General features: G+C 48.9%; 3 protein-coding genes across 3 annotated transcripts; 1 reads left to right on the top strand and 2 right to left on the bottom strand.

Annotated features, from left to right (window-relative positions):
• Positions 1-8,864: 8,864 nt before the first annotated feature.
• On the bottom strand, positions 8,865-14,727 carry ATP5MJ (ATP synthase membrane subunit j). The gene is made up of 4 exons (XM_047079987.1): positions 14,635-14,727; positions 11,211-11,334; positions 10,053-10,076; positions 8,865-9,165 (listed from the first exon to the last, which is right to left on the bottom strand). Exons 2-4 carry the CDS (start codon positions 11,332-11,334, stop codon positions 9,131-9,133), a joined length of 183 nt encoding a protein of 60 aa, XP_046935943.1. The 5' UTR covers positions 14,635-14,727; the 3' UTR covers positions 8,865-9,130.
• Positions 14,728-21,130: 6,403 nt separating this feature from the next.
• Positions 21,131-139,519, top strand: TDRD9 (tudor domain containing 9). Its single transcript, XM_047080087.1, has 36 exons — positions 21,131-21,330; positions 39,892-39,998; positions 45,176-45,273; positions 46,491-46,712; positions 47,656-47,778; positions 51,694-51,774; positions 54,862-55,026; positions 60,547-60,650; positions 68,384-68,448; positions 70,831-70,885; positions 71,037-71,121; positions 72,502-72,559; positions 75,763-75,867; positions 81,187-81,284; positions 81,894-82,025; positions 83,110-83,275; positions 83,359-83,422; positions 83,748-83,811; positions 84,101-84,145; positions 85,919-85,972; positions 102,793-102,909; positions 104,172-104,279; positions 106,105-106,205; positions 109,444-109,617; positions 111,263-111,374; positions 112,753-112,965; positions 113,220-113,309; positions 114,213-114,473; positions 115,413-115,568; positions 116,704-116,774; positions 118,234-118,343; positions 119,082-119,178; positions 124,965-125,103; positions 128,530-128,648; positions 137,372-137,444; positions 138,776-139,519. Exons 1-36 carry the CDS (start codon positions 21,131-21,133, stop codon positions 138,875-138,877), a joined length of 4,134 nt encoding a protein of 1,377 aa, XP_046936043.1. The 3' UTR covers positions 138,878-139,519.
• RD3L (RD3 like) lies at positions 31,786-32,726 on the bottom strand. Its single transcript, XM_047080088.1, has 2 exons — positions 32,428-32,726; positions 31,786-32,083 (listed from the first exon to the last, which is right to left on the bottom strand). The coding sequence occupies exons 1-2, from the start codon at positions 32,724-32,726 to the stop codon at positions 31,786-31,788; spliced, it is 597 nt and encodes a 198-aa protein (XP_046936044.1).
• Positions 139,520-140,344: the final 825 nt, after the last annotated feature.

The raw sequence follows: 140,344 nt of genomic DNA, 5'->3' as shown, positions 1-140,344 counted from the left end.
CTTTTTAAAAAAAAAATTTTTTTTTTTAACGTTTATTTATTTTTGAGACAGAGAGAGACACAGCATGAACGGGGGAGGGGCAGAGAGAGAGGGAGACACAGAATCGGAAACAGGCTCCAGGCTCTGAGCCATCAGCCCAGAGCCCGACGTGGGGCTCGAACTCACGGACCGCGAGATTGTGACCTGGCTGAAGTCGGACGCTTAACCGACTGCGCCACCCAGGCGCCCCATATTGTTTATTCTTTAAAAAAATTTTTTTAACGTTTATTTATTATTGAGAGACAGAGAGACACAGAGCATGAGCAGGGGAGGGGTAGACAGAGGGAGAGACACAGAATCGGAAGCAGGCTCCAGGCTCTGAGCCATCAGCCCAGAGCCCGATGCGGGGCTCGAACTCGCAGACCGCGAGATCATGACCTGAGCCGAAGTCGGACGCTTAACCGACTGAGCCACCCAGGCGCCCCCCCCCGGGTCAAACTTTTCTAACAGGATTTCTAATGAGCTTCCGTGTCCCCATGTCAACCATCAACTCACGCCCAGCTTGTTTCATTTATGCTGTATCCAGACCCTCTCTCCCCACATTTTGAATCAACCCAAGGAGTGCCCATTTTTTTCTTTTCATTTAAAAAATTGTTTTCTAAGTTTATTTATTTTGAGAGAGACAAAGAGAACTCGAGCGAGCACGAGTGGGTAAGGGGAGAGAGACAGAGAGACATAGAGAGAATCCCAAGCAGGCTCTACACCGTCAGCTTGGAGCCCGACGTAGGGCTCGATCCCACGAACCACGAGATCATGACCCGAGCCGAAACCAAGAGTCAAATGCTTAACCGGCTGAGCCACCCAGGTGCGGCCCCCCCCCCCCGCCCCCACCTCTTTTCTAAAGTGACAAGTGCCAGACTCACTCCCAGGAATTTAATTGAGTCATCTAGGCTGGGGCCCAGAAAAGGTGTATGTTAGCAAACGTCCCCGGAGATGTGGAGGTGCGGCGGAGGGAGCACTCAGAGCAGGGAGACCTATGGCATTGCCTCCAGCAGGATCTGGAGGACACGGTGACACCCCAGAAAGGGTGGGACAGACAGGGTGCTGCCATAGCCGACTCTGAAAGGCGCTCCCTTTATTTCACGGGGAGGGAAACCACATGTGGGGACAGATCCCACTCCACCCTGCCCTGGGGAGGTTGGAGAGGGCGGCCCAGTTCCCTCAGGGCCGCCTGGAGGGGGTGCTCACAGCCCCATCGATCGGTGCTCCAACGAGCTAAGACCTGTGCAGCATAAACCCACCCGGAAAAGTGGTTTACTGGTCCACCGCCAGGCTGCACGTTCCCAGGGGACGGCACCAGCCAGTTCCGACCAAAGGAGAGCCTGGCGCTGGCAGAGCCGGCTGACAAAGGATGCTTTGTTCACCTGTTAAAATAAACACTTCCCCTGGATATTTACTCCCGGGACTCGGATGTAATATGGGGTGTAAGTTACTCTTTAACAGGCCACTTGATCTGGGCCACCAAGCTCTCCTGAACTAATTTCCTGGAAGAAAGACGTTCCCACCACCAGCCCAGGCGTTTATTAACCACCCCCTCGGTGGTCAAGGAGAAGCTGGGTGTGGCTGTCTCCCGGACCCCGAGTTCACCCTGAGAACGAGCATCCTGGGGGCGGCCCTCGGCCTTCCCGGAGGAAGCAGCAGGGGCGGAACAGCAGCTCCTCGACTGTCTGGGCAGCGAGCTGAGCGGCCTGTCCGCTCTTGACCTTGAGAGAACACAGAGATGGACTTGGGGTCCTGGGAGGAAAGGGGCACCCAGGCAGTGCACAGCCTCGGCAGCTGCCCCCAAACCTGGACTTTCAGGCCAAGGTTGCTGGGCTCACATACCGTGATGTGCCGACCTTTAGAACGTGAATACAATTTCACAAACTTGGAGGCTTTCCAAATCAAAGTGTTATTTTTATTATTTTTTAAAAGTTTATTTATTGATTTTGAGAGAGAGAGAGAGAGAGAGACAGAGAGTGTGGGCAGGGATGGGGTAGGGCAGAGAGAAACAATCCCAAGCAGTCTCCCTGCTGCCGGCGCAGGGCCCTGTGTGGGGCTCGATCTCCTGTACCGTGAGATCATGACCTGAGCCCAAATCAAGAGCTGAATGCTTGACTGAGCCACCCAGGTGCCCCCGCCTCCAAATCAAATTTTTTTAATGCAGACAAGGTTTCAGTGATGGGGTGAAAGGCCCGAGCCATTGTGAGGGAAAATTGGCCCTATAGTCCCCGCTGGCCATGACCTACACTCTGGTGCAAAAAGATGGGCTGGGCTGATCGGCTGTCCCCCTCAGGTATTTGGACCACAAAGGGAGGAAGGTGCCTTAGGGCATCATAGGGGCCCAGACCAGGAGGAGGGAGAGGAGTGGGGCACAGACAGGCTGGAGGCCCTGAGGGATGCAGAGAGCCCTTGATCTGGGTTCCGGGAGGCCCAGGGCCCCCACTGTCTCCTTTGGGCTCCCTGGGGATCCTCTATCCTGCCTGGGCCAACATGAATGGGCAAACCGAGTGAGAACATCCTAGGATGGACATCTGTGCCTACTGGAGTCCACTCTCCTTCCGGCCTGCCTCAGTTTACAGGAAGTGAGGAGGGGCAGAGTGGAATCAGGGGCTGTCACCTGCACAACATGAGTAGGTCTGTGCTAGGAGTCTAGTATTGGTCAAGTGTCCACCTTCTGGTAAACAGGTCAGCTCACACTGGTTCACATGCTGGGCTTGCAGGACCTGGCTGTTGGGTGGGCAGGTGGGGAGGGGTGGAGAGAGGCCCGGCTCCAGAAGAAAGTGGCCCATCTATGGAAGGGGCCTGGTGACCTCGGGGTCAGCTGAGGTGGGAGGGGCACAGGGGTGTTCTGGTCAGTGGCTGATATTAGCACCCCCTTTGTTGACATTGTACAACTGACCACAAACTGGGAATTAGGAGATAGATAGAGTCGGTCTCCTGGAGGGAGGGGATGGCCCCAGGTGGGAAGGCGGGACCTCGGATGCCCATCTCAGTGTTCAGTTCAGGGAGAGAAGGCAGGGGACAAGCTGGACACACGAGGGGCAGATGGCCCTGGCCCAGGCCTCCTCCCTCCAGGTATCCCAGAAATGGAGCCTAAGGCCACCAGATCAACTGAGACCCCCGGGCACTGGCGGGGTGGGGCTCCTTGACCGCTCCCGGCCATAATCAGGGGCTGGGTAGGCAGGGTGGGCCAGGGAAGGGAAGGGAGGCAAGCTTTCTGATATGCAGCCCTGCTCTGTGGCCTGACTTCCTTGTGACATCCAGACGCTGGTCCGGAGGGCGCTTCTCTCTGAAGGATCATGCCTTGTATTAGGAACTTGGGTCTGTCCACGTCTGATTCACAGTCCTCAGAAGGCTCTGCTCCAGGCTTCCTTTAGAGGTAGGACCCTCCAGGTCAGTGGGTCTTGAACTTGAATGTGATTAGGGTCTCCTAGGTCATGGGCCCCACCGGAGTGTCTGACGCAGCAAGTCTAGGGTGGTACTGAGAATCTGCACTTCGGACCAGTTCCCAGATGCTGCTGCAGCCCCCCCCCCACCCCCCGGGGCCCCACTTTGAGAACCGCTGCTCTGGCTGAAGGCATCTCAGGACTTGATTCGCAAATTCACCGCACCCGCAACTCCTTTTAGAAGGAAACAGCAGCCTTACTGGGCACAAGTGAACCAACTCTCCCTCCAGAGACTGGCCTCGTGGTGCTCGGCAGAACCCTGGCTTTCTTCCTGAAGGTGGGGTGGGCAGTGCCCGCGGCCTGGGGACAGCCATCCTCTGAGAGGGGGCCTCGGCAGGGATGGCAGGGATGGGGAAATCAGGGACCAGGGGACCCTGCCCGGGTCAGTGACATGGCAGACGGTCTGTGACCGGCGGCGCCTCGGCACACGGGGTGGACTTCGGAGCCGCTCAGGCTCCCTAGGGGGGTGCACCCGAGGCCACAGGTGCTGGTTTCCCTGGAAAAGCCACCTGGTTTCCAGGCCAAAGAGGAGATGCAAACACAAGGCTCCTCTCTGCCCCTTTTCAAAAGGGAGGAAGCCTGCACCTCAATAGCGGTGTCTACACTGAGTCCCACCATTGTCCACCGCGGTGAGAACCTGAGCCTGCGGGGACAGGCAGCGTCTCTGTGCACCTGGCTGTCCCCACAGTGGTCCCTTTGTGGTTCGGGGAAGGCAGCGGGCCTCCCGCCAGGTCCAGTCGGCCGAGGGAGGTGACGCCAGGACAGGGGGAGGGCGCGTGGCGGTGCGGCAGCCCTGCCCCCGTCCTGCACGCCGGACCTCAGCGCAGCCCCTGCATGGCCCCGCACGCTCACCGGAAAGGTGTCTGGAGTCTTAGGACGGGTTGACTCCAGGTGGGGATTCATGCGGGGCTTACTGGGCACGGCTCCAGGGGAGACTGGGGGGTGGAGGCGGAAGTGCCCGGGGGGCACCGCCTCTGAGCCTCTCGTGGGGACGACAGCCCGGCCTGAGCACGTGTCTTGGGCAGTGGTCCGTGGCCGTGCTCGGGACACCAACTCTCAGCAGTCCTGGCTCCTCCTGGGCCAGTCCTCGGACACAGGCTCGGGGGCCGTGAGTGGGTTCCAGGGCTCTGCGGGGCAGTGACAGCGTCCACCCCTTCTGGGTCCTCCCCAGACCCCTCTAGCCGGGAATGGAATGGTCCTTGAAATTCTTGTGTCACCTACCAAGGAGCATGTGAATGATCGAAAGAGCTTAGTAGCGATGAGGGCAGGGTGCTTGCAAAACGCGTGGTGGAGCCACCCTGGGGCCCCAAAGTGAGCTGGGAAACAGCCTTCTGCAGGGTAAGGGTGCTCAGGGCTTGCGCAGCAGAGAGGTTTCGGAACGACACCTGGTGATGACCAGCACCCCCGAAGTGTGTTCCAGGGTTAATGGGCCTCAAGGTCACACGCATTTGGGTCACGCTGGGTTTAAACTGGTTTTTCCCTCTTGCGTGACTTGGAGTGTTCACGCGGTCTGGTGCGTGCTCACGGTCTGTCCACCAGAGGGCGCAGGCCCCACGGCCCCTCCGAAGCAGGGTGGGTGCACCATCCCCGTCCCCCCAAGCACACCTTGGGAGACCTTGATGGAGAGCCCCTTCCCCCACAGCCTCCTCATTCTTTCTGAGTAACCGTTCATATATCCATATATCGGTTAACCAGAGATATCCCCTATTCTGTTTTACCAAGAACTAGAAAAATCTTTTTTACTGGCATTGACGTCCGATTACATTTACAAAAACATCGGAGTGCCAACCGCTAACGCCTGGTCCTGTGTTGGGTACCAGGCGGAAAGAGCCAACGTAGCGTCCTTCACGGACATCTGCAACGTATCATCCATCGTCCGACACTTGCTTCATGGCTCGGTGTTTTGTTTTGTTTCGCTTTTCAGATCACGACTTTAAGGTTCGTTACAGCCCCACTGGCTATAGAATTATAGAGCTGAGATGCTCTGGAGGCCCTTGAGTTCAATTACTTCACTTGAGAGGCAGGGAAGCCAAGAGCCAGAGAAGTTAAGGAGTTTGCTTGAGGCCACACACCCAAGTGATGAACGGTGGCACCAACGGGGACCTGAATCCAATCTGCCGGGATGATCTCCGGTACGGGGGACGCAAGCCGTACACGGCGCGGAGTCTGCTTCGGGTCCTGTCCCCCCCCCCCCCCCCCCCCGGCCTTTCCACCACCCATTCTTGCTCTCTCTCCCAAAATAAATATAAACCTAAAACAAAGGTAAAAAGAAAAATGTTCATTGGGAGAAGGTCACACGGGTTCGAAGGCAGAGAGAATAACGTAATGGCCTCCCCCCAGGCATCGCGAGCGAGCGTGAACACACGCCGGCCGTCTCATCTGGGCTGCGCCCTCGCTCCCGTCTGTTCAGGTCGCTGGTGTTTGCTGACGTATGAAGGTAAACCCGAGCGGTCACGTCGCCCCCGCTCCGTATCTTCACCCACATGTGCTCGTCTGCACCAAGGACATCTCCTTCGATGACCACAACACCAGCACTGGAACAAAGTAAGCTGATGAAATGGGTTCTTTGGTGCCGCTGAGCATCCGGCCCACGTTCCAATCTCCCGAGTAGTACCGGGAATGCCTTCTTGCGAGGGTCACGTGAATAAGGATCTAGGCCAGAGCTGGCTGGTGACGCCGGGCCTGACCTCCAGCGGCACCTGTAACGCAGACGCCCACCACTGCGCGGGCTGCCCAGCGCCGGGCTCTCTTCTCTAGGCGCTACAGGCCAGGGGGAGAGGGGCGGTGTGCGCATGCTCTCTCCACCCTGACTCGGAAGCAGATGGTCCGACTGGGACCCTGGCTCCGCCAATCAGGTCGCTTGTTCGCTAGCCAGCTAGCTACCCTCTAGTGCAGCCTGATCGACAGGACCCCCACTCCGTCCGCCAAACGGGAAATAGTACGAGCTCGCGGAGGTGAGTGAGTGCAGGGCAGACGGACGGGGGGCTGGCACCTGGGGACTCGGGACCCCGCCGGCTTTAGAGACGCGACCCCACGGAGGGCGGCAGGAACCACGTCCTCCACGGTGTCCCGCCGGGGCTCACGTACCCCTGGGATGGCAACAAGAGACACGTGTCTCCTCCCAGAGGCCGAGTGAAAGCGTGGCGCTTGAAGTTCCACCTTCAGATGCCCAGACCTGTGTTCTCTTCCCTCTGCCTGAGGTTACTCGCCGGTCACCGTGAGCGGCACGGCACTGAGCCGGGACGGGAGAACGTGTAGGTTTAGGATAAGAAGCCTCGTTTCTTGTGGAAACCGGCTGCTCCCTCCCACGGGTGAGGTCGCGGGGCCCCGCTGCGTCGGCAGCCGCCTTCCTCGTGCTCCCCGGGCGCCCGGCGCAGGGCCGGCGCGTCCCCCACCGGGAGCTGCGGGACAGCCTGCTGGCGGCACGCTCTAGCTCCACCTGCTGGCCGCCTTGGGACACCCGCCTGTTCCCAAAGCGTGGAGGGACTGTCCAAACTCTCGATGGGTTCTGGGCCAGCAACAAAGCCTACTTCTCCCCACCACGAAACACAGTGCCTCCGCTGAGGGTTTTAGGGACAGGAAACCACTTGGCCTGGCACGAAGGTCGCTTTGCTCCACTTTGAGAGGCACCGCTGCTCCTCGGCAGCGTCTGGGGGTAAGCGGGGGAGGGGGTATTCACCTTTGACGTCCTCCCACCTGCCTCACTGTGTCACTAAGCATGAACTGCCCGCTGCAGCAGGCAGCCCACCCACGGTCCCAAACCCCACTCTGCAGCAGTGGTGCGGGCAGCGGGCTCCCGGTGGATCACGTGCACCTTTGGCAAAACACTCATTTACCCAGATGAGAACTAAAGGACCCACAGGTGGTAACGGGGTGTGTGTGTGGGGGGGGTGGAGTGCGCCCCTGGGGCCGGCGCTGCAGCCCCGGTCAGCTCCGGGGCCGGTTCCCCGGGTCCCGTGCCTCTCCCTCCCTGGGCAAGTGCAGATTCGGAGTCCCAGCCCCAGCCCCGGCGAGGTGACCTCTGGCTCTCACTGCCTCAAAACGCGGCTGGGGCTCCACCTCGTTTGCTTCTTCTGACCGCATGAGCTAAGCTGCACAGCACGGGGCTGGCGTCTGGGGGCCCCACCGGGGGCGCGGGGGAGCGCTGAGGGTAAGGGCCCCGTGGGTGCGGGTTCTTTGCATTAGAGCTTTTCAAAACGTGGTCCCCGGGCAGCAGCACCTCTGGGCAGATGATGAGAAGTTCAAGTTCTCAGGCTCCTGCCCAGACCAACGGGATCAGGAACACCGGGGTCTCCTCCCAGTTCTGGTCCTGACCCTGGCCCCAGCGCGGATACCACTGTGAGGTGGGCAGCGATGCTGAGGGCAGGCGTCATCCCCATCTATACAATAGGAGAAATCTAGCTGGGAATCCCTGCAGCAAGTGGCGGTCACTTGTCAGGCGCCGACCGTGGCCAGACCTGACCCTATGTGCTGGAGACACACGCGAAACCCGGGACGGTCTCTGCCCTTATGAGGAAAGACCGCTGGCGACCGGACCTGGGCCACTGTCTCTATTCCACAGCGAGATCCCTGCGGGCCTGCAGAGCACCACATTTCAAATTAGACCCCTCTACCCTTACTGCTTTAGAATCCTTTATAAAAGTGTCATTCTGGGGGGCACCTGGCTGTCTGACTCTTGATTTTGGCTCAGGTCATGATCCCAGTGCCATGGGATTGAGTCTCTCGTCCGGCTCTGCGCTGAACACGGAGCCTGCTTATGATTCTCTCTCCCCCTCTGCCCATCTCCCCAGCTTGTGCTCTCAAAAAAAAAAAAGAGAGAAAAAGGCACAATTCTCGCAGTTTGGTGACTGCCTTCAATGGAGACAAATAGCATGCAATATTTATTTGATATTAGCCAAACTGGGAGAAATTATCAGTCAGTCAGGCAGAGCCCGACACGGGGCTTGATCCCAGGACCCTGAGCTGGAATCATGTCAGTTTTTAAGTACTATGTACTTTGCCTTACCAGGGACTTCCTGATAAAGTCTCTCGGAGTTCATACTTTTCACCCACTACAAGATCTCCTACCTTAATTGTACAGTGTTTTACAGTTGTCTTTTTTTTTTTTTTTTTGAGAGGGTGAGCAAGTGCACCTGCAAGCGAACGAGGGGAGAGAGAGTGGGGCAGGGGAGGGGAGGGGAGAGAGAAGCGGGGCTGGAGCTCACGAACTGTGAGATGACGACCTGAGCTGAGGTTGGATGCCTAAGGACCAAGCCCCCCAGGCGCTGGCACTTTACAGTGTCACTAATGCCCCCCACCCCCCGCCGCCGTCTTCACGGATCCGTTGGAACTGATGTACAGTCCCCAAAGGGGAAAACACAGGCTCGGCGAGGTCACGAGAGTTAAGTGGCAGAATCATCTGTTTCACAACTGTTTACTGGACATCACAGGGGTGAGGGCCTCGGCCTAACCCCGACTCCTGTGGCGATCGAGGTCGGGACGGCTCACCGGGGAGGCGGACAAGGGGACACGGGCACAGGCGCACCTCACAGTTCCATTTATTCACGCCACAAAGGAAACAACACATCTACACGCGTACGGCGGTGCTCCACGCCCCCATCAAACAGAGCTGCCGGGATTTACAGCCAGATGGTCGGTCTCACGTGTGCTCCGAGGAAAGCTGGCTAATGGTGACCGTGGGCAGGGGCAGGACTCGAAGCTTTTAAAAGAGAAGCACAGTGTGACTGTAAGTGAGGAAGAAAGGGACACACAGAAGATGGTCTATTCCGTACCTTACTGACAAGTCTGTAAATGACAGTTTTCAACACTATGGACAAGTCTGGAGGGTCACTTCTACACGGAGCGTCTGACACGTTTACGGGTTCGTGTAATCAGTTTGTGCACACGGCACAAACCTGTGGCACAGGACAGAGGGGCAGGAAGTGTCTTCTCCCCAGAGGTGTCACGAGCCAGCCCTGGGTTTGTGAGGACTCACATGACTGGTTTCACTGTCATTTGGGAAATAGAGTGAAGTGTCCGACAAGTACTTGGGCATAAACTTATGTGATGCTTTCTTTCAAAACACACCTCACAGGGCAGTGAGCTCGCACAGCTAACCTGTGCTTCCCTGCTGGCGGCACTGGCTACCTCTGGCTTTCCATTACCCCCAGAAGTCTTACTTGGTCCAAGGGGCTGAGCGGTGTTTTTTTTTTTTTTTTATTTTTTATTTTTTCAACGTTTATTTTTATTTTTGGGACAGAGAGAGACAGAGCATGAACGGGGTAGGGGCAGAGAGAGAGGGAGACACAGAATCGGAAACAGGCTCCAGGCTCTGAGCCATCAGCCCAGAGCCTGACGCGGGGCTCGAACTCACGGAGCGCGAGATCGTGACCTGGCTGAAGTCGGACGCTTAACCGACTGCGCCACCCAGGCGCCCCGAGCGGTGGTTTTTAACACTCCGACTGTAAGAGGAACTTCACGTTTCACCGTGATCCCCCTGCACCTTATGTACTGGTAAGCACACACCGCAGAACAGATACGCCTTGATCTGAAAAGGCACGATGGGGTTTTTAATTCCCCATCCATTTTAAGAAGCAAAAATCTTACCTTTCGAAGCTTTACTTCTTTTATCTGAAATAAAAAGAAAGAAAAATTGGTCGTATCAGTGTTTTAGAAACATGTTTTCAGTCAACCTAGTGTTGAAATCGATATTTGGCTGAAGAGCTCATAGCTTCAGTAAAGCCATTCCAGAAAGCTTTCAGAAAATAGGGAGTTTCTATGGTGTCTCACAGCCAAGAAGCAGTACAATTTCCACCCAAGATGCTCCATGGACAGTTAAACAGCCCTTCAGCATCTGGAGGGCTTTGTACCCCCCACACCCCGCCCCCCAAACCTCAGTCCTGTAGTTTAAACCAGTTGCTTGTTAATACATGACTGGGGCTCATCTCTGTTCCACTGGGGACCAAATGGTCACCTCGTCTCAGTTTCTATTACGAAAACAGTTCAAACATTCACAACAGCGGAAAAGGTACAGTAAAGCACGATACGCCACGACACTCCACCCCTATTTCAGTCCGCATCTCTTAAAACTAAGGACATCTCCTATGTGTTTGAAGTACCACCGTGACACCTAAGAAAACTCACAATTCCCTGTTATCAAGGTTTGTTCAGATTTTCTCAGTTGTCCCCAAATGTCTCTTACAGCTGACATGTACGCTTCATGTTTTTTTAAGTTTGTTTATTTTGAAGAGAGAGAGCGTGCTGCAGAGAGAGAGAGAATGACAATGTCCTGAGTAGGCTCTGCTGTGCTGACAGCAGAGAGGCCAATTCAGGGCTTGAGCTCATGAACTGTGAGATCACGAACTGAGCCAAAGTTGGACGCTTAACCGACGGAGCCCTCCAGGCCCCCCTACTCTTCACGTTTTAAGTTTTTTAAAACATTTTTATTTATTTTTGAGACAGAGCATGAACAGGGGAGGGTCAGAGAGAGAGGGAGACAGAGAATCTGAAACAGGCTCCAGGCTCTGAGCCATCAGCACAGAGCCTGACGCGGGGCTTGAACTCACGAACCGCAAGATCATGACCCGAGCCGAAGTCGGACGCTCAACCGACTGAGCCCCCCAGGTGCCCCTACTCCTCATGTTTTAACAAAGGGCTCTGATGCTCACTTCTGGGTAAGAACCATAGTTCCTTCACATGAATCGTGATTCCTTTTAAAAAGAATTTTCATCCTGACTGCTAAAGAGTGAACATACAGAAACTTACCAGCAGCCCTGATTTTATAAATGATGGAGCCCATCAGCCCCATTCCTACCCAAATCTCCTGGTAAACTTGGGTATAGTAGGGCCTCATGGGGACCCAAACATTTTTAATAAGGCTTTGAAGCATCTGAAAAGAAGCACAGAGATAAATGTTACCATGACCGTCATTTTAAAGCTAACTGGTTAAGGGGGTCCCACATATTCCTGAACTTGACCCCGTTTCCTACAACTCCCGCACAGGGGCCATTCCTACCCTGCATGGGGCCCCCGCTCGGCAGCTCTTGGAGCTCTACTCCCCCCTTCGGGGCTGTCAGCCGAGGCCACCCTGGTGCTCTGCCACCCCTCGCTCCTGAGTCCCCAGACCGTGCCACCCTGCACAGCCCATGTCCCCTCTCCGACAGCTACTCTCCATGAACGCTGTGCCCAAAATCACACACCACTTTCTTTTAACCCTTAAATAGAAAAACTTGTGTGTCTGCATCATCACGTTAAGAACTGCTGGCATTCAGAGCTGAAAAAGAACACAGGTCCTCATGAGACCCACACCCAGCGTGGGCACATGCCGATCAGCTCCCAGAACCTCCTGTTTTTAAAAATTTCAGCCCTAGTGAGGTATAAGTGACTTCTAAAACTGTGACATACACATTTTAATTTTTGTTTTAAGCAGTCTCCACCCTCAACATGGGGCCTGAACTCACGACCCCAGATCAAGTCCCATGCTCTACGGACAGAGTCAGCCAGGTGCCCTCCAACTGTAAGACATTCAGCATACACCGTGGTGGTGACCTGATAAACACCGTGAAAAGATTTCCCCCTAGATTCTAGTCAACGACCACATCCGTCACTTCACTTGTGTGTGTGTGTGAACTTTATGGGGCTATTGACCACAGTTACGATGTTTTACCTGTGTTTCAGCTTCGAAATCTGCCGCCAACTGCAAAGCAGACAGCGAAGGATGACGTGGTTACTTCCTAAGAGCTGCAGTTATGACCGGACTTATTTAATGCATGAAAATATTTACCTCATCACTGGAAGCAAATTTAAAGTTTAAGTTTGCTTCTATGTGCAGGTCTCCAAGTAAGGCTTTTGATGACACGATTTACTACAGACTCTAAAACTTGATGCCCGTGTTTTCATTTAAGCTCTGTAACCTCTCAAGTGGTGTATTAAACTACAGTCCTTCAAATCTTGCCAGGACTAAGTCCAAGCACTTTGCATCTTCCGCGAAAGCGCTCCTCCAGCCTCAATCAGTGAGGCTGCTGGTCCCCGCCCCGGCCAGAGCCCCGTCCATCGCTCCTTCACATCACTACTGGGGCCACGCAGATTTCACTTCTCGGATTCAGTGTGCTCTGGCGTGATCGCGATTTCCTGAGCACGCACTAGGCAGCAGGCCTTGTCTGGGGGCTGAGAAGCTGGCTCCTCAGGAGTGCGAATACCTGGGAGAAAAGTGTCCTTGGCAGAGGCAGCGTGTCCGGCAAGACCCCAGGCCGGGATGGGCTTGCGGAAGGGGGAGGAAGGGAAGCCACCACAGCTGCCCACATCCCAATCCGGGCTCTGCCGCCTTCCTGCTCACTGCCCCGATTTCTTCCTCTGCGAAGCGGGGGTGAAAACACTGCCCACCCACCAAGGGCTCTCGTGAAGACAGGTTCCTCTGCATCAAGTGTTTACAGAGTCTGGTGTCCTGTACCGAGAGCTGTTACATAAAACGGCATGGCTAGACCACGGGAGGGAAGAGGAGCTGGGTCGGTCGTTTGGGGCCACGCAAGCTGTGGTGAGGAGTCCAGCTTTTACTCTAAGCGCGTCATGCAAACCGACCAGCGCTCACAAAGTACGTACACACTTACCTCTTGCACCACTCCCTAACCCCTACCAGATGACCCCTACCAGGTGGCTACTTAGAGGGAGTTGCCGGAGATCACCCAGCTGGCTCTATGAATCACCCAAGCCCCCAGTCCTCATCACTAGGAGAATCTGCTCCAAGGACCGTCTTATTGAGGCTGAGGCATGGTCGTAAAGGTCAGCCAGCCCTGCCCCCTGACCCAGGTGTGACCCTGAAGGATGTGGTTGTGTCCTCCTCCTGGAACCCCTGCAGATATGTCTGTCCTCAGGCTGAGATACTGTCAGAGCACGAGGATCCAAGAAAGCAACAACCCTGCTCTTGGAAGGTACCTGAGAAGACCCAGACGGGATCCAGAGGGGGCCTCTAAAACCCCCAGGTGGAAAGAGTTCAGGCCGACCAACAGCATTCCCCTCCTCCCTGAGCCCAGCAGTAACTGGGAAGGAAGGTAATCCCAGCCCCCACTGCGGCTGGGTCCCAATCCCAGCTCCGTCTGCTCTGCTCCCAATCTTGGGGGCAAGTCCCCAAAGTTGTCCTTTCAGAAGGTTCTCCTGTGAAACAGGGATATGTCCACGAGCCCCATAGGGCTCTGGATGGCCTCCAAGGGGAACTATAAATGACCCGGCCTGATGTGGAAGGAGGACTCCGCACACGGTCACAACGGCGGCAGAAGGAAGTGCCACAAACATCCGGCTGATAGTAGTGCTAAGCTACTGGGATTCTAAGAAGGAGAACTGAAGGACCTGCCCTCACTTAGGCCAGATGAAGATCTAGATGGAAAACAGCAAAGTAAACTGAGAGCAAAGGAGGGGAGAAGGGGCTGAAGACACTTGAGTTGCCCTGATTTTCTGCACACCGTCCTGGTCCCCCGGCACTCCTCACCTAAAATCATCTCGGACTGAGCAGTATCCTACAAATACTTACCTACCCCGGCGCGACCTTCCTTTTGGCCAAGGTTGCCGTATTAGGCTGGACAAGTGTCATGTTCCCGATATTTAATAAAGTGAGGCCCCCACTTTTCCCACCTGAGTCCGCTGTCCGTGTACATCACCGGCTCTGTGTGCGGATTTTAGGGCACTCACTCTGTATCAGCAAACTTTTACCCGACCTTACACGGCAGACAGGACACGTCTACCCGCTGAGGCCCGGAAGGGGATTCACAGGCCCGAGTTCCATACAACTGCAACCATCGCCTGCGACCCCGTTGTGGGCCCCGTGGTACCCCCCCCGCCGCCGCGCCCCGGCTTAGTAACCTGTAGAACAGCGCGTCGCAAAGGGAACCGAGGTACAAGGACTGAAGGGACCAAGCTCTGGGCGGGAGCTCCATCAGCAGCAGCTGCCGACCCTGTCACCGCCCGAGTGCCCTTCGTCAAAGCAGTCCGGCGGGGCGCGAGAGGCGCCCAGGCCGAAGGAGACGGCGGGACTTCGCACAACCAGCCAGGCCGCGCGGACCGCCTCCCTTCCTGGGCCGGGGGCTGCAGCCCAAGGTCAGCGGGGGCCCGGAGGGACTCCCACCTGCCGCCCGCAGTCCTGCGCCCCGCGGGCCCCCATACCCCGCGCCGAGCAGCCGGCCGCGCCCCCCGCACTCACCTCGGCCCCCGACCCCCAACTCAGACCGCCTGGACCCGCACGGCTAACGACGCGGAAAGGTCACCGAGTGCGCAAGCGCCGCGCGGGGTCCGTCGGGAGGGCGGAAGGAGCGGCGGCGCCCCGAGCCCAGAGCGCCTCCCGGGCCGTGCCTGCTCGCCACAGCGCCCCCAGCGGCCGCCCCGGTGCGGCCGGCTGGCGGAGTGCCAGGGGAAGAGGCTGGCCAAGGGGGCCTGGGTGTGTTGTCACGACCAGGTGACTAACGGGTGGGACGTGTCCCGTTGCGGGACTTCCGGTGTAGGGTCCTGGACAAAGCTGAAAGGTGCGTCCACCTGAAAAAGGGGCCGTCTTTATTTGATGTATTAAGTCTGAGAAGTCGTCTCCCCTCTGGTTTTCTTTCTTTTCCCAATGTTTGTTTATTGAGAGAGCGAGCGAGCGAGCGCGCGCGAGTGAGCAGGGGAGGGTCAGAGAGAGGAAGAGGCAGAATCCGAAGCTGACCCAGGCTCTGAGCTGTCAGCCCAGAGCCCAATGTGGGGCTTGAACTCAAGAACCAGAGATCATGACCAGAGCCGAAGTCAGATGCTCAACCTACTGAGTCACCCAGGCACCCTATTTTTTTCTTTTTTTAGAGACAAAGAGAGAGCGAGAGCTGGGTAGTGGCAGAGGAAGAGGAAGACGGAGAATCTTAAGCAGACTCCATACGTAGGGTTTCATCTCACGACTGTGGGTTGATGACCTGAGTAGAAATCGAGAGTAGAGGCTCAACCAATTGAACCAACAAGGTGCCCGCCGCTGTTTTCTTGCTATTTCTCTGTGTATTAACTGTTTTGCTCTGCATATTTTTATGCAGCTATCTTGTGCATGGCAATTTTAGTCAACAGACACTGGACTTCAAAGACACAGGCTTTGAAAAAAACTCTGCTTGTTGTTGGTTTTTTTTGGTTGGAATAAATTTATTTTCATCTGTCTGTAAACAAGGTGTTTAATAGTTAGGGCATTTTTAAAAGAATGCATATTAAATCAGATGAGTTAGACTGTATCCCAGATGTAACAAAGTGCAGGGAAAGAAATGGACAAATCCGCAACAAGATTTGTTTTTAAATCTGTACATTATCCACAAGGCCCAAACAATAGAAGCAAATACTAGAATGTCCCTAAAGTAGTGCCATTCTAAAGAAACCTTTAACAGGTCAGTTAAAACCCGTCTCACAATAGCGACAGTTCATTTTAACGATAGTATGACACAGAACACCTATGAAAAAAATTCATCACAAGACAGCCAAGTCCACAATAATGCAACTTCATATAAAAACTCAAGCTGCAAATAAAAATTGGTCCTATGAAGAACAAACTGGACACACTCCAGATGGTTATGCTGGGATACCTAACGTCCATAATGGCAGCCTTTTACAATTTTACTAAAGAATAGAGCTGGTGTGCAAAGAGAAAGGAACAAAAGTCTGAGCTATTGCAATGACGGAATGTCCCTGGGGATTCGATCTGTGCGGCTACGGTAAGGTCGTGGGAGGAAGTGCTTTTTGCTCGTGTTTTGCAGTCGCACTCTTCATATAGCTTGTAGACAAAAGGTCTGTCTCTACTCAAGTGCAACAACAATACTAAAAGCAAACTACTGCAGCTTTCAATAGCTCATCAACAAAAGGGATATTACTTGGTTAAATAAACCAGGCAATGCATAAAAAATGGAAACAAACAAATTTTCTCAGCAGAAAGCTGGAAATTCTAAAAAAGAAACAAAAACCCACCTGGACAGTCTGAAAAAAAGCCAGATAGAAATTGGGTAGGTTTAGCAGATTAGACAGTTGAAGAATACTGAACTGAAAGCTGCATTAGAAGATACCATTCAGAAGCACAGGGAGACCAAAGAGAAGATGAGAGGGTACAGCAGAAAAGCCCCTCGTATATCATCTCAGAGGAAAGGAGAGTGAGATGGGGCAGAAATGCTAGAAGAGGAAATTTTCCAAAAGTGATGGGGAAAAAAAATCACACCAAAGAATCAGAAAGCCTCACAGAAACCCAGCAGGCTGATAAGTGAAAATAGACCAACACTCTGAAATAAACAGAAAATAAATAAAATAAAACCACATAAAAATAAATACCATGGAAAAGTAAAGATGAGAAGATCTTAATTGCCTATCCAGAATTCTACGCATATAGAACTTAGGCTTCAGTAAAGAAGGTGAAATAAAGACATTTTGGATAACCTAAGGCTGAAGGAATGATCGATCACCAGATCTACAGTCCTTACAAAAAAGAATAAAAACCAAACAACCAACGTTCATTACTCAGGCAGAAGGGAAGTGAGCTCAGCTGGAGGGACGAGGACCATGGAAGGAAGAGCAGTGAGCGAGGTCCTGCTTTGAAGGGAAAAAACGCTTAGGATCAAGTGAAACCTGCATTCACAACTTGGAAATCTTGCTATTTTAGGGTAGTGGTTCTCAAAGGGTGGTTTGGGGGTTTCCAAGGACCTCTGGGTGTCGAAACTATTTCTGTAACAATGGTAAGATGTTATTTGTCTTTTTCACTAGAATTATCTCACAAGTATTCACTGGAGTTTTCCAGAGGCTGACTTGTGATGTCACAACAGAATGAATACAGAAGAGATATGAGAATCCAGCTATGTCCCATTAAGGCAGACATTAAGAGATCTACAAAAATGTAAAAGTGTCATTCTTCTCACAGAGTGACTTTTTATAAAAATATTCTCTTTAACATCAAATAGGTTATGGTCACTTAAAAATGGATAAACAAAATGTCTCAGTTGTAATCCCTAATAAAGTAGATGTAACCCACAAAAATGAAAGTCCTCTAGGGTCTTCTTTCATTTTTAAGAGTAGAAAGGGGTCCTCAGAGAAGGACCAGGTTTGAGAACCACTGTCCTAGAAAAAGAATGATTTAGACTATAAAAAGGTAGGAAACAAGCATTTAGGGAAAACTCATGAGTATCATCATAATCTATTTCAAGACAACAAAGCTTTTGAACTTCAAACTCCACTTGAGATCAACAGAATTTTCAGGTCTTTTGTTGCCAATCCAAAACACCCTATGAAAAATACATCTTCAAAGGAAACAAAATGTTTAAAGATAGAGCCACCTCAGCAGATTTATGCAAAGTGCAGAATTGCTGCATTTTGTAGCTGAGAAGGTCAGAGAAGACGTGTAGGTACTTTGGGCACAGCTTCTCCCACTTTGTCAAGAGTGCTGCTGAATGACATAAATCATTTGTTATCGTCTCGCCTGCGTGTTTTCCCTTTGGCTCCGCAGCTCAGGCTGCTCTGGGAATGCACGTATGACCTCCGCCAACGCCCAGGGGACTTCCTATGCGCCCTGGTCTAAATGTCTATAAGCCGATTGAGAACTGTCAAGCTGTCTCTTTCAACTCTGGACAGGAAGGCAAGATGAGCTGGGCTAACTGAGTATGAAGCACCAAGAACTACTGATCAAATGAAGGGGTCAAAGCGATTCGGTCTGTGATGACACAGTGTTAAACCAGTAGTCAGGAAAATGGCAATTAAATGAGAACAAATTTCAAAGCTGAAGAAGCATCAAGAGAGCAGTTAGAAGCATCCTTAAACTGTAGTTAAAAACTCAAAACTCAAGGGGCGCCTGAGTGGCTCAGTCAGTTAAGTGTCAGACTCTCGGTTTCGGCTCAGGTCGTGATCTCGCGGTCTCATGAGTTTGAGTCCCACATCAGGCTGTGCGCTGATGGTATGGAGCCTGCTTGGGATCCTCTCTCTCTGCCCCTCCCCTCCTCACACTGTCTCTGTCTCTTTTAAAATAAGTAAATAAACTTAAAAAAAAATCCCTCAAAACTCAAGAGGACTGAAAGAGATAGTAACCCAAAAGGTCCAAAGAACATAGAAAAGGACTTCCAATCACCTTACACCCGTTAGAATTGGCTAAAATAAAAAAGACAAGAAACAGCAAGTATTGGTGACAGGAACACTTGGAGAAAAAGGAATGCTTGGTCACTGCTGGTGAGAAGGTAAATTGGTGCGGCCACTGTGGGAAGCAGTATGGAGGTTCCTCAAAATATTAAAGATAGACATACCGTATGATCCAATAATTCCAATATTGGGTAATGATGCTCCCAAACCCAAAACCACGAATTCAAAAAGATATCTGCACCCCTACGTTTACTGCGGCATTTTTACAACAGCCAAGATATGGAAGCAAACCAAGTGTCCACTGATAGCCAAAAGGAAAAGGAAGATACAACGGAATATCAGCCCTAAAAAGGATGAGACTGTGCCATTTCCAACAACATGGCTGGACCTAAAGTGTATTATGCTCAGTGAAAGAAGTCAGACTGAGAAAAACAAATACATGATTTCACTTATATGTAGAATCTAAAAAAAAAAAAAAAAATGAAGAAACCAACAAAAAGCAGCATCTGACTTATAAATGCAGAGAACAAACTGATGGCTGCTAGAGGGAAGGGGGGATTGGGCAAAATGGGTAAAGGGGAGCGGGAGATACAAGCTTCCAGCTATCGAATGAGTAAGTCATGGGAATGGGAGGCGCCGCATAGGGAACCGAGTCAATGATACTGTAATAGCGCCTCATGGTGACAGATGGTAGCTGCAGCAGCGGTGAGCACAGCATAATGCATAGAGTGTTGAACTGCTGTGTTCTACACCTACGCCTCCGCCATTGCCCGTTGACTATAGTCAGATAAAAACAGAACAAGCCCACTCTTCCAAAAAAAAAAAAAAAAGAGCAACTTCCACTTGAAACATCCAAGCAACATCCACTGTGTCACAGACAAGGGATGACAGAGTGTGAGAACCGTAACGTACTAGGAAACACAAATGTGAGTTTCAGTCGTTCCAAGTGGTTTCGATGCATTTGGGGAGATTTAGAACACGTTTTAGCCTTCACATAAACTATGAAGTTACAGTGTTTTTTAGTCAATGCTGAATAACGTCTGAAAAGTCTCAATGACTTTGTGATTACATTCTTATTTATTGAAAAACAGGTTCTTTCCCATGGCCAAAAAGTGCGTGGGTGAGGGGCACCTTTTGCAGGCTGCTGTGTTTGGAAACGTTAGAACAGGAAGCCCAGAGCTCACAAATATAAACTAGTGGTGTCATCAGGATTTGGACTTAGGACCCCTGGCTCAGTACCTTGCTGGGCTCATTGTTCCTGAAACGTGGAGAGCTCAACCCCCAACCAGTCTGACCGCTGTCTGCACTGCTCTCAAGCTGACCTCTATTCGCCACTCTTTGAGCATTTTCTAGTCCTTAACTCGACTTCACAACGTTGGTCAGCACTACGCTCCTGACGCCTTCCATCTACTCTTTCACACGCGTCTTTCCAGAGAGCCCACACTATGCTAGGCTCGGCACCGCTGGAATGATGGCCGGCAGGCAATCATGCCACTTTTCTTGTTCTCCGTGCCATCTCCCTGCCTTTGTAGATCTTTGCTGGATTCCCCCACCTCTGCCTCATCTTTCAGGCTGTTTCCTAGGGTTCTGTCCTCCACCTTCATTCTTCTAGCGCTCGGCCTGGGCCATTTCAGCTGCTCTCAGGGTCTTAACCACCGTTCATTTGCTGATGACCACCAAATCTGTACCTCTGGCCATCTCTTTCCATCTAGCCGTGTGCAAGACACCGTACCCCAGATGCAGGTTTAGGAAAGAAGGAGAGGAATTTAGTCACGTTGTGGCCCAAGAGAACTTCTTCCAGGCCTGCAGTTCAGGCCTTAGCGGCATGTGCCTTCAGGCCTCCGCCCATGGAGTACGTTCCCTGTGAGTCTTCCCCCTGCAGTCGTCCTTCACCTGCCTCGTTCCTGGTTACCCTGCAGATGTTCACTTTGGGGTCACTTTCTCCCAGAAATCTTTCCTGACCTTACTTCTGTTCCCCAGGTAAGGTGCAAGGTGTCCCAGTTCAGCAGCCAGCTGTTTACCTGGACAATATACACTCAACCCCCTCCTCCCGTTTGCCTTCCATCTCCCACCTTGAGGTCTCCCAGCGTGGTACCCCGGCAGCTCTGCGCCGAGCCTGGCACACAGCAGGTGCTCCATCGATGTCTGGCCCTTCTCGGCCTGGAGCGCCAAGCCGCGGACGTAACCGCAGAGGGAACTGTGGAGAGCAAGTCAAGACCAAATTCTTGCACCTCCTGGATCCGCTGATGCCCGGGCCCAGGCCCCTAAAACGCAGAGCAGCTTCGAGGGACTCACCTCGCCGACTCGGGGGCCGCCGCAGTGGCTCAGGCGTTCCCCAACGTGCGGAACAGCGACGCTGCCGACAGCGCAGGCGCTGGGCTGCCAGTGCTCCCAACAGGCCTAGCGCGGCGCCGAGGGGCGGGGCCGGCGGCACGAGGTTCCGCCGTGCGAGCGCTGGCACATCCTGATTGGAGGGCCCGGGCGGGGCGGGGCCGCGTTCCCGCCGTGTTCCGACGCGCCTTCGCGTTCTTGGCGTCGTCTGTTCCCGCTGCTCCGCTGGGCGGTTGAGGTGGCGTCGTCGCCGTGCCGGGAGCATGCTGCGCAAGCTCACCGTCGACCAGATCAACGACTGGTTCACCATCGGCAAGACCGTGACGGATGTGGAACTGCTGGGCTCACCGCCCGCCTTCCCGGCCGAGGCGGCCAGGGACGAGGCGCAGCGCAGGGACGCGCCCCCCCGCTTCGGCCCAGCAGCTGGGGCCCAGACTGGGGCCCAGCCGGCAGCGTCCGGGAGGTAGGAGGCCGAGGGTGGGTGCGAAACCCAGGCCCGGCCAGGGGTGGGAGCGAGGCCGGCAGTGGGGGAGCGTCTGGGGGTTGGTGTGAGGCCCGAGCCCTTGCTCCTCCCCAGACTCTCCATGACTACGTCCCTGGCCCCCGGCTGGGCCACCCCGTGACCTAGGCCTGGTTAACTCTCCTGGAAGTTGAGCCACTCCAGAATTAGGTTCACTTTTTAACTTTTTTTTTTTTTTTTTAACTAATAAGCTATTTTTGAGAGCAGTTTACATTTACAGAAAAGTTGAGCATAATCCCAAGTACCTTCTTCACCCCCTCCAACGTTTCCCTGTTGTTAATGTCTTTTTTTGTGTGTCATTGTACAAGTGACGAGCCGATGTGGATACGTTATCGTTAACCAGAGTCCGTAGTGACGATGAGGGTTCAATCTTAGTGTTGTGGTCTGTGGTTGTGGACAGGTGTATGAACCTGTATCCACCACCATACAGAATAGTTCCACTGCCTTTTGTGCTCTGCCTCGTTACCCCTCCCTCTCCCCCCAACCCTGGCAACCACTGATCCTTTCACTATCCGTAGTGTTGCGTTTTCCAGAGTGTCTTATAGTTAGAATCAGGCCTGTTTAGCCTTTTCAGATCTGCTACTTTGATTTTGTAATATGTGTTTAAGTTTTCTCCATGCTTTTTCATGGATTGGCAGCTTTTTTCTTTCTTTCTTTTTTTTTTTTTTTTAACATGTGTTGAATGATATTCCATTGTCTGGATGTACCACAGTCTGTGCATTTACCTACTGAAGGATGCTGGTGGCTTTCAAGTTTTGCAGTGATGAGTAAAGCTGTGGTAAACATTTCTGGCAGGTTTTTGTGGGTCAAACGTTTTCAGTCCATTTGGGTGAATACCAAGGAGCTGGAAAGCTGGATCTTCATTCGGTTTTATGAACGCTCCTTCTCCCACTATTTTTTTTTTTTTTTAACGTAAGCAACTGTTCTTGGTTCATCTGTTCACATGATTTTGGTGGAAATAAAAAGGCAAGAGGAGGGCATCTGTTTTTAGAAGACCCAGCCTGGTGTACCGAAACACCTGTTCCCTCTATAAAGCGGGCCAGTATGGAAGTACTCCCATCTTGGAGTGTCTGTGTCAGTGCTCGGACCCCCCCACCCCCATATTCAACACCTTTTTCAGTTGAGAGGGTGGTTTTTGTTTTTTAGTTTTTTATTTTTATTTGTGATGTTTATTTATTTTTGAGAGAGAGACAGAGCACGAGCTGAGGAGGGGCAGAGAGAGAGGGAGACACAGAATCTGAAGCAGGCTCCAGGCTCTGAGCTGTCAGCACAGAGCCCGACGCGGGGCTCCAACTCATGAACGGTGAGATCATGACCTGAGCCGAAGTCGGACGCTTAGCCGACTGAGCCACCCAGGCGCCCCAGTTTTTTAATTTTTGAGAAAGTTTCTCTTGTTGGTTGGCCCCGTCAGGTTTTCATGGGATTGCTTCAAGCCTCTGTAGACAAGCTTCAAGCCTTTGCAGAGTCAAGGACTACTTGGGATCTTTAGTAAACCTGTTCTTGGAGGCGGGGAGGGGACAAAGAGACCCTTGTGCAGCTTTAGAGTGGCTTTTTTGTTGCTGCTTTTGTACTTTTCCCCCTTGAATTGCTCTAGTGAGTAATCCTCTAGGCTACCCTCTCTCCTTAAGCCTCCTCTGCTTGTAACGGGCAGAGCTGTGTTGCTTCTAAATAACTTATTGTGGTAGTGGAAGTAAATTATGATTGCCCTTTTCAGAAACTAAAAGTATAGATTTAAATGTTGTAACTACTGAGGACCAGTTGTTACAATTTCCAGTCTTTGGTGGATTAAGACTTTGAAAAATCAATAAAAATGAAATTTCAGAGTAATGGAATGGAAAAAAGAAAATACAAGCCCCACTTAAAATATTAATTATAATTATCAAGTAAAATTACTTTGTAAAATTGCCATAAACGTTTCAACTTCTGTATGTAGCTAGAAATAGGCAAATAACATTGAGATTTGTTTGTGTAGTGCTTTGAGTCTCAGCAGTACTTCTCTGAAAGGCCCTTCCTGGGCCCTTACCACATGCATATCTAAGGCGGAGGTTCTGCTGTGTAGTGGGCACTCAAATACAACTACGTTATTTAGTCCTTGAAATAACCCCCTGAGATTGATGGCAGTAACTTAATTTTGTAGTTGAGGAAACAGACTTGGGTGGTAAAGTGCCTTGCCCAATAACTTCCTGAAATAAATAGTCACGGTAGGTAGAAAGAGCCTCTACCCCCCTCCAAAGATAACCACGGGACCCTGTGACTGTGTTCTGTTACAGGAAAGAGGGATTTTGCGGATGTAACTAAGGTTATAGATTCTAAAATAGGGAGATTACCTGGATTGTCTAATGACACAAGCCCTTAAAAGCAGGGATTTGAAACATGAGAGGGACTCGACCAGTTGGTGTTAGACAGGACCGACCACAAAGGAAGCAGGAGAAGAATGTGGACAGCTAGGAGCAAAGATGGGATCCCGGCTGACGGCCAGCAGGGAAACAGGGACCTCTGTGCTGCAACTTCAAGGAACTGAATTTGGCCAACGACCCTGAATGAGCCTTTGGTAGTGAACGCAGTCCTGCCAACACCTTGATTTTGGCCTTAGGGGACTCTAAGCAGAGGACCTACTTGTGTCCACCTGCACTACTGATTAGCAGAAACTATGAAATAATTAATTTGTGTTGTTTTGAACTGCTGGATTATTGATAATTTGGTATGGCAGCAACAGGAAACTGATACAGTGGTAGACCTGGGGTTGATGTAGGGTGAGCTGACCATAAAGGCACCCTCTGCCCCGTGGCAGGCGCACAGCTGATGCTCAGATACTTGTTGACTGAGGTCTTTCCAGAAAGGAGAGTTTGAATGAGGTTTTGATGTTGGTGAGAAAACATCTGACATAGAGGAAGACAGGTTTTGAAGTATAGGATAGCCCACAGTGAAACTGTATTTGGGAGGGACGATCAGGGTACGATCAGTTTGCGTTAAGTCTCTGGAGTCCAGTCCACGAGAGCCTTGTTAAACCAGCTTCATGAGTCATGTGAGTAATGACTACCGGCATTAAAAATAAAGAAGAGAAGTAGAAAACACGAGGCTCTTTGGCACCTCCAAATGTACGTTGTCCCAGAGAAAGCTTTCCCATAGACGCTCCCCATTTCAAATCACCTATCTGGCGATTCCTTTTACCTAATTCAGTTTTCCCTTCTCGGTATCTCTCAGGTAAGTTGAGTGCCCACTGTGTTGAGCACCGCGTCAGGTGACAGGAAGCACAGCAGTCTGTCCTTCCGACAGACCAGGGAGGTCCCATTTTATAGCTGAGGCTCAGCTAAGTTGAGAAACTGATCCCCGTCCGCCTATTTATTATGTGGTAGGATGGCTGTCTGACTCCAGCATATGTTACTTTTCACTTCTCGCTTGTTGCTTTTCGGTATGTAGGCTTTGCACACGTTAGTGTGTGTACGTGTTATCCTCCGAGAGTTGCGGTTTTCTGTTGACCACAAAAGCCGTGCTTTTTAAAGACCTTTTTGTCCGTTTACAGATTTAGTTTGTTAGGCCACTTTCCCATGAATTACAGTGTTCTCTATGTAATTCAATGCCCCGGAGGGGAGTGGCTGAGAGAGAGAGAGAGAATAGGGGAGCTCTGGGGGCACGGAGCTGGGTCCACGATTATCTCTGAAACCACGAAGGACTCTGCTGCTTCATCTGAGGCTACTGGGGGGCATTGGAAGGCACTCTGGGGTTTTGACCAGAGCTGTGGGGTGATGTGACTTCTGGCTTTAACATGATCACTGCTGTGTGGAATGGACTGCAGTGGGCCCAGGGCAGTAACAGGGGATCAGGGAAGAGTCCATTAATATCATCTGTGACATCACTTTAGATGTCAGCTTGGCTGGACGGTTGTGCTGATATTTGGCCCAACATGATTTAAAAAAAGCTTTTTTTAAAAAATGTGTATTTATCTTTGAGAGAGAGACAGTGTGTGAGAGGGGGAGGGGCAGACAGAGAGGGAGACACAGAATCCGAAGCAGGCTCCAGGCTCTGAGCTGTCAGCACAGAGCCCAATGCGGGGCTCAGACCCATGAACCTCGAGATCGTGACCTCAGCCAAAGTTGGACGCTTAACCAGCTGAGTCACCCAGTGCCCCTGGCCCAACATGATTCTGGACGTTTCTGTGGAGGTGCTTTTTGGATGAAATGAACATTTAAATTGATAGATTTTGAGTAAGGCAGATTACCTTCCAAATTGTGGGTGGGCCTCATCAAATCAGTTGAAGACCTGGCTGGAACGAAGATTTACCTCCTAAAACAAGAAGGAATTCTGCCAAGTCCCTTCAGACTCGGGCTGCAACTCCTTCTCAGGTTTCCAGTCTGCTGGCCTAGCCTGCACATTTTGGACTTGTGTCTCTACAATCTCATGAGCTAATTCCTAAAAGTAAATCTCTCTTTCTCTATACATATCTGTTGGTTTAGTTTCTCTGGAGAATGCCCGCTAATACATCATCTAAGAAGAGAGGATGGTGGGTTAGACCAGGACTGTGGCATTGGAGGCGGTAAGCAGTATGCAGTTTGGATGTATTCCTAAGACACAAGCGAGGACTTTGTAGCTGGATCAGATACAGAACATGAGTGGGGAAGCAATAACAGGGACACCAAGGTTCTTGGCCGAGCAGCTGGAATGTGTTGCCATCGACGGAGAAAGGCAGGACCACGGGAGGAGCTGGTGTATGGGGAGACTTTTGATTTGGACGTGTGAACTTGACATGACTGTTAGATAACAGTAAACACAGGCAGTCTGGAACTGAGGAAGGAAGCCTGGCTGGAACTAGATGTTTGGGTGTTCAGTTTAAGGCTTGGGGACCAATGAGCTCACCCAGACTGTGGGTGGTGGATCCTAGTGGGTGAGTGCAGGTCCAAGGACCTGAGAAGAAGAAGTGGGTGAGAAGAGGTCCAAGGACCCAAGCCTGGACCCCTTGAATGTTGAGAAGTTGACGAGATGGAATAAAGAAGAGTGAGAAGGAACGCCTGGAAGGCTCGGGAAAACCAGGCGGGCGGCCACCTCCCCTTTGTGAATAACCACTTGCCTGGTGCCCTGCGTCCACATCTCTTAGTACTTGTATGGAATTGCTTTCTGTTGTTTTCTCCACATGAGAACTTTTTGAGGGAACGTTTTATCACTGAATCTCTGCCTCCTGGTGTAGTGCCTGGCACATAGTAGGAGCCCAGGTATCTGCATGAATGGACTGCCTTGGTTAGGTCCCAATTCTTGAGGTCTTATGATATGCTAGAAATGAGTATGGCTTCCTTATCTGCTCCTGCTTTGACTGAATTGTGAAATCTGTCATACGCCTCTGACCACAGCTGATTTCCCTAAGGTGTGTGTGTGTGTGTGTGTGTGTGTGTGTGTGTGTGTGTGTGTCTGTATAATCCGATGAAAATTAGAATATCCTGGCAGATGTTTCCAGAATAAGAGTGCACTTCCCCGTTTGTGCTTTCACCAACCTGGCCTAGATGAACCATCCTCTCTTTCCTGCATTATTGCAAAAGCCTTCTATTTTTATTCTCCTCGTTTCCCATCCTTGCCCCCCCCCCGAATATTCTAGCACCTAGAAGAATGCCTGGCACGAAGTGGATGATCGGTTAATGTTTGGTAAATGAGCAAATTCTTGAGTCAACACTCACATCTAAGGTTTTTTGAGTACGTGTGCAACTATCTGTGGCTAGATTGTCATTAGAATAAAATGTAGACTCTGTTATGACTAACCGAGCTTTCCTCCAGCTGACATCTGCCTAATCTGCTGCTGCCCTCTGGCCACATTGGCATTTATTTTTTCTGTGTCTTGAAGACCCCAAACTCACTTCCACCTTGGGGCTTCTGTCTCTACTCTTCTTCCCGGAGTGCCTGCCCTTTTCCGTCTCCCTCTGCTTTGTTTCTTCCTGGGACCGCCTTCATCATTCCGGGCTCTGTCCCGATGTCTGCTCCTTGTACGGGCCTCCTGTGTCCTCCACAGCTGCACAAATCCTCCCACACCTCCTGTCTCCATCTCTGTAGTCTCTCTCAACATTGTTTTCTCCTCTAAAGCACTTGCCATGTGCCCCAAGTCTTCTTTGTGATGTGTTTTTGGTCCCTCCACCATCGAGAATGATTCTGAGATTTCTGGCTCTGGGATTCTCTAAGAATTGGATGGCTTGGTGGCATTGTTGTTTACTGAGCTGAAGTGTCTAAAGAGCTGTGCTTTTTTGTGTGTACATGTGTTGCTTTGATTCCTTTGTTCCTTTTCTTGATTTGTATTTATCCTTTTAGAAAACAAATCTCTGTGACCTTGGTTACCTGTGGGCATCCAAGAGGAGGGTCAGGTAAACAACTGACTGTATGCATTTGGAGCTCAGAGGTTAAGTTGGGGCTGGACACAGTGCAGGGACCCGACAGATGCCAGTCCCTGCCTTGTTGTTCACTGACGTTGGACAGCCATTGAACTTGTCTGAGGCTGTTTGTTCATGTGTCGAGTGGGAGTGATACTACTTTCAAGGAAAGGATTAAATGAGAATATGTATACAGTGCTTTGCACACAGCACCTGGCGTGTGAAAGAATGACTTAAACGCTACTAAATGGATTGGGCTGGTTAAATAATGCTCAGTTCTGAGGGACGCCTGGGTGGCTCAGTCGGTTAAGAATCTGACTTTGGCTCAGGTCATGATCTCATGGCCCATGAATTTGAGCCCTACATTGGGCTCTGTGCTGTTAGCACAGAGCCCAGTTCAGATCCTCTGTCCCTCCCTCTGTCTGCCCCTCCCATGTGAGTGTGCTCTTTCTCTCAAAAACAAACATTAAAAAAAAATCTGCTAACTTTTGAGAGCTTATGATGTGTCAGATACACAGAGTACTTTTATGTGGATTAATGTATATTGCACCTCACTATTTTTTTTACATTTATTTATTTTTGAGAGAGAGAGAGAGAAGGAGAGAGTGCACACACAAGTGGGGGAGGGGCAGAGAGAGGGACACAGAGAATCTGAAGCAGGCTCCAGGCACCAAGCTGTCAGCACAGAGCCCGATGTGGGGCTTGAACTCACAAACCATATCATGACCTGAGCTGAAGTTGGACACCCAACCGACTGAGCCACACCGCCCCCCCCCCCCCCCCCCGCACCTTAGTATTTTCTAGCCAAAGCTTTTAGCCACTGAGCCAATACTTTTTCTTTATAAAACATGCCTAAAGCCTTCCTGGTAGTTCTTTCCCCCATTTGCACCCCCTAATGTTTTTGACCCTCATTTTCTTGCCGGTTTTAGAAACAGGCCAACGTATGGAATGAGATCTGTTAATATTTAGGAAGTTATTTGTGTTAAAATTTCTATTTGATTTGTAGATTTTCGAGCAACAACTGTAGTTTTTTTTTTTTTTAAGTTTATTTTGAGAGAGAGAGGGAGAGAGAGAATCCCAAGCAGGCTCCGCCCTGTCAGCACAGATCCTGAGGTGGAGCTCCACCTGAGCTGTAACCAAGAGTCAGATGTTTAACTGACTGAGCTACCCAGGAGCCTCTAAACAACTGTAGTTTTAAATTACATACACCAGTGCTCTCACAGGAATCATGGTTGTTACGCTATTGCCAAAACAAAGAGAGAGATTCTGTCTACCAAAATGCAGTGTATTTTTTCCATTCCTGTTTATTTACTTCTATTTAAAAGTTTTTTTTAAGTTTATTTAATTTTGAGAGAGACAGAGACAGTACAAGTGGAGTAGCAGAGAGAGAGGGAGAAAGAGAAAGAGAATCCCAAGTAGGCTCTGCACCATGAGCGCAGAGCCCGATGTGGGGCTTGAACCCCTGAACCGTGAGATCATGATCTGAGCTGAAACCAAGCGTCAGAGGCTTAACTGAGTGAGCCACCCAGGTGCCCCTTAAGATTTTTTTTTTAATATTAATTTTTGAGAGAGAGAGAGAGAGACGGAATGTGAGTGGGGAAGGGGCCGAGGGAGAAGGAGACACAGAATCTGAAGCAGGCTCCAGGCTCTGAGCTGGCAGCACAGAGCCCACCTTGGGGCCCGAACCCATGAACGATGAGATCATGACCTGTGCTGAAGTTGGACGCTTAACCAACTGAGTGACCCAGGCGCCCCTCCATTTCTCTTTAAAGTCTGGCTGTGGAATTGACTGCATCGTGGGCAACTTAGAGCAGCATGGGTTCATTTTCCTCTTGGACTAGTGGGTCACCGAAGTGTCTGTAGCTTTTTCAGTTGTAGGAAGCTTCTGACAGCGGGGACTGAAGACCGTCCTCTTCTTCCTGTCTGGACAGGGAGAGTGGCCATCTCCAAAGGGATGTGCTTGGTCATTTCTTTTGTGTGGTGGCTGATTACGGTGCCCTGCGGGGGGGGGGAAGAATGGAGTGTTCTGGGTCTCTTTGTGGTGTATATTTCCTCATCTACATGGTGAGGTTGCCACTTCTGGGGCTGCATCATAGACCACTCCAAGCTGTTTAAAACAGTCATTTTGTTCCCACCATTAAGGTGATAATATGAAAACTTTTGTGTGCTGTTTTCTGTATTCACTGGATAATAAGCAGTTATGCACTTCTGGGGACAGTCAGCTCTCCCACAAATAGTTTCCATTCAAATTTCTCAGTGCTGGAAGAGCCCTTGCTAGTTAGCTTGTGAACACAGAACCACAAGGGAACAGGAACGAGAGGGGTCTATTTCAGATCCACTTAGAGCTGTGTTTCCCTTTACCTTGTCTTATTAAACCCTGGTCGGGTTGACACCATTCACTGCATGGTTAGGATTAAAGACCAAGTTGAAGCCTGCTCAGGATGGTGTGGATGTTGTCTGAGAGTACAGGAGAAGACAGGTCAGAAGGGTTTGTTTGGGGTGTGTATTCAGTTCTGGTCCTGAATATGTTTTCCTGTTAGATGGAAGAAAACCATAAAATCCCAAGTGTAAAGTTGTAAACATTGGGTTCCTTGGACTTACTTTTAAGAGTGATAAAAATTCTAGGGGAGCCTAGGTGGCTTAGTCGGTTAAGCGTCCAGCTTCAGCTCAGGTCATGATCTCATGGTTCATGGGTTCGAGCCCCGCGTCGCGCTCTGTGCTGACAGCTCAGAGCCTGGAGCTTGCTTCAGATTCTGTCTCTCCCTCTCTCTCTGCTCCTCCCCCACTCATGCTCTGTCTCTGTCTCTCAAAAATAAATAAACATTAAAAAAAAAGTGATAAAGATTCTAGCACTTAATAAAAAAACCCCAATGATGAGTTTTCTCCTTGAATGAAATTATGAAATGTTGAATTTTGCATATTAAATATTAGGTATTTTATTTTATTTATTTTGAGAGGGAGGGAGGGAGGCAGAGAGAGTGAGCAAGCGTGAGTGGGGAGGGGCAGAAAGAGAGGAAGAGAGAATCCCAAGCAGGTTCTGCACTGTCCGTGTAGAGCGAGATGTGAGGCTTGAACTCACAAACCAAGAGATCATGACCTGAGCCGAAATCAAGAGTCAGCTGCTTAACTGACTGAGCCACCAGGCACCCTGAATATTTGCCATCTTAAATGAACCCAGTCTGTTTCTCTTTATTGATATGATATAGTGCTCTATTTCCTTATTTATTTATTTATCTATCTATCTATTTATTTATCTATCATATTTATTTATTTATAAAATGTTTTATTTATTTTTGAGAGAGAGAGCGAGCGAGCATGTGCACACAAGCAGGGCAGGAGCAGAGAGAGGGAGACAGAGGATTCAAAGTGGGCTCTGCACTGACAGCAGCGAGCCCGACATGGGGCTCGAACTCACAGACTGCAAGATCATGGCCTGAGCCGAGGTCGGACGCTCAACCGACTGAGCTACCCAGATGTCCCTGTTTCTTTTTCACGCCTTTCCTTAACGTTAGTTGCGATTAAAAAATATTGTAATTAGTAACAAATCTGAGTGTTGGAGTAAAGCATCACTTAGTCTTTACACGTTATCTTCTCTGTGACTGCCCATCCTCCCTTCCCCGCTGATTATGACTGGAGGCCGCTCCGTGTTTTATTGTAAAAGTAAGATTCACATCAGTCATTTATTTTATTCTATACAGCTTCCTTTCAGAATAAAAGTCAAGGTTAATGTCTAATTTCCACACAGAATTTGTCCAGTTTCATACTAAATAAAATGACTATGTTCCTGTGAGAGATGTTTGAGGTATAAGAAAATACTTCAAACATTTTTTTCAAAATATTTGGAACCATTTTAGTTAAAAGTAGACTGTTTAATAAAACACTGCATTTGTAGAGTGGTTAAAAAAGGAACACTACTTAAAACCTAGGATGCAGAGTTAAACACTACGTAACATCTGACTTTGCAACAAAACATGAAATCACATCACTTTTTCTTTTAATATTAAGAGTTCTGCTTCTAAAGGTGGTCATAGAAACTCCTCTGGTTATAAGTAACTTAACTTGATGGGTAATAATATGGTAGGTTCCATATTCTGTGTGAGAATGCTGGGAACCTGTTCTTTGTGGTTTTGTCCACGTAACTGGAAATAGTGGGTATTTCGTCTTTGTCTGAACTCTTGGAGCTTGAGCCTGGCATCACAGAAGGAACAGGACAGTCTGTGTTCCTTGACTCTTCCAGGCCTTCCTGCTGGTTGCCTTTGTCAGCACTGTTTAGGAAGTCTTTCAGAACTTGCTTGAAGATGTAGACTATTTCCCATGGCAGTACATCATTTTCTGCTAAAACTTCTCGAAATCTAGAGGGAAAGCAGTAATGAATATTCAATTCAGAAACTCCCTTCTGTGCATATTCATTTATCTCTGAAATATAGCTGAAATAATGTAATTGCATAGTAGTTACCTTTTGAATAATCTGCTCATCCCTTTAAAATTACGCTTCTAGTAAAGACATTCTCTGTGACTTAAAAATATTTCCAGTAAGATATTTTTGTCCAGCCTATCCTTGGGGATTTTGGTTTTGGGTTTTTGATGCACGTGATTAAAGTATGTACCCGATAGAATACGATTTCCAGTCTAGATATATGAAGAACTTAGACTTGACAGCAGCAGATAATCACAAAAGAGAACATAGTATTTTTACCTGCTGAGAATAGTTCCGGTCTGACAAGGTTGAACTTGTGAGCAAAGGACTTCAAGTTGTCTTTGTTCAGTAGCCGGGATGGTCATGTGGGGGTTCTGGTGGTTTCTCAGCCAGTTGTAATCCACTCCTGTTTTTTTTACTTTTTGTTCATTTTCAATCTCTTGTATTAGTCTCTCTCGCTCCTTCAGATGCCACTTTAATTCCCGAAGCAGGGTCTTTGTCACTACATCTGAGCCAGGACAGTGTGCGGGTTTGTAGGCATCGTATTTTGGCCATTTCATCCAGCCAAAAAGTGGCATGCTCAGCCTATGGGAATATTCTCACTTGTTTATTTGTATAAAATGTTGCGGTTCTGATCAGCACATCTGTTTCTTTTCAGTAAATTTGCCAGAAACTGCGTGAATTTTTCACTGGTTAGATATGCAGGTCAAAACGAGATTAGAATGTGGATTAAAGTCTTTTAATTTCTAACTAGGTCAGTACCAAAAACCAAGCTTTGAAAACACATTATGTAGCTAAGCAGAAGTGAAATATACAAAGTCAGAGATATTCTCCAGACTGAACATTTTCTGAAAATAACACTGGCACTTGCTATTAAAAGTTCTTAGGAGGCTTTAAAACATTAACGTATAGGAAAGCTCTACCTACACACACACTTTTGACTTAGGTTTTGCGCAGAAAAGGTTTAAAGCGTACCTGGTAAGTTGATGGATCCGATGTGGTGATGTTGCCAAAGAGTTTGCTTGAATTAGTGACGAAGCTATGTTTTTCTTGGGCGTATATTGTTCTTCCGGATGCGTCCCCTGTTGGAAGGAATGAACCTCCTTATTTACCCACTGAAACTGTATTTGAAATAAATCAATTTCTGTGTTAGGAATGAGGTTGTGATGTCTTCATTTAGAGAGAACGCTCATTAATTCACCTTGTAAGTGAGCTAGAAGAAGTGACAAAAATAACTTACTGTTTAATCTTCACAAATTATATAACGGTCTGCCTTTTGAACGTAGCTCCGTCTGTTTGAAAAAGATGCCGGCAGCCACAGGCTCTGGTCCTAAATGCACTCCGACTCGGCTCCGGTGATGCAGCGAGGAGCGGCACCGGGAGGCACCAGGGCCGCGCTCCCAGCTACGGGGGGGACGGTGCGTGCTGTGATGTTCTGCTGTGGGTCACAGCTCAGGGCTGTATTTTTATGCCTGTAGAGAGCTAAAAATAACCACGCTGCTTTAATTCTTCTGCTTAACTTTCAGGCCATCTAGAAGCCAGGTCACTGTCCCCTCTAATGAGAGCAGAAAAAACAGATCAGTCTTGACGATTTGCAAAATATCCGTCCTGAGGAAATTCGTTATGATGGAGCAAAAGAGGCGAAGAATGCTGGTATCAGTCCTAGGTGGACTGTTTAGTCAGGATTATTTTCTGTATTCATCTCGTTTCTCTCTCTAACTGGTAGTGAGATTTGTATGCTGGAGCCAGTTGTGAGGCCGGAGGACGTAAATGCTGAAGTAGGTGACTTGACAATATAGTTTATACTCTCTTGAAAACCCGTTATAATAGATTAAGGGTAGGGGAAAAGAGAGATCTAAGAGCATGAGAAATTGAAAACGAAACCTTGTAATTCATTCTACAGAAGACGATGGCAGTGTTTTCTTTTGGAGCCGAGGGTGAAACACACTTACCTTTGGGGCGAGGGCCGATGCGATGCGATGCGATGCTATGCGATGCGATGTGGGATGGTCTTTCCTTCAGGGGCCGCGGGTCTCTGGCTGAAGGGCAGACAGGTCTTTTACTCTCTGCTTCTGTGTTCGGTGACTACATAGCGGCTTTTCCTTTCATACCACTTGTTTCTTCTGTTGCCTTTTCCTTCAAATGAACTGTGAAGAATGGACATGGTTCCCATCAGACCCACTTGTCACGCGTGATGAAGAGTGACGTGTGCGGTCAGCCTACAGCCCTGTTCCTTACACGTGAGAAGTGGCCCGCTGTCGGCATCCATCATCTTCACCGGGCAGGTTTTCACATCGCATCGTGTGCGGCGCTCTGAGAACGGAAGCAGTCGAGTTCGGCGGGACAGAAACGTCCTCGCAGATTTTCTGCCGAAGTTACGATGAATCCTGACACTTCTCCCTTCGAATAACCTCCTTGCTGTTGCTTTAATTTAAACAGTTTTTGCCTCTGCGATGGTGACGGCAACGTCGGAAGTGTAGCGGCTGTGGAACACGAGCCACGTTTCTTTTCGGGGCCTTCTGTGGCTTCCTTCCCCTTCCTGCCGGCGCTGCCCCGGAGCGTGTCTTCCCGACACGTGTCGTCGTGTTCCCTCTGCCCTCAGAGTTGCTCACACAGACTCTGTCTTCTGAGATGTTCATTCTCTCTCTTTTCCGTTTATCCACTTTGTAGTTCTTTATTCACTTTGTAGTTTGTTGTGGAGGTCGGGGAAGGCCTTTTCGGGGCCGGGGGGGGGGCGTCCTTGGGAGATTTGAAGATCGGTGAGCCTGCTGTGCAAAGAGCTTCTCAAAGACACCCCCCGCCGCAGACTTCTCTGGCGCCCGTGCTGCCCCTGTGGCGCCTGCTCAGGTGTAGCCCTCACAGTTTCTCTTACGGCTCAGCTTCCATTCCACGCGCCTCCCTTCCGTCTTCCGCGTGTGAGCCAGCGTTTCTGGTGCTCAGGCTGTGCTGCTTATATTATTGTCACCGGTATGTTTTCTGTCCTGTCTCCTGAGATTGTTTGATTGAAGTAGAACTCAGGTATCAGTACAGTCGTGCCCCTGCTACCTTGTAGATGGACACCAGAAATATCCGTGAATCAGGATTTGTGGAGAAAGTACCTTCATGTTAATCCTTTCTGTTTATTAAGCTATAACCAGATTAACTTGGATTAAAACAATTTTTTTTTAACGTTTAGTTATGAGAGAGAGACACAGAGCACGAGCAGGGGAGGGGCAGAGAGAGAGGGAGACACAGAATGCGAAGCAGGCTCCGGGCTCTGAGCTGTCAGCACAGAGCCCGACATGGGGCTCGAACTCACTGCCTGCGAGATCATGACCTGAGCTAAAGTCGGACGCTTAACCGACTGAGCCATCCAGGCGCCCCTAACTTGGATTTTATTAAACATTTTAGTACGTTGAACAAATGAGTTGTTTCTGAGGAACTGCAGCCTCCAGGCATTTTGTGTGGAAGACAGAAAGCTTAAACTGTGATACTGGCCAGTTTCTTTTGGTCACTGTCACAATTTTCCAGGCTGCGTCTTGTTAGCTGAAGATTGTACCATCTCTCATACTCACTGTGAGATCGCACTGTAGCATTTACAGGGTGAGCAGATAAACTTCTAAGGTGTGTAGAGAAGTGCATAAGAAAGTAAGTCTGGAAAAACAAAATTTTGGAAACCTGAGGGCAAGCTGAGGAGCCAGGGACAAGTGTTCGTGTTTACAGTTGGGGCCTCGTTAGTGCTCGGCAGCATTTGATAGCGGCGCAGGGAGGATTCCTCACCGGGAGGAGCCTGGTGGCCCGGCCCTCTGCTTTTAATTCCTTTGCTACTCGGTTTAAAATCCTGGATCGCTGCTGCTTCTGTCTTTCGGCTGTTAGAGATGCAGTTGATAAAATCATTTTAATTAAAACACACTAATGCGTGTATTTTTTTTAATGTTTGTTTATTTTTGAGAGACAGAGCACGAGCAGGGGAGGGGCAAAGAGAGAGGGAGACCCAGAATCCGAAGCAGGCTCTAGGCTCCGAGCTGTCAGCACAGAGCCCGACGCAGGGCTGAAACTCATGAACCACGAGATCATGCCCTGAGTCAAAGTCGGCTGCTTAATTGACTGAGGCTGCGGGGCGCCCGACATTTTTTTTTAAATTTTTTTAATGTTTATTTATTTTTTGAGAGAGACAGAGTGTGAGTAGGGGAGAACAGAGAGAGAGGGAGACACAGAATCTGAAGCAGGCTCCAGGCTCCAGGCTCCGAGCTGTCAGCACAACCCAACACAAGGCTCGAATTCATGAACCGTGAGATCATGACCTGGGCCGAAGTCGGCTGCTCAACCGCTGAGCCACCCAGGCGCCCCTTGTTCATAAGCTTTAGGTTTTACAGTTTACGTTAGTTTTTTGGTATTTTCCTTTTTGACTGTTCTTTTTTTGTGCTCTTGTTTATGAAGGCTTCTCTATTCCAGATTATCAAGTGTAGGAGAACATTAGCTTTACAGGTGTGAAAAAGCAGGTGTCTGGGTGGTTGAATGGGTTTGGAAGTGATTTAAAGCTGGTGTGAGGTGTAGGGTCGGACACCCAAGTTGGATAGCCAGTGTCCAACTATGTGGCCATCGCTCCAGCCTGGAGATTTTCCCGGGCCTTCACGTGCTGGGTAGTTGTGTGTGTCCTGGGCATCTTGAATGCTGTATTACGGGACCCGGGGGCTTGTTTAAATCTTCCGGGGATTGCAGCTGAGCAGCCGTGTTCGGGTGGCAAATTCCCGCCAGCCTTGTGTGAGGTTTCGGGATGTCTCCGGTTTTCAGAGCCCTCGCGGCGCCACCCGGTCTGTCCTACAGGGTGCCACCTGTTGGCCATCCTGGAGCTCAGCCCTCAGTCATCAGTCCGTGGTGGGCTCTTTGGGGTCAGCGCATGCTGGTACGGCCCGGTGGCTTCTGGACGGCCTTGGGGGTCTCGCTTCCCGAGGTGCTCTCCTGTCCCTGAGGCAGCTCCCGGCCCCAAGCCTGCGGCTTTATTGCCCTGCTTCACCATGCGCTTCCTGCCGGTTCAGCTGCCGGCATTCACATTCAGGGCCAAGCGATGGGAGGACCCTGGAGGAAAGAAGGCAGTGAGGGTCCACCCTACCCTCTGGGAGAGGATGTCTCCCCTCCTTAGAGTTTGAGGCTCTTGCTGACCCCTGGAAACACAAAATCTGGGGTCTGCCTTCACTTTGAACATGTGGGGTCCCCTCTCCTCCCTGAGACACGAGAACTGCTTCTGGGGCGCCCTGTCTGTGCCCGTGCCGTGTCTGCACTTGGGGACGGCAGAGTTAAATGATGGCAGATGCACCTCTGGTTTGCTTGCCGCTGCTCTGAATTCTGGTCGTTTCTAGTCCCAGAATTCTGGTCCCATCTGCCCAGTACTGTGCTTTCAGGGACTCTGGTAACAGCTCATGTGCTCTGTCCTGGCTTTCTGGCTTCATTTTGAGGCACAGAGTGTGGTGTGCTCGTTTGGTCTTCCCAGGAGCTGGAACTGGGGAAACGTTCTCGACTCCTGTGTTTTCATACCCAGGTCTAGCATGCCGGCATATGTATTCTTTAAAGATATTATTTATAAGTAATCTCTAAACCCTGCATCGGGCTCGAACTCACAACCCCAAGATCAAGAGCCACACACTCCACCATCTGGGCCAGCCAGGCGTCCCCATGCCAGCACGTTCGAGTGGCTCCCCCCTCACGGTTGCCACTCTGGTCCGAGCCCCGTCGTCTCTGGCCTTGGTTACTGTGCTCCTGTGTTCGGTGGTCTCCCCGCTTCTGACTACCCACCCCTGTCACCGCACCCCGCTTCACCCGGTCTGAGCCGTCCTGTTAAAATAGGAGTTTGATGTTGCTGTTTGTCTGTCCTGGCTCAAAACCCATCTCCCTCAGAGCAGAAGCCCAAATCTCTGTAATTCGTCCCTGCCGGCAGCCTCCCCCCTGCCCTTCCCGCTAACCCACTCCTGTTCCCCGTACCTCTGGGCCCCCCACCCTTCTCCTGGGCTGCCTCCGCCTCCCGCCTCTTGTGGCACACTTGCCTCAAGGCTGGCCTTTCCCGTGTCCTTGTTCAGGAGATCTTTCCCCTCCAGGGCTGCACGGCCCTTCTCTTTCTTTCCGCTGATCTTTGCTTTGTTGTCGCCTTATCATCCTATTAATATTGCAGCCGCCCTCCCCCATCTTCTCTCCTGGCTGCACAGGTATTTTTCTCTGTGGGCTCATCTCTGAATGACGTGTTCTATGTTCTACTTTATTTTTCTTCTCCCAACTAGACTGTAAACTCCATGAGGACTGTCTGCCAGCCGCTTTATCCCAAGTGCTTAAAACAGCGCCTGGCATGGAGGCAGCCTTGAATATTAATTTGCTCAGTGGATTAATGAGTAAATATCAGGTAAACAGTAACCAAAAGAATGTTGATGTAACTATTAATAGCAGGCAAGAGTAGGCTTTGAGGCAAATAGCGTTTTATTAAAGTAAACCTCAAGTTTCAAGAATTGGTATTGTGCAGTCTTCTTTCTGACGGCAGGGCGATTAAATTAGATGCGGATAATGCAAACATAATTGGTAGCATATTTTGCATATCACACAGCAGTTGCCTTTTTTTTTTAAATTAACATCTTGGACATGTTTGCCTATTAGCATGAAGATGGCCCTGGCCATCCTTAAAAAGATGCACACTGAGTAGGAGCGTGCCGTGGCTTGGCCCTCCCTCTGACATTTGTTTTCAGGTTTTAACCATTACAAACATCGTCTGGAGGTACCTTCTCTCCCTGGAGTTCTCCATACCCTTAGCTTTAAACTTGTACCTCCATATCACTGGTGAGTGTGTGTATCTGTTATGTCTCCTTCACTAGACGACACTTTCATGAGGGCAAGGACCTTGTTTTGTTTACTGCTGCACCTCTAGTGTCTAAGTTCCTCCGATGTGCTGGGCGTTCAGTAGATATTTGCTGACTAAATGAATGCTCCCATGTCCGTGCACGTGCTTCCTTGTCTGCATGTTGAAATACTGCTCTACGGAAGACACTGAGGGGAAAATTTTGGTTCAGATACTGGCTGGTTGCCTTTCAGAATAACAAAAGTCTTAACTCATTTACCACTCCCTGCAGTGATCTAAGGATATTCAGTCTTCCGCTAATATGAAGGGGGAAATACTGGTCTCTCACTCTTTTATTTTTTTAATTAAAAAAATTTTTTGGAGAGAGAGTATGAGCAGGGGAAGGGCTGAGAGAATTCCAAGCAGGCCCCACTGTCAACATGGAGCCCGACGTGGGGCTTGAACTCATGAACCATGAGATCATGACCTGAGCCGACATCAAGAGTCAGATGCTCAGCCGACTGAGCCACCCAGGTGTCCAGTTTCTCCCTGCTTTAATTTGCACTTGGGTGGCCAGAAGATGGGGAGTTGAGCGTATTTGCATTTGAAAAAAAATTTTTTTTAATGTTTATTTTTGGGGGAGAGAGAGAGAGAGAGAGAGAAGGGCAGAGAGAGAGGGAGACACAGAATCCATAGCAGGCTCCAAGCTGTCAGCACAGAACCTGATGCGGGGCTCAAACTCATGAACTGTGAGATCATGACCTGAGCTGAAGTCAGACACTTAACCGACTGAGACACCCAGGTGCCCTTTATTTGCATTTGTTGAATGACCATTAGTGTGTTTTCTTCTCTGACTTAAGTAGAAGTAACTATTCAAGAATTCTTCTAGCACGTGGGATTTCTTGGCTTTTTGGAAATAGCATATTAACGTTTAATATTCTTTTTAGGCCACTTAGCCGAAAGAGCTCAGAAATGGAGTATATTGACAAATACAGACAGCTTGAAGCACAAGAATTTGATATGTGTGGCAGTGATCAGTCAACCAGTAGGCCAGGTAAATGGATATTTTTAAATATTTAAAATCTGCTGCATGAGTTATTTACAGGTTAAAGTGTTACATTCTTTAAAGTTTTTAAGAAATGTGATATCTTGGTCAACAAAGAATCCATATTGCTTGTTAATTCAAGATGTGTTTTTGAGTGGGTGAGTATATGTTGGGTTGTAAAATAGTCACTTTTCTCTCTCTTTTTTTTAAAAAGTTTATTTTGAGAGCACGCACGCATGCGAGCTGGGGAGGGGCAGAGAGAGAAGCCCAAGCAGGCTCTGTGTTGTCAGGGCAGAGCCCGTTGTGGGGCTTGAACTCATGAACGGTGACCTGAGCCAAAATCAAGAGTTGGACACTCAACTAACTGAGCCACACAAGTGCTCCGTTTTTTTCTTTTATTTTTTAAATTCTATTTATTTTTTTATTTTATTAAAAATTTTTTTTAACGTTTATTTATTTTTGAGACAGAGAGCATGAACGGGGGAGGGTCAGAGAGAGAGGGAGACACAGAATCCAAAACAGGCTCCAGGCTCTGAGCTGTCAGCACAGAGCCCGACATGGGGCTCGAACCCACGAACCGTGAGATCATGACCTGAGCTGAAGTCAGACGCTTAACTGACTGAGCCACCTAGGTGCCCCTGTTTTTTTTCTCTTTTAAACGTAGTTCTTAAATAGTCTGTTCTTTTGTTTTAATTTTTTTAATGTTTATTTTTGAGAGAGAGAGAGAGAGGGAGAGAGAGAATGAGTGGGGAGGGGCAGAGAGAGAGGGAGGCACAGAATCCGAAGCAGGCTCCAGCCTGAGCTGTAGCACAGAGCCCGACGCGGGGCTCAAACCCATGAACCTTGAGATCATGACTTCAGCTGAAACCAAGAGTCGGACGCTTAACCACCCAGGCGCCCCACCGCACTGTCTCATTCCATTTTGTTTTCTCATTGTTTGGGTCCCTACATAGATTCAGGTTTATTTCTCATGGTTTATGTTTCACCTTAAAGCAAAAGCGCATGGAGTTCTTTGCCTTTGTGTCTGTGTTCTTGCCTTGCTGTTGGCTTCGGCCTGGTGTCGCCTCATTAGGTGTTGTTTGTATATTTCAGTTACTGTCTTTAGCTCCCTCAGGAGGAATAGTTGTCCGGACGGGCTGGTAGGTTAACATCAGAAGTGATAGTTGAAAGTGTGTGCGCCCCTTGGTCCAGTGCGTACCTCTGCTAAAAATACAGAGCTGGACGTGGCCGAGCGTCGATTGCTTCATTGCTAATCTGTGGGGAGCCTCGGAGGTCTCATGAATGTCAGCGGACAGGGATTGGGGATTTTGCCTGTGCAGCAGAGATCCAGTAGAAGGTCCAGTAGAAGCACGAAGGAGCCGTGTGCGTGTTACTGTGCAGAGACCTCCATCAGCTCGTATTTCCCTTTGCGGAGGCGCGTTCGTTCTCAGATGACTGTGTGATGCGATCCTTCTTGTTACGCCCGTATGGCCTGACCTGGGGCACGCCGCCTGCCACTCCTGGAGCATGCCACACGGGATTGCCGCTGCTGGAAAGTAGCGAGGTTACGATTGAATGCCTGCAGTTGGAGGCATCTGCTCTAGTAACTTTTGATTTGGATTAAGATTTGGAACTGTTTGCTTTCTCTGTCCCTGGCATCTTAATGCCTTTGGAACTTTTCACCAGGCAGTTACATAAATTATAGCTTTGGCTGTATTCCAAGGATTCATTCAACAACCAGTGTTTATCAAGGTGTGTGCCAGGGACTGTGTGAGGCCTGGGAATATGGTAAGTAGTAAGACCCGGTCCCTCCCCTCGCAGAGATTATCATTTAATCATGTAGTTACGCAGATTCATGCTTGTGGAGGTGAGTGCTCTGAAAGACAGCTGTATGGGGGCCTGAGACCAGGGTTTCTGACTTGAGCTGGGGTATCGGGAAAGTTAACAGTTGAGCTTAGAGCTGACGGATGATAGACGTTACCGGGCAGCACGGGGATCAGGGAGGAGGGGACGTGCGCCGGGGGTCTGTGGCGGACGAAACCCTGGTGCCCCAGACTTGAAATGGGCGTTGTTGTCAGAGAATCGAGAGTGGGGGTGGGCAGGCCTGGGCACAGACAGTTGTAGGCTGTAGAATAGGCCCCCGAAGAGGTCCGATCCTAAGCCCCAGAACCTGTGACTGTGTTAGCTCACAGGAGAAAGAATCCTTGCAACTGTGATTAGGTCACAGTCAAATGGCGAGGGGGAGACTGTCCCGGCGGGCCCTGTGTGATTACAGGGTTCTTACAAGAGGGGGCAGGAGGGTCGCAATCAGTAGGAGGAGATGTGACTGTGGAAGCCATAGGTTGGAGTGATGTGGCTTAGTGAAGAGAAACTAGCGGTTTCTAGTTTTTTTCCAGTTCACGTAAAAACATTTTAATGTTAATAACTCAGGGTAAAAAGATAACAGGAAATAAAAATAGCGAATTGTGAGGTTGAGGTATTTCTCACGGCACTTTTGGATCATACTTTGTCATATGTAGTTTGCTGATATGCCCTGAATTATCCATTTTGTTTTCTTAGAACTTAATCATGATGCTTTGCCTGGTCACCTCCCTTTGTTGCTGATGTACAGATGAGAGAGCCTTGTGGCCACGAACATCTCCCTGTTTGGTTTCCTGTCCCCTGTGGCGGTGGACGTGGAGGCAGGACTTGATTTGTGCTGGGTGTGCTTCAGCCAGTGACCTAGAAACGTCCAGCCGTGTTTGTGTTCCGTGGAGGAAGGCGTAGGGTTTGGACGGTAAAGACTTTCAGAATTCTCTTCTTGTACAGCTTCTGTCTTTAAGTAACAACCTTCAAAATGCACGTAACCAAGGAACGTAAGTCACATCAGTGGTGTCCAAGTAATGGCTCGGTCAGCAGCACGGCGAACCACGTCTTAAAGTCGCTTGGCAAACGACACGGCTGCTGCCTTTCTGTGTTTCTGAGTCCCCCCGCGCTTCTCACTCCCCACTTCTTCCTCTGTTCCCACTGCTTGTTCTTCCGTCTTGTCTTACAGTGGAGCCCCTGCTGCCGAGTGGACTCTCATCCCTCTCCTGTAGTACGTGAAAAAAGGCCTGTTGCTGATTGATAAACCTACTGGCATCACGCGTGGGAAAGTGTTTGTTTTTGCCTATTTATGTAAACATTATGTTCTTAATTTGTGGGCTGGCCTGGATACCCAGCCACCATTCAGAATTCCAGATAACTTAATGAACTGTTGGAGCCATTTTTAAATTAGGACCTTTCCAGACATTAAATTTTGCTCCAACTCAGTGTTTGGCAGGTAGTGTGGTTAATTACTTCTAAGGACTCCTTAGTCAAGAGAGCTTCTGGAAGGGGTGAGACCAAGAGTAGGTGTACCACCTGGGAAGGCAGGGTGGCATTGGTGATGGAGTTCTTCAAAAGCTGAGAGGAGATAGGGCACCTGGGTGGCTCAGTCGGCTGAGCGTCTGACTTTGTCTCAGGTCGTGATCTCAGGGTTCGTGGGTTTGAGCCCTGCATCAGGCTTTCCGCTGTCAGTGTGGAGCCCTCTTTGGATCCTCTGTCCCCCACCCCCTTCTCTCTCCTCTCCCCCGCTGGTGTGCATGCTTGCTCGCTCTCTCTCTGTCTCTCTCAAAAGTAAACATAGAAAAAAAATGTAAAAGCTGAGAGGAGTGATGGGAGGAAAGCAAGACAGGACAGCAGAAGGACAGTGCGTGTTTTTGAGAGTCCGGTGGCCATCTGTGCACTGACGGGAAGATTGGAGCTGTTGAGGGCAGGGCTTGGGGAGTCCTCCTTCGGCCATGGCCCCTGGCGCCCTAGGAAGAGCGTTGCTGTCTACAAAGAAGCGACCTTTGCCCGAAAGATTGTAACAGGTCTGACTGCTCTGTTTTGTGAATTCAGAACAAGTGCTACACACTTTGATTCAAATGTAGGAGAATAGCTATATATTTTTTTAATTTATTATTAGATTAGTTATGACACTGCGAACACGTGAATCAGGTGAGAAAGGACGGTGGCAGAACACAGGATGAGGAGATGTTGGGGCAGAGAAAGGAAGGGCTGGGAGGAAAAGGGGAGACGGGCATCGGGGGAGAGATGCCGAAGAAGGGGAACAGCTCTAAATTTGAAGCGGCGGGAGCCTTAAAAGTTTGTTTTGGAAGTAGAAGTTTATTTCCCGATGAAAGCTTGCGTCCTGTGAATTTTGATGCCTGTCAGTTCGTCAGGTCATGACCCGAGGCCGGACAGGGTGTTTACAGGGGGTGCTAGTGGTCAGTGCCGCAGTCGGCCTCTGCGTGGGCAGTCAGGCCGCCCTTTCAGGGCACCTGGAGCTCCTGAGCGGCACTCGTCTGCTACCAGTGTATTTCAGCAGTAAGGAGCTACCCCTTAATGAATCGGTGCATTCTACTGAAATTTCAAATCACGTCTGTTCTTTAACCATTTTAGTACTGTTAAGCTTAAAAATAAAACTGCCAGTTATTTTACCAGCAAAGAGATGGATTTCTCTGGGAAGAACAGATCATTTTAATCCGGGACAAGCAAGCTGCCAAAAAACCAAAAGCAAGTCCTGAGAACAAAGGACAGGAGACTCTTTTGGGAGGGCAGGGGGAGGGGAAGAGCGGGGCTGTTGTAAACAAAAAGTCCATTGCAGTAAACTGGGAATTGGAAGTGTAGAGGTTTCTCGGTGGCTGAGCTGGGACAGACTCTCATTGGCTGGGCTGTTGCCGGGGGGAAGAGGAAATCTTCCTTCTTCCTGCTGGGAGAGTAAGACCGTATCCTTGAGCAAGGTGCGTCTCTTCCTGTGGGTCTGTGGTGGGCAGGGAGTGGTGGGCGTGAGGGCTCCCCCGCGCACGCGCGCCTCCTGATGCCATTCCACACGAGGTTCCCTTTGACTACTTTTCACGTTACTTTTTCACCGTGTGCTTTGTAGGTCTTTTGTCTTAGGAGGTGGTGCTAGGCCTACCGCGATGATGGCTGTGATGGAGGTGTAAGAGTGTGCCCAGCTCGTATAAATGATTCATCGCGGGTACGGAGGGAATCTTCTAGTTACGCTGCTTGCGGTGTTAGCCTGCAGAATGTACTTCTGCATTTGTGGACACGTGCGTGCTGGGTTTATAGATTAGACATAACTTCGGGTTGTTTACTGTTTTTTTTTTCCCAGACACGTAATAGTATTTTTTGTTTTGTTCTGTTTTGTTTTTTGAATACAGGTCCAAGGCCATCTTTGGCTAAATTAAGCAATGTGGCATGCGTCCCAGAGACAACTTACAAATATCCTGATTTGCCTATAAATCGATGTAAGGACGAGGTAAAATTATTTTTGTCATGATGTAATTTTGCTGTTTAAATAAATATCTGAGGCCCAACATTTTGGTCTACAGCTGGAAAGTGACGAGGTGCCAGGCAAGCATCCGTGGCGTGTGCCGGACTGTGGGGCGGCCGGAGGGTCCTGAGCCTCGGCCGTGCGATGACCATGCTGATGGTCTTTCTTTGGGCTGTGCTTTAATGTGTTCAGCCTTCCCCCTGAGATAGCTGTCGGTAAACACCTGTCCCCAGGAGAGCTGCTGCTTGAAAAAAACTCACTGCCAAGTGTTTCTATACAGTGATAATGCCCCCTGGCCACCGTTCTCTCCAGCATTCCGCTGGCCTGTTAACTGATTTGATCAATCACCGATACATCTTGTTATCGACAATGCTGGGCCGCATATAGCAGCAAGATGATCACGCTTTTAATTAGCCACCTGTTATTAAGCCATGTTAGAAATAAGCGTACTGAAACCTTTATTTAATGTACTAGTAGAGGATGAGTTACAGGTAAAACGAAACCACAAATGTTCCAGATATAAGTTTTGTTTTGTTTTAGTGAGTCATGCAACTTCTGTAGAGTAGACCTACTCTAATTTTGGGGGCCGCTACTCAAATTAGATGGTGTTCCCTGACCGTAGCAATTGCTAGAGAGAGAAGAGTTCAGATAAATTTAGGGTGGAGTCAGGGAGTGGCGGGCAGGAATTGGACTGGAGTTTTAAAAACGCTGTGTACGGTCTGGGAGTGGAACGGTAGAAGTTAATTATTTGAAAATGCATCTGCGGAATTTCAAATGAAATGTTAAAACCACTTGAGGTGATGGCAGCAATGCTTTTGTGTTTCTCAGAAGAATTATGTAAGGTTCGTTACAAGATTTAAAAATGCTAGACATTTAAACTTAGCGAGAGCTCTAGAAATTGGTGTTTTCATCTCTGCATAAAGACACTGAGCCCTGGGGCCCCGTGGCTGCCTTGGCCTGGCTCTCCAGAGCCGTGAGCTGTTCCTGTTCACGGCAGTCACAGTGGTTTTCAGGGTGACAACCATTTGCAGCTTCGTGCTCTTTTGTGACGGTTAGATGGTTACGTAATAATCTAACTTTTAAAGATGAAAGGAAAATAAGTCCTGAACATCCTCCCCAGGTAAAGTTTTCGGTTCGTAGATAATACTGTATGTCATCGTTACCTTTGTGGCAATCTCAAAAGAATTTTTCTTAAATTGTAGGTTATTTCTCTGATAGAAAGTAATTCTGTGGTGATCATACACGGTGCCACGGGTAGTGGCAAAAGCACTCAGCTGCCACAGTATATCCTGGACCATTACGTTCAGCGCTCTGCCTACTGCAACATTGTGGTCACCCAGCCCCGGAAGATAGGGGCCACCAGCATCGCCAGGTGGATCAGCAAAGAGCGCGCCTGGACGCTCGGTGGTCTGGTGGGCTATCAGGTGAGGCCGGGAGCAAGCCACCTCTTTCCTCGTGAGTGTGTTATTCTGTAGAAGTCGACGGTTTCTGCTGGAAATTGAAATGAAACCAGTTGCTTACAGGGCAGACCTGTGGTGTAATGTAAAAAACAGTGAAACTTGGGGCACCGGGGTGGCTCAGTCAGTTGAGCAGCTGACTCTTGATTTTGACTCTGGTCGTGATCCTGGGGTTGTGGGATTGAGCCCGGGTCGGGCTCTGCTCTCTATCTTTCTCCCTCTGCTCCGCTTTCTCTCTCTCTCCCCCTCTGCCCCTCTCCCCTGCTCCCATGCATTCTCTCTAAAAAAAAAAAAAAATAATAATAATAATGTTTAAAAAGCAGAGAAACTGAATTTTTTGATTAGAACTTCCATTTCTTTCTTGGTTGAATACGAAAGGAGCCAGAATTCTGAGACTCACGGTTTTTGTGATTTTATCTTTGTACGTAGATGTCTTCATACACCACGGTCTTAACATAAAAATGGTACAGGCAGTATGACTAGATAAGCCACATTCCCCCCACCCCCTGAAAAAGAGAAGGAAAAAAATCATCTTGAGAATGATGGTTTTTTTTTTTAAGTTTTTTTTTTCTTTAATGTTTATTTTGAGAGAGAGAGAGAGAGAGAGAGAGAGAGAGGGAGACAAACTCCCAAACAGGCTCTGCACTGTCAGGACAGAGCCCAGTGTGGGGCTCGAACTCACGAACCGTGGATCGTGATCGGAGCCAAAATCAAGAGTCAGACGCTGAACTGGCTGAGCTACCCAGGTGCCTGAGAATGACAGTTTTAACTTAGAGCCTCTAGTTTTTATTCCCTTTCTTACTTACCTCCAATATGGAGGTCCAGTGTGGACATAGCCTTCTTGGTAGTTAAATGTGAACCATTGAAACCTGAAAGTTTTCTCCTTTTTCTTTTCCTTCTCTGCTTTTAGGTAGGGTTAGAGAAGATAGCAACAGAAGACACCAAGTTAATTTATATGACAACGGGAGTCCTGCTTCAGAAAATAGTCAGTACTAAGAGTTTGGTGGAGTTCACCCACATCTTCATCGATGAGGTGCGCACTTCTTGAACACAGTTCTGCCCTTACGCTCGTGTTCTTATTTTGTAAGAGAACAATGTGCAAATTATTGTAAACGTTCCCTCCTTGTAAAGTGTCGTGCCGTTGGTCTGTATCTGCTTTATTCTATTGCTAGATGTTGATTTTGTTTTTTTGTTGGCGTTTAGCTCTAAAACACAGGTGTGGAGGTTGAGGCCTGTGACCAGGTTCCTTGATTAGAGCGGGGTTGGCAAACTCCAGCCCTCAGGCCAAATTTGGCACCTGCCTTCGTACATAAAGTTTTATGGGAACACAGTTTGGCTTGTTTGTTTGCTGGTGCTAAAGAGAGGCGTGGCTGCAGCAGCCGGGCGTCCTCACTACCTGCCTTTTGCAGTAAAAGTCTGCCGAGCCCTGGTTTAGAGTGTTAGTCACATCAGACACTCAGAAGAACTTTCATTGTATGCAGGTATTTTCCATCTAGTAAAATGAGGACAGTTGTGCTTTTTTTTAAGAAAATAAAGTACACGTGAGATACTGATATAGTCTCCTTTGTTAAGAAGCTCTAGTAGGGGCGCCTGGGTGGCGCAGTCGGTTAAGCGTCCGACTTCAGCCAGGTCACGATCTCGCAGTCTGTGAGTTCGAGCCCCGTGTCGGGCTCTGGGCTGATGGCTCAGAGCCTGGACCCTGTTTCGGATTCTGTGTCTCCCTCCCTCTCTGCCCCTCCCCCGCTCATGCTCTGTCTCTCTCTGCCCCAAAAATAAATAAACGTTGAAAAAAAAATTAAAAAAAAAAAAAAAAGAAGCTCTAGTAAAGAGTCTTTGTGCCAGTCTTAGCTTTCTGGATTTTTCTCAGGATGGAATATTTGATTGATTTTGTTTATATTTTAAACAAGTTTTTTTGTGGTGGGAGGATGTTGTGTTGAGTTTTCTTTCCCAGGAGTTTTGGAAATGCCTGACCCCGCAGTCTTGACTTTTAAAGCCCGTCAGTAATTACGCCTTTCTGGAGGCATGAAAAACATCGGCAAAGAGCTAGATTTGTGGAAGGTTGGAGATGGGGCTAGAGACAGAGGCTGACGTGAAACTGCCCGGGCGGCTGTGGAGGGTCAGCGTTCCACTCTGTTGAAATGCGTGTGATGGTCAACAGCACTCAGACCTACTGGAGGAGGGGCCGAGCAGGTGCATTTGCTAGCATGTGCGCAGCTAAACGTGGTTTTATTTTTATTTATTTATTTTTTTAATTTTTTTTTTTAAATTTTTTTTTTTCAACGTTTATTTATTTTTGGGACAGAGAGAGACAGAGCATGAACGGGGGAGGGGCAGAGAGAGAGGGAGACACAGAATGGGAAACAGGCTCCAGGCTCTGAGCCATCAGCCCAGAGCCCGACGCGGGGCTCGAACTCACGGACCGCGAGATCGTGACCTGGCTGAAGTCGGACGCTTAACCGACTGCGCCACCCAGGCGCCCCTAAACGTGGTTTTACATTACCAGGAGATGTTTGGGAGAGTGGAAGGTAGGAAGACGATCTCTTGTCCTTTGCAAAATAGCGTGACGTACAGTCTGGCTCAGGGTTTTTCTTTATGATGGTTATTTATTTATTTATTTTTTAATTTTTTTTTCAACGTTTATTTATTTTTGGGACAGAGAGAGATAGAGCATGAACGGGGGAGGGGCAGAGAGAGAGGGAGACACAGAATCGGAAACAGGCTCCAGGCTCTGAGCCATCAGCCCAGAGCCCGACGCGGGGCTCGAACTCACGGACCGCGAGATCGTGACCTGGCTGAAGTCGGACGCTTAACCGACTGCGCCACCCAGGCGCCCCCATGATGGTTATTTTTGAGTGTCTTTAGATTAGATAGAGATGAAATGCAATTTCAGGGGAGTGTATCCAAAGGTGCCATTACCCAGTACGTAATACTTCCCGGAGCCTTAATACTACAGGCTGGCGACAGCAAACGGCCTTGTGGCATTCGCCCTGGGCAGTTCACTCGAGAGCTCTGCTGCCGGTGCCCCCATTTATTTTCTGTGTGTCCGCTGTCTTTCTGACCGTTGACTGGGCTTGTACGCACATCCCTGAGTGGTGAGGACACACCTGTCCTCCCGCGTTACTGACTTCGTTCCTTCCCGGAGCAAGGGCCTGTCCCGCAGGGGAGCCATGGCTAGCAGAGGCTGTCTTGTCACCCTGCCACCACAGCTTCTGGTTCTGCACCTGTGTCCCCTGCACCTAGTAGGCATGCTGATAATTACCTGCCTCAGCGAAGAATGGGTTGGATATGCTTGAAATTTTAGGTTTATAAGCAATATTGTTCCTAAATAGAGGGATGATTTGAATTTCAAAGGCAATCTAAGAGCAAAGGTTGAAGACGGCCAGGCTGTTGAAAACGGGATGATAATGTTTTTAACTTGTCAGCTCTTGAAAAAGAATAAAGTGGCTTCAGGTAACCATTCCTTCAATAAGCATTTTCCCAGTACCGGCCTCATCGGGCGGAGATTATCAACACATGACTGGTGGTGTCTCCCTTCAGCCACTCCCCCGGGGAGACAGATCCCTGCTGAGGTGTGTGTTGGCCGGTGGCAGGGAGAGGACTGTGGGGTCCTCGGGGCAGGAGAGGGAGGCCGGACGGCCCCGAGAACCTGGGGAGAAGCCGGGTCTAGAAAGTCAGGATGTGGTGGCCGCGGGGAACTGAACACTGAGGAGAAGTCACCTGGGGGCTCTTGGCTGATGAGAGCCTTTATTTTTCTTTCTCGAGTAGGAGACAGGATGTTTGTGCTGAGGTGTTCCGGAGTCTGGTGATAGGATGAAATAAGGATTACATTTATAATGGTGTCCCTGGGATGTCCAGCCATTCATGTGAACGTTAAATACTTTTCAGGTGCTGTTTTTCTTTTCTTTTCCCTGTCCCGCTCCCCCACGGCTCCCCTTCGGTGGGGAGTGAGGAAGGAGCGGGACCAGGGGCAGATGTGGCTGTGGAATAATGACTGGGCCTGGACACCAAGGGGAAGAGCGCTCCCGCCTTTGGACTCGGCGGCCAGTCTCTCCACTTTGGCGGCAAAATGTCCCAGAATCGAATCTTACTGTCCCCTTGTGCATTGAGTTACCCCGGCTGAGTGACAGTTCTTGTAGAAAAGCAGCCCCACGTGACCCAAACGTTTGCCTTTGGCTGGCCTGGGGCCGGCAGAGCAGGGGAGGTTGAGGGAGCTGTGGGTCCGTGGGGGCCCTGCCTGCCTCGCCGGGGGCGGGGGGGAAGGTAGAGGAGGGTGGGGACGGGGCTGCTTTCCCTGGGCTGCAGCTCCCACGCCAGCTCCCCAGGGTGACCCCGAGCGCCCGCAGCTCCCCTGGTGCCCTCGGCTCCTAGTCTCCATCTGCTTGCCCGTTTGTGGCTGACCTGACCGTGCCACAGCCAACCCGGCCCACCCTCGGTCGCCACGGTTCTGCGTCTCACGGAGCGGGCACGCTGGCCTCAGCCTCCGCCCTGTGCTCACTTGCCAGCCTGGGTGCAGCTGGAGACTGAGGGGAGTGTGTGGTTGGCAGGGGAAAGCAGAGGAGGTGGGTCCGGTGGCTGTCTGTGCCGGGGACGGGTGGGGATGGTTCCGCTGGACTCCGTGACCCCGGGGGGCACCACTGGCATTGCACGCGCGGGCCCAGAGATGCTAAGTTCTCTGCCCAGATGCCCCAGAGAGAAGGCCCCAGAGAGAAGCACCGAGGGGGAAGAGACCCACCCGGGCCTCTTCTGTGCCCTCTCGTTCGTGGGCCAGGCGGCCCGGCTTCCTCTTAGCCGGGAGCGCCGTCCGGTCCGTCCAGAGGAAGCGCGTTTAGCAGAGCCAGCTGCCCTGCCCCCCGCCTGCCGGCGACGGTCAGAGCCGCTTCCGCCTCCGCGGCGCGGTCATGTGCGTTGCTGGCTGCCACGTGGGGCGCCCCACTTTTCTATTTTGCAGGTACACGAACGGACTGAAGAAATGGATTTCCTGCTGTTGGTAGTCCGCAAACTTCTGAGAACAAATTCGCGTTTTGTGAAGGTAAATTTGATTTCCTGAGTAACAGGAATATTCAGGGTTAAGGTTTTTGATTTGGATTTGTGTCTCTTCGTTTTTTCAGAAACCATCGAAAGCAGTGACTCTTGACATTTGTTGTCATGTGTCCTCCTCCACATGTGGCCAGGAAGCTGGCTCCAGGGCATTCCCTCAGGATGGGAGTGTGGAATCTTTTTTTTTTTTTTTGGGGGATTATTATGTTGCATTAAATTCGGAAATTTTCTCCAGGCAGAAAGTGATGTGATGGTTGTTGACTCTAATGAAATACTGAGTGTTGGATCACTGCTTTTGGTTGAATAATTACCACAGTTTGGAGGTATGTGACTACATCTGCAGTCTTTGTTCTAAAAATGACACCAGAAGAGGAATTGAGGTTTTTTTTAATTAAAAATTTTTTTTTTTTTTTAATTTTTTTTTTTTCAACGTTTATTTATTTTTGGGACAGAGAGAGACAGAGCATGAACGGGGGAGGGGCAGAGAGAGAGAGGGAGACACAGAATCGGAAACAAGCTCCAGGCTCTGAGCCATCAGCCCAGAGCCCGACGCGGGGCTCGAACTCCCGGACCGCGAGATCGTGACCTGGCTGAAGTCGGATGCTTAACCGACTGCGCCACCCAGGCGCCCCAATTAAAATTTTTTTATAAAGTATATTTATTTTGGAGAGAGAGAGCATGAGTCAGGGAGGAGCATAGAGAGAGAGGGAGAGAATCCCAAGCAGGCTCCAGGCTGTCAGTGCCCAGCCCGGCGCGGAGCTCAATCCCGCGGACCGTGAGAGCGTGACCTGAGTCAAAGTCAGACGCTTAACTGAGCCACCCAGGCGCCCTGAGGACAGTTCTGTGCGCTGCTGTTTTAAAGACTTAGGTTTTGAGTTGACTGAAAGTCCGTGGGGATGGTGATCGCTGTTTGCGTCACGTGAACTAAAAGGAGGAGGGCGTGAACTCGACTGAACTAGCGGAGGGTTGTGATAATTACGTGTTCCCCATGTAGGCCACCCCGTGTGTGGGGAGCAGCTTCCGAAGGGTGGCCGCGGCTGGAGTGTGGCCTCGTGGAAAGGGCTGTGACGGGCTTTGCTGCTGTTGGAAAGCAGTTGTCTGCCAGTCTTCCGTCTGTTCATCTGCTTAGGGAAGCATCTCCCGGGACTCCGCTCCCAGGATGAGACCCGTCTGCCTCAGAAGGCTCACCTGGTGGGCGCCAGACAGATGGAATCTGAAAATTGTAATTGTGTCACTGCTTGACACGATTGTAGCACGAATGCAGGAATTTGGCTGTTCTGTTCCTTTTTTGGAATCTTAAAGGTGACATTAAAGATTGTTCAACAATTTGGGACCTTTTGGTTGTCATTTTAAGACTTCATTTTGGGGCGCCTGGGTGGCTCAGTCGGTTGAGTGTCTGACTTTGACTCAGGTCACATGATACCATTGAAATGATGGAAACTGAAGAAAAATTGGAAACTTCATAGTCTAACATATCAGCATAAATTTCTGTAACATGCAAATTACTTAGTCATTAGGAATTATTATTTTTTTTTTAAGACTTTGTTTTTAGGGGCACCTGGGTGGATCAGTCGGTTAAGCATCCAACTCTTAGTCTCAGCTCAGGTCTTGATCTCAGGTCTTGATGGTGAATTTAAGCCCCCACACTGGACCCTGCGCTGGGTGCGAAGCCTACTTAAAAAAAGTCTACCACATTGCTGAAAATGGTGGGCAGGAATTTGGTTCCCATTATAAAAATGGTAGGAAACCATTGGTTGGTTTCAGTATTTTCTTCATTTGTTAAACCTATGAAGCAGAATATTTTCTGGGCCAAGAAATGAGAAATCAAGTTATAGATGGCATTATACTGAGTTTTTTGAAATGCTCAAAAATTCTCTTTTTAGTACTTTTTAAAAAGAGAGTTGCTGTCAGAGACTTAGATTCGGGAGCGTGGGAAGATGGGCCTGAAGGTCTCCCCTTCCTCTGCCGCACAGACCCTTAGAGGTTCCTGGCTCTGGGCCGTCCCCACACCTGCTGGCCCCGCTGTCACTGTTGGCTGATCACACTCAGGTCGGTCCCACGCTGGTGTCTTGAGCAGGCTGCCGAGTCGTCTGTCTGGAGGAGAGGCTGGTGGCAGTGAGGAGTCTCGATGGCCTTGAGCAGTCTGGTCTGGCCTCATGTCCGCATGCCGCCTCAACCGAACAGAGGCCCCGCACGCCATCAGCCTCACTGTCCCTCGGAAGACAGTTTAGAGAGCATCTGCCGGGACCGAGTATGCCCCGTGGGGGCCACTCTTACACCCACATGGCTTCTCAGAGGCTTCCTTCCAACCTGAAGCAACTCATCTTAAATGAGTTCTGGTTAACATGCTTTCTACCATTTGGAGCTAACATCTTAGGGGAAAATACACGTATTTTGTTTACACAGTAACGCATTGGGTCGTCGGCAGCCGGCCGAGAGTTGGGTTGACCCCCGGTGAGCGTCTCAGAGACTGGCGGATGGCGCGTGTCCTTCGTGGCACTGCTGCCTTGTCCGCTGCACATCTGGGGTGCTGTGGGTGCTGCTCCTGGCTTTCACACAGAGTTTCCCACGGAGGACATCCCGTATTTGCTTCCTGGCACAACTGGCCACTTGTGGTGGGTCCCCGAGCCTCTGTGTCCTGCTTCGGCCTAGGCTGGTTTCTCTCCGCTGTGGCCCTGGGACCGACTGCTCCAGATTCGTGGCTCAGCGCCGGGGTTTTCTGGCTCCGCGTCTGCCTCTTTGCTGTTCTGCTCCCTGGCGTTTCTGTAACACCTCATCTAGTAACTTGCTCGTTTTTACTTTTGTTTTCTGATGCAAAGGTTCCTTTTAGATAAGTGGTCATAGGTTAGCTTTACTGTAGTCTCTCACTTGATAAAATAATTTAGGAGAAGTAGTAAAAGTTGGTTGTCTCTGAGCATTCGTTCAGCTGTAATAATTTGTACTCCGTTAAAGATTAAGTCAATGTATCGTACTGAAGTTTTGAAAATTACTAAAGCAGAAGACAAGCTTGGTAATTTAACAACATCACATTTAGTTGTTGTTGTTGCTCTTGTTTGTTCTAATGGTTTCTCTTCTGCAGATAATCCTCATGTCGGCCACCATCAGTTGCAAAGAGTTTGCAGATTACTTTGCCGTTCCTGTCCAGAACAAGATGAACCCTGCGTATGTTTTTGAAGTGGAAGGAAAGCCCCATTCAGTCGAAGAGTATTATCTTGATGATTTGGGGCACATGCATCACAGCAGGGTATGTTGGAAGGCATTGTTTCTTTCATAGCGAATGTGCCTTTGTGTCAGAGTAAGCCCGCACTGGTCAGCTGCAATTGTAAGACTGTACGAAATCCAAGCTGGGAGATGGTGCGGGCTGGGGCTGGAGAAGGACGGGTCGGGAGAGCCCCGAGTTTGTTGCTGTGAACTGTGGGCATCGAAACACATTGTACGCTCCTGTGAAAGTTGTTGGATTGGTTTTACACTTTGTTGGTGAAAAGTAAAATGTCAGATTTTGGTCAGCTATAAAATTGTAGATTCAGTTGAGAGTGGGAGGTAGTTTTATTTCAAATTTTACTTTGATTAAACTGCTTCTTATAATACAAATTGTCGTGCTCTCAATTGAAGGAGGAGTGTACTGACGGTGAAGGACCGGGATAATACATCCTTAGGAAAAGTTGCAGTTGATTTGACATTATTTTCACGTGGGTAATACATTTACAGGATTCAGAAATCAAAAAGAGGTTTATGGGCAGGTATAAACTCTCTCCTTCCCCCTCCTGTCCTCTGCTCAGCTCCCCTGCCAACGAGAGGAAACCACTGTCACTAATTTCTTAGGAATCGTGCTGTAACTCTGAATGTCTATATGAGCAGATACAAATGTGCGGTTTCTCCCTTTACAGAAACAGCAGTGCCCTCGGTGCACCTTGCCTTCTCGTTCTGCTTTTCATGTCCTTTCCCAACTCACAGCTTATTCATTCTCTTTTCAGAGCTACATTCTGTTCTCTCATGTCCATATCTCACTAATCTCCAGTATTTCTGGCCTTCTTCTTTTTTAAGTTTCTTTATGTATTTTGAATGGGGGAGGGGCAGAGAGGGAATCCCAAACGGGCCCTGCACTGTCGGCACCGAGCCCAACGTGGGGCTCCACCCCATGAACCGTTACAGAGTGTGACCTGAGCTGAAACCAAGAGTTGGAGGCCTAAACCGGCTGATCCCCCCCAGGTGCCCCTGGTGTGTTCTGGTTGAAAGCAGTGCTGCGGGAGGAGACTGTGCGCTCCCGACAGTGTGTTCAGAGGCTGGGCTCTCTCTGCCTTGTTACTGTTGACATTTGGGGCCGGTTCTTTGTGGTGGGGGCCGCCCTGTGCACTCACTGTAGGATGTTTAACAGCGTTTCTGGCCTTGATCCGCTAGCTGCAAGTGGGGCCCCCACTGTGACCACCAACAGTGTTTCCAGACAGTCCGTGGGTGGTCGGCTGCCCCATTGAAGACCCCTGTGTAGGTTATGCCTTGTAGAAGACAGTGTCTGCTGGTGGAATTGCCAGGTCAGAGGGTGTGTGCACTTGTGATTTTGATGGACGGTGCCAGCCTGCTCTGTGTAGGAGTTGGACTCTTACCACAAACATTTGTGATGTGGAAGTAGACTATAGCCTCGACGATGGTGAGTCAGCCGACTGGGTTCCACCTAAGGTAAGAAGACACATTTTGTCAAATCTGTTACAGTGGAGGGAGGCCAGCGATGGCCATTAAAATGTGGCACGTCTTTTTTTCCAACTTTGTAGATGACAATATTTCAAAAAAACAGGAAAGTTATAAGAATTTTATAGTAAACACCTGTCACCTGGATTCTAAAGTTCACGTTTATAAAAAAACTGTCAGAACCAAGAAACTAACTGATATATTATTAGAACTAAAGTTGTTTTTATTTGGATTTCACTGGTTTTTCCCTAATTTCCTTTCTCTGTCTCAGGGTCCCACATTGCTTTGAGTCGTCATGTCTCTGTAGGCTTCTCTGGGCTGTGACAGTTTCTCAGATGTCTCTTATTTTTGATGACCTTGACGGTTTGTAGGAGTACTGGTCAGGTATTTGTAGGATTCCCCACTGTTAGAATTCTTCTGATGTTTTTCTCATGAGTAGACTTGGGGCTATGGATCTTGGGGAGGCAGACCACTGGGGTGAAGTGCTGTATTGTCACGGGGGGACCGCCAGCGTGGCCTATCACTGGTGATGTTGGCCAAGGAAGTTTTTAAAAAAAATTTTTTATTTGTTTTTGAAAGAGAGACAGTGTGAGCAAGGGAGGGGCAGAGAGAGAGAAACACAGAATCTGAAGCAGGCTCCAGGCCCCACGCTGTCAGCACAGAGCCCCACACGGGGCTTGAACCCACCAAACTGTGAGATCACAACCTGAGCCAAAGTCAGATGCTCGACCGACTGAGCCACCCAGGCGCCCCTCCTGGCCAAGGAAGTTTTAGCCAAACTTCTGCCCTACAGTGTTACTGTCCCTTCCTTTTTCTTTTGTGTATTTGTATGTGTTTACCTGTTTCTTTGCTCGTTGCCTGTTTCCCTCCCCCCCCCCCACCCCCACCCCAGGGAGATGTAAGCAGCATAAGAGAGACACGTCTGTCCTTTGCTGTTTGGACACAAGTCACTGATTGCAGCCCGTATTCAAGGTGGAGGGGAGAGGGCACTTCGTCACATTTAAAAGTTTTGTACTTTCTGGCCCATTTTGGAATGTGAAAGTACCGATGGTTTTACAAGTCTTTCCAGCTGGCCGTTGTGTGTTGGAATCACGTCGATGATTGCTCGTGGGTGCACTGTGGAGTTGGGTCAGGCCTGGGCACCTGCCCTCTGCTCCCGTGCGTGCGGGGCAGCCTGGACTCCTCTCCAGCCAGGGGCTCGTGTTCTCCAGGCTGGGGAGAACCCGGTTTTGGCATTTGCATACCCAGTATCCTGTTCTTGGTACTTAATAGGTACTCAGGAAATATTTCGGTGAATGAATACATTAACATTAAGCCTTATAAAAGCAGTATTTTGTATAGATTCTGCTGTATAGTTTTTGGAGTCAGAGGAGTTTTAAAAATTCCAGTTTTGTTATTGTTACTACTCCCTGGGCGCACCATCTAATGTTACAGGGGAGAAGCAGCGTTCCTTCTGCGGACACCAGCCTTTCTCCCTTTCTGCCTTCTTAGGGACCTTTTCTGATTGACTGTTGCCCCCTCCTTGCTTTTTTTTTTTTTCTTTTGTAATGTTTACTTTTGAGAGAGAGAGAAAGACAGAGCGTGGGTCGGGGAGGGGCAGAGAGAGAGGGAGGCCCAGAATCCGAAGCGGGCTCCAGGCTCCGAGCTGTCAGCAGAGTCTGACGTGGGGCTCGAACCCACAGACCACGAGATCGTGACCTGAGCCGAAGTTGGTTGCTCAACCAACTGAGCTCCCCCCGGCGCCCCAACACCCTCCTCGTGTTACCTTTCCTAGTGCCTTCTCCACTGCCCCTTACCTGTCCCCATTTCATCAGAACTGAGTCTCTCCCATCTTAAAACGCACCCTCACGAGGTCCCGTGTTTCTCTCCGTGGTCTGGCTCCCACTGCCCCTGTTCTGAGATGGCATTTGTCAGGATCACTAGCGACTTCCTTAAGTTGAGAGTTCTCTGCCCTAAACTTACCATGACCTCCCTGTAATATTTGACACCTTTGGCCAGTGTGGTTTTCTCGAAAGTCACCCTTCCCTTGAGGCCAGTGTTGCCCTTGTGGTCTTTCTGTTGCCAACCCTGGCTGTTCTTTTCGACGTCTTCTGAGGAGTTCTTTTCACTACTTATTTTCAGCTTTTTTGTTTTCACCCTCCCCTTAGAAGTGAGACAGGAGGGAGCGCCCGCGATGTGTAGCTTTAGGCCGGAAGCAGAGCTGAAGGAGAGCGTGGCCCCGCCCACCACTCCCCACGCCTTCCCGCCCTGGACAGGGCTTTTGTAATCCTGTTCACAGTTGGGCAGTAACCCACTTCAAGGGGAACACGGGGACAGTGAGACAGGTTGAGGTCCCCGTTCTGCTCCCCGACGGTGCCTGGCCGTGTCGGCACCGTTCGTTTCCTACCGTCTGCAGCGCTCGTTCTGGCACGTCTCTCGCCCTCCTCCTGGGACCAGCTGGCCGCCTCGGCACCGCCGGCTCGTGGTGACGGCAGACGCGCAGGGCTCCAGCCTCTCCGCGTGGGGCAGAAACACGAGCTTCAGCCTCCTTCTGCTGACGGCGTCACGGTCGTTAGTTCGGCGGAGGAGTGAGTCTCTCCGTTTCCGCCTGCGTGAATTCGTTCCCTCCACGTTTCTGCCCCTTCCCCTGCTCTATCTTTTGTCGGAGCGCATCGACTGAGCGAGTGGGCCCGTTCGCTCTGAGCGCACCGTGCCGTCTGGGGGAGCAGAGACCTCGTCTGTCGTCTGTTGTTTGCCCCTGACTCTCACACGTGGTGGGGGCGAGGGCAGCCGTGGATCAGCGGGCCCGTGACCCACCTCACTGTTCCCGTCGTCACCCGTGTGACGCCTGCTGGGAGAAAGCGGGGCTGTATCTGGTGTCTTGTATTGTATTTAAATGATAGTCTTTGGGTTTGGATTCTAGAACACAGTGAAGTTACTTCTGAATTGGTGACGTACCTTTTCCGTGGCTTACTGGTTTGTAGAAAAATCGTTCTGATGGGTGTGAATGCCACTGTTGGGGTTTGTGAAAACTATGCTTTCTTTCTATTTCTGTTTTGTATGTTTCTGTTACGGTTATCGTTTGGATAAAGTAGAAAGTCGTTCCAGGTAAAGATAGAATGCTCCTTCACAGTTATTGATGAAATAAAAGCCGGTTTGTTATTCTTACATTAGTAGGATCGTACTAATAATGAAAAATGGTTTCTTACCAGCTGACTTAATTTACTCTAAAAACGGGGGGAAAAGTTTGCGTCTGTGGCTAACTACTTATCACTTGTAGACTTCTGATGTGTTTTTCACAAAGTTGAATGCAGTGCTTTGAGCATAGTACTTGATAAGTAAGGTTATTAAATACACCACAAAAGCTTTCTTACTCTTGGTGCAAAAAAAACCCCCGATATGGCTATGAAAGAGATTTTCTGGAAATTATGCCATAACTGTTGTGCCGGATGTTGTAGAGAGACTCTTCCACGGTGGTGGCCTTGGTTCCATGAAGCCGTCAGCTCAGACCAGTGATGCCAACCTCACCGGGGGGGTGGCTGCTGCGGTTGACCTCCCGCATTCTGCGGAGGTGTCTGGAGGGCAGTTTTAAACGAGCTGGGCTCATTAGTTTTGTTTTAGTATGCGATTAAAAGTAGTCTGGCGACCTGTGCCCTGGCACATAGGTGACTTCGGTATATTCTTCCTGTAAGTTGGCGGATGTAACGGGGTGTTAGCCTTCCCCGGTCCTCGTGACGGTGGTGGCGGTGATGTCTCAGGACTTGTTGAGACGGGCGCCTGATGGGAGGGGCGCCGGCGCTGGGTTCTGTACGCATCTGGAGCTGCTCGCTCTGTCTTCAGACTAGGTTTCCCGACAGACATCCCACCTCTGTGTGTCTGCACTCTGAGCCCATCTGCGCCCCAGTGACAGGGACGGGGGGTGAACTCGTCCGTACCGTGTCCGTTGGGGCCTGGCGCTCGGCAAGCGTTTGTGTATTGGCTGCTGACAGTACTCTTTTTATTAGGGTGTTAAAGTGACGCACTAAAGACAGTCACCTGTCTGAACCCAGAACCCCTTGTAATCCTGTTCTGATCTTCCGGCCTTTCCTTTTCCTGTGTTTAGCTTTCTCCTCACATCCTGGAGGAGCCGGTGATTACTAAGGACATATACGAAGTCGCTGTCTCCCTGATCCAGATGTTCGACCACCTGGATGTGAAGGAGAGTGGGTAAGAGACGCTCCGCTTGGCAGCGTGCTTCACGTGCGAGTTCAAACGGTTCGCTGTTTGTTTAGAAACCGTTTAGTGTTTTTATAATGTTAACATGTAACTGTAGATACCTTCTCCGGTAGTCACTGTATATATTTTAAAATAAAGTCGGTACATTGGCCATTTTTTTTTTTTTTTTACGGGAAATTTCCACTTTAAAGTAGTAAGACCAAGTACAGTTTTAAGACTTGACAGTTTTAGAAGCCAGCAGTCACAGCCTAAAGAGAGAATGGTTTCCAGACATGCTGAGTCCTGTCAGTCCTAGTCTGAGGCAGGTGGAGAGGACCATGCTAGAAGAAGGTGTCGGGTGCATTTCCTTGCCTTGGTTTCTGTTTGTTAAGAAGATACGGGGGGCGCCCGGGGCTCAGTCGGTTGAGCGTCCGACTTCGGCTCAGGTCATGATCTCACAGCTTGTGAGTTCGAGCTCCGCGTCGGGCTCTGTGCTGACAGCTCGGAGCCTGGAACCTGCTTCGGATTCTGTGTCCTCCCTCTCTCTCTGCCCCTCCCCAGCTCATGCTCTCTCTCTCTCTCTCTCAAAAATAAATAAACATTAAAAAAAAAGAGGAAGATCCGCTCCCCACCCTAAGGCTCCTTGGTCACCCGTTTGCTCACGTGTTTAGCTGGACCTTTGAAGCGGAACCTGTTTTCCCTTAAGAGCAACTTCAGGTTATCAGGGGTGGTTGGAGTCTGTGATATAAAAAATACTGTATTATGTTCTGAACCCTCCCTGTGTTCATTTCCTGTGGCTCGTAAATGCAGTTTCTGTGTGAGAATGACAGACCCGGACGATGTAGAGTCCGCCTCCTCGCGGCAACCGGAACGTGACTGCGGGCCACCTGTCCTTCCAGGCCCGATGCGCACGTCCATGCCTCCCTCCTTTTACTGTCACTTGCGAAGTGCAGACATCCGTGACGCGTAAAGTCACTCGTCTTGCGGTCCCCCTGAACACTACCTGAGAATGAGCGGGCCGTCATCCCGTCCCGTCCCCCACAACCTGCATGCAGTTGTGTTACTTTAGCGGTTTCTGAGCTCCTTCAAGTTTTGGTCTTTCTTTCTTTCTTTCTTTCTTACCTATTTTAAGAGATTTCTTTCTGGCTTTGATTTTTTTTTTTTTTTTTTAATTAGAGACAGAGTGCACAGGCAGGGGAGGGGGCAGAGGGAGCGAGAGAGAGAATCTTAAGCAGGCTCCCTGCTCTGCACAGAGCCTGACACAGGGCTCGATCCGTGACCCGTCATGACCTGAGTCAAAATCAAGTCGGACACTTAACCGACTGAGCCAGCCAGGTGCCCTTATGGATTTTGTTTTCTTTTAAATAGACTTTATTTTTAGAGCAGTTTTAGGTTCACGGCAACGTTGAGGAGTAAGTACAGTTCCCACGTGCCCGACGTAGTCACAGTGCCCCCTACCGTCAGCGTCTTGCACTGGAGCAGTACCTTGTTGTTGACACATCATCGTCACCCCCCAAGTCTGCAGTGTAGGCTTCACTGATGGTGTGCATTTGATGGGTTTCGGCAGGCGTGTGATGGTGTGTATCCGGCATGGTAGTATCCCGCCCCCAGATCCTGTCTGTCCTGCCTCTTCCTCCCTCCCCTATAACCATGGCAACCGCGGATCTTTTTACTGTCTCCCTGGTGTTGCCTTTTCCAGAATGTCTTGTGGTTGGGATCATACATACGCAGCTCTCTCAGATTGGCTCCTTCACTTAGCGGCAAGCATTTAAGTTTCCTCATGTCTTTTCCTGGCTCGTAGCTCATTTCTTCGTAGCGCTGAACAGCATTCCCCTGTCTGGACGGCCCGCGGTGTGTTTACGCGTTCACCTGCTGAAGGACGTCTTGGTGGCTTCCGAGTTCGGGCAGTTATGAAGGAAGCTGCTGTAAACATGTATTTGCAGGTGTTGGCGTGGACGTAAGTTTTCAGCTCCTGGGGGTGAGCACGAAGGAGCAGGATCGCTGGATCGGTTTTGTAAGAGACCACCCAAGTGCCTTCCAGGGTGGCTGCGCCATTTCACGTTCCTGGCAGTGATGGATAGGGGGCCCCGTGCCTCCGCGTCCCCACCAGCATCTGGTTGTGTGAGAGTTCTGGGTTTGGCTGCTCTGTGTTTTGGCACGGAGCTCTTGTCAGATGTGAACTGTGCCTTCGGCATTGTATCGTGCCCCGTTCGGTCTTGCTTAATGCTGTGGGGCCTGAATTCCGCTTTGTCATGTTTCAAGATCGCAGCCCTGCTTTCTTTCTGTCTTGGCCTCTAAAATCTTGGCCCTTCCTTTACTGTCACTCTTTTCTGAACGGCTTATGTTTAGGTATGTCTTTTGCAGGTAGCAGAGTTGGGGGTGGTTTATGAGTCGTTTGAAAAACTTTGGCTTTACTGAGTTCAGCCATCCGTGCTTATTGATACGACCGTGTGTTTAGTCTCACATGTGTCATACGTACTCTGTGGCCTTTTCTTTCGTTTTAAAATCTTTTCTTGGTGGTTAGGAAGGTTTATAATGTCGTCATTGTAGTTACTGTATCTTTAGAGAAGGCCCACAGACTTCTTTTCCATTGTGAGGGCTTCTGACCCTTGTTCCCTGGGGAAAATGCTCATTGACTTCCACCTGTTTGTTAGCTTGGTGGCAAATGGAGCATCCTGTTCGCCTCTCTCTGTTCCCCTTCCTCTTCCCCTCATTAAAAAAAAAATTTTAATGTTTATTTTCGAGAGAGAGAAACAGAGTGTGAGTGGGGGGGTGGTGCAGAGAGAGGGGAAGACAGAATCCGAAGGAGGCTCCAGGCTCTGAGCTGTCAGCACAGAGCCCAATGTGGGGCTCGAACTCACAAGCTGTGAGATCATGAACTGAGCCGAAGTCGGTCGCCCAACCTGCTGAGCCACCCAGACGCCCCTCCCCCTCATTTTTAAAATGGCTTTATCAAGATACTATTTACATAACATGTGATGCACCCCTTTAAGCTGTACAGTTGAGTAGTTTCTGGAATATTCACACATATGCGGCACCATCACCACAGCCCATTTTAGAATATCTTCATCACCTTAGAAAGAAACCCTGACCCTTTCACTCTCTTCCTCATTCTTCCCCTTCACCCCTGGTCCTAAGCAACCACTAATCAACTTTTTGTCCCTATAGGTTTCCCTGTTCTTGACTTTCATGTAAGTGGAATCCTGTAGGATGTGATCTTTGATGACTGACCTCTTTCACTTATTGTGGGTTTTCACGGCTCGTCCATGTTGTAGTGTGTATTGGGACTTTCTTCCTTTTTATGACTGAGGTCAGTCCTCTGTTGTAGGATACACCACATTTCATTTATCCACTCGTGTATTGATGGTGACTTAGGTTCTCTTTCTCCTTTTGGCTTTTGTGCAGAATGCTGTTGTGAAAGTTCACGTACAGGTACTTGTGTGGATGTGTATTTTCATTTTTCTTGGGTATATACCTAGGAGGGGCATTGTCGGCTCATATGGTGACTCTGTGTTTAACCAGTCGAGGACCTGCCGGACTGGTTTCCAGAGCACCTGGATCATTTTACATTCCCACCAGCAGCTCGTGAGGGTCCCCGTTTCTCCACGTCCTTTCCAGTACTGGTTGATGTCTGACCTCTGATTCCAGCCATCCTGGTGTGTGTGATGTAGTATCACGTTGTGGTTTTGACTTCCATGTTGCTGATGACTGATGATGTTGAACATCTTTTTTAGGAGCTTATTGGCCATTTGTATATCCTCTTTAAAGGCACGCGTGTGTATATTTAGAGGCATACGTCCTTTGTCCGATTTTAATTGGATTATTTGTTTTTGTTTTTGTTTTTTTACTGATCATAAGGATTCCTTTTATATTCTAGATACAAGCCCTTTACCAGATACATGGTTTGCAAATATTTTCTTGCATCCTGACGGCTGTCTTTTTACTTTCTTGCTGGTGGTTTGGAAGCACAAAAGTTTTTAGTTTTGGTAAAGTCTAATTTGTCTAGTTTTCCTTTTGTTGCTCATGCTTTTGGTGTCATAGCTAAGGATCCATTGCCAGGTTCAGGCTCATCAAGATTTACCCCTTGTTTTCTCCTAAGGGTGTTACAGTTTTGGCGTTTCATTTAGGTCTTAGGTCTTTGAATTCAGTTTTGTGTACATGTGAGGTGAGAGTCTAGCTTCATTCTTGGGCTTGTGTGCTAACCACTCGTCCCAGCACTGTTGGTTCAAAGACTCTCCTGTGCCCATTGTGTGTTGGCACCTTCTTGAAAATGAGTTGGCCATAGACGTATGGACGGGTTTATTTCCGGACTCTAAATTCTCTTCCGTTGGTCTCTGTGTCTCTCCTTGGGCTAGTACCACACCACCTTGGTTACCACTGTTTTGAAGTAATTCTGAAATTAGAAGTAGGAGTCTTTCTAACTTCATTCTTACTCAGGATTGTTTTGGCTATTCCAAGTCCCTCGTACTCCTAGGTGAACTTTAGAATCAGCCTGTCCATTTCTACAGGGAAGCCAGGACACTGAAAAGGATTGGGTTGAGTCTGGAGATCTGGGGAGTGTTACCATCTTAACTATGACCGTATTCAGTCTTCCAGTACGAGATCTTTTCCTATTTCTTTAGATTCTTAAAAATCATTTTCAACAATGCTTAGTAATTTTCAAAGTATAAGTTTTGCACTTATCTTGTCAAACACATTTCTGTGTTTTACTCCTTTTGATGTTATCGTGAATGAAATTATTTTCTTAATTTCATTTTTTGATCATTGCAGATGTATCAAAATAACAATTGATTTTTGTGTATTGATCTTTCATCCTGCAACTTTGCTGAGGTCATTTATTAGTTCTGGTAGGATTTTTTAAAACTTTTTTTAATGTTTATTTTTGAGAGACAGAGAGAGAGAACAAGTAGGGGAGGGGCAGAGAGAGAGGGAGACACAGAATCCGAAGCAGGCTCCAGGCTCTGAGCTGTCAGCACAGAGCTTGATGCGGGACTTGAACTAACAAGCTGAGAGATCATGACCTGAGCCGAAGTTGGACACTTAACCGACTGAGCCTCCCAGGTGCCCCATTTCTGGTAGGGTTTCTTAGGATTTTCTGTACCCAAGGTCATGTCGTGTATGAACAGAGATAGTTGTATTTCTTCTTTTCCAATCTGGATGCCCTAGCGCCTTCACCACAGTGCCGACCGGAAGTGGAGGAGCAGGTATCCTTGTCTGGTCTGTGATCTCAGGGGAAGCCTCCCTGTCTTTGACCGTGAAGTATCATGTGTGCTGTGGGCTCCTTGTGGGTGGATGACCTTCATCAGGTTGAGGGAGTAAACTCATGTTGCTGGTTTGTTGAGTGTTTAGATTTTATTTTATTATCTTCTTAAAACTTTTTGTGAAAGAGTGTTAGATTTTGTTTAAATGGTTTATCTGGGTCTGTTGAGGTAATGATGTGAAATTTGTTTTTCTTCTGCTAATATAATGTATTAAATTAATTGATTTTTAGGTATATTTTAAAGATATTTTTATTTTTTTAATATGAAATTTATTGTGATTGGTTTGCGTACAACACCCAGTGCTCCTCCCAACAGGTGCCCTCCTCCATGCCTATCACCCACCCCCCCCTCCCTCCCACCCCCCCACCCTCCCATCAACCCTCAGTTTATTCTCAGTTTTTAAGAGTCTCTTATGGTTCGGCTCCCTCCGTCTCTAACTTTTTTTTTTTCCTTCCCCTCCCCCATGGTCTTCTGTTAAGTTTCTCAGGACCCACTGATTTTTAGGTATTAAAGTGACTTTGCATCCTGGGATAAATCCCACTTGGTCATGGTGCACAGTCCTTTCCGTATGTTGCTGGATTTGGCTTGCTTGTATTTTGTTGAGGACTCTTGGCATCCATAGGTACAAGAGGTCTTGTCTGTAGTTTTCTTGTGATTTTTTGTCTGGTACTGACGTCATTAAATAAGTTGGGAAATGTTTTGTTTTTCGCACGTTTGTGAAGAGTTGGTATCGATTCTTTGAATGTTTGGTAGAATTCTGCTGTGAAGCCATTGGGTCTGGGCTTTTCTTTACGAGTAATTTTAAACTTCTCAGTTCAGTTTATTGCTTTATTATAAGCATATTCAGATTAAAAGAAAATTTTTTTAATCTCTGTTTTTGAGAGAGCTCTGGGAGACAGAGTGAGAGTTGGGGAGGGGCAGAGAGAGAGGGAGACCCAGAATCCAAAGCAGGCTCCAGGCTCTGAGCCATCAGCACAGAGCCTGACGCAGGGCTCGAACCCATGAACCGTGAGATCATGACCTGAGCCGAAATCCAGCGCTTAACTGACTGAGCCACCCAGGTGCCCTTATATTTTTTTCCCCCTTGGGTGAGTTTTAATAGTTTGTGTCTGTTTAGGAATGTGTCCATCTCCTGTCAAGTATCTACTTTGTTGGTGTACAGTTTTCCATCGTATTCCTCCGTAATCCTCTGTATTTCTGTAAAGTAATGCCCTTTCTTTCATTTTTTAAAAAAATGTTTACTTATTTTGAGAGAGAGAGCACATGTGTGAACTGGGGAGGGGTAGAAAGAGAGGGAGACAGAATCCTAAGCAGGCTCCACATGGTCAGCACAGAGCCCGATGCAGGGCTTGAACCCATGACCGTGGGATCACAACCGAGCGAAAGTCCAGAGTTGGACGCTCAACCACCTGAGTCACCCAGGCGCCCCTTTCATTTCTCATTCTAGTATTTTGAATCTTCTCTCTTTTTTTCTTGGTCAAAAGCTAAAGATTTGTCCATTTCTGGCTTTTTTTATAAATTTTTTTTTAAATGTTTATTTTTGAGAGAGAAAGAGAGATAGCATGTGAGCAGGGGAGGGGCAGAGAGAGAGGAAGGCACAGAATCGGAAGCAGGCCCCAGGCTCTGAGCTGTCAGCACAGAGCCTGATGTGGGGCTCGAACTCACGAACTGCAAGATCATGACCTGAGCCGAAGTCAGATGCTTAACTGACTGAGTCACCCGGGGGGCCCCAAGATTTGTCCATTTCATTGATCTTTTCCAAGACCTGGGTTTGAGTTTGTTGATTTTTGTTGTTGTTGTTTTACTTTATCTTACTAGTTTTCACTCTAGTCTTTATTAATTCTTGGAAGAGCTGATCAACAGCAGTCTGGGCTGTGCTGGGACCAGTACCTGCAGAGGAGGAGGGGTGTGGAGATTAGCTAATGACTGCAACACAGCGTCTCTGGGCCCCCATCTGTTCCTGACGGTGTCTTACTGCTAAACTGAAGACACCTGATTTGCTTTCCTGTCTCTGGTCTCTCCCTCCTGCTAGAATGTGAGCTGCAACAAGAGCAGGGACCTTGTTTGTCTGTTTTGTTACTGCCCCGTCTGCCTGCACGAGGAGAGCTCGCGGTGTGCAGAGAACCAAAGTTCTGATTTCACACCGAGGAAATATTTTGACAGGAGTGGGAAGGCAAGCTGATGGTTTGAGTTTAAGTTTTACTTGTAGTTATTTAAAAAGTTTTGTATTTTGAGATTCTCGATTACAATAACTAAATTTCAAGGGAAAGTTTGGCAGGTGAGTTTTATGGGAATCAAGACTCTTGGGCACCCCCAGTGACTGTGGGACCATGTCCCAGGACCTCTGTGTTTTCTTACATACAAGAAAACATGCTGGATGATCTGTATGAGACTTTCACGATCAGAAGCCTGGGCTGTCGCGGTTCTAGACCAGCAGTGGCTACTTTTGCCAGATTAACGTTTGTGCACTCACATTTGTAACAGGAGCAAGAGCTCGTCGGGTGCCCAGTTTGTGGCGGAGCGGAGCAGCGTGTTGGTGTTTTTGCCAGGTGAGTGTCATGCTTGTGGCCTGGAATTATAATGCCCTTGATGGAGGCTGTGTTTGTGTCTAGCCCATTTTGTGAAAAATGGTACTTGGCTCTGTGTGTTTAGTCTTTTTAGACCCCAAGAACATGAGCACATGTGGTTTTCAGTTTGATCTCTTATCGTAACCTTTGCAATTGCTAAAATGATGATGAAGAGTTTAATTTTTTTAAAGTTTTTTTTTAATTATGCCTCTGCTTTTGTAGGCTTTCTTCCTTTTTTAAAAAAAATTTTTTTTACACTTTATTTTTGAGAGAGAGAGAGACAGAGAGAGACAGAGCATAACCAGGGGAGGGACAGAGAGACAGGGAGACACAGAATCCGAAACAGGCTCCAGGCTCTGAGCTGTCAGCACAGAACCCATGAACTGTGAGACCATGACCTGAGCTGAAGTCAGACACTTAACTGACTGAGCCGCCCAGGCGCCCTGATCCTTTTTTTTTTTTAAAGTTAATTTATTTACTTTGAGAGGGAGAGAGCATGAGCAGGGGAGGGACAGAGGGAGAGGGAGAGAGAGAATCTCAAGCAGGCTCTGCCCCATCAGCATAGACTTGTTGATTTTGACACTTAACCGACTAGCCACCCAGGTGTCCCAAGAGTTTAATTTTTATTTTATTTAATTAACTTATTTTTAAGAGTTTAATTTTTTAAAGCCAGTTTTATCTGCTTCCAAATTTTCAATAAAGTAATCGGCTTTGTTAAATTTGCCATTTCACATATATCGTCGTAAATGTGAGGTGATTGCCATCATCGTACACGCAAAGCTTAATGACGATGTTGCTGCTGTGACACCATGAGAGTCATCAGAAAAGTCCTTGTGTCCCTATCTCAGTATTTGGGAAATCCGCCTTGTGAATTACCTGAGAAAGATTAATTTGTGGTAAATTGTACTTTTTCAAAATGATGTTTTTGATTTTTTAAATACAGTGGTATAGTTTGGTGACACATCGTGACGATAATTCACGTATTTTTTGTTGTTAAAAGGCAATGATAGCACGTGAGTCTTTGTACAAGTAGTTTTGGAGAACAAAAACCCTGAATCAAAGTAGCTTACTTAATTTTGGGATGCACCATTTGAGTTTGCAGCTTCAGTTATGTTTTGCTTGTGTTGCTATGGATTAATTTTGTACCCAGGAAACAACCATCGCTGACAGTGGGGTGGGGTTGCAGTTACCCCAATAAACATTTATCAAAGACTGCTGAGCGTGTGGTGGCGTATGAAGGAGAAGTATGGCCAAAGCAGAGCCACGGTGTACTAGCTCAGGAATACCTAAAAAGGAGATAAATGCCTTCTAACTGTTAAACATTGTCTGCGGCAAATATTTATGAACGGTATTTTACAGTTTACTTTGTCTTGTGTCTGTTACGTGTTTATGTGAACGCAGGTTGGATAGATGTTTATTTTGGGAATTGATCTTTTGGGAGCCGTTCTGTATTCATTCTCTAGGACTGCTGTAACAGTGCTACGAAGTGTAAGGCTCAAAACAATGGGAATTTATTCTCTCACTGCTCTGGAGGCCAGGAATTAGAAATCAAGGTGTCAGCAGGGCCTTGCTCCCTCTGGGGCTCCCGGTAGAACCCTCCTTTGCCTCTGCCGGCTTCCAGCAGCCACCGGCCATCCATCCTTGGCGTTCCTTGGCTTGTGGCTGCGTCCCTCCTATCTCTGCCTCCCTTGTTAACATGGCGCTCTCTCTGTGTGTCCCTCTCCCTTCCTCTTATGGGGACACCAGCCCTATTGGAGTAAGGTCCCGTCCACTCCAGTCTGACCTCACCTTAGCTCGTTACGTCCGCAGTAATGCTGTTTGCAGACAGAACGATGTTCTCAGGTACTGCGGTTAGGACTTAGCACCTCTTCGGAGGACACAGTTCAGCACATTACAGGGTTGATAGTTCAGGTTGGGACAAGAGCACATGAAAGTTTGATGTATCCATAGACATTTTTTAAACCTAACGAAAAAAATTTAGCCTATCTGTGTGACCAGGACTTTTTGAGTACTATTTTTTGGTTGTAAAATGTTGCCTGTTGACCATAGAAAGTTTGGAAAAATCAGTGGGAAATAAAAAAGAAATGTAATTATTCGGATGGCCACACTTGCAGGCGGTCACTGTTGTGGGAAGGGAAACACCAGAAGAATGTTTTTTTTTTTTTTTTCATATTTTTGAGTTATCGGTGGTCAATGTCATTGTACATTTGTATTTGTAATTGAGATGTAATTGGGCAAACAGGATAACAAAGTCAAAATGAATTGGTAGGGCCTTTTTTTGAAAAGGATGTCATCTCATTTAAAGGTTGTTTTTTAAGCAGCAAATACATCTTTTTTCCTCTCTCCACTGTTTTTCGTCTCCAGGTCTGGGTGAAATAAACTACATGCATGAACTTCTCACAAACATGGTTCACAAAAGGTATGTTTCAAATGATGTGGCTCTGTCTTTACTGTTCCGTTATTGTTTCTGCCCTAAAGGAGTCTGATCAGCTCAGTGAACAGTTGCTCGCTTTTGTGTGTCCTCACTTCTGTTCTTTATGGACGTGTTATTTCGTTAATCTGTTCCCTAGGTTACAGGTTTATCCACTCCATTCAAGTGTGACTTTAGAAGAACAGAATAACGTGTTTCTAAGTCCAGTTCCTGGGTACAGAAAGGTAGGAAACCGGGAGGGGACTTGCAAGCACTTCAGGCACATTTTCCGCCGAGACTGTGCCGTCGCGGAGCGCGGACACCTCCGCTAGCTGGCCTGACGCGCGCCGCAGCTGGCGGTGACTCACCCGGACGCGTACTTGCCCGAGGAGCTGCGTGTGTTGCTTCTTTCTCGTCTTTTGTTTTATCGGTCGGTTGCTAGTATTCTTTACCTCCTCCACTTCGGGGTGTTGTTGCTGGTGGATTCTGATGCTTCTCACCTCTTGGCGTTTCTCAGACTGTGGGACGGTTGTGGTGTCTGCAGCACTGCCCCGCGGCCTTGGGTGGAACCCGCATTCTTAGTCCCGGTGAAGGGGGACGGCCTTAACCTCAGGTTGTGCGTGAGCCGTGGCAGCGTCTTAGCACAACCCTTCCAGGGCTGCTGACGGTGGTCCGGAACCTCAGACGCACAACCCAGCCCCCTCGCTTCCTGGCAAATGTGTGGAACCTCCAGGGGTGGCCGGCCCCTGCACGGTGCAGGCTCAGCCCTTCCTTTGGGTGTTAGCTTGGTCGTGCCTTTTGCCCCGTGCTAATCCCAGGACCCCGGAAGCACTGTGTCCGAGGTCTGGGACGGCTGTCTTTGTCTGGCTTCTTGCCTGTTGCTTTTAAGCACCTGCCGTGTTGCCAGGCTTTGTGGGCATCCAGTGATTATGCCAGGAAGAGGGGTAGCCGTTAAGGTCATGCATGTGGACCTGAACAGATAGATGGCCTGGGTCCCTGTCACCTGTAGTGTGTCTTAGCAAACGGCTTTTGTGAGACTGAACTTCTGTTGGAACGTAGAGCTGTTAGGGAGGTGAATTATAGCCATGTACATCTGGACTTGAGTTACGGTCGTGTCACAGTGCCTGGCGCAGAGCACGTGTCCAGTGCCTGGGTGCTGTGACTTAGGCACTGCGGGTCCGTAGGTACTGGTGATTGAACCCGTGCTTTGCGCCGGAAGCGGTTGGAAGCACTTTACATCTGTTAACTCCTGTGATCTTCACGGCGAGCCTGTGGGTGGGCATCATTATTCTTGTCTGCGTGGCATCTCTGAGGACAGGGAGGTAAGTAGGTGGCTCAGGGCCCCACCCCGGTGTGGGGCAGAGCCTCGAGGTATACAGGTTTGGCTGCTGAGGCCCCCCTGCCCCCACGTTGATTCCCCCCAGCCTCCTCCCAGACCCTTGATCAGTTGTGTTTTATAGAAAATAGGAAAACTGTTAATTTAAAAATTTGAGTCCATTGTCTACGTTAACAATCTTTTAAATAATTTTTGAGCTTGAGTTTTTTTTTTCTTTTTTAATTTTGCCCAGTGTTTCCAGTATATAGCAGGAACGTCAGATGCTTTTTTTTTTTTTTATGTTCGATAGATTATTCTGTCCACCAACATTGCAGAAAGCTCCATCACAGTTCCAGACGTCAAGTACGGTAAGATGCTTCTCTGTTTTCTCCCCGACATAAAGCACGGTACTTAGAGGCCCGCTTGCCCCTTGAGGGGTTGCTCTTCCTCCTCTTCCCCAACTCTTGGCTGTTGCAAGAGAGAATTTAGAAAAGCAGGTTCATACAGCTTCTCTGCACTCGTAGTTCACCACTTCCTCCTCTCCCGGGGGCACTTCGAGGGCCTTGGTGGACAGTGGGGCCTGGGGCTGCCCCAGGTGGAGTTCTGTGGCTGGAGGGGGGTGAGGCAGGAGCGTCGGGGAAAGGGGGAAGCGTAGCAGGGCGCTGTGTCGGCTCGGCAGGGAGCCCTTCCTGACTTAGCGTTCTGCATGCATGTCCTTGATTGCTTTGTTCACGGATTTCCTAAATTCGTTAATTCGTAGTTTGAAGCTCCCCACGTGCCAGGCACTGCTCTGGGTGCCAGGAACGCGGTGGTGAATGGGCAGAAGGCCCATCTCAGGGCGATTGCATTCTGCTGGCAGAGACAGACGGCAGTCAGAGACACATGTCATTTCGGGTGGAGCAGAGTGCTCCCTGTAGGGAAGGTACATCAGAGGGCTACGGTCCTTGGGAAGATGAGCTTTTAGGGTGATGAGGGAACGCCTGGCCGAGGACGCAGTATTTGGACAAGACCTGAACTGAGTGAGGAGTGAGCTGTGGGAGGAGGCGGTTCAGGGTTGAGGAGCAGCAGGGACGGCGCGGCTGGACAGATACACACGTACCCACGGAACGTGGCAGTGTCTGGTCTCCACGCCGGGGACCGTTCTAGGTGCTGGGGAGATAGTCACCAGGAGAAAGTCCGCGTTCTCATGGCACCTTCAGGGGTGGGTGATAGGCGATGAATAAGACCAGAGCTCGTGGCAGGTGAAGTGACGGTGCGTGCAGGAGGCGGACGTGGAGGAGGGAGTCGTGGGAAGGACAGCAGACGCTGTTGGCCGAACGGCCGGGGAGGGGTGGGCGCATGGGGAAGAGCGTAGGAGGAGCTGAGGCTCAGAGTCTGCGGAGCGAGTGCAGGAAACGGGGAGGCCGGGAGCTGGCTCAGGTGAGCGGGGAGGACGTGGTTGGAGGGCGAGGTCGAGGAGGTAACGGGGGTACCGGGTCACGCAGAGCCTTCCGGGGCGTGTGAAGGCTTAGGGTTTTGCTGGCAAGACAGGATTTGGAGAGCAGGGACGACATCGTCTGGAGGCTCATTCAGGGACAGACCGCAGTGAGGCAGGGGGCTTGGCGGGCTGAGTGAGGAAGGAGGGTGTGACTAGTGCGGGCAAGAATCGGCGGCGGGTTACAGGGGGATGGTGGCCGTAGGGCCCTATCTGGTAGGTGTGCTGGGGGATCTGGTGTGGGACTGTGGCAGCCGGAGCGGCGCGGTGAGGCACCTGCTGCCCGTCCGCGGACACTTGGCTGTGCAGGCCCGGAGACCAGCGGGCGGTGGTGGCGCGTGGGGAAGGCGTTTCTGGTGTTTGAAGGGGGGCAGTGATGAATTGCAGAGGCACAGCCAGCAAAGACGTAGAAACCGAGTCAGGGCTTTGAGGAAGACGGGGTGGATAACATGTCATGCTGATGATTGGTCAAGTTTGGAGAAGACTGGAAATTTGGCCATCGGGTCAGCAACGTGGATATCATAGGTGACCTTGACCAGAGCAGTTTTGCTGGAGGTTAGGGAGGGAGGGGAGGAGAGGCACATTGGGGATCGTGCAGTTAGCACATGCTGCTGTCAAGGGGAGCAGAGAAAGGGGAGGTTGCCGAAGAGTGGCCGGGCCCAAGAGCACACCTTTCCCGGATGGACGGGAGACCCAGCGTCTGGGTGACAGGAACGGTGCAGAGGTGCCGTGGGAGAGAGGGGCCTGCTGGCTGTGGCCTCGTCCCTGTGCAGGGATACGATGGGGTACCGCGTGGGCGCTGGGCCTCCTTGTGCGCGTGGGCGCCTTACCCTTGTTCCCGGGGAAGGGCCAAGTGTGAGGACGGGTGGCAGAGGGAGCTCATGGGGCCCTCTGCCACCCCTGCTTCCCCTGGTGAGCTAGAGGCACGATGCCAGCTCAGACTGAGAATGGGGGGCCATAGAGCATCGAGGAGAAGACCCTAAAGGTGGGGGGTTGACGGGCCAGGTGCCCCGAGGGCCACTCGAGCCTAGTGGACAGTGATGAAAGGGGGGCAGTCAACCTGCTGGCCCGATGGGTCTGTCCTTCCCTGGTCCCAGAGGCCGCACAGTGGAGGTGGGAAGTACGTTCCCCAGGGCTACGGGGGGGGTGGGGGTGGGGGGTGGGGTGGGGACCCCATCAGATCAGAATGGGAGGGCACAGAGGGAGGTGAGGAGGTGGGTGGAGGGATAGCTAACAGGTCACAAGATGGACAGATTGTGGTGCCGTCGGCAGGGATTAAGGATTGCTGGGTAGGCCTGGAGGCAGGTTTGGAGAGAGGCACTTGCTGTCACTGTGATGCTGGTGTCAGGTAGGGCTGCTAGAAGGTGGGGGACAGGATGATCGGAGGAGAGGGTTCATGGAACCAGGAGCCTGAATGCCACCCACATGGTTTCCTGGGCCTGGAAGTCACCAGAATTCGGGTGGGAGCAGTAGAGGAGGGTGTGGGGACCGGGGAGCCACAACGGAGGGGCGGTGGTGGTGAACTGAACGAGGCAGAGGTTTTCCAGGAGGGCAGTGGCAGTGAGGGCATGGGAGGGCTGGAGAGGGGCAAAGAGAAGACGGCACCCTGCCGGCCAGCGTGCCCGCTTACCACAGTCAGGACAGGGACGATCAGTCCAGAGGAGAGCTGGAGGGGCTTCCGGCAGCCAGCTTTCACAGACGAGGACACTGCAGCACGGAGACACGAGGCAGCGTGCCTCCTCCCCCCCAGGATGTGAGTCCCCGCAGCCCGGCATCGTGGCCGCTTCTGTGCTGCCCATGTTGTGCCCTCTGACCCTCTTTTGCGTGCAGTCCAGATGGGCTTTTCTTGAGGCTTGTCGGGTCTACAGGGCTTATGCTCTTTGTGCCCAAAGGCTCTTGTCCATAGAAGAAAGAATGTGGCCACAGCCTCTATCTGTCCTGGGTGGTAAGGAGTAGCCAGTGCTCTTCCAGAGTCTTCTGTAATGTGCACTGATCTGAAGGCTGCATGTTTCTTGCTGTTTTATCCCTGTGCGTTGTGATTATTACACAGTTACTTCTTGTTGGCATGGTGTTTACATTCCTTTTTTTAAATGACAGTTATAGATTTTTGTTTGACTAGAACTCTGGTTTGTGATGAAGATACGAATTACCAGAGTCTGCGACTGAGTTGGGCCTCTAAAACCAGTTGTAATCAGAGAAAAGGTAAGGCACTTGTGTTCCAGCACAATAACGAATTGGTGGCAAATTCAGATGTTTTAAAACATTGTGGTTTTTGTTTTTTTACTCTTATGCAGATACTTTGTTTACTGAAGCCAGTTTTAAGTTTTAAGCAACAATGTCTCATATCGTCAGACTGTGCATTTAAATTTGTGATTCTCCTCTCATCCATAGAATTAGGTGACAGTCTTTGTATATAACGGACAGGCATGTGATTATTTCAACACTATAGTCTTTTGCAGTGAATTTTATTTTTTTTAACTTATCTTTATTTTTTTTTTATGTTTATTTTTGAGAGACAGAGAGACAGAGTGTGAGCAGGGGAGGGGCAGAGAGAGAAGGAGACACAGAATCCGAAGCAGGCTCCAGGCTCTGAGCTGTCAGCACAGAGCCTGACTCGGGGCTCTAACCCATGAACCATGAGATCGTGATGTGAGCCAAAACCAAGAGTCAGACGCTTAACCGAGCCACCCAGGCACCCCTGCGGTGAATTTTAGAAAGCGTTTGGGGAATAGTTATGGAAGCCAGATACATTTTTGATAATTTTTAAAAAATATTTTCTTTATTTTTGAGAGAGAGCACAAATGGGGGAGGGGCAGAGAGAGGGGGACAGAGGATCTGAAGTGAGCTCCCCACCGACAGCGGAGAGTCTGATGCGGGGTTCGAGCTCACGAACCGCGAGATCATGACCTGAGCTGAAGTCAGATGCTCAACCGACGGAGCCACTCAGGTGCCCCCAAAGTTTTGATAATTTTTAATGAACTTTTGATAATTCTTCCTCTGTCTTCTCTCCAAGTTCTGATCCTTCTAGGGTTGCTTTTCCTAAGCAGGTTCCACAGAAGGTTCATTCAGCATTTGCTGCGGCACAAGTACTGCTGGGGAGTTGAGGGTGTGGAGGCGTTTGTCAGGGTCTGGAGGGCTTTGATTACAGTGGAGGTGTGGTTGTGATGCACGGAGGGAGGTTGCTGCTGTCACCTGTGGGGACTGGCCGCCGGGGACAGAGTTCTTGGTATGGACTGAGCGTGGCTTATGTTTTATTAGAGAACTTTTAGGGAGGATGGGCGAAGGGCCATTCCAAAAATAGTTGTTGGGCAGTAAAGCTACCTCATCAAAAATAGAGTCGAGGCAACATTTATTGAGTGCTTACTATGCGCCGGGCACGATTCTGAGTACTTAACGTGAACTCATTTAATCCTCCTGCCACCCCGTGACCTAGTCCGCTGTTGACATCCTCACTTTTTACTGTGCAGCGGAGAGGCAGAGAAGGGGTGACGGCCTCAGGCTGTCCTGGACAGTGGGGGGCGCTGCTCCGGCTGCAGTCCACATCCTTAGCCCGGGGCTTTGCTGCCTCCCCCGAGACGGCGCCCAGAGAGGGCGTGAGAGCGAGTGGGTAGGTCACTCAGGGCCGGAGCCAGCTTCTCATCGCTTTGGGAAAACCGTATGTTGAGTAACGTGTTGTTATAAAATTGAGCGAAAGAAAGGATAATAAACTGTAATCGTCTTACTGTGTCTTAGCCTCCCAACCCAGAATTACCCCCCAAACAAGTCCCATGCTTAGAAAAAAAATGACTAGAAATAAACACACAAAAACCTTTGGGTCTTGAGATTATAGGAGTCTTAGCCTTTGTTTTTCTGTACGTTCAAGATCTCTGTAATAAACATTCTTTCTTTGAGAAGTTGGAAAATCGTCCCTGGAGTCTCTCAAACACAGGCCAGCATCTCCCAGCTTGTTGGCAACGACACCTCACAGAACCGTAGTGCAGCGTCCGGATCAGGCGGTCGGTGTCGGTACAACACGTAGACCACAGACCGTCACTGCTCAGTTTTACACGCGCCCTGGCGCGTGTCCTCTCTGCCGTCTGACGTCACGTGCAGACCCGTGTAAGCACCGCCATCAGAATGCAGAACAGGACAGCTGCCCGGAAGGAGCTGCCTGGCACTGGCCTCTCCGCCAGCCGCTGTTCTTCCCCGTTTTGTCCTTCGTTTCCAGGATGTTATCTGGGTGGAAGCGCGCAGCTGGGGACTTTCGGGATGGGCTCGTTTCACTCACCACCACATCCTTAAGGTCTATCCAAATTGCTGCATGTATCCACAGCTCTTATTTATTCATTAAATGCTTGTTTGTTTTTGAGAGAGAGAGAGCACGAGCAGGGGAGGGGCAGAGAGAGGGAGACAAAGAATGAAGCAGGCTCTAGGCTCTGAGCTGTCAGCACAGAGCCTGGCCCAGGGCTCGAACTCAAGAGCCGCTAGATCGTGACCAGAGCCAAAGTTGGTCGCTCAACCAACTAAGCCCTCCAGGCGCCCTTATTGATTTATTTTGAGAGGATGAGGGAGAGAGCACGTGCACGCACATGTACAGGGGAGGGGCAGAGAGAGGGAGAGAGGATCCCAAGCAGACGCCTCAGTGTCAGCCCAGAGCCTGACTGGGGGCTCGGACCCCCAAACTCTGAGATCATGACGGGAGCCAAAACCAAATTGGACGGTCACCCGACTGAGCCGCCCAGGCACCCCAGTAGTTCTTGTTGCTGGATTCCATTGTACCGTTCGCCTCTTGAAGGATGTTGGAGCATCTCTGGTTCCTGGCAGTTGCCAGTAAAGCCACCAAGAATATTGACGTACGGGTTTTGTGCGGATGTAAGTTTTCGTTTCTCTGGGATACGAGCCCAGGAGTGCAATTACTGGGTGATACGGCAAGCGTATGGTTAGTTTTAGAAGAAGCTGTGTCAGTCGATTCCACGGTGGCTGCATGGTGGCTCCACTCCTGCCAGCAGTGTGTGCGATTCATTTTCTCCCCACCGGTGCCAGCATTTGGTGTTAACGGCTGTTTTCGTTGTAGCCATTCTGAAGGCGTGTGATAATCTCTCCTTGTGATTTTAACGTACGTGTCCCCGACGGCTGATGAGGTGAGCGCCTCTTCCTGTGCTTCTCTGCCATCTGTGTGCCCGCAGTGAGGTGTCCGTTTTTGTCTTGGGCCCGGTTTAGAGTTGGACCGTGTGCGTGGTGACTGGCGAGTCGAGTTCTCCCTGCCACCTCGATGCTAGTCCTTTGGGAGATGCTGGATGTGTGGTTTGCACACCCTCCCCCACTCCGTCCTGTATGTTGTCTCTTCATCCTCTTCCGAGGGTCTTTTGGAGAGAAAACTTTTAACTTGGCTGAGGTCTTCCTTTTGGGTGGTGTTGGGGGCCACGTGTCAATGCTTCACCTCTGCCTGCGTCCCCGGGGGGGGGGGGTTTCTCCTGCGTTTTCTTCTCACGGTTTCGGAGATGTGTGTTCTGCGTTTATGGCTGTGACCCATTTGAATGAACTTCTGTGAGAGGTGTGAGGTTAGGGGCGAGGTCCATCTCTTTGCCCGTGGGTGTCCCATTCCAGCACCGTTGAATTTCCCGCAGAGTGGCTTCTGCGCCTTTGTGCGGTGTCACGGGCGCTGTGCACCTCTCCCTGCCCTGCACCCTGCTGGGCCCCTCCCGCTGCCTTCTTTACTTTCGGCAGTGTCACGCTTCTCCCTCCCACGCAGGGTTTAGAATGAACTTGTCCCGGTCTACAAAAAACTCATTTGTGATTTTGATCGGAATTGCATTAAACCCATAGGACGGTTTGTGGAGAATCGACGTCTTTGTTATGCTGGGTCTTCAATCCCTGAACACGGTTTGTGTCTCCACTTACTTCTTTAATCAGCTTGTGTTGTTTTCAGCATGCAGATCCTAACTATTTTATTTTGCTCAGGGTGATTGGAAATGGCGTTGCATTTTTAATTTCGGTTTTTACGTGTTCATTGCTGCCCTGTGTATAGATGTGTGAGTGACTTTTGTGTGTTGATCTCGTACCCTGTGGCTTTGCTGAGTTCACTAGTTGGTTCTAGGAGTTGGTTTCACTTTTGTCTTTTGTCATTGCCTTGGAGTTTTGTACTTAGAGAGTCCTGTCATTGGCACGTTAAGGTGCAGGGTGGGGGTGACGATGGCAGTGCTGGAAGTCCGGACTCTCCACTCAACTCCCCGCGGGTGAAGGGACCTACCAGGGGAGACAGGTGGAGGTGGGGGGCAGGAGTCCAGATGCCCCTCCGTCTTTCCTGACTCCACAGGTGGGGAAGGAGACAACCTCCCTGGGCTGCCCCGTTTTTAAAAATGTTTGTTTATTGATTTTGAGAGAGAGGGAGCGAGAGCATGTGTGCATGCACACGTGAGCAGGGGAGGGGCAGAGAGACGGGGAGGGACAGAATCCCCAGCAGGCTCTGTCAATGCAGAGCCTGACGCGGGGCTCAATCTCACAAACCATGAGATCATGACCCGAGCCGAAATCAAGAGTTGGACGCTTTACCGACTGAGCCACCCAGGCGCCCCAGGGCTGCTGCATTTTTAAAAGCTGGGTATTTATTAAGGACACCCTTTCTCCTCCCCGCCCCTCTTTCTCCTTGGGAGATTTTATTATGTTTAGGGATAAAGGAGTTTGTCCTCCACAAGCAATACAGTCACGAGAGAAGAGTCCTCGTATGGTGGTCCGTGAGGGCCAGGCCTGGTTCCGAGCCCTCATTTCACGTGAAGCAGCTGTCATGACGGCAGCCTTGGCGGAGGCATCGGGACTGATGGCCATCGGGACTGAGAAGCCCAAGGCAGACGGCGACAGTGACAGCCTACACAGGTCTCACTGCACAGCCACGTCACTGGGGGAGCCTCACCGGCTCCTGCCAGCTGTGCTTTTTGTGTTTTTATTAGTGTGAGCTTTGCATCTGCAGGAAATGTCTTGTATTTAAAATGTTTTGATTTTCGTTGCATATTGGGGCCGACGCGGTTTTCTTTTTTTTTTTTTTTTAATTTTTTTTTCTTTTTCTTTTTTCTTTTTCCTTTTTTTTTCTTTTTTTCAACGTTTTTATTTATTTTTGGGACAGAGAGAGACAGAGCATGAACGGGGGAGGGGCAGAGAGAGAGGGAGACACAGAATCGGAAACAGGCTCCAGGCTCTGAGCCATCAGCCCAGAGCCTGACGCGGGGCTCGAACTCATGGACCGCGAGATCGTGACCTGGCTGAAGTCGGACGCTCAACCGACTGCGCCACCCAGGCGCCCCCGCGGTTTTCTTTAGAAATAACGCATCGCATCGTATGCCGTCGATCACAGAGGAAACTTCAGTGCTTCATCTGCCTACATGAGAGGTCTTTGAACACCAGTTTATTCTGAAGTCTTTACCGACCTGGTCTGGTAGAAAATAACAAGGGCTTTTCTTAACATTTAACGGTTATTCTTACAAACGTATTTATGCTAACGCGAAGGTGGTTAATGCCAAGTGGTGTTTGGATGTCTCTCCTTCGCAGGCCGTGCGGGAAGAGTGTCTAAAGGGCACTGCTATAGACTGATCCACAGGGATTTCTGGGACAGCTCCATCCCAGACCACGTGGTCCCCGAGATGTTGGTAATGCTCTTTGCTCATTTCCAAAGTTTGCTTTTGATAGATAGAGTCTTATCGAATGGTCTAGGTGTTAACAGTTTTGATTCCAGGGAAGTCACCGTCTGACCAGACTAGCCTTTAATCACAGTGCTGGCTTGCCATGTGTTGAGCGCCCCGCGCTCGGCCAGGACTGCGCATGCTTGTTAAATTTGTAGTGAGAGGAGTGGCTCCTTGTGCCTGCGGGCTCCAGCCCCTTTATGGCCCTTAAGCGTGGGGTCAGCGCCGGCTTCCTCTTTGTCCTCTCTTCTCTTCTTCCTTGTCTTTCTCTTTCTCTTCCTTCTTTCTTCCCCCTCCCCCCTCCTCCCCCTCACCAATCTGTTTCTTTCCCCCTCCTTCCCCATCTGTCGCCCCCGCCCCTCCTCTCCTGCCCTATCTCTCTCCCTTGCCTGCACATCTTTTTTTTCTGTCTCTTCTCTTTCTCCTCTCTCACCCTTTGTCTCTCTCCATCTTCTGTTTTTCTTTCTTTTTCTCTTCTCCTCTCTCCTGCATCTGTCTCTGAAGTGCTAGTCATGTGTAGGTAGGTTAGGTTAATGTATTTAATTCTTCTGTTTCTAAATGTTTTGCTCTTTTCAGCGTTGTCCATTAGGAAGCACAATATTGAAAGTGAAATTGCTGGATATGGGTGAACCGAGAGCTTTGCTGGCAACGGCCCTTTCTCCACCTGGTCTGGGTGACATTGAACGAACCATCCTTCTGCTAAAGGAGGTAGGCCTGCGTGATGTTCGTCAGTGCTGGGAAAGCTAAGATTTTGTTGGGTAAATTTTGGAAGTTTTGTGACATGGATATCTTTAAAGTATTTTGATGGTCCTAAACAATCAGCATTGGCTTTAAAAAGCACCTGTAATGCCTCGTCGTCGATACCAGGCTCCATACCTGTTGTTCGCCCCAGTTTTGTGGGTGATCTCGCCGAGGCTCTTGCCTTTGCCGGGTTCCCCTCCCCGGGCCCCTCCCAGCCCCCATGCCGTCTGCTGGCCTTTGCTGCCACAAGGGGAGAAGACGCAGCGTGTGGTGATGCTGAGGGGTTTCTGCAGATGTGAAAGTAACGAATGCCAATGCCAAGTGGGGTGTGAGTATTTCTTCCTCACAGGCCGTGCGGGACGAGCGTCTAAAGGGCGCTGTCGTGGGCTGACGCGCAGGGTTTCGGGGCGGCCCCGCCTGACCGTGCCTGCCTGCTGGTGTCCACCAGCTCCGTGGCCGAATCTGCACGAAGTCCTATCTGCACGAAGTTCTAGGCGGCTCCTTCCCTTGCCGGAAACTGCTCTGCCCCCTTGGATTCTTGGGCTCCTGACCCCCAACCCGCCGTGCTCTTGCTGCCCGTGGCCCGGGCCTTGGCCCGTGCGCCGCTTCTTGGGGCTGCGGATGGTCTTCTGGCCCTTGAAGTTGGGGACGCTCTGGTGTTTCACCTCTGCTTTGAAACACTTAGATACCTTTGTTTTCTCCCACAGACAGTTGAATACGTCATGTCGTGTGTGACGTGGTAGTCAGGTCCGCGGTTTAATGTTGTGAGCGCTATACTTGTTGAATCATAAGTGGACTTTGGCGGGAGTATCTCGAGCATTACCTCCCAGTGCCGCTCTTTTTAAAAAATAAGAAAATGGGTTCTAAATTCCAGAAAGCAAATTAAAAAGACTTTTTTTTGGGAGCATCAATTTTTCATAAGTCAACTTAGATGTCTTTCAGAGTCTTACCAAGATGTGGTCTTCATTTCCTGTTTAAACTGCCTGCCTCTTGGGAAAAAAGAACCTGAAGAAGTCTGTGCTTGCTAACAGCACTAATTTATTTCGTAAAGGTTGGAGCACTTGCAGTGAGTGGGCAGAGAGAGGATGAGAACCCCCACGATGGTGAACTGACCTTCTTAGGAAGAGTTTTGGCCCAGCTTCCTGTTAATCAGCAGCTCGGTAAACTCATAGTCCTTGGACACGTATTTGGATGTCTCGATGAGTGTCTTATTATAGGTAAGTGTGGGCGCAGGGAGGTCTTGGGAGGGCTGTGGACTGCCGCTCTACCAGCCTCACCTCGTCTTTGTTTTTCTCTTTAGCCGCAGCGCTTTCCTTGAAGAACTTTTTTGCAATGCCTTTTAGGCAGCATCTTGATGGATACAGGTATTTAGCGTTCGTGTGTATGTGTGTGCACATATATATATATATATATATATATATATATAGTTTTCTTAAGTATTGATTTTGAGAGAGAGAGAGAGAGAGAGAGAGAGAGGGAGAGAGAGAGGAGAGAGAGAAAATCCCGAGCAGACTCCGCGATGTCCGTGCAGAGCCTGACGGGCTCGATCCCACATACGGTGAGATTATGACCTGAGCTGAAATCAAGAGTTGGATGCTGAGCAGACTGATCCACCCAGATGCCCCTGGCATTCCTATTTTTAAAAGCCACTTTTTAAGGGCATCGGATGACACTGTTTGTTCTCTGTAGGAACAAAGTGAATTTCTCCGGCAACAGCAAGAGCGACTGCATTGCACTGGTTGAGGCATTTAGAGTAAGTGTTTTCCGATCGGGCGAGGGGGCCTGCCGCCGCAGGGCCTTAGTGTGCGTTCGGACCACAGCCCTTTCTCTGCCGGAAGCACTGTGAGGCTTGTTGGCATCCAACGTTGAACGAACCGTGTTGGAAGAAGTAGATGCGGGGGTGGGGGGTGGGGGAGGCACGTGTTACGAAGTTGTTGGGAAAAAATTTGTAAGTTTTCTCTGGTTAAAATGTGTTGGAATTAGACTCTAAAAATTTTTAATTAGCTAATAAGGTGTTTTGAAACTGGGTCATTTGTTTTTAGACTTGGCAGGCTTGCAGACAGAGAGGAGAACTTCGGCACCCAAAGGTTGGTCAGTTGTTTCTTCTGTTCATAGTTGGGTGTAAGGATCCAGGGAGACTCCCCTGGGCTTCTCTCGCTTGGCCTGATCACCGCAGGTGACACAGGAGAGCACCAGGCCTGAGCTGAGGTCGCTGCGGCCTGTCCTCAGGGGGCGGCAGGCTGGAACAGGGAGTAGGCGGTCCTTTGGCGAAGGGCTTCGGAGCCTGTCTTCGGGGTAGTGGTCACTTGTGGAGGTGGCTCCCGGGGCGCACGGCGGAGCTGGCCTTCCACTTCCCGAGTCCTGGGGATCCTTCTGTTGGGTCTGGAGCCGCGTCAGCTTCGAGTGCTTCGTGCCCGCAGGGATGTGCCTGGAGGCGCCGTTCCCAGCGAAGAACCGTGCAGATGGCAAGATTTCATTCTTCCTCGTTGCTGAGTAGTATTCCATTGTATATGTAAACCACATCTCTGTCCATTCATCAGTGGATGGACATTTGGGCCCTTTCCATACTTTGGCTGTTGTTGATAGGGCTGCTATAAACATGGGGGTGCATGTGCCCCTATGAATCCTGCCATTTGCAACAACATGGATGGAGCTAGAGGGTATTATGCTAAGTGATGTAAGTCAGTTAGAGAAAAGCATACCAGATGACTTCACTCATATGTGGAACTTGAGAAACTTAACAGAAGACCATGGGGAAGGGAAGGGAAAAAACAGTTTGAAAACAGGGAGACAAACCATAAAGAGACTCTTAAATACAGAAAACACACTGAGGGTTGATGGGGGGGGTGGGATGGTGGGGAAAATGGGAGATGGGCATTGAGGAGGGCACTTGTTGGGATGAGTACTGGGTGTTCTATGTAAGCGATGAACCACGGGAATCTACTCCCTAAGCCAAGAGCACACTGTATACACTGTATGTTAGCCAACTTGACAATAAATGATACGTAAAAACAAAACAAAGCAAAAACACAACTAAGAACCCTGAAACCTTCCTTTTGCTGTTGTTTCCTGAGTTTTAGTTTAGATAATAGGCTTTAAAGAACTCAATTCTTTTTTTTTTTTTTTTTTTGGTCAGGTTTTGTTCTCCTTCTAAACTGATTAGGTTCAAAAGACTGGATAGATTTGTGTGTTTAAATTTGCCTTGCCTACAGGTGTCCCTACAACAGCTGCACAAGTTACCGTTAAGGCTGCCTTTTAAAGAGTCAGCTATGCCCAAGGGATACAGGAGTACTGATGCATAGGGGCACTTGTACCCCAATGTTTATAGCAGCACTCTCAACAATAGCCAAATTATGGAAAGAGCCTAAATGTCCATCAACTGATGAATGGATAAAGAAATTGTGGTTTATATACACAATGGAGTACTACGTGGCAATGAGAAAAAATGAAATATGGCCTTTTGTAGCAACAGAAACCCATGGAGGAGGGGAAGGAAAAAGAAAAAAAAAAAAAGAGGTTAGAGTGGGAGAGAGCCAAAGCACAAGAGACTGTTAAAAACTGAGAACAAACTGAGGGTTGATGGGGGGTGGGAGGGAGGGGAGGGTGGGTGATGGGTATTGAGGAGGGCACCTTTTGGGATGAGCACTGGGTGTTGTATGGAAACCAATTTGACAATAAATTTCATATATTGAAAAAAAAAACAAAAAACAAAAACAAAAAAAAAGAGTCAGCTATGCTATTTGTCTTGTTGGTGTACGTATTCTTTTTGATTTATGTTTTTGTATGACATCTATGTGTTACTGTAGCCAAACGAACTCTAATTTGTCAATTGATATTGAGTGTTATGCCTTTATTTAAAGGATGAACTTGACTGGGGACGGTTAAATTACATTCAAATCAAGAGAATTAGAGAGGTAAGTTGTAAATTCTTTGAGTGTAAAGATTTATCACATGTGTATTAAGTACCCACAGTACACAGGGTGGTAAGCGAGAGCTCCAGCTTTAGCGGAATTTGTATACGTGCTATTTATTTATGATACGATTTTTACATAACTCATAAATATTTATGTCTGTGTATAACTGTAATACCTACATAATTTGTATGGATGGTGTATGTTACGTGTATTTAATTATATATATTCAATATAGTATTCTTATAATTTCTAAAATAACAGCCTCATTTTCTCATTCTGAATATCGTGTACTTGTGCTCTCTCTGATTCTTGATTAGATTTGTGTGTTCAGGGGGGGTCCCCAAGACCACCCTCGAGCTAAGCGATTCACCAGAAAGACACAGATCTCAGAAAAGCCGTTACACTCATGGTTCTGGTTTCTTTTTCTTTCTTTTTTTTTTTTTCAATATATGAAATTTATTGTCAAATTGGTTTCCATACAACACCCAGTGCTCTTCCCAAAAGGTGCCCTCCTCAATACCCATCACCCACCCTCCCCTCCCTCCCACCCCCCATCAACCCTCAGTTTGTTCTCAGTTTTTAACAGTCTCTTGTGCTTTGGCTCTCTCCCACTCTAACCTCTTTTTTTTTTTTTCCCCTTCCCCTCCCCCATGGGTTCCTGTTAAGTTTCTCAGGATCCACATAAGAGTGAAAACATATGGTATCTGTCTTTCTCTGTATGGCTTATTTCACTCAGCATCACACTCTCCAGTTCCATCCACGTTGCTACAAAAGGCCATATTTCATTTTTTCTCATTGCCACGTAGTATTCCATTGTGTATATAAACCACAGTTTCTTTATCCATTCATCAGTTGATGGACATTTAGGCTCTTTCCATAATTTGGCTATTATTGAGAGTGCTGCTATAAACATTGGGGTACAAGTGCCCCTATGCATCAGTACTCTTGTATCCCTTGGATAAATTCCTAGCAGTGCTATTGCTGGGTCATAGGGTAGGTCTATTTTTAATTTTCTGAGGAACCTCCACACTGCTTTCCAGAGCGGCTGCACCAATTTGCATTCCCACCAACAGTGCAAGAGGGTTCCCGTTTCTCCACATCCTCTCCAGCATCTATAGTCTCCTGATTTGTTCATTTTGGCCACTCTGACTGGCGTGAGGTGATATCTGAGTGTGGTTTTGATTTGTATTTCCCTGATAAGGAGCGACGTTGAACATCTTTTCATGTGCCTGTTGGCCATCCGGATGTCTTCTTTAGAGAAGTGTCTATTCATGTTTTCTGCCCATTTCTTCACCGGGTTATTTGTTTTTCGGGTGTGGAGTTTGGTGAGCTCTTTATAGATTTTGGATACTAGCCCTTTGTCCGATATGTCATTTGCAAATATCTTTTCCCATTCCGTTGGTTGCCTTTTAGTTTTGCTGGTTGTTTCCTTTGCTGTGCAGAAGCTTTTTATCTTCATAAGGTCCCAGTAATTCACTTTTGCTTTTAATTCCCTTGCCTTTGGGGATGTGTCGAGTAAGAGATTGCTACGGCTGAGGTCAGAGAGGTCTTTTCCTGCTTTCTCCTCTAAGGTTTTGATGGTTTCCTGTCTCACATTCAGGTCCTTTATCCATTTTGAGTTTATTTTTGTGAATGGTGTGAGAAAGTGGTCTAGTTTCAACCTTCTGCATGTTGCTGTCCAGTTCTCCCAGCACCATTTGTTAAAGAGACTGTCTTTTTTCCATTGGATGTTCTTTCCTGCTTTGTCAAAGATGAGTTGGCCATACGTTTGTGGGTCTAGTTCTGGGGTTTCTATTCTATTCCATTGGTCTATGTGTCTGTTTTTCTGCCAATACCATGCTGTCTTGATGATTACAGCTTTGTAGTAGAGGCTAAAGTCTGGGATTTTGATGCCTCCTGCTTTGGTCTTCTTCTTCAAAATTACTTTGGCTATTCGGGGCCTTTTGTGGTTCCATATGAATTTTAGGATTGCTTGTTCTAGTTTCGAGAAGAATGCTGATGCAATTTTGATTGGGATTGCATTGAATGTGTAGATAGCTTTGGGTAGTATTGACATTTTGACAATATTTATTCTTCCAATCCATGAGCAGGGAATGTCTTTCCATTTCTTTAAATCTTCTTCAATTACCTTCATAAGCTTTCTATAGTTTTCAGCATACAGATCTTTTACATCTTTAGTTAGATTATTCCTAGGTATTTTATGCTTCTTGGTGCAGTTGTGAATGGGATCAGTTTCTTTATTTGTCTTTCTGTTGCTTCATTGTTAGTGTATAAGAATGCAACTGATTTCTGTACATGGATTTTGTATCCTGCAACTTTGCTGAATTCATGTATCAGTTCTAGCAGACTTTTGGTGGAGTCTATCGGATTTTCCATGTATAATATCATGTCATCTGTGAAAAGCGAAAGCTTGACTTCATCTTTGCCAATTTTGATGCCTTTGATTTCCTTTTGTTGTCTGATTGCTGATGCTAGAACTTCCAGCACTATGTTAAACAACAGCGGTGAGAGTGGGCATCCCTGTCGTGTTCCTGATCTCAGGGAAAAAGCTCTCAGTTTTTCCCCGTTGAGGATGATGTTAGCTGTGGGCTTTTCATAAATGGCTTTTATGATCTTTAAGTATGTTCCTTCTATCCTGACTTTCTCAAGGGTTTTTATTAAGAAAGGGTGCTGGATTTTGTCAAAGGCCTTTTCTGCATTGATTGACAGGATCATATGGTTCTTCTCTTTTTTTTTGTTAATGTGATGTATCACGTTGATTGATTTGCGAATGTTGAACCAGCCCTGCATCCCAGGAATGAATCCCACTTGATCATGGTGAATAATTCTTTTTATATGCCGTTGAATTCGATTTGCTAGTATCTTATTGAGAATTTTTGCATCCATATTCATCAGGGATATTGGCCTGTAGTTCTCTTTTTTTACTGGGTCTCTGTCTGGTTTAAGAATCAAAGTAATACTGGCTTCATAGAATGAGTCTGGAAGTTTTCCTTCCCTTTCTATTTCTTGGAATAGCTTGAGAAGGATAGGTATTATCTCTGCTGTAAACGTCTGGTAGAACTCCCCTGGGAAGCCATCTGGTCCTGGACTCTTATTTGTTGGGAGATTTTTGATAACCGATTCAATTTCTTCGCTGGTTATGCGTCTGTTCAAGCTTTCTATTTCCTCCTGATTGAGTTTTGGAAGAGTGTGGGTGTTTAGGAGTTTGTCCATTTCTTCCAGGTTGTCCAATTTGTTGGCATATAATTTTTCATAGTATTCCCTGATCATTGTTTGTATCTCTGAGGGATTGGTTGTCATAATTCCATTTTCATTCATGATTTTATCTATTTGGGTCATCTCCCTTTTCTTTTTGAGAAGCCTGGCTAGAGGTTTGTCAATTTTGTTTATTTTTTCAAAAAACCAACTCTTGGTTTCGTTGATCTGCTCTACAGTTTTTTTAGATTCTATATTGTTTATTTCTGCTCTGATCTTTATTATTTCTCTTCTTCTGCTGGGTTTAGGCTGCCTTTGCTGTTCTGCTTCTATTTCCTTTAGGTGTGCTGTTAGATTTTGTATTTGGGATTTTTCTTGTTTCTTGAGATAGGCCTGGATTGCAATGTATTTTCCTCTCAGGACTGCCTTCGCTGCGTCCCAAAGCGTTTGGATTGTTGTATTTTCATTTTCGTTTGTTTCCATATATTTTTTAATTTCTTCTCTAATTGCCTGGTTGACCCACTCATTCGTTAGTAGGGTGTTCTTTAACCTCCATGCTTTTGGAGGTTTTCCAGACTTTTTCCTGTGGTTGACTTCAAGCTTCATAGCATTGTGGTCTGAAAGTATGCATGGTATAATTTCAATTCTTGTAAACTTATGAAGGGCTGTTTTGTGACCCAGTATATGATCTATCTTGGAGAATGTTCCGTGTGCACTCGAGAAGAAAGTATATTCTGTTGCTTTGGGATGCAGAGTTCTAAATATATCTGTCAAGTCCATCTGATCCAATGTCTCATTCAGGGCCCTTGTTTCTTTATTGACCGTGTGTCTAGATGATCTATCCATTTCTGTAAGTGGGGTGTTAAAGTCCCCTGAAATTACCACATTCTTATCAATAAGGTTGCTTATGTTTATGAGTAATTGTTTTATGTATTTGGGGGCTCCGGTATTCGGCGCATAGACGTTTATAATTGTTAGCTCTTCCTGATGGATAGACCCTGTAATTATTATATAATGCCCTTCTTCATCTCTTGTTACAGCCTTTAATTTAAAGTCTAGTTTCTCTGATATAAGTATGGCTACTCCAGCTTTCTTTTGGCTTCCAGTAGCATGATAAATAGTTCTCCGTCCCCTCACTCTCAATCTAAAGGTGTTCTCAGGTCTAAAATGAGTCTCTTGTAGACAGCAAATAGATGGGTCTTGTTTTTTTATCCATTCTGACACACCCTGTGTCTTTTGGTTGGCGCGTTTAATCCATTTACATTCAGTGTTATTATAGAAAGATACGGGTTTAGAGTCATTGTGATGTCTGTATGTTTTATGCTTGTAGTGATGTCTCTGGTACTTTGTCTCACAGGGTCCCCCTTAGGATCTCTTGTAGGGCTGGTTTAGTGGTGACAAATTCCTTCAGTTTTTGTTTGTTTGGGAAGACCTTTATCTCTCCTTCTATTCTAAATGACAGACTTGCTGGATAAAGGATTCTCGGCTGCATATTTTTTCTGTTTAGCAACTGAAGATCTCGTGCCAATTCTTTCTGGCCTGCCAAGTTTCAAAAGAGAGATCAGTCACAAGTCTTATAGGTCTCCCTTTATATGTGAGGGCACGTTTATCCCTTGCTGCTTTCAGAATTTTCTCTTTATCCTTGTATTTTGCCAGTTTCACTATGATATGTCGTGCAGAAGATCGATTCAAGTTACGTCTGAAGGGAGTTCTCTGTGCCTCTTGGATTTCAATGCCTTTCTCCTTCCCCAGTTCAGGGAAGTTCTCAGCTATAATTTCTTCAAGTACCCCTTCAGCACCTTTCCCTCTCTCTTCCTCCTCTGGGATACCAATTATGCATATATTATTTCTTTTTAGTGTATCACTTAGTTCTCTAATTTTCCCCTCATACTCCTGGATTTTTTTTTTTATCTCTCTTTCTCTCAGCTTCCTCTTTTTCCATAACTTTATCTTCTAGTTCACCTATTCTCTCCTTTGCCTCTTCAATCCGAGCTGTCGTCGTTTCCATTTTGTTTTGCATTTCGTTTAAAGCGCTTTTCAGCTCCTCGTGACTGTTCCTTAATCCCTTGATCTCTGTAGCAAGAGATTCTCTGCTGTCCTCTATACTGTTTTCAAGCCCAGCGATTAATTTTATGACTATTATTCTAAATTCACTTTCTGTTATGTTATTTAAATCCTTTTTGATCAGTTCATTGGCTGTTGTTATTCCCTGGAGATTCTTCTGAGGGGAATTCTTCTGCTTGGTCATTTTGGATAGTCCCTGGAGTGGTGAGGACCTGCAGGGCACTTCCCCTGTGCTGTGGTGTATAACTGGAGATGGTGGGCGGGGCCGCAGTCCGACCTGATGTCTGCCCCCAGCCCACCGCTGGGGCCACAGTCAGACTGGTGTGTGCCTTCTCTTCCCCTCTCCTAGGGGCGGGATTCACTGTGGGGTGGCGTGGCCCGTCTGGGCTACTTGCACACTGCCAGGCTTGTGATGCTGGGGATCTGGCGTATTAGCTGGGGTGGGTAGGCAAGGTGCACGGGGGCAGGAGGGGCAGGCTTAGCTCGCTTCTCCTTCGGTGATCCACTTCAGGAGGGGCCCTGTGGCAGCGGGAGGGAGTCAGATCCGCTGCTGGAGGTTTGGCTCCGCAGAAGCACAGCGTTGGGTGTTTGCGTGGAGCGAGCAAGTTCCCTGGCAGGAACTGGTTCCCTTTGGGATTTTGGCTGGGGGATGGTCGAGGGAGATGGCGCTGGCGAGAGCCTTTGTTCCCCACCAAGCTGAGCTCTGTCGTGCCCAGGCTCAGCAACTCTCCCTCCCTTTGTCCTCCAGCCTTCCCGCTTTCTGAGCAGAGCTGTTAACTTATGACCTCCCAGACGCTAAGTGGTGCTTGCTGTCGGAACACACTCCGTCCGGCCCCTCTGCTTTTGCCAGCCAGACTCGGGGGCTTTGTTTGGCCGGCAGGCTACCCCTCCACCCCGGCTCCCTCCCCCCAGTCCGTGGAGCGCGCACCGCCTCTCTGCCCTTCCTACCCTCTTCCGTGGGCCTCTGGTCTGCGCTTGGCTCCGGAGACTCCGTTCTGCTAATCCTCTGGCGGTTTTCTGGGTTATTTAGGCAGGTGTAGGTGGAATCTAAGTGATCAGCAGGGCGCGCGGTGAGCCCAGTGGCCTCCTACGCCGCCATCTTCCCTCTCTCCCGGTTCTGGTTTCTTCTAGCTAAAGGATACGCGTTAAAACGAGCAAAGGTAACAGGCACAGGGGGAGAAGCCCAGAGATGGCAGGTACAGGGCTTCAGCTGTTTCCTCCGCGTGGGCTTGGTGGGGGGGGGGGCGGGCAGGGCAGCTCTCCTGGCAGTCGTGTGTGACGGCAGGCGGGAAGCACTGCCGACCGGAGAGGCTCCCGTGGGCCTTGGTGTCCAGGGTTTTACCTGAGGGAGGTATGTAGGCACGGGGCGCCCGCAGAGCTGGCCCTGGTTACTTAGCGGTCGGCCCCGCAGAGGTCCCGCTGGTACTGCGTGGCAGGTGTTCCGCCATAAATCCTGTTGCTACCGCAAACGATTTGTCAGGCCCAGGGCCTCAGGCGGACAAGACACTCCTGTGAGGCAGGAAGTTCCAAGGGCTTTAAAGGCTGTGTCCCAGGAACCTAGTCTGTCTTTGGAATGTGCAAGGTGTGGGCAACCCAGGCCTGCTGTGTTCACTCTTCACTGCAGTTTGCAACATGCTTAACCTGTTTTATTTTCAAGGAACTTAACTCTTGGTTTGGTTTGTCAGTTTTACTGCGTTAGGCATTTTTGGGGAAGGAGAGGTAGAGGATTTTAATGGATCGATGTTTGCTTTTTTCTGTTTTTTTTTCTTTTTAATGTCTGTTTATTTTGAGAGAGAGAGTGCAAGCAGGGGAGGGGCAGAGATTGAGGGGAGAGAGAATCCCAAGCAGGCCTTGAGCCTGATGCAGGCGCAGAGCCGGACGCAGGGCTCGATCCCACAAACCATGAGATCATGACCTGAACTGACATCGAGAGCTGGATGCTCAACCAACTGAGCCATCCGGTGCCCTGCTTGTTTCTATTAATTTAGTTCTTTGTCTCTTGGTTTACTATTTTAATCTTCCTGAGATGGGTATTGAATCCATTAACATTTCCAAGTTTTTCTAATTGAAAGCCTTTAAAGCTGTGTATTTTCTTGTGTACACAGCTTGGGCCACATTCTGTTGATTTATGATAAGGAGGGATTGTTGTTATTCCTTCCTGTAACCTCTTTTAGTGTCAGTTTTCTCCTTGATGCAAGTGTTTTTAAGAAGAATATTTGAATTTCCTGATAGAGATATTTTTAGATCCCTTGTTTTGTTCATTTCAGATTTTATTGCATTGTGGTCAGAGAAAGTGACTTGTACACTTTTAAACTGATCATCTATCTAAATTACCTTATAGTGCAATAATGTTTTCAGGAGTAGATTCCGTTGATTCATCCCCTATGTATAACACGCAGTGCTCATCCCAACAAGTGTCCTCCTTAATTCCCCTTGCCCATTTAGCCCATCCCCCCACCCGTGACCCCTCCAGCAACCCTCTGGATGTTCTCTGTATTTAAGTCTCTTATGTCTTGTCCCTCTCCCTGATTTTATACTATTTTTACTTCCTTTCCCTTATGTTCATCTGTTTTGTATCTTAAATTCCACACAAGAGTGAAGTCCTATGATATTTGTCTTTCTCTAATTTTGCTTAGCATCATACCCTTCAGTTCCATCCACGTAGTTGCAAATGGCAAGATTTCATTCTTTTTGATTGCCAAGTAATGCTCCATAGTGTATATTTGCCACTTCTTTATCCATTCATCCGCTGATGGACACTTGGACGCTTTCCATACTTTGGCTGTTGTTGATAGGGCTGCTATAAACATTGGGGTGCATGTGCTCCTTCAAATCTGTATTTCTGTAGAGCTTGGGTAAATACCTAGTAGTGCAGTTGCTGGGTCGTAGGGTGTTCTATTTTTAATTTTTTGAGGAACCTCCATACTGTTTTCCAGAGTGGCTGCACCAGTTTGCATTCCCACCAACAATGCAGAAGAGATCCTCTTTCTCTGCATCCTCACCAACATCTGTTGTCTGAGTTGTTAGTGTTAGCCATTCTGATTGGTGTGAGGTGGTATCTCATTGTGGTTTTGATTTTTATTATTATTTTTTAATGTTTATTTTTGTTTTTTTTTTTTAATTTTTTTTTCAACGTTTTTATTTATTTTTGGGACAGAGAGAGACAGAGCATGAACGGGCGAGGGGCAGAGAGAGAGGGAGACACAGAATCGGAAACAGGCTCCAGGCTCTGAGCCATCAGCCCAGAGCCCGACGCGGGGCTCGAACTCACAGACCGCGAGATCGTGACCTGGCTGAAGTCGGACGCTTAACCGACTGCGCCACCCAGGCGCCCCAATGTTTATTTTTGAAAGATAGAGATGGAGTGCAAGCAGGGGAAGGGGCAGAGAGAGAAGGAGACACAGCAGTCTCGTGGCTCTGAGCTGTCAGCACAGAGCCTGATGCGGGGCTCAAACTCACAAACCATAAGATCATGACCTGAGCTGAAGTCAGATGCTTAACGGACTGAGCCACCCAAGTGCCCCTCTCATTGTGGTTTTGATTTGTACTTCTGTGATGATGAGTGATATTGAGCATTTTTTTAATGTTTATTTTTGAGAGAGAGAGAGAGGGGGGAGGGAAGGATAAGCGGGGGGGGGGGGTGCAGAGAGAGGGAGACACAGAATTGAAGCAGGCTCCAGGCTCTGAGCTGTCAGCACAGAGCCCAGTGTGTGGCTCGAACTCATGAACCATGAGATCATGACCTGAGCTGAAGTCCGGCACTTTAACCAACTGAGCCACCCAGGTGCTCCAAGCATGTTTTCGTGTATCTGTTAGCCTTCTGGATGTCTTCTTTGGAAAAGTGCCTATTCATGTCTTTTGCCCATTTCTTCCCTGGATTATTTGTTTTTTGGGTGTTGAGTTTGATAAGTTCTTTATAGATTTTGGATACTAACCCTTTATCTGATATGTCGCTTGCAAATATCTTCTCCCATTCTGTTGGTTGCCTTTTAATTTTGCTGATTGTTTCCTTTGCCATGCAAAAGCTTTTTATCTTGGTGAGGTCCCAGTAGTTCATTTTTGCTTTTGTTTCCCTTGCCTCCAGAGACGTGTTGAGTAAGAAGTTGCTGCAGCCTCGGTCAAAGAGGTTTTTGCCCGCTTTCTCCTCAAGGACTTTAATGGCTTCCTATCTTAGGTTTAGTCTTTCATTCATTTTGAGTTTATTTTTGTGTATGGTGTTAGAAAGTGGTCCAGCTTCATTTTTCTGCATGTTGCTGTCCAGTTTTCCCAACACCATTTGCTGAAGAGACGGTCTTTTTTCTATTGGATATTCTTTTCCTGCTTTGTCAAAGATTAGTTGGCTATATGTTTGTGGGTCCATTTGTGGGTTCTGTATTCCATTCCATTGATCTGTGTGTCTGTTTTTGTGCCAGTACCATACTGTCTCGATGATTACAGCTTTGTAGTATAGTTTGAAGTCCAAAATTGTGATGCCTCCAGCTTTGGTTTTCTTTTTCAGGATTGCTTTGGCTGTTTGGGGTCTTGTCTGGTTCCATTCAAATTTTAGGATTGTTTGCTCTAGCTCTGTGAAGAATGCTGGTGTTATTTTGGTAGAAATTGCATTGAATACATAGATTGCTTTGGGTGGTATTGACATTTTAACAATATTGTTTTTTCCAATCTATGAGCATGGAATATTTTTCCACTTTTTTGTGTCTTCTTCAGTTTATTTCATAAGCTTTTTGTAGTTTTCAGTGTATAGATTTTTCACTTCTTTGGTTAGGTTTATTCTTAGGTATTTTATGGGTTTTGGTGCAGTTGTAAATGGGATCCATTCCTTGATTTCTTTCTGCTGCCTCATTATTGGTGTATAGAAATGCAGCTGATTTCTGTGCGTTGATTTAAAAAATTTCTTTTTATGTTTATTCATTTTTGAAAGAGAGAGAGCACAAGTAGGGGTGGGCGGAGAGAGAGGGGACACAGAATCCGAAGCACACTCCAGGCTCTGAGTTGCCAGCACAGAGCCCGACGCGGGGCTCGAACTCACGAACCACGAGATCATGACCTGAGCCGAAGTCGGACTCTCGACTGACTGAGCCACCCAGGTGCCCCTGTGCATTGATTTTATATCCTGTGACTTTGATGAATTCATGGATCAGTTCTAGCAGTTTTTTTGTGAAATCTTTGGGTTTTCCATATAGAGTATCATGTCGTCTGCAAAGAGGGAAAGTTTAATTTTCTCCTTGCTGATTGGGATGCCTTTTATTTCTTTGTATTGTCTGATGGCTAAGGCTAGGACTTTCAATGCTATGTTGAATGACAGTGGTGAGAGTGGACATCCCTGCCATGTTCCTGAGCTTAGGGGGAAAGCTTTCAGTTTTTCCCCATTGAGGGTGATATTCGCGGTGGGTCTTTTGTATATGGCTTTTATGATTTGAGGTTTGATCCTTCTATCCCCACTTTCTTGAGGGTTTTTATCAAGAAAGGATGCTGTGTTTTGTGAAATGCTTTCTCTTCATCTCTTGAGAGGATCATGTGGTTCTTGTCCTTTATTTTATTGATGTGATGTATCACATTGGTTGTTTTGCGGGTATTGAACCAGCCCTGCATCCCAGGTATAAATCCCACTTGGTCATGGCTAATAATTCTTTTAAGGTATTGTTGAATCTGGTTGACTAGTATCTTGTTGAGGATTTTTGCATCTGTGTTCATCAGGGAAATTGGTCTGTAGTTCTCCTTTTTAGTGGGGTCTCTGGTTTTGGAATCAAGGTAATGCTGGCTTCATAGAAAGGGTTTGGAAGTTTTCCTTCCATTTCTATTTTTTGGAACAGCTTCAAGAGAATAGGTGTTAACTCTTCTTTAAACGTTTGATAGAATTCTCCTGGAAAGCCATCTGTCCCTGGACTCTTGTTTTTTGGGAGATTTTTGATTACTAATTAGATTTCTTTACTGGTTATCGGTCTGTTCAAATTTTCTATTTCTTCCTGTTTCAGTTTTGGTAGTGTATATGTTTCTAGGAATTTGTCCATTTCTTCCAGATTGCCCATTTTGTTGGCGTATAATTGCTCATAATATTCTCTTGTTATTGTTTGTATTTCTGCTGTGCTGGTTGTGATCTCTGCTCTTTCATTCTTGATTTTATGTATTTGGGTCCTTTTTCTTTTTGATCAAACTGGCTAGGGGTTTATAAAATTTTGTTAATTCTTTCAAAGAACCAGCTCCTGGTTTCATTGATCTGTTTACTGTTTTTTTTTTTTTTTTTGGTATGTTTCGATAGCAGTAATTTCTTTTCTGATCTTTATTATTTCGTGTCTTCTGCTGGTTTTGGGTTTTATTTGCTGTTCTTTTTCCAGCTCTTTAAGGTTTAAGGTTAGGTTGTGTATCTGAGACATTTCTTCCTTCTTTAGGAAGGTCTGGATTGCTATATACTTCCCTCTTATGACTGCCTTTGCTGCGTCCCCGAGGTTTTGGCCTGCGGTGTTATCATTTTCATTGGCTTCCATGTATTTTTTAATTTCCTCTTTAACTTCTTGGTTAACCCATTCATTCTTTAGTAGGATGTTCTTTAATCTCCGAGCATTTGTTGTCTTTACAAATTTTTTCTTGTGGTTGATTTTGAGTTTTATAGCGTTGTGATCTGAAAATATGCATGGTATGATTTTGACCTTTTTGTACTTGTTGAGGGCTGATTTGTGTTCCAGTGGTGATCTGTTCTGGAAAATGTTCCATGTGCATTCGAGAAGAATGCGTATTCTGCTGCTTTAGGATGAAATGTTCTGAATATATCTGTTAAGTCCATCTCATCCAGTGTGTCATTCAAAGCCATTGTTTCTTTGTTGATTTTATGCTTAGATGATCTGTCCATTGCTGTAGGTGGGGTGTTGAAGTCCCTTATGGTATTATTGTCAATGAGTTTCTGTATGTGTGTGATTCATTGATTTATATTTTTAGGGCTTTCCACGTTGGGGCATAAATGTTTACAATTGTTAGATCTTCTTAGTGGATAGACCCCTTAATTATGATATAATGCCTGTGTTCATCTCTTGTTACAGTCTTTATTTTACAACCTAGATTGTCATATAAGTATGGCTACTCTGTCATTTTTTGGGGCAACCATTAGCATGATAGATGGTTCTCCATCCCCTTAGTTTCAATCTGAATGTGCCTTTAGGTCTAAAATGGGGCTCTTGTAAACAGCATATAGATGGATCTTGTTTTCTTATCTGTTCTGTTACCATGTGTCTTTTGATTGGAGCATTTAGTCCACTGACATTTAGAGTGAGTACCGAAAGATATGAATTTATTGCCATTTTGTTGCCTGTAGAGTTGGGAGTTTCTGGTGATGTTCTCTAGTCCTTTCTAGTCTTTGTTGCTTTTGGTCTTTTTTGTTTTCCTTTGTCTTTTCTCCCCTCAGAGAGTCCCCTGTAAAATTTCTTGCAGGGCTGGTTTAGTGGTCACGAAGTCCTTTAAATTTTGTCTGGGAAACTTTTTGAATGACAGCCTTGCTGGATAAAGAATTCTTGGCTGCATGTTTTTCCAGTTCAGCACGTTGAATATATTCTGCCACTCCTTTCTGGCCTGCCGAGTTTCTGTGGATAGGTCTGCTGTGAACCTGATCTGTCTTCCCTTGTAAGTGAAGGACTCTTTTTCCCTTGCTGCTTTCATGATTCTTTCTTTGCCTGAGTATTTTGTGAATTTGACTATGATATGCCTTATTCATGGTCAGTCTAATGGGAGTTCTCTGTGCTTCCTGGATTTTGATGTCTGTGTCTTTCCCCAGATTAGGAAAGTTTTTGGTTATGATTTGCTGACATAAATCTTCTACCCCTTTTTCTCTCTATTCATCTTCTGAGACTACTATGATTCGGATGTTATTCCTTTTTAATGAGCTACTGAGTTCTCCAGTTCTTACATCATGCTCTTTTGCCTTAGTTTCCCTCTTTTTTCTGCTTCATCATTCTCCATAATTTAGTCTTCTGTATCATTAATTCACTGCTCTGCTTCATCCATCCTTGACGCTGTGGCAGCCATTTGAGATTGCATCTCATTTCATTTTTAATTTCATCCTGACTAGATTTGACTTCTTTTATCTCCACAGAAAGGGATTTTATGGTTTTTTCAACTCCACCTAGTATTCTTATTATAGTGACTCTAAATTCTGGTTCAGACATCGTGTTTATATCTGTGTTGATTAAGCCCCTGGCTGTCATTTCTTCCTGTTCTTTCTTTTGGGGTGAATTCCTTCTTTTCGTCATTTTGGAGGAAGAAGAAGAAGAAAGTAAAAATTAGGGGCGCCTGGGTGGCTCATTCGGTTGGGTGTCCACTTTGGCTCAGGTCATGATCTCGCGGTTCATGGGTTCAAGCCCCACGTCGGGCTCTATGCTGACAGCTCAGAGCCTGGAGCCTGCTTCAGATTCTGTGTCTCCCTCTCTCTGTTCCTCGCCCGCTCGCAGTCTGTCTCTCTCTCAAAAATAAATAAAGATTAAAAAAATTAAACAAAAAAGTAAAAAGTAAAAAATTAAAAATAGCACAAAAAAACAAATAAAAGAAGCTAGATCCTAGGTATGTTTTGGTCTGCTTGTTGAATGAAGCTTGCTAGAATAGAGAAAATAGGGAAAGAAAATAAAAAGAAAAAAAGTAAGAAAAAGTTTAAAAATTAAAAAAATGTATGTCATAAGATAGAATAAAATGAAATAAAGTAAAGTAGAATGAAAAAATACGAAAATTTAAAAATATAGTAAAAAAGTAAAAATTATAAAAACAGAAAATAAAAATACATTTTTCTCTTTCTGTATCCAAGAATAACAAAAGGAAAAGAGAAAATGAGTAGATAGACCAGCAAACAGAATGAAATCCGAATGAAATTATATCCAGTTTCTCCTAGAAGTCAAACTATGAAGCACTTCATAGTCTGTACACAGAGCTGGCCAAGAGACTTGTGATGTTCCTCTAGGACTTGGTTGACGCAGCTGGACAGGGTTGCTGTAGTGGCTCCATTCTCCACTAGGTGGCGTTGCTTAGCTTATTGGGGTTGATTGGTGTGGTGTGCATGCGCGTGTGTGTAGGTACGGGAAGGGTGAAAACGGAGTCACCCAGCTTCCCAGTCTGTAGCATCAGAACTCTTGTGCTCTCACTGACTGACCATCAGGTACCACTCCTTTGTCTCTGGCTTCTGTCTACTCCGGCTTCGACACTGTTGGTGACCAAGCTGTCAGCCTGCCAGGCAGCACCTCTCTCCCGAGTTTTATCTCAGATGTGCCTGTGTTTCCAAAACCCTGAGTTCTAAGGGCCCTGTTGCTTTGGCCTGCTCAGACCCTCTGGGGGAGTGTCTCGCTGAGCAATGGCTGGGAGCTGGCTTGCTCCCGGGAATGCTGATGGCCACCGTGCTGCTGCAGAGGCCTGGAGACTGTGGCTGGGTGTTAGCCCGCCCAGAGAAAGTTCGCGCAATCATGTAGCAGCAGCAATTCAGGGGTTATGGCAAACCGCAACACACATCTGGTGCCAGGCTTCACCATAAACGTCCCTGTTCCAACACCAGCAAACGTGGCTGTTCTCTGGGGCCCACTGGGACCTTTCCCGGTGGGGAGGCCACACAGCCTCAACCAAGTGTCCTCCCAGCAGGGGAACTGCCTCTCCCCATGTGGCCCGAGGACCCTTGGACCTTGCTGTCTGCTCCCAGGGGATTCATCCTTTCCACCAGAGCACCACTAGCTGCAGAATTTCCGACCCTGCACTCCCCTGCTTATGGAGTGTAATGGTGTTGTGAAACCCTCTCCTTTTTCCTTTTTCTCTTTTTTGTTCAGTCTCTTGGGGCTGTTTCCACTCTTCTCTTTCCCTCCAGCTGCTTTTGAGGGGGGTGCTTTTCCTGTACTCTCCCCCCATCTCTGTCCTCTCTCCACAACTCAGAAGCTCTACCCTCAGAAGCTTCTCTCTCCCCCAGTTCACCAATCCATGCCGCGTACCTGCTGAGTTCTGTGGCTGAAGTTACGCAGATTGTTTTGTTAATCCTCAGATCAGTTTTCTAGGTGTGCAAGATGGTTTGGTGCTGATCTAGCTGCATTTCAGGGATGAGAGAAGTAGAGAACTTCCGTGCTCCTCTGCCGTCTGCTAAACTGATTTTTAACTAAAGAAGTCATATGTCATGACGGCCTTAAGAAAGGTTTCAGGAGGGGGCACCTGGGTGGCTCAGTCAGTTAAGTGTCCGACTCTTGCTCTCAGTTTCATGAGTTTGAGCCCCACGTCTGCCTCTGTGCTGACAGCTGGAAGCCTACTTGGGTTTCTCTCTTCCTGTCTCCTTCTCTGCCCCTCCCCCACTCACCGTCTCTGTCTCAAAATAAATAACATTAAAAAAAAAGAAAGGTTTCAGGAACATGGAAGTGCATTGGTTACCATGGGGGTGATGGGCTTGGTCCTACGTGTCGTAGGCTTTTTGCACATCCTCACAGAACACAGCTTTTAAGTTTTTCTATCTTTCCAATTCTTCTTAGTTGTTTTCTCCAGTTAATGTTCACATCTGTGTGGTTTTTTTACTTTTTTAGTTTATTAAGATAATTTTGTGGTAAATTAATTTATGAACAATTTACAGATATTTATTGTTGTGTGTTCCTTTGTGTCTGTGTATTGAAGTTTGATGTTCTGTGTGAGATGGTTTTTATCGCAATTGGGTGATTTTTTTTTTGTTCAGAGCAACTGTTGAACCGTTGGTCACTTAAGCTTGTTTTTAATTACAAAAGCAATACATGTTCATGGTGGGGGTTCAGAGGCATGTGAGGGACTAAAGCAGAGGAGATGGTTCTGGTTACCTGCTCTTCCTATGCCCACAGGGCATTGTGGGTGCATGTTTGCAGTGTGTGTGTGTGTGTGTGTGTGTGTGTGTGTGTGTGTGTGTTTGCACGCTTGCACACTTATAGATTGGGATCATGAGGCATATATGGTTTTATGTCCTGGTATTTCTTTTTTTATGTTTATTTGTTTATTTTGAGGGGTGGCGCAGGGAGAGAGAATCCCAAGCAGGCCCCGTGCTGTCAGTGAGGAGCCCAATGCGGAGCTCGATCCCATGACCCTGGGATCATGACCTGAGCCGATTCAAGAGTTGGACGCTTAACTAACTGAGCCCCCAGGCACCCCTGTCCTGATATTTCTGTTAGTGGTTATCGTTGAGCATCCTTTCCATATCTTACTAGTCTTTGATAAGGTGACTCTTTTTTTTTTTTTTTTTTTAATTTTTTTTTTTTCAACGTTTATTTATTTTTGGGACAGAGAGAGACAGAGCATGAACGGGGGAGGGGCAGAGAGAGAGGGAGACACAGAATTGGAAACAGGCTCCAGGCTCTGAGCCATCAGCCCAGAGCCCGACGCGGGGCTCGAACTCACGGACCGCGAGATCGTGACCTGGCTGAAGTCGGACGCTTAACCGACTGCGCCACCCAGGCGCCCCTGATAAGGTGACTCTTAATGAATTCTGTGTTTGATCCCATAGATGTATGAGTGCTTTCCCAATAGTGTGCTTATTTTCCAGTGTTTTCACTGTTCTGAATGGCAGGAGCACTTCGAGACCTCATATCTCCATGTGTTTTTCTTAGGTGGCTGAGCTGTACGGAGAATTGAAGAACCGGGTCTCTCAGTTCAACATGTACGTTGATTCGCGGCGGCCTGTCATGGACCAAGAATATGTTTATAAGCAGCGCTTCATCCTCCAGGTATGCTGGGGTTTCCTGGATATCTGTCCTGATTCTTTCTTCTTGCCAGGTGTTGTGGTTGAGAGCGCACGCACTCTGTCTTCCTGATATAAATCATGTCTCAGCAGAGATTTTAGGTCCGTGATGTTCATCCTGCTTTGGGGGTTAGGAAACATTCTTACCTTGCATAGCGTAGGGTTTCCACATCATCAGGCTGGTCATCCAGATCCATTGCTAATCTCCAGAGGCATGTTTCTATAGCACGCCAGCCATTGTTCCTGTTTCAGGAGGGCTCCTTGGTTTTTTGCTTTCAAGAAACTAAAAACGTTCTTCGTGTTATTCAACGTATATAGCTATTCCCTTATACTGAAGATACTAACTTTGGAGGCCGTGATCAAGTTAGCTTGTTGGACGGGACCTTACGGGGATTGTGTGGAAGGAAGCACAGCCTAGAAAAGTGGCTCCTGTTTCCACTTTGGAGTCAGGAGGAGGAGGACGTCTGTGTGCATCAAGCGCGTCGAATTGGGTTGACGGAAGATGTCTGCAAACAGAATGATGCCAGAAGACGGTGTTTTTCTGGGTTTCAGATTGCTTTAAGGAGGGAGAGTCTTCTGTGAGTGTTTGTTTCGAATGATATTTTGATTAAAGAAGGGACTCTGCAGAGTGCTTTTTAGAAGTGTGTATTGGGGCGCCTGGGTGGCTCAGTTGGTTAAGTGACTGACTTCGGCTCAGGTCATGATCTCACAGTTTGTGGGTTCGAGCCCCGCGTCGGGCTCTGTGCTGACAGCTGGGAGCCTGGAGCCTGCTTCGGATTCTGCATCTCCCCCTCTCTCTACCCCTCCGCTGCTCATGCCCTGTGTCTCTCTATCTCTCAATAATAAATAAATGTTAAAAAAAATTAAAAAAAATAGAAGTGCACACTGGATGTGTTTCTTGGAGTGTGGAGAGGTGCCCTTCCTATAGAGGGGAGTTTGCTGGGGAGCAGGGAGGGAAGTGTGCAGAGTCATTTGTGCCCTCACTCGTACTCGGCACTGTTTCCTAGCCCTCCTTCTGAGATGGGCTCAATGTCCTTTGAAGAAAGACTGTGTCTGGACTGCTGCTCTTTTTCCGGTAAAATAACCAGAATTGGGACTTTCGGCTCAGTTGGTAGAAGGTCTAGTTTTTTTTAATGTAAGCTCATTTTTTACCTTACAGCTGTTAACATCGTTCTGGGAAGAGATTTGTGTGTTGGTGAGACAGACTGATAAATAACGTTACTTCATGAAAGTACAATTCTCTTCCAGGTTGTATTGGCGGGTGCTTTTTACCCAAATTACTTTACTTTCGGACAGCCTGACGAGGAGATGGCGGTGAGGGAGCTGGCCGGCAAAGACCCGAAGACCACCATCGTGGTAGGCGCTCTGTTTCAGTGTGGCTGCTACAGAACGTTGTGTTTCTCCAGGTGTTTCCATTGTTACAAGTACCTGGTGGATTTTTGCCTCTCAGTGGATATCAACAGCTTGTTTGACCTTTTCACACACATCTACTTGCCCTCAGTCTTGCTTCCTTTTTTGCAGACCTGGCCTGGAAAGATAGCCTTGAGAAGTTACATATTTATGGCTAACTAATAATGTGCCCTTTTGAAGGATTTAAGACCCTTCTCCATAAGGTTAAGAATATTTAGTTAACAATTTCATTTTACACAAAGTGAAATGTTATTGGTTGTCAGATTAGGACTGTGATTTAAACTGATCCACAGACCTGAATGCCCAGTAGAATCACCTAGAGAGTGTTTGTTTATTTTTAAATATTTCAGGGCTCCATGCCACAAAATCTGAACTAGAAGGAAAGGTCTGGAAATTAACATTTAAATAATATGTTTTCGGTGAATCTGATGCTCAGCCATTGGCATGGACCATTGGACGAACAGCTGGAATAAAGTACTTGGGAACTGGACTTCCACTGCACCACTCGGTTCTATTATCAGTTTATACCTGACGGGGGTGTAAAGCCCTCGGTAAAGTGGCTGGCCTACAGTAAGCGCTCGAGCATGCCAGCTTTTTCCTGTTGGTAACATCGCCACGATCACTGAAGGGAGCAGGTGCACAGGGAGGGTCACAGGCGACTGAGTGTTGTGGAGATCTGGGACGAGCCTGAACGTTGCTGGTGCTCAGGCTGGGGGCAGGCAGCTGAAGGGAATTTTAATGTAAAAAGTGGTCATTAGTCTCTTATCGCTGCTGGGGACTCTGCCCCTGTGGGTCTTCAGGCCGGACAAGGCTCTTTTGTTTGGCTTCCTTGACTCGAGATGTGGTCTTCTCCCCTGCCCTGTGCCCGGCGAGAAGGATCCCGCGGGGTCCTTGTCAGGTTCCAGCTGTGCTTGCCACGAGTGGGGTTTGGGGCCAGACCTTTGCCCTCCATGCGCATTAGGAAGACCAGACGATAGCTCGTGTTGACTCAACCCCTACCTGAGAGGCCCTTTGTTACGCATTTTATATTCTGCTTCCCTGAGCCTTGCGCTGACCCCTCGATGTGGGGACTTACCCTCATCCTTCCTTCTTGTGGTGGGTGAGTCCTGGGGCGATTCCATACCTTGCCACTGGACGCTTGACCCGGCAGCTCAGGACCGGGGCTTCTCGCCACCCCCCCCCCCACCTCTTGCGGCCTCTCCTGGGGCCTGGGACCGCTGGTGCAGGGGCCCCAGGTTTCCTGCCCATCCAGAGCCTGGAACGCTGATCACCCAGACGGAGGGGAGAAAGCAAGCAGTCGGGGCCGGGAGGGGTTTGCAGCTCAGTGTGCTTGACTTGTGGCCACGGCGTGTGGTGCCCCTCGGGCCCGTGGGGCAGAGCTCCTGCTGGTTCCCTTCGTGTACGTAGGAGGGGTTGTGCCAAGAGACGTGTTTAGTCAGCTTGCTTAAAGTAAAATAAAAAAACAGCTTTTTTTTTTTTCTGTTGGACTTTTGTATTATTTTGGCAGAGAAAGAGTTAGCTTTTATTTAGCACGTATTTATTATTGAAGCTTAGTTACGATGTAAAAGTCATCAGTCATTAGGTACACCTGTCCGTAGAGTCTACATCTTATGGTTAAAGACAGTAAACTATGTTTTTGTGAACTAAAATAATGTGTAGCGGCTTTAGCTTGTGAACAGTTATGAACATCATAACTGTTTCCTTAGCTTCTACGTCTGCTCTGATGCTAAAATACTAATACTAAATACTAATCCTGCTTTGTGTGTTACAGTTGAAGCACATTCCTCCCTATGGATTTCTCTACCATAAACAACTACAGTCTCTCTTTAGACAGTGTGGTCAAGTCAAATCCGTTGTATTTGATGGTACAAAGTAAGTATATTTTTGCAATCAGCTGTAGTTATGAAAGAGCCGTAACGTTTTTAACGTTTGCGGGAACGAATCCTTAAAACTGAGTGTACGTAGAAATGGGTCTCTGTTCGGGCTGTTCCACGTGGCCGTGGAATGTGGCTTTGGTCTGTCTTGTTATCAGTCGCGATTTCTCTTCTGTTTCAACCGCGTGGCCTCCTAGAGCAGCTAAGCCGCGAGCCTGTGGGTCTGCTACCGACAAGGCCCGGTGACGCCCTGCGGTGCCGGGACGGTGCTCGGGGAGTCGCCTGCCCCTAGGTGGTCACGGTGCATCACTAGTGATAGGTTACTTTGTAGGCCGTGGAGACACCCCAGGATAGGGCCTCCCTGCTTGTAGTTACTCAACACACGTGTGTTCTAATTATTTTTGGCAGACAAGTACTGCGGACGCTGAGTACCTTTCACCTTATCTGAATTGCAGGTATAAGGGCCAGAATGGCCCGGCTCAGAGCGTCCCTTTGAGTTTTTATTTCTAGGAGGGAATGTTTGTGTGAAGAAAAGACTATGGTTTTAAATTGATTTTTAGTTTTAACATTGGAGATTTTTTCTGGTGGTCTATAAATTGTTTTTATTAAGCTGATGTCAGTTTGGTTAGTTTTTCAGACATTGTAAGTTCTGTTCCTGTGATTAATACATCGATTTTCATAACCTGACAGGGTCTCAATGCTGTCCACAGCGGTTACAGATTGAACTAGCTTAGCTTATAGTATCTCAAGTCTTCTTAAATATTCAAACACAAATTACACTGAAATTGTTTGTTTGCGGGGGGGCACGAGTGAGCAAGGGGCAGAGGGAGAGAAGCAGGGCTCACTTAAAATGAGGCTTGAGCTCACCCGACGTGGGGCTCGAACCCACGAACCATGAGATGTGAGCTGAGCCCATGTCAGGTGTTTAACGACTGAGCCACCCAGGGGCCCCTCAGATTACGCTGAGATTCTTCATCACGTTTACAAATCACTTATTTAAAACTGGAGCGACATGGCGAAGCTCTCTGTCCTGACTCCCCAGGCGTCATTGGACCTTGTTGGTAGCGGACCACCAGGCTCACAGCTTAGCCCCTTTAGGAGGTCACTCGGTTGAAAGAGAAGAGAAATCGCGTTTGCCTTGGCTCTGGCTCCAGTTGTGCGTGGGTGATCTTTGCCGGGTTTGAGTGGCCGGCAGCCAACAAGTCTGATCTTGTCACTGGGTTGGAGTCTGTGTCTGTTTCATATTCTTCCTGTCTGAGCCTTTTTTTGTTTTAATAGGTATTTTAATCCTATTTTACACGATTCCTTGTTTCTGGCTTTTTAGCCACAATAGCAATGTCATGTCAGTTACTGGAGGTGTAACTGTGCTCTTCTGGTTGTACCAGGAGCCGTCCTTGTGCATCGAGTGTGTAAGGACAAAGGATGACCCAAATCACTATTTGAGGGAGTAGAGGCTGTGTTCCTTATGGGGTCACGCAGGGCTTTCTTGAGCGAGGAAGTGGTGTCAGGCGTGAAGGGCCTTCGGGCACAGGTGGTAAGTTCACAGGCACAGCGTCTCTTCCCACGTGGAGCTTCCAGCCTGGCGGTGGGGTGTCAGCTTAGTTGTGGGGTTCCACAGACATTTGTCCGTCTCGGACTGTCATCAGGGAGGCCCAGGTGGTCAGAAGACATTCTTTCTGGGGCTCGGAGCAGTCATGGTCACTTGGGACGTTCCGAGGAGGTGTTTGAGGTGGGCGGCGGAGGTGGCTGCTGGGGCAGGAAGAGGCGCTGCTCCCGTAGGGGCCCAGCGCGAGCCCAGCTGGGTCTCTGGAGAGAGTGGGGTGCGCGCGAGGCCGGGGCGGAGGCCGTGTGGCCGGCAGCTGGTGTTGTGTCAGATCTGTGTGTGTCGTGGAGGTCGGGTGCTCTATGCCGGATGGTCCTTTGTGGCCACCTGGCCAGGATGAGGACGGATAGACGGGTGTGTGGAGACCCCCGGGTGTCGGAGCTGCGCCGTTTTGTAGGACGCGATCAGAGGACGGAGAAGAGGGGGAGCCTTGGCAGTCGTGTAAAGCAAGGTAACCCTTGACACCAAGGAGGCCACAGGTGAGACACAAGATCTCTTGGGCTTGGTTGTTGGTCGTGTGTACAGGACAAAGGGGATGGGGGTCCACGAGGGCAGGTCTTCCAGACTTCCAGACGGCATTGAGTGGGAGGGGGCCGTGAGGAGCGGCCCCCCGGCAGGAGGGGCGCGGGCAGGGGTCCCGTGGGCGGGAGTTCAGAATCTGCTGTAAGATGGGCATTCTGGAAGTGTGGCCTCAGTGTGAAAGGAGCTTTCTGAGGAGAAACTCAGGAGCCGGCTAGAGAAGGCGACAGAACAGGAGGGGAGCGAGTTGGGCACAGGCCAGTGCGCGTGCTCAGCGGGGAGTCCACCGGGAGGCGGGGGAGGAGGGCGGTGGGGGGGTGCCGGAGGGCGGAGGACAGCCGGTGCTCCCGGGGCAGCGGGCTCAGGCTGCAGACAGGCTGGGCGCAGGGCCGAGCTAGGGGCCGACTTTCGTCCCTGCCGGCCCCTCCTCACCGGCCGCGTCCTTTGCGGGGCTCAGACGTCCACGTTGCCGTGACGGTACTTGGAGGGGTCGTAGGTCTTTTTGCATGACGATGATGTTTTGACCCAGGGCATTCATGTACAAGCAAGTGTGAACTTGAAGCTTTATTTATCCCGGGAAATGCCCAGCAGACGCCCTCAGCGCATGCTCGGTTCTCCTCCGGCAGGGATGTGGGAGGCCTGGTGGCGAGGGGTGTCCGCCAGCCCGCCTGGGGGGGTCAGCCCGGTGCTGTTTGTGGAGGGGAGCATGGAGAGACTGACCTCTTCTTGATTTTCTGTCCTCTCTGTTTAGTTTACAGTAAAATAGAAAAACCGTGGGGGCTCACGGAGCCGTCATCCTGTGTTCGCTGTGAGAGTCAAGATTCCTTGGCTGAAAGTCTCATTCGCACTTGGCGTGCGTCCTGCGTTATGTGGGGGAATTCATAAGGGTGGCGCTCGGTTTTACCGAGATGACAGGTCCTTGTGATTTCTGTTTCTCTTAAGTGGGTAGTTTCATTTAAGGAAAACTTCTTAATTGTGGAATGAAGAGTTTCTGGTATTCTGAGGAGAGGTGTAATTAAAAATGTGCATCTCATTTTGAGCGAAATTAATATGCATTCAGTTCTCCTTTTCAGGTTCCTGAAGAACTGATTTTTTCTTTACGTTTGTGGAGCAGAGCCTTCGTGGAGTTCTCACGTAATCCGACAGAGAGGTTTAAAACTCTTCCCGCGGTGTACATGGCGATCAAGATGTCTCAGCTGAAAGTTGCCCTGGAGCTGAATGTACACTCTGCAGAGGAGATCGAGGGGAAGGTCCAAGGAGGGGCGGTTTCGAAGCTCAGGAACACAAGGTATTTTCAGAAGGCGGGCGGGCACCCCTGTCTGCCTGCTGTCACAGTCTCAAATACTGTCGTTGTTGCTTTTAAGGCTTATTTATTCTGAGAGAGACAGAGCGTGTGGGTGGAGGAGAGGGGGGTGGAGAGAGAATCCCAAGCAGGCCCTGCGCTGTCAGCACAGAGGCTGACGTGGGGCTCGACCTCCCGAACCGTGAGATCGTGACCTGAGTCGAAATCAAGAGTCAGATGCCGAACCGACGGAGCCACCCACGCGCCTCTCATTTTCTCTTTTTAAGCAAAGTGGAGTATTCTTTGTGGTCAGCAGAGTGGATGGTGGGACAAAAACGGAGATGCGTTGGGAGCACCCCGGTGCCGGCCCACACCAGCCACCCCTTCCTCTTGACGGGGTCTCTCCCTCCAGCCTCGTTTGCTACAGGAAGGCTGAGCTGCCCACGTGGCGGCCCCAAGCAGTGGCACTCGGCACTCGGCAGATGCTGTTGGGCGTATGGATTTGATTCTCTTGGACCGAGTTAAATCACCCTTCGGGATGTAACAGATGCCTTTGCTTTGGGTCACACTGTCCCAGTACCGTGTGGAGGAATTCTCAGTCATCATTTAAAAAAAATTTTAATGTTTATTTGTTTTTGAGCAAGAGAGAGCACGAGTGGCGGAGGGGCAGAGAGAGGGGGACACAGAACCCGAAGCAGGCTCCGGGCTCCGAGCTGTCGACACACGGCCCGACGCGGGGCTCGAACTCACAAGCCGTGAGATCATGACCTGAGCCGAAGTCGGACGCCCAACCCAGGCGCCCTCAGTCATCATTTCTTATTTGTGACCTTTTTGATTCTGTGAGGACCTTGACAGGAATTTGGAATTGGTGAGGGAAGGAAGCACGTCCCATCGACAACTATTCCATGTTGAGGTTTTGATTCTGAGGCTCTGAAGGTGCAGGGAGTTGGGTCTGTAGCCCAGGGAAGGTGTGTCCTGCTGGGAGCTTTGCCTGAATCACTCTTAATAAGTGGGTCTGAAAGCTGGGCAGAGTTGGGTTAGGATCTCTCATAATTCTTCCACTTCATTTTAGAAAGAAAGTATTAGGAAAGGGGAATTGTATTTTTATCACATTTGTATTTCATGTCCTCAGACTTCAGCATTTGCTGTCTTACTGTTTTAAGAGATGAATTATGTCTCCATGGTTTACTAGAAAATCACGTATGTGTTTTCTAACATTGAACCAGGCATGGATTCTCGTACTTTAGGAAAAGTCAAAGTCACTCACCTCTGAAACCAGAAGTTAGGAAATATGGCAGGTCTTAGAATGTGTGCCTTTAAAAGTAGGTCTTCTGTAAGAGTCTAGACCTTTAGAATACACCCCTGGGGGTGGTGTATAACCCCTGGGTGCACGCTCCACCCCCCCTCCCCACCCCACCCCCCCGCCCTGGGCAGCTCGGAAAGCCATCACACACTCAGATTTGGGATGAAATCAAATTGTCATTGCCAGCGGACAAGATGTTCTTTTCTTGTGTTAAAATGGTTTTTTCTTGTATAAGTAATGGAATAGTTTGAGCAGTGACTTCACATATGTAAATGTGTTTTCTTTGTAACACCTGACTTTTATTGTCTTTTTGTCTTTTTTTCTTTTTTTTTAAATCACATTATGTAGGGTGAATGTGGACTTCCAGAAGCAGACAGTAGATCCCATGCAGGTGTCATTTAACACAGTCGACAGGTCCCAGACAATTACAGATCTTCTCTTAACAATTGATGTCACAGAGGTGAGATGGTGTGTCTGAATCATTAGAGCTTTTCTGTCTTTTTAACCTAGGATTGTCATGCTGTAGACATGAAATAGTGCATGTACTTGTACACACAGACACACACATGCACACAGCCTGTGCACCTTAGTGATCTAGTAAATGTGGGTGGACTTGCATTATTGTACTTGTTAAATGGAAATGGAACTGTAACAGAAAATGAAACACAAATATTCTAGAATCAAAGTCTAATTTTTAAAACGTTAGGTACATTTAAAATGCCACTCTGTCTCTCAAAAATGAATAAACGTTTAAAAAAATGTTTAAAAAAGCGGGGCGGGGGGCACCTGGGCGGCTTAGTGGGTTAAGTGTCCGACTTTGGCTCAGGTCATGATCTTGTGGTTTATGAGTTTGAGCCCCGCGTCAGGCTCTGTGCTGACAGCTCAGAGCCTGGAACCTGCTTTGGATTCTGTGTCTCCCTCTCTCTCTGTCCCTCCTCCACTCATGCTCTTTCTCTGTAATCATGTCATAAAAAAAGTTTAAAATGCTAAAACATTAATTTCGATGTGACACGTGAAAATGTTCATTGGCACAGTGACGCGTGCCTGTATTATTCAGTTTATGTCAACAGAACTGCCATCAGCATCATCATTCTTTAAGGTGGTTTTTACTACTTTTTTTAGTTGGATGTTTATATATTTTAAGAGAGAGAATGAGTCTCAAGCAGGCTCCACGCTCACATGGGGCCCAATGCAGGGCTGGATCCCACAACCCTGGGATGGTGACCTGAGTGGAAACCAAGAGTTGGTCACTCAACCGACTGAGCCACCCAGGCGCCCCTCCGTCTTAAAAAAAATTTCAGTGGAAATACATGTCTGCTTCCTGGTAAATCTGGCCACGCTTCATCAGGAGACTCCACGTAGAAACCTGGATTCCAGGCTGCTGGAAAACTCTGGCGGTTGTGGGTCCTCGCTGCACCTGGCAGCATGGGCAGGGGCCGCTCAGTGAGGCCTTTTTCGATGGAGCGTCTGCTCCTCCTCCTCCCACTTGTCACTGCTCTCGCAGGGGCTGTGCCCTCACACCACACCCGCCCGCGCTGCCCCCGAGGGCGCCTGCAGACTCTGCGGACTTGGCTCACCCACCCGGGGCTGCTCGCGGGTCGGAGCCTCTCGTGGGTGAGCGTGCTGGCGAGTCGCACACCTGAGAGGGGTCTGTGACACACGTTTCCTCACCGTGGGTGACCCGCGAGCCCCGAGTGTGCTTGTAAGCACCTGTCAAAAGCCTGTAGGATCACTCGGGTCGCAGTACCGTGTGTCTGTCCTGCCGTGTGGGCTTGTGATAACTTTTTCATAGAAATCGTTCCTGGAGGTCACCTCTGCTTTGTTTCCTTCTTTTTTAGGTGGTTGAGGTAGGACACTTCTGGGGATACAGGGTTGATGAGAGAACCTCCAAGATTCTGAGAAAGCTCGCTGCTGAAATAAACCGACTGAAATTGGTGCCGTTGCCCACGCACCCGCACCCGGACCTGGTCTGCCTGGCGCCTTTCACTGATTGTGACCAAGAGAGCTACTTTCGAGCTCAAATCCTTTACGTTTCTGGGAATTCTGCTGAGGTGTGTTTTTCTGTAACTAATCACGCAGAGGGAAGCGAGGCAAACTTGTAGCAGCTTATAGGAGATCTTGTCTAATTTTAAGTGGAAATTATAAAATCGTTTCAGTTAGAAAAGTAGCCTCGCAAAGCAGTTATTCCCCTCAGCGACGTGTGGATTTAAGTTCCGGTCACGAGACTCCTGCGGTTCCGGAGCTCGAGAAGACGGTTGCGTGGCGTGTGACCCTGTGCCGAAGCGTGTCCTCTCCCCTCCTCCAGGTGTTCTTTGTGGACTATGGCAACAGGTCTCACGTGGATCTGGATCTTTTGATGGAGATTCCCTGTCAACTTCTCGAACTCCCGTTTCAGGTAAGGCGCCAAGTCCCTGCGGCCTCAGTGAGGAGCTGGGAAGGCCTGTGGAGGCCACGTGGCCTGTCCTCCCCCCCGCAGGCAGGCCGGGCCCCAGACTTGGTGGGGGGGGGGGGGTGGGGACTCGCCGTGTCACACCGGCCCACGTCGGTGTCTGCCGTTCTCCAGAAACGTAGTGCTGCGGGCTTGTTGGCGGAGCGAGTTCAGATACGTGCAGGGTTTGGCGCTTAGCGGAAGAGTAGCGGTTCAATTCCGTAGCGTTTTGAATGCTGTTCCCGAGGGGTCTGGTCGTGTTGCGACGAGCCAGAGCCTGGGGGGCCCGGAGACGCACCCGCGCGCCTTCCGTCTGCACGGAAACCGTCCGGAAGGCGTCCTGAACTCCGAACTTCCATTCCGGTCGAAGAGCAGCCCCGCGTTTCCTTTCCTGCGACGTCCTCACTTGCCCCCAGTTGTGTTTTCAGAGTATACACAACCCTTTCCTTATTTTTGGCGAAGTCTAGTCGACACGAGCTTGACGTTCGTTTCGGGCGCACGGCGGCGTAGAGGTTCCGCCACTCGGCACCTCGTGCCCCACTCGCGCGGGCGCGGCCGCCGTCCTTCTCCGTACGGCACGATCGCGGGGCCGCCGACCGTGTCCCTCACGCCGTCACCTTCTCTTCCCGCGACCTACCGCGTGACGGGCAGCCTGCCCTTCCCGCGCCTCCTCGGGCGCGCACCCCCCACGTCGACCTTCTCCGTCCGTCTGTCGGTCGGTCGGTCGGTCGGTGGGCCGCGGCGTGTCTGGGAGGATTTTGACGAGACCGCTGGCGCGGACCCCGGTTCGGGGCCGCCCGGCGGCAGCGTCCGGGGGGAGCGGCTCGCTGGGTCACGGAAGCGGGTCAGCCGCGCCCTTCTGTCCCGTAGGCGCTGGAGCTGAAGATCCGCGGGATGCGGCCCTCCGCCAAGTCTCTGGTGTGCGGCGAGCACTGGAGCCGCGAGGCCGGCCGGCGCTTCGCCTCCCTCGTGAACGGCCGCGCCCTCCTCGTGAGGGTCTTCTCCGTGGTGCACGGCGTCCTGCACGTGGACGTGTACCGGTGCGCGGGGGCCCAGGACACCGTCAGCGTCAGGGACGTCCTCATCCAGGAGGGCTACGCCGAGCTCGCCGAGGAGCCCTACGAGTCCAGAGTACGCACCTCCGTCCTGGTGGCTGGAGCGCGTGTGGCCGTGCGTGTGAGAGAGGGAGAGAGACGGTGGGGGGGAGGGAGGGGCGGGGGGGGGGAGAGATGGGGGGGAGGGAGGGAGGGGGGAGGACGGGGGGGCCCTGCTTTCCTCTCCCAGGATGCCGACCGGTGGACAGTTAGTGTGTCTGGCACCGTTTTGAAGGTCTAGGTTTCTTTGACACTAAATCATGGCGGCTGGGCGTCGCTTTGTTGGTTTCCTATCATTAAGCTGTTTTTTCCTTCTTGGAATGAAAGGTATAGAAAGGTTTTCCATTTGGGGAGTTGTTTTTTCTGTAACGAATTCTAAGATTTAGCTCCCTGATGAAAGTAATTAATAAACGTTTGTTCCAAGTACTTCACGTATTTCAAAATGATTTTCAACCGTTTCTTTCAAAATCCGTCCTGAAGCTATTTTTCTTGGTCGGAAGGCTTCAGAGATGCCACGTTTGAATCAAATGTCGAAGGCCATTCTTTCCCTTCTGTGGCGTCTGCTGAGGATGCAGGGGCTGGGATTAGGGAGAGCGGGGACCGGCAAGAGGGTGGTAGCCGAGAGCCGGCTGGGTTTTGTGTTTGGTTACGCGAAAGCCACTTTAGGGATTCTGGCGGTGTCCCCCGTGTGCAGCAGAGACTTTGTGTACGGAAAGTTCTCTTAAGAACTGTTTCTCAGTCTCTTCAATTTTCTGATGGCCGAGAGGTAGGGAAGGCTGATGAAATTGAGCCTTAAACGAGTCCTGTCTTACTTCTTTTGTTTGACATACCTGACAAGATTTTTTCCTGACCTTAAAGGCCTAGTAGTCAGCCTAGAATAAGGTCCTGCCTGTGAAGTACTTTGATTAGCTTAGAATAAAGTGCTTTCAGTACAGTTTTTTCTTCTGGCAAAATGAACTTTCCTTACTCTCTTCAGCAAAGCCACGAAGCTCTCAAGGGTCTCTTCTCCAAGTCCGTGGAAGACATAGCAGATATGTCTATGCCGTCACCCGTGAAAGATGACAAAAAGTACCTGATTCGGATTTTGTTGGAGAGCTTTTCTTCTAATAAACTGGGGGCTCCCAATTGCAAGGTAATTTATAGGAGTTGTTTTAAAATACAGCCTAGGGGCGCCTGGGTGGCTCAGTCGGTTGAGCCTCCGACTTCGGCTCAGGTCAAGATCTCACAGTCTGTGGGTTCAAGCCCCGCATCGGGCTCCATGCTGACAGCTCAGAGCCTGGAGCCTGTTTCGGATTCTGTGTCTTCCTCTCTCTCTGACCCTCCCCCGTTCATGCTCTGTCTATGTCTCGAAAATAAACGTTAAAAAAAAAAATAATAAAAATAAAATACAGCCTAAAAACTTAAGATAATTTTACGTTTATGTGCTGAGTCGTAAGCCAGTGGTCCTGATGGGTTTTTCTCTTCCTGGTTTTTAATGTTGACACTTTTTTGGCCGTGGAGCCTATGTTAGTGAGGGGAGAAGCTGGGCCTGGCGTAAAGAGGTGCTTAGTCTAGTTCTTGTGTTTCAACCAGCCTTTCCTAAGGCCGCTGTGCCTTTTTTCCCCGGGGGGAGAGGGTGGCGTAGGGGCTGTGGAGAGCGGGAACCCGCGGGGGTGCCCGCCTGGTGGGAGAAGAGCCCCCCCCCTCCCCCGCCCCGGGCCGTGTGTCCCCGGCGCTCCCTGCTCGGTTGGGCTGGTCTGGTGCGGTGAGAAGAATACTGTCACTCAGGTGTTGGGCGACATTTCCTTTTTTTGGCCAGTGTCTTCCTGAAGCGTTCCTGTCAAGGAACGCTAAGCAAAGAGTCATCGTGTCCCCAGAAGAGCACCCGTGCCACGTCTCTTCCCACCGAACCTGAAGGTGTCGTAGCTGAGGCGTAGCTGTTTTCTTTAGCACATGAGCTGATTTTTGGATTTTTGGATTTTTGAAATGTGTGTATTTTTAAGTTTTTAAATGTTTATTTTGAGAGGGAGAGACAGAGCGTGCACGCGTGAGAGCGCAAGAGCGAGGGAGGGGCAGGGAGAGAGGGGGAGAGAATCCCAAGCAGGCTCTGCACGTCAGCGCAGACCCTGTCGTGGGGCCCGGTCTCATGAACCATGAATCTCACGATCGTGACCTGAGCCGAAATCAGGAGTTGGATGGATGCCCAGCCGAGCCACCCAGGTGCCCCTAAATGCGTATTAAGTGATAACTCACTTACTGGTAACACTCTGCATATTTTGTATATACAGGCAATACTTCACGGGCCTTTTAACCCTTATGAACTGAAGTGTCACAGTTTGACTAGAATCTCCAAGTTCAGGTATGATTAGCTTAGGTTCCCCGTGGGTTCCTTTTTCCTCTGCTCCCCTGTTTATAGAGCTTTTCAGAAACTAATCTTTATGTCTAAGCTCTTGGGACGTTCCCTTTTCCAGCTCCTTCTCATTCTCTCCTACCTCCAGATCTGAGGTACTCTTTGTCTCTTACGTGAAAGCTGTTCTGTGTAAGACCTTTTTGAGAATCTTCCAACCAAGACTTCATTTTTTCTGTATTGTTATTCATTCAGCAACCGTGTGAATGCCACTGTGTTCTGGGAACTGTTTATGGTTTGAGGGGAACAATAGTGACCAAAATGCACTTGGTGTGATTCCAAAATTGTGGGTCCGGGGGGGGGGTGGTGTGTGAGGGAAAACCGGTCCTCCTGGGATGGGTTGGTGAGGCTCTGGAACATCATGAAAGCATCTCAGAGGGGCCCCTGACCACACCCGGAAGGCCACAGAGGTTTCCAGAGATCCTGTGACAGGAGGAATGCAGGGAGGCTGAGGAGCAGCAGTGAGGGGCGGTGAAGGCTGGCTGAAGGCGTTGGCCTCGCTGTGACCCTGCACTTCTGAATAAGTGTGTGAGGCTGGAGGGAGGGCGGAAACAGAGGGGCTGCAGAGCTGTGTGGTGAGGGCGAGCTCCAGAAGCGAGGTCTCGACATCTGAAGCCAGTTGGAAAGGCTTACCGTGCCCTTTAAACAGTCGCTTGGCTACAAGGTAAACTGACGGCTGGATGCCTAGAGCAGGCGCCTCTTGGAGCCGTGAGGGGTGCAGCGCTCGGGCCCACCGGCCCTTTGCTAGAGCCTGCGGTTCCGAAAGGTTGGCAGGGGGTCTGTGGGCGCTTGAAGGTGTGCGGAGCACAGTAGGAAGAACACACTGGATCTCGGAGGAGGAGGGTGTGGAGGGAGGAGGGTGTCAGGCAGGAGCGTACTTCGGAGGCTGCCCACTGCCGGAATCCCGGGTGGGGACATCGTGGGCCACGCTGAGTCCCCGGCAGGAGGTGCAGGAACAGACAACTTCACGAGAGCTCCCGGGTGGAGTCAGCAGGCCGGTGTGAGAGTAGAGTCAGTGACACTGGAAGGGGAAGAGCGGAGGAGGGCCTTCCAAGTGGCCACGGGGCCTCTGCTGGCAAGTGAAGGGGGGGCCGGGGGCCCGCCTGCGCCATAGCTGATGGCCTCCAGGTTGGGAGCGCGGGACCCGGCCCCTGGGACGGAGGTGGCGATCTGGGCCTTGTCGGCACGCGGGTGTCGCTGGAGGCCGAGGCCTGCAAGAGACGAGGGTGGGAGCCGGCGGTCCCGGGCGAGAAGAGGAGGCGCCAAGGACCGCTGGGACGTTAAGAGGCTCGCACCTGTTGAGCGTTGCGCTCACGCACTTGCCTGTGTCTGTCGTGCCAGCTGCGGGTTGGATGGAGCACGCTGCCCGGTGGGTGGCTCAGCCTCTGTCTCCTGCCGACGCCCCTTTCAGGTGTGTTTGGATCGAGAAGGAAAGCATCAACTCTGTCATCATCAGCGACGCCCCTGAGGACCTCTACCAGAGGATGCTGGTTGCGGCTTCCCTGTCAGTCAACGCCACCGGTGAGCGGGGCTGTGTTCACTTGCCGCGTGCTCTTCTCCCTGCGCCACTCTGTTACCAGGAGTGGTTTGTCCCGTGATGACAGCGAACGCGTGTATTTGTGCCACAGTTGGAGGCCATTTTCTGAGCGCGCCAGCTGCTGCGAGGCTAAGAGATAGAGCATCACCTTTCCTTTTTTTTTTTTTTTTAAATTTTTTTTTTCAACGTTTTTATTTATTTTTGGGACAGAGAGAGACAGAGCATGAACGGGGGAGGGGCAGAGAGAGAGGGAGACACAGAATCGGAAGCAGGCTCCAGGCTCTGAGCCATCAGCCCAGAGCCTGACGCGGGGCTCGAACTCCGGGACCGCGAGATCGTGACCTGGCTGAAGTCGGACGCTTAACCGACTGCGCCACCCAGGCGCCCCTATCATCACCTTTCCTTTTATACGAGGGCGCGGGTGTCGGTTTCTTGATGGGTCGGTCATTCGTTACATCATGCTTGTCCCCAGAGTAGAACAGGGCTTGGCCCTGGGACAAAGCCGATGGCCCAGTGAGAAGGAAGGAGGGGAGAGGAGAGGAGAGCAGGCAGACAGAGGTCCCCGGCAGGTCTGATGGCGTCTGCTGTGGGGTGCCGTGGGGCGCATCCATGGAGTGGACTCCCCGGAGAGGGGGACACGGGACGAGGGGTGTGCCAGGAGGGCGCGGGGTCCTGCAGAGCGACTCTCGCCCCTGACGCTGCCTTTGTTGCCCGTCCCGCAGGGTCCACCATGCTGCTGAGAGAGACCTCTCTGATGCCCCACATCCCCGGCCTCCCGGCTCTCCTCAGTGTGCTCTTTGCACCCGCGATGGAGCTGAGGTGCGGGGCTCGTCGTCCTTTCGTCCGGGCTTCGCGGAGCGAGGACCCGGGTGGGCGAGCGCACCCCTGCGCCCCCTCCCCTGGAGAGGAGACCCAGAACCCCGGCCGTGCCTGCTTGGGCACGATGGGAGCGGTTGCCGCGGGGACACGCCTGCAGTGGGCTCGGGGAGAGCTCCAGTCCCGCGGGGCTTGAGTGAGAGAGGGGTTGGGGGAGGGACAGGAGGAGCTGGGAGCGGGCTCGGGGCGGGCATCCTGTTGGAGAGGGGCCGCGGTGTGACTCTGCTCTCAGGCTTCCGGCTGGCTGTCCACGGGACGCCTGGTTCCCCGCCCCCCCCCCCCCACCCCGGGGCTGGTGACCATGGGGGAGGAGGCGCACTGCTGTGCCCTACTGGTGTAGCTCTTTTTGATGCCTCGACCAAACAGTGATTTCTCCTGGAGGCTGTAGCGGAGAGGGCGGTGAGCTGGGGGGAGACCTCGGGGCACCCTTACGTGGGGACAGCCGCCACGTGAGCTTTTCACTTGAGAGTCGGGGTGTTGCCGGGGAAGCACTCGTGGGCGTCTGCAGAGGGCGGCGGCTGCGGAGAAACGGGGTCTGGTCTCTGGGAAGGCCGCACGCCCCCCCGGGACCACCCGACCCTGCCGCTTGCTCGGCCCTCTCTCCATGCACCTGCTCGGTCTGCCGGTGTGGTCTCAGATGGTGCTTGTTGCAGTGTAGACGACAGCTGAGTAGGGTCTTGCTTCCCACTGAAAGCATGCGTTCCTTAGAAAAATCTGGAAAAAGCTGAATGGGACAAAAGTAGCATCATCATTTTTAAATGTTTAGCATATTTATTTTCAGTATTATATATATTTTTTGTTTTTAGGTGTTTGTCGTACTGCGTCCTTTTCCACAGATACAGGCATTTTCATGTTATGACGTCTTTGTAGTTACCCGTTTTAGAAATTGCAGAGTGGACGTCAAATGGCTTTTATAAACACTGCCCTACTCTCTATTCACATATGTATTCGTTCCCAACCTGCTCTTGTCCCCAAAGGATTTAATACGCCTTTAAATGTTAGAATTGGGCCTCTCTCTAATTTTGCCATAATGAGCTGATAAATATCTTGATGAATGGGGTGTCTTCTGAGTCCTCCGCGGGGCGGACAGACCTGTAAAAACTGCAGCACGTGTCCTTGTCTAACAAGGAAGGGCGCCACCGTGTGGGAGCAGGGGCACGGCTCCGGGAATACCGGGACACTGCACTGTCCTTGCCTCTTACTAGACCAAGCTCCTGCGATAGTTGACATGGGCGCACTCGGCCTTCCCCCCGCACCGGGCGCCCCGGCCCCAGCGGCCCTCGGTGCGGGGTCCGCGCCGTCCTGTCGACGCTGGCGGCCACCCGGGGACCACGGGGAAGGTCTGCCATCTCCAACATGGCGTCCGTGGTGGCGGGAGGCGAGGGAGCAGAAGGTCCCTTCGGAGAGGATAAGGAGGGACTTTATTCTCGCACTGGGCGGAGAAAAGGGAGGGCCGCGGTCCCCTCTCCCGCGCCTGGTGGCCGCTGACCAGCTGCAGCTCACGACCCCTCTGCGAGCCCGGTGACCGAGCCCTGGCGGTGCTGGCTCCCCTGTCGCCTCTGCCTCCAGTCGCCCTTCGGCGCACCTGCCCCCGGGTGGGCTTCGCCTTCCCTGCTGCCCCCGCCCCGGGTGCTTCCGCGTGGAGAGCCTGCTGGAGCGTTGTCCCCTGCGCCGGTGGCGAGCCCAGCGTCTCCAGGAGCGCGTTCTGCTGGCCGCCCTCACCTCCCGCCGGGGTCCTCCCAGCTGGGCAGGGGGCGGTGGGGAGGGCTCCATGGGGCAGGGGTGCTGCGGGGGCCGGGGGAGGAGAACTCTTCCAAGACAACAGAAAGCCCCGCCAGGCAAACCCGTTAATGGATGACGGCACTGGATTCAAAGGGAACTTCACTCTCTCACCGTTTGTTCCACTGACTGGCCGCGTGACAGATCAGCCATCAGCCCTCTTGTTGCCGTGGCAGGGATTCAGCGGCCGCCAGGGACAGCCCTGCGGTGAGCGGGTCTTCAGCAGGAGGCCCGACGGCTCCCGCGGAAACCCTGCCTCCGCCCTTCTGCTCACGTGGCTGGTGGCCCGGGGCCTCGGCTCCTGCTCGCTGGGGCCTCCGCGGGTGGCGTCTGCAAGGGCTCGTCGGGGCTTCCTCGCGGCCTGGTGGTTGGGTGCCCACGGCCAGCGTCCCGACAGAGCTGAGTGGAAGCCGTGTCCCCTTTGATGAGCGACCTCCGAAGCGTTGCACGGTGAGATTTGCTCCGGCCACTGTCCCACTCAGACCTGAGGCCTGGGATCCAAGACCCCACTTCTCACTGGAAGGCGTCCGCTTTGCACCATGAAAACAGCACATAAGATGCGCGCTCCTGACCTCCCTGTCTGTACGGCATGCCGCCTTCTGTATGCCGACGTGTCGTCTGAATTGTTCAGTGTAGTCGTGGACCGTTTTTGTAATTTAAAACATCTTGATCTATCTCTGTTTTTAAAAAGCTGGAGAAAATTGGGGAATACAGCAAAGGTGTCTTTTTTTTTTTATTTTTTTTTTGATGTTTATTTATTTTTGAAAGAGAGACAGAGTGAGAGGCGGAGGGGCAGAGAGAGAAGGAGTCACAGAATCCGAAGCAGGCTCCAGGCTCTGAGCTGTCAGCACAGAGCCCGACACGGGGCTTGAACTCACCGAGTATAAGATCATGACCTGAGCTGAAGTCGGACACTTAACCGACTGAGCCACCCAGGCACCCCAAAGGTGTCTTTAAGTATTGGAAGCGTGAGGTGGCGGGAATGTAGAGCAGGAGGGGGTGCTGTCGGGTCTGGCGGGAACGCTGTGGCGGCAGGTAGACCTGGGCTCCCTGGCTGGCATGCCCCCTGCTGCCCGCCCCGGGGCATGCCAGGTGCCCCTCCAGCTTCTGACGCGTCCCCATCTGTAAAGAAGGGCAGTGGTGAGCTCACGGGTGCAGCACGGTGCCCGGAGACGGTAGCTGCCGTGAGGGATGTCCGTCCTGCCCTGGCCACTCCTGGCAGCATGGCGGGGAAGTCGAAGGAGGCGGAAGGTCCTTCCCCGGGGAGTGGAAATCTCAGTACACTTTGAACAAACACAGTTGTCCCTCAAACAACACAGCCTACTGTTGACCAGAAGCCTTACTGATAACCTGGGGTAGGTGCACACGCTTTGTGTGTTCTATGTGTTTACGTACTGTATTCGCGCAATCGGGGAAGCTAGAGAAAAATGTTCTTTTCAACAGATGCCCCCCAAATTTTCCAGTGTATTCACTGAAAAGAATCCGCATATAATTGGAGCTGCTCAGTTCAAACCTGTGTTTAAGGGTGGACAGTACTTTGCAGATTACTACGGTGCGTGTTGCAGAATATTTAAGGGAACATTTTTATATGGAGGCTTCAGACTGACTAGAGGAACTACGTTTCCTTCTTTGGCTCGTGTAGACAGCTGTAAAGTATGAGCTTGCAGGACAGGCTCCTCTTCTGTTGTATTTACTTTAAACGTCATTGTCTGGAGAAGTTGGTTCTAACAAGCGTAGCAGTTGTCAGCTTCCATAAACGTGAGCTCCTTTATGTAAGCTGTCTCCGAACGGTTTGCTCGTCTGGCATGTCCTTGCTGTGTCTGCACCGAGCCCGCTTGCTTGGATCCTGTCGTGACTTTTGCTGTTGTCGGTCTGAGTTTAAATGTGGGTATAAAGGAAGTAAAAATATTTCTGTGGTCCTGATTACTGTGTCTTAGGGTCCCATAAGTTTTTAGGATCCTCAGAAAAGAACGAAAGCCGGTGTTTTAATTACCTTTATTGATTTCAGGTGTAGAGCAGATGAGCAGGTGCAGGTCAGTTCCAGGCTGAATATCTGGGGACCGTCCATGGTGATGAGCATGTGTTACCACATGTGAGGGCCACTGATGAGCAGCTGTTAGTCGTACTGTTGGTGACCTGGGTTGTTATCTGTGTTCTGGAAAAGTTTTGTATAAACTGAAATAATAGTAAATGATATTCTATTAAAAACGTGGGGAGCGTAGTGTTTATAAAGGAAGACTTCGGCAATCATTTTGTATAGCAAATGCTCAGCACCATATTTACCAGTCTGAATTCTGGGTCTTTGATTTCACTTGAAGTGGGATTCTCTTTCGTTTTCATTGAAGTGAAAAAGAAGTCTGTTGTGTGTGTATGTATACCTTTAGGACTAAGAAAAAAGCACTTTTTTTGCCTAGATTATTTTCATCAAAACGTTGTTGATTAAAAAAAACAAAACTTGGGGCGCCTGGGGGGCTCAGTCGGTTAGGCGTCCGACTTTGGCTCAGGTCACAATCTCGCGGTCCGTGAGTTCGAGCCCCGCGTCGGGATCTGTGCTGATGGCTCAGAGCCTGGAGCCTGCTTCCAATTCTGTGTCTCCCTCTCTCTCTGCCCCTCCCCCGTTCATGCTCTGTCTCAAAAATAAATAAACATTAAAAAAAACTGATATTAAAAAAACACAAAACTTTATTGATACAAATTATGGGAAAAGGTATTTCATTTTTTTAAATTTTTAAATGTTTTTATTTATTTTTGAGAGGGAGAGACACATACAGAGCACAAGCCGAGAAGGGGCAGAGAGAGAGGGAGACACAGAACCTGAAGCAGGCTCCAGGCTCTGAGCCGTCAGCACAGATCCCCACGTGGGGCTCGAACTCACAAACCCTGAGATCATGGCCTGAGCTGAGGTCCAATGCTTAACCAACTGAGCCACCCAGGCACCCCAATATCTGTTCATTTTATATTGTCGAGCCTGTTCTGGGCTGTGGTGCTGTCATTTAATCTAACATCTGGGGTGAAAGAAGGAGCCCACGGGCAGAGGAAGGGTCTCCACGGGAGGAGCCTGGCAGAGAGGCCTGTAGGGAAGCCGGGGGAGCTGGAGCCTGGCGCAGGGTTGGAGGGAGAACGTGGGTTTGAGATGACCTGGGGGAGCGAAGCGGGCACTGGATGCCGCGTGGCTTGCAGCAGGCTCTGGTTTTTCTCAAAATGGCACAGGAAACCACCCTTAAGACTGGGTTTGTTTTTGTTATAATGATGGGAAGAGGAAAAAAAAAATCCTGGGTCTGTTTTGAAAAACTAACACTCTCTGCTGCGTGGGAGCCAGACTGGAAGAAGCAGGAGTAGGTGTGGGGAAGATGGGTCAGAAAGGGATCGCATGAGTCTAGGTGCAAAGTGGCGATGGCTTGGACCAGGCTGGTGGCAGCTGAGATGGAGGGGTCACCAGGTCTAAGGATGTGTTGAACATGGAAGTGACAGGGCGTGGTGCTGGAGGGAGGGGGCAGGTTTTGGTTAAAGGAGGATGTAACGCTCTGTGTTGTGTGTACAGCTGTTTCAGGGTAGGAAGGTGGGACATAACATCTTGTAAGCTTCTAAGTGCTAGACTTGTTTCACAAGCCATAAATATTCTGTGGAAACCTCACTAATAAGAATTTAACCCATGGGAAGAACTCGAAGGAAGGAAAAGACTGAATGTGATAAAATAGTCTTTATGTTCTATGCTGCAGTGAGAAATAGAAACCTAAATAACGGACTGATAAACACATTTACCGTCCTTGTAACTACATAGCCTCTGTTGTTTCTGATGTAAACACCGGAAGAGAAAATGCAAAAATAAACAAAATTTGTTGCTGTACGAGGTCTGGCAGAACAATGATTTTATTGGCCAGTTCCTTTAACGTTGAAACAATGGGTTAACAATTTCAAAATACTAACTCTTCTAAAAACTTTTCATTTAGGGTTGATCGGGATGGAAAAAACTATACTGGAGTCCTTTGTGGTTTGGGGTGGAATCCAACCACGGGGGCCCCTATCCTGCCAGAGCATGACATTGAGCTAGCGTTTGATGTTCAGTTCAACGTGGAGGATATCATAGAGGTAAGACTGACTCATCAGCACTGCAGTAGTTGCCCCCCCCCCCCCTTTCTTTCTCGGTTGGTTTGTACACCCATTTAACGGCGCAGTGTCTGACACGGACCTTTATTTATTTACTTTAAAAAAATTTTTTTTCTTTTTTTTAATGTTTATTAAAACATTAAAAATGAGCGTGAGTGGGGGAGGGGCAGAGAGAGAGGGAGACACAGAATCCAAAACAGGCTCCAGGCTCTGAGCTGTCAGCACAGAGCCCGACGCAGGGCTCGAACCCACAAACCGCGAGATCATGACCTGAGCCGAAGTCAGACGCTTAACTGACTGAACCACCCAGGCGCCCCTGACATGGACCTTTAAATACACACCTACGTCTCTGGCCCCAGAGGTGCTTGCTGTCCCTTAACCTGCCTATTTTACTTCCCTTTTCTGTAGGAAGTAGCTTCCCAATAGAGACGGTGCTCTCTGAATTTCTCCTGTGGGATCTCTGGGCACAGGAGGCTTTTCTGGGCAGCGGGAGTAAACACCAGGCCAGTAGGACTGCTGGGGATCTCTGTCCATGCCTCCCTCCGGGTCCGGACTAGCTGCACATCCTTGCTGGTCCGCGGTGGGAAGCGAGGAAGCGGAATCCTGCTCTCGGCTTCATCCTCTCGACAAGGGTGGACGGCCTGCTGAGCGCGTAGCGGTGCGGCCGCGTGTGTCTGTGCGGGGCCGGGACGCGATAAATGTAGCGGGCAAGGTTAAGCACTTAGAAACTTAGGGAGCAGGCTGATGAAGTAATTTTATGGCTTTTGAATCTGATCATGAAAAATGTGGGCTTATGTTTTATATGCTTGTGTTTTTTATAGTTTGTTGTTCTAGTAATTCAGTTTTGGTGCATTTTGCAAAATGAGAAAGCCGGTCCTCCACCACAGGTAGTTTGAACGGCGCTGCTGTAAAGTACGTGGCCCTTTTTCTTTTCAGAAGTTGCACGAACTAGGTGAGGTTGGCGTAACTGCGTAGAAGGGGGTGGAGGAAGAAGGCAGGCGCTATGGTGAGCTGCGCCGAGCCCGCCCTTATCCCCCAGGGTGCTGTGGTTACAGTTGTCGGTGTTTTCATTTTATTGACTTAACTTTCACTCTAAGGTGTTTTGGGACTTAAAGATACTCCTTAATAGTCCTAATTGTAAAATATAAAACTTCAAGAAGTAAATATAGGAGAAAATCTGGATGGCCTTGGATTTGGCAGGGAGTTTCTGGATGCAACACCTAAAGTACAGTCTGTGAAAGAAGAAAGGAGAAGCTGAACTTTGTCAAAAGTAAAACCTGCTGTGCCAGAGACCCGGCTAAGAGGATGAAGAGATGGGCCGTTCACGAGGAGCAAATGCTTGCGCATCATGTATGTGATAAAGGACTTTTATCATAATACGCAAGCCAGTCATTAAAAACGTAAGTAAGCGAAAACACGGACAGCAGCGTCCTAGTCACAAGGAAATGAGAGTTAGGACCATGACGTACGTCCACGTGCCCATTAGAATGGCTGAAATCCAAAAAACTGACAACAGTGCTGGCGAGGATGTGAAGCAGCAGGGACTCTGGGGACGCAGAAAGGAGGTAGAGCTTTAGAAGACAGAGCACACATCCACCGTGAGACCCGACAGTCCCACCTCGAAGTGTTTTCTCTAAGAGATTTGAAGACTCACATCCACAGAGAATCCATTTGGGAATGTCGATTGCGTCGCTCGTCGTTTATAATTGCGGAAAGTTGGAAGCAGCCAAGATGTCCTTCAACGGGGGGAGTGCGGGATGGCCGTGGGATGGGATGCTCTTCAGCACTTCAGAGGAATGAGTGGTTGATTCATGCAACGACACAAACAAGTCTCTCTTAAAACTTCTTTTAATGTTTATTTTTGAGAGAGAGAGCGGGGGCGGGGGCAGAGAGAGAGGGAGACACAGAATCCGAAGCAGGCTCCAGGCTCCAAACTGTATCAGCACAGAGCCCGACGCGGGGCTTGAACCCACCAATTGTGAGATGATGAGCCCTCCAGGCACCCCATGGATAAGTCTTAAATGCGTGTTTCCAAGTAGGAGAAGCCAGGACTCACGGGCTACTATTTTAAGAGTCCATTCACGTGACATTCTGGGGAAGGATAAACTAAAGGACAGAGCGGATTGGTGGTCACTCCAGAGCAGAAGGGCTGCTCTCTGGGGTGTTCAGCTGGTGGATGTGTGACCCCATGTGCTTGTCAACCCACACACAGGCTGCCCCTCACGAAGGAGGGGAACTAAGGTGTGTGATTGAAACACACACACACACACACACACACACACACACACACACACACACAGATTTTGAGTAATTGCGTTGAGGAGAAAAGGAGCTTTGGAAGACAGTGTTTTGACTGAAAACAGGCTGCAGCACATAAACACCGCTCTCAGTCCAGCCGCTTCACTCTGGAGGTGTTTTACACGGTACTGAGGCTGAGCGGCCGGTACATGGATGTGCGAGCTGGGTTTCTCACCGGACAGGAGTTCCAGACGAGCAGGGAAGGCTGGAATGGACCTGGGATACGGGATGACCCAGACGCTCATCAGTATGGGCACGTGCAACCTCTCCATGCACCAGTGCGCGCGTGTGCGCGTGCGTCCATGCGGCTCTGTACACACGCATGTACCGACCGCCCGCCCTGTGAAGGCCTAGAGGCTGTGACACCCCCAAAGCCACCAGCACACCGTATGCCCAGGCTCTGGTTTCTGACAGGATTTTCCGGGAGAAGGAAGCGGGCTTCTTGGAGAAATGGCTCTCCTGGGGCTGGAGCAGGGAAAACAGAGGGTGAGGTGTGGGGCTTCCTGTAGCGCCAGGAAGTAGACAAGCGCTCGGAGCTAGAGGACAGGGCACGTCGAGGGGCCGCAGGGCCAACCGAGAGAGCCCCACTGGCCAAAGCTGCCGCGGTTTGGGCGGCAAAACGAACAAAGCAGTACTGGATTATAACCCAGGAAGGTAAGCTGATTATTTGCGTGTCCGTAAGGTCATAAAGAAACGGTGGAATAAACAAATGCGGGAGAAGAGACAGGTCTTCGTACCGGAGGATTCCCAACAGGGTCTGTGGATCCCTGCCTCCAGGAAGTGGAGCGTCATCTGCCCCCAGACCCGACTGTGACGGTGGACTGGACTCGGTGATGTGCGTCCAAGCAGAAGAGGAGGGGTGTAAGAGGTGTGATTAGACTGAAACGTCAGAACCTTTCTTGCTGATTTTCAGTGTTTTCTTTTGTTACTGTTCCTTAAACTACAATAGTGGTGATTGATGTTATTTGTGTTGTTTTAATAATTTGTTCCAGAAACTGTATTGATGATAGTAATAAGAGTATGAACTCTGAACGCTAATGAAGTATTTAAATGTGGAATGGAATTCAGTTACAGAACCACATGAATGTTGGTGTTACCATTTATTTACAGATCAATATTCTCAGGGCTGCTATTAACAAGCTAGTGTGCGATGGACCCAATGGGTCGAAGTTTCTTGGGCCAGAAAGAATCGCACAGTTACAGGACAGCGCTCGTCAGAAACTTCTAGGGTAAGTTGTCCACCTTAGAAAAGGTGTTAAATATGCAAAGCTGTCCCAGCTGTCGGGAGAAAGGCTAGCTTTAGTTTGCACTCTTCATTTTTTTACGTAACCATATTTTTCTGTGAACTTCATGCTGAGGTTGAACATACATAAGGTGCGTGGGCCGTCTCAGGGTATTTGCCCAGGGGAGCGACGCCCAAATCAGAAACGATTCTAGAAAACGTGAAAAGTGCTCCTGAAACCAAAAGAAATCCCCCTAGAATGTACACGGGAAGGTGCGGAATATCACCACGATGCCAGATGCTGCTTGCCCTCCACAGGACACTGCCTCGGGCAAGGAAGGGCCAGTGCCTGGTGTCCCTGTTACCTCACAGCCACTGTTGGCAAGGGTGACCTCGTCCTGACCGGCAGTCCAGTGATCGTAGCGCATTCGTACAGTTGTGCCAGCCTCCCCACGGCTCAGTGGTACAGCATTTCTGTCCTCCCCGGAAGTTCACTCGTAAACAGTTTAAAACTGGATTGGGGTGGGGGCGCCTGAGCGGCTCAGTCGGTTAAGTGTCCGACCTCGGCTCAGGTGATGGTCTCATACTTCACAGGTTCGAACCCTGTGTGGGGCTCTATGCTGACAGCTCAGAGCCTGGAGCCTGCTTCGGATTCTGTGTCTCCCCGTCTCTCTGTCCCTCCCCTGCTTGCGCTCTCAAAAACAAATAAATATTAAAAAAATTTTTTTTAAACTGAATTAGGGTGATTGTTGCACAGCTCTGTAAATTTACTAAGATTATGGAATTACAGACTTAAAATTGATGAATTCTGTAGTAAATAAATTATATCTCAACAAAGCTGTTTTAAAAAACATAAGTTGTTTTTTGCCCATCTGTAAAGCACGTCTGTTCCCACCCTTGGCCGCCACTGATCTGCGCTCGGTCTCTGAAAACCTTACGTGCTTGGAATCGGGTTTTTTTTTTCCTTTTTAATCTGGCTTTCTTCACTTAGCATAACAGGTTTGCGATTCATCCGTGTCATAACACGTTTGTTCTTTTCTGTTGCTGGGTGATGCTCCATTGTGTATGCGCCACACTCTGTGTTCAGCAGCGGGTGAGATGCGTGGATTGTTCCCAGTATTGGGCTCTGTTGAACAGCGCGGCCGCGAAGGGTCGTGTAAAGTCTTCAGGTGAACATTTATCTTCAGCTCTCGGGTAGACGTCTAGGAGTGCCGTTGGTACGCTGTGTGGTGAGTCTGTGTTAACTTTTTAAGGACCGGCCAGATGGTTTTCCACAGTGACTACTGTGTTACGTTCCCGCCAGCAGCGCATGTTCCAGTTTCTCCACGTCCTCGCCAGCGCTCGGCACTGTCCGGATACTTCTTTATGGTCGACAGTCCGGTGGGGGTATGGTGGTAGCTCGTTGTGGTTCTGATTGGTGTCTCCTCAGTGACTAATAATACAGAGCATTTGTCCATATCCTCATTAACCAGGTTTATATTTTTTGGTGAAATATCTGTTCAAATCTTTTACCCAGTTTTTAAATCGAGTTGTCTTGTTTGTGAGTTTCAGAAATTCTTTATAAATTTTAGCTGAAAGTTTCTTCACAGATATGTAATTTGCAGATATTTTCCTGGTATTTTGTCTTTTCATTTTATTTTTTTTTTTTAATTTTTTTTAACGTTTATTTATTTTTGAGACAGAGAGAGACAGAGCATGAATAGGGGAGGGTCAGAGAGAGGGAGACACAGAATCTGAAACAGGCTCCAGGCTCTGAGCTGTCAGCACAGAGCCCGACGCGGGGCTCGAACTCACAGACCGCGAGATCATGACCTGAGCTGAAGTCGGCCGCCCAACCGACTGAGCCACCCAGGCGCCCCTGTCTTTTCATTTTCTTAATGGCATCTTCTGAAAAATACAAGTTCTTAGTTTTGATGACGTCTGCTTTATCTTTTTTTTAAAAAATGGATTATGCTTTTGGTGTTGTTATATCTGAAAAATCTTTGCTAAGCCCAAAGTCATAGAAGTTCTGTTCTCTATTTTCCTCTCTTATATTTACTTGGTGTATTTAGGTTTTGAGTCTGTTTTGAGATGACACTTGTGTAGTATGGCATGAGGTGCAAGAGTCTAAGTTCATTTTGTCATAGCTGAACATCCGTTCGTTATAACCACATTGGCTGGAAAGCTCTACTTTCCCTACTGAATTGCCTTGGCACCTGTCAAAAATCAGTTGGCCACAAATGTTGTAAAGGTTTGTGTCCGGACTTCCTGTTTCTTTTTGCTTATGTCTGTCGTACGCCAATATGGCATCGTCTTGATTGCCAAAGCTTGAAATTGGGTAACGTTAGTCTTCCTATTTTGTTCTTGTTTTTCAGAATTATGCTTACTGTTCTAAATTTTTTTCTTAATGTTTATTTACTCTTGAAGGAGAGAGAGAGAGAGAGAGAGAGAGAGAGAGAGAGAGAGAGAATGTGAGTGGGGGAGGGGCAGAGAGAGGGAGACAGAATCCGAAGCAGGCTCCAGGCTCCGAGCTGTCAGCACAGAGCCCGATGGCGGGGCTTGAACTCACGATCTGTGAGATCATGACCTGAGTGAAGTTGGTTGCCCCGCTGACTGAGCCACTCAGGTGCCCCTATGCTTAACTATTCTAGATCGTTTTTTTTTCCATATATGTTTTATTCATTTGTTTAAAAAAATTTTTTTAATGATTTATTTTTGAGAGAGACAGAGACAGAATGTGAGTGGGTTAAGGGGCAGAGAGAGGGAGACACAGAATCCGAGGCAGGCCCCAGGCTCCGAGCTGTCAGCACAGTGCCCAACGTGGGGCTCGAACCCACAAACTGTGAGATCATGACCTGAGCCGAAGTCGGATGCTCAGCTGACTGAGCCACCCAGGCGCCCCAGTGTTTTAGTGTTTGGGTTGCTATTGTGAATGAAATCATTTTACTTTTGTTTTTGGGTTGTTCGTTGCTAAAAATGAAGAATTGATTTTTACGTATTGATTTTATCTTGTGACTCTGTAAAAGCCATTAGTATAGTAGTTTTTGTAGATTCTTCAGGTTTTCTCTCTCACATACAGGGTTGTATTTACAAGCAAAGACAGATTTTCTTCTTCCTTACTGACCTGTTATGCTCCGATTTTTTTTCTTGTTTTATTATATTGGCCATTGCAATGCTGAATGGAAGTGGTAAGGCAGACAGCTTTGTCTTCTTAGTCCGGTTTTAGGGAGAAGGCATTTAGTCATCCACTGTTAATGTGTGATGTTAGCTGTCGGGTTTTCATAAAGGCTCTTTTATCAGGTTGAAAAAGATCCTTTCTGTTCCTCGTGGGCTGAGGGCTGTTATTAGGAAAGGAGGTGCATTTTCCCAAGTATTTTTTTCTGTCTATGAGGTAAGCATGGCTTTTTTTTTTCTTTTCATTCAGTTTACATGGTATATTGTATTAATTGGTTTTTGGATGTTAAAGCCAGCCTTGCATTTCTGTTTTGAATTCCACTTGGTATATAATCCTTTTCATAGATTCGTAGATTGGTTGCAACATGTTTTTATTAAGGATTTTCTCACCTGTGTTCGTGAGGGTTGTTTCTTTGTAGTTTACTTGTGATATCTTTGTCTGATTTGGTGTCAGGGTAAAACTGGACTCTAAGAATGTGTTGGGAAGTGTTCCCTGCTGCTCTTGTCTGTGAGTGTTTGTGTGAGATTGGTATTATTTCTTCCTTAAATATTTGACAGAATTTTCCAATGAGGCCATCTGAGCGTGGACTTTCCTTTGTGGGGAAATTTTAAGTTACTAATTCAATTTCTTATATTTTAGGTGTATTCAGATTTTTCTATTTTTTTTAAGTCAGTTTTGGTAATTTGTGTCTTTTAGGAATTTGTTCATTTAAAAAAATGTTTATTTTTGAGAGAGAGAGAGCATGGCAAGCAGGGGAGGGCAGAGAGAGGAAGAGAGAGAACCCCAGGCCCTGCACCTTCAGCACGGAGCCCGATGCTTGGCTTGATCTCATGAACCATGAGGTCATGACCTGAGCTGGAAACAAGAGTCAGATGCTCAACTGACTGAGCCACCCAGGCATCCCTGGAATTTGTTCATTTATTTTTATTTTTATTTATTATTTTTTAAAATTTATATCCAAGTTAGCATACAGTACAATAATGATTTTAGGAGTAGAATACAGTGAGTCATCCCCTACATATAACACCCCGTGCTCAACCCCACAAGTGTTCTCCTCATTGCCCCTTGTCCATTTAGCCCATGCCCCCACCTGCCTCCCCTCCAGCAACCCTTAGTTCTCTATATTTTAAAGAGTCCCTTCTGTTTTGTCTCCCTCCCTGTTTTTATATTATTTTTGCTTCCCTTCCCTTATGTTCATCTGTTCTGTGTCTTAAAGTCCTCATATGAGTGAAGTCATATGATATGTGTCTTTCTCTGACTAATTTCACTTAGCTTAATACCTTCCAGTTCCATCCACGTAGTTGCAAATGGCAAGATTTCATTCTTTTTGATTGCCGAGTAATACTCCATTGTATGTATATACCACATCTTCTTTATCCATTCATCTGTTCATGGACATTTTGGCTCTTTCCATACTTTGTCTATTGTCGATAGGGCTGCTATAAGCATGGGGGTGCATGTGCCCCTTTGAAACAGCACACCTGTATCCTTTGGGTAAATAACTAGTAGCACAATTGCTGGGTTGTAGGGTAGTACTATTTTGAATTTTTTGAGGAACCGCCATACTGTTTTCCAGAGTGACTGCACCAGCTTGCATTCCCACCAGCAGTACCAAAGGGTTCCCCTTTCTCTGCATCTTTGCCCAAAATCTGTTGTTGCCTGAGTTGTTAATATTAGCCATCCTTACTGGTGTGGGGTGATATCTCATTGTGGTTTTGATTTGTATTTCCCTGATGATGAGTGATGTTGAGTGTTTTGTCATGTGTCTCTTGGCCATCTGGATGTCTTCTTTGGAAAAGTGTCTATATTCATGTCTTTTGCCCTTTTCTTCCCTGGATTATTGGTTTTTTGGGTGTTGAGTTTGATAAGTTCTTTACAGATTTTGGATACTAACTTTTTATGTGATATGTCATTTGTAAATATCTTCTCATGGAATTTGTTCATTTAAATTGACTTATTTATTGGCGTAAAATTGTTCAGAATCTTTTTATAATCCTTTTATTTTCTGTACAGTTGATAGTTGTGTCCCCTCTTTTGTTTATGATTTTGATAATGTGTGCCTCCTTTTTTTTTTTTTTTTCTTGGTTAACTCAGCTAAAGTTTACCAATTTTGTCAGTCTTTTCAATTTCACTGATTTTTTTTCCTCCTAGTGTTAATGTTTTTTCCTGTTTGTCGATGTTCACTCTTAAAATTATTAGTCCTTTACTTCTGATTACTTTGGATTTAATTTGCTCTTTTTCTAGTTGTACAACCTAGAACCTTTGAGTATTGTTTTGAGACCTTTCTTTTCTGTCACAGGCATTTAAAGCTGTATGTCCCCTCTGTCACTGTTTTAGCTGCATCCCATATTTTCTGATCTATTTTAATTTTCACTCTTTTCAAAATATGCTCTCGTTTTCCTTGTGATGTATTCTTTGACCAAATGGGTAATTGTTTATAAGTATATTAATATTCAGATATTTGGGGATATTTTCCAACTTTCCTTACATTGTTGATGTATAATTTATTTCTGTGTAGGCAGTATACATACTTTCAATGATTTCCATATTTAAAAAAATTACTTTAATGTTTATTTTTCAGAGAGACAGAGTGTAAGTGGGAGAGGGGCAGAGAGAGAGGGAGACACAGAATCTGAAGCAGGTCCCAGACTCTGAACTGTCAGCACAGAGCCCAGTGCGGGGCTTGAACTCATGAACTGTGAGATCATGACCTAAGCTGAAGTTAGACACTTAACCGACTGAGCCACCCAGGTGCCCCATGAATGATTTCCATATTTTAAAATTTATTGAGACTTGTTTTATGGCTTAGCATGGATATAGTCTTTCCTGGGAAGTGTTCCGTCATCACTTGAAAATTTCAATGTGTACCTGCTCTTGTGGGGTGGAAGCCTCAGTTGATGTTGGTTAGATCAAGCTGGTGAGTTGTGGCAGCCATCAAGTGTCTATCCTTGCTGATTTTCTCACTAGTTCTATGAATATTCAAAGTGGGCTATTGAAATTTCTAGAATTATTGAATTATTTCTTCTCTCAAGTCTGTCAGCTTTTCTTTTATGTTTTTGGGGCTATATTGTTTGATATGTATACATTCGTAATTGTTGCCTTTTCAGAATGTGCCAGTCCTTTGTCATTATGAAATAAATCTCTCTCTCTAGGAAGAGTTGTTGTCTTCTTCTTTTTTAAAAAATTTCTTTTAAAGAGAGAGAGAATGTGTGCATGTCTGCGAGTAGGAGAGGGGTGGTGGGAGGGTGGGGAGGGACTCTCAAGCAGGCTGCATGCCCAGGGCAGAGCCTGTTGTGGGCTTGATCCCACGACCCTGGGATTGTGACCTGAGCTGAAATCAAGAGTTGGACTGAGCCATTCAGGTGCCCCAAGAGTTGTGTCTTAAAGTCTGTCAGATATTAATGTAGCTACTCTACCAGTCTGGTTTCTGTTTGCATGCACATCCTTTTCTGTCCTTTTACTTATAATCTATTTGCATCTTGGAATTTCTTCAAATGTTTTTTTTCTATGCCTTCCCTCATTCCCTAGGGCTCCTGTCTCACCTGTGTCTGTACACTTGGTGTTGTCTTGCTGCGCTCTGAGTCTCTGGGCGTTCGTTTTTCAATCTTTTTTCTCTCTGTTCTTCAGAGTAGTTAATTTCTATTGATTTGTCCTTCAGTTTCCTGCTTCTTTATCCTGACATCTCAGACCTGCACATGCGGGTCTGCTGTAAGGGATCTTCCATTTTAGTTCTTGTACTTTTGAACTCTAGAATTTCTTTTTGGGTTTTTCTGTTTTTGATTTTTTTGTTTTTGATTTTTATTGCAATTCTCTTTGAGTCATTGTCATCATATTTCCACGTATTTGTGAAAACGTGGTTTGCTTTAATTCTTCGTACGTACTTAGCGTGGTTGCTTTGAGGTCCTGTGTGCTAAACCCACGTTTGGGCCCACTCACCTTCTTTTGGCTGCTCATTTTTCCTGAGTATGGGTCACACATTCCTGTTTCTGGCAAAATGTCTCAGTTTTTGGCTGAGAATTGGTCATTTTAGACGGTGCAGGGTAGCAGGATAGGGTATTCATCCCGCAGGCTTCCGCAGGATACGTTCCCCTCTGTGTCGTGAGGCCACTGATGCCTGGGTTCTCTTTTTGTTTTTGTGTTCGCTGTCCTTTTTATTTTTCAGCCTGGCTTACTAGGAGTTGTCCTTGTGCCTGCACTGCTTAGTGCTGAGCCAGCGAGGGGTCAGAAGTTGTGCTTAGTTACCTAAGCCTTTAAGCTCCTGCCCTTTGCCGGTAGACGTATGTGTGGTTTGGGTGGTGCATCCACGGTTCGGGAGGTTTTGAACTCTTCCCCAGCTTTTATGTTTTCCCAGGGCCTTCCTGTGCGCCACCTCCCAGTGGCCCGGGGCCGCGTGCCCGGCTCAGGGCCTCCATGGACTTTGCCTGCACGTGTGTGCAGCCTCCCCGCCGCCCCCCGGGTGTGTGTGTGCGTCTGGCCCTCTGGTACTCTCACTCCAGGCTCTCCCTCTTGGGCTTCCACGTGGTCTGTCGGTCTGCTCTGGCCCCCAGCAGGACTGTGACCGAAGGCCAGCGGAGCTGTGGGCTTTCTCTACGTGTTGCCTGTCAGGTGGACAGTTTATGCTGACAGTGTTGCCACACAGGAGGGTCTTTCACCCCCTGCACCAAATCAGGGAAGCTCAGTCTGGCAGCGGAGATGCTGGTTCTCGTGGCCAGTCTGTCCCTGGCAACGCTTGGGTCCTAGGCTGCGCTGCTGGGGGCTATGGGCGGTGGCTGGGAGAAGCTGGCCCCACAGTTCACCTGAAGTCCGCGGTTTCTCATGAATCGGTGCTTCTCAGCTTGTTTGCTTTTCATTAATTTCCAGAGCTTTTGCATGTTTGGGGTGGGGTTTTTTTTTGACAATTTTGTCAAATTTCATAGTTGTTTCAGGTGGCAAGAAGATTTCCAGACCTCTTTATTCTGTCGTTGCTAGAAGTCTCTAGCTCTCTGCCTTTTTAAGCCGGTGGCATTCCCAGCTTGTCACAGGTGTCTAGAGTAGAGGACAGAAAATAACCCTGTTCCATCCCGTGACGCAGTGATGTGTGGTGACGGGGCACCTCCACTTGTGGGTGAGGGACGGGGAGAACGAGGGTTGGTCTTAACCCCTGCTTTGCTCCATTTCGTGCCTGGTTTTGAACGTACAGTAGATTTAAATGTCTGCTGGTTGTAAGTATGTAAATCTCGACCTTTAAAAAACTTATTGTAGTGGGGCGCCTGGGTGGCGCAGTCGGTTAAGCGTCCGACTTCAGCCAGGTCACGATCTCGCGGTCCGTGAGTTCGAGCCCCGCGTCGGGCTCTGGGCTGATGGCTCAGAGCCTGGAGCCTGTTTCCGATTCTGTGTCTCCCTCTCTCTCTGCCCCTCCCCCATTCATGCTCTGTCTCTCTCTGTCCCAAAAATAAATAAATAAACGTTGAAAAAAAAAAAAACTTATTGTAGTTATAATTCTGGATTTCAATCTTTGTTTCAGTCCTAGTTACTGACTTTCTGGTTTTCAGTTACTGAGTATAATTAAGATGATTTATTTCTTTTTTAAATTGTAGTTTGTTCTGTCAGTCGAAACCAAGACAGAGAATTGTCCCTACGTGGCATGAAAAGCCATACGAATGGAATCAGGTGGGTGAGAAATCGAGCGCCGTGCGAGCCACCTGCCCGGGAGTGATGGGCTTGGGGGAGTGAGGGGCCCAGAGCAGGGGCTGTGGAGGGTCCGGAGAGAGTAGAAAGGGACAGGCGATGAGGACGGTTCTGTTGAGTCATGGGGTAGCGTCACAGAGCAGACCGGCGGTCTCTGGGTGGCGTGCCCTCTGTGATGCCCAGGCCGACTGTCCTATAACTTGGGATAAAGCCGGGAGGAACATCTGGATCAGCTGTCAGGGCGCATCGGTGTTGCCTCCGTGTGCTCGGGCTGACAGCGTGCCACACACGGGGTGGCTTAAACAGCAGACGTTTATTTTCTCATAGTTCCCGGAGGCCGGAAGTCAGAGGTCAGGGCACCAGCACAGCCGGGTTCTGGTGAGAACCCCTTTCCTCGCTTGCAGGCCCGTGCCCCTATCCTGTGTCCTCACGTGGTGGAGAGCGTCGCCCTTATGTCTCTTCTGAGAAGGGCTCTGATCCCGTCGTGGGGGCCCCACCCTTGTGACCTCATGGAACCCCATTCACCTCCCCAAAGCCCTACCTCCAGACACCATCGCACTGGGGATTTGAACTTCAACATTAGGGATTTGGGGCACACAGTTCAGTCCATAGCAGTTGGGAAATAGGGCAGGGCCCATCCGGGGCACCTTGACTTTGACCATGTATAATGTTTATGAAATAAAATAAAATTGGACTTGAGGGGAAGGAACTAAGGGAGGGGTTTGCAGCTTGACTCCTAGAGCCAAGGGCGTCTTTGTGAATGAACCTGCTGCAACATGAGCCACGAGATGCCCCTGCAGGTGGTGCTTCCCGTCCTCAGTCGGCACGAGACTTTCTTCCTCCCCTGGGCACCGACCCGTGTCCCTCTTCAGAGCCCTCAGGACCGGGCCTGGAGCCAGCTCCCTGACAGGAGGGGACAGGAGGTGCGCTGGCCACCTCTCCTGCAGACTCTGTTGGGAGACTTCATCTGAGAGCAGAATTTTACTTTGAGGTTGACGTGCTTTAGAAAATGTACATACTTAGAAGCCGATAGCGGAGCCGCAGTTCGTGTGTACGTGGGGAGGAGCGTGTGGAGCTTTGGGTGAAGTCACTGGGTTACTGCAAGTGGCTCGTCAGACGCGCGGCATTGAGCGCTGTGAGAGACGGGAGGTGTTCTGGAATACGCCGGGAGACCAGAAGACTACTTTCTGCTGTCTTACGTGTCCGTGCATGTGTGTGTGTCCTTTTGATGATTCGTTTTACTTCCTTTACTTGATGTCTCGCAGGCCCGTCTTCTGGAAAGGTCTGACCGGTCCTTTTGTCTGTCCCCTCAGGTGGATCCGAAGCTGGTCATGGAGCAGGCTGACCGGGAGAGCGCCCGAGGGAAGAACACCTTTCTCTACCAGCTTCACAAACTGATTGTTCTCAGTGCCTAGGCGTGCCGGCGGGCCGTGCCCGGTTCCTCCCGAAGGAACCAGATCGGCCACGGAGCGGTGGATTAAAGGCTCCAGCTGTAGACTGACTTCTCTGTATCTGAGCATTACGGTCTTTGCCCACTGCATCCGAAAGGTCTTCCCCATCCTGGTTCCTCTTCTCTGTGGGTGGTGGCTGGAGAGTGGTATTTCTGTTCTGGTGGGAAGGATTGGAAAGTCTAGTCTTTTCCAGAAACAGAAAAATCACTGTGTTAAAGATTCTGGGATAACACCGTTCTGAAAGAAAGCATTATTTGGAAAAAGAGCTATATTTTGCTTTGAATTTATTAAGGTAAACAGAAATAGGCGATCTTACATGTAAGGTTCCAGAATGTGCTAGTATGTTCTATCTTGTTACAGTGATTTAAACCTGGGGTACAGGCAGAACCACGAACCCCAAACCCCGCAACAGGGAGCTGCGTGTTTCTTACAACTGTGTGGCATTTTCTAATTTTCTGTGAGGAAAAATATTTAATTTTGATAAAACTAACTTCAGTTTTGTATATTTTAGATTTTTACTTACGTTACAATTCGGAGTCCAAATTTTGGAAATCAGAGAGATTACCTGGCAACTAGTATTATCTGTGTTAAAGAATAAAAAAGCATGAGACCAAGTTTCTGTTTCTGACAGTTTTTAGTCAGAGGAGATTCAAATGTATTTCATTCTAAAACCTCTGAATTTAGAAAACCGGGAGAGGAGTAAGGGCTTCTCTGTGAAAACCGATTCCTGTCGGTCAGGGTTGCATCAGAGGAGCAGTCGCTGCAAAGACGGCGGCAAGGGGTCCCCGGTGGCCTCACACGGATGTCAGAGGCGCTGATGGGAGGAGGGTCCGCGAGGGCGGCAGGAAGGATCAGGGGAGCGGGCGCCTAGGCAGGCTGCTCCCAGCGGGCAGTTCGAAGCCCGTGAGAAAATCTGAGAAGCCTATGTATCTGGGGGCCGTGGGGTGGTGACCAGGAGCTCGCGTAGAGGTCTGGGCAACTGCCGTCTGGGGAGCTTCTGTAAACTGGGGCCCAGCACTGTGTGTGTGTCCCTCTGTCGCCCGTGTCACACTCGCGCCCCCAGTCTTGCTCAGCTCCGAGCCAGAGTGGTCCAGGTGGGGGTTCTGGGAATGCACTCCCAGCCTCAGGCAGGAGGGGGGCACCTCGCTAGCAGCACAGCCCTTGCTGATGCCTGGGGCAGCCCGAGGCCTGCCTCCTCAGAAAGTCCTCTGTGAAAAGAAGCAGGATAGGCCCCCCCCCCCCTGCTGCCAGCTCTTTGCTTTGCGGGGTCCGAGGCATGCGCCCCGCTGCAGGTGAGCGGCAGCCGGTCCCCGGGGCCGTCCAGCGCGGGGCCTGGTTAAGTCAGACGGTACCAGAAGGCTTGCTTAAAAAAAAAAAAAATCCAGCTTCTTCGTTTCTCTGGTTCTAACCCTTAAAGAAAACCATCCTGAC

The sequence above is a fragment of the Lynx rufus genome, unplaced genomic scaffold (assembly GCF_022079265.1).
Source record: "Lynx rufus isolate CCGP_SWC_20201006 ecotype Redwood Valley unplaced genomic scaffold, mLynRuf1.p SCAF_17, whole genome shotgun sequence".
Lineage (NCBI taxonomy): Eukaryota > Metazoa > Chordata > Mammalia > Carnivora > Felidae > Lynx > Lynx rufus.
The sequence above is the reverse complement of the archived record's forward strand: the minus strand, read 5'-3'. Positions and strand labels throughout refer to the sequence as shown.

What these genes read in the sequence shown, in the direction of transcription:
- TDRD9 (XM_047080087.1), top strand. Translation starts at nt 21,131, where the DNA reads ATGCTGCGCAAGCTCACCGTCGACCAGATCAACGACTGGTTCACCATC. An exon ending in CAGCATCTTGATGGATACAG is followed by an intron (nt 83,423 to 83,747) that starts GTATTTAGCGTT and finishes TGTTCTCTGTAG; the next exon opens with GAACAAAGTGAATTTCTCCG. An exon ending in ACGTGGAGGATATCATAGAG is followed by an intron (nt 125,104 to 128,529) that starts GTAAGACTGACT and finishes ATTTATTTACAG; the next exon opens with ATCAATATTCTCAGGGCTGC.
- ATP5MJ (XM_047079987.1), bottom strand. Translation starts at nt 11,334, where the DNA reads ATGCTTCAAAGCCTTATTAAAAATGTTTGGGTCCCCATGAGGCCCTAC. An exon ending in TTATAAAATCAGGGCTGCTG is followed by an intron (nt 10,077 to 11,210) that starts GTAAGTTTCTGT and finishes TTTTTATTTCAG; the next exon opens with ATAAAAGAAGTAAAGCTTCG. An exon ending in AAGAAGTAAAGCTTCGAAAG is followed by an intron (nt 9,166 to 10,052) that starts GTAAGATTTTTG and finishes CTCTTTTAAAAG; the next exon opens with CTTCGAGTCCTGCCCCTGCC.
- RD3L (XM_047080088.1), bottom strand. Translation starts at nt 32,726, where the DNA reads ATGCCACTTTTTGGCTGGATGAAATGGCCAAAATACGATGCCTACAAA. An exon ending in ACCGGAACTATTCTCAGCAG is followed by an intron (nt 32,084 to 32,427) that starts GTAAAAATACTA and finishes CTTTCCCTCTAG; the next exon opens with ATTTCGAGAAGTTTTAGCAG.